Source organism: Cervus canadensis, chromosome 4 (genome assembly GCF_019320065.1).
Source record: "Cervus canadensis isolate Bull #8, Minnesota chromosome 4, ASM1932006v1, whole genome shotgun sequence".
NCBI lineage: Eukaryota > Metazoa > Chordata > Mammalia > Artiodactyla > Cervidae > Cervus > Cervus canadensis.
Window position 1 is genome coordinate 86,371,496 of NC_057389.1, and position 111,474 is coordinate 86,482,969.

At 51.0% G+C, this 111,474-nt stretch overlaps 4 protein-coding genes and 1 long non-coding RNA gene across 13 annotated transcripts; 2 read left to right on the forward strand and 3 right to left on the reverse strand.

The window, feature by feature from the left end:
• Positions 1 to 3,563: 3,563 nt before the first annotated feature.
• On the forward strand, positions 3,564 to 22,329 carry LOC122440200 (zinc finger protein 77-like). Of its 2 annotated transcripts, none has more exons than XM_043466143.1 (4): positions 3,564 to 3,689; positions 18,405 to 18,531; positions 20,086 to 20,266; positions 20,895 to 22,329. In XM_043466143.1, the coding sequence occupies exons 1-4, from the start codon at positions 3,657 to 3,659 to the stop codon at positions 21,988 to 21,990; spliced, it is 1,437 nt and encodes a 478-aa protein (XP_043322078.1). In that variant the 5' UTR covers positions 3,564 to 3,656; the 3' UTR covers positions 21,991 to 22,329. The 2 variants fall into 2 exon arrangements, with proteins under 2 accessions (XP_043322078.1, XP_043322079.1); XM_043466144.1 differs by lacking the exon at positions 3,564 to 3,689 and adding an exon at positions 6,701 to 6,861.
• A 1,159-nt stretch (positions 22,330 to 23,488) lies between these two features.
• LOC122440216 lies at positions 23,489 to 27,301 on the reverse strand. The gene is made up of 3 exons (XR_006269066.1): positions 26,939 to 27,301; positions 24,986 to 25,095; positions 23,489 to 23,994 (listed from the first exon to the last, which is right to left on the reverse strand). It is a non-coding gene; the product is annotated as an uncharacterized LOC122440216 (long non-coding RNA).
• A 13,189-nt stretch (positions 27,302 to 40,490) lies between these two features.
• On the forward strand, positions 40,491 to 52,500 carry TLE6 (TLE family member 6, subcortical maternal complex member). Of its 5 annotated transcripts, none has more exons than XM_043466110.1 (18): positions 40,491 to 40,571; positions 40,837 to 40,958; positions 41,137 to 41,222; positions 41,728 to 41,801; positions 42,201 to 42,246; positions 44,014 to 44,055; positions 48,293 to 48,355; positions 48,446 to 48,740; positions 48,853 to 48,875; positions 49,157 to 49,217; positions 49,298 to 49,401; positions 49,492 to 49,529; positions 49,897 to 50,149; positions 50,238 to 50,488; positions 50,912 to 51,053; positions 51,463 to 51,613; positions 52,076 to 52,152; positions 52,324 to 52,500. In XM_043466110.1, exons 3-18 carry the CDS (start codon positions 41,220 to 41,222, stop codon positions 52,426 to 52,428), a joined length of 1,728 nt encoding a protein of 575 aa, XP_043322045.1. In that variant the 5' UTR covers positions 40,491 to 40,571; positions 40,837 to 40,958; positions 41,137 to 41,219; the 3' UTR covers positions 52,429 to 52,500. The 5 variants fall into 5 exon arrangements, with proteins under 5 accessions (XP_043322045.1, XP_043322050.1, XP_043322049.1 ...); XM_043466112.1 differs by lacking the exon at positions 40,491 to 40,571 and adding an exon at positions 40,579 to 40,652; XM_043466115.1 differs by lacking the exon at positions 42,201 to 42,246 and having other exon boundaries at positions 40,506 to 40,571.
• Positions 52,501 to 53,340: 840 nt separating this feature from the next.
• On the reverse strand, positions 53,341 to 82,466 carry TLE2 (TLE family member 2, transcriptional corepressor). 4 transcript variants are annotated; one of them, XM_043466094.1, is made up of 22 exons: positions 82,322 to 82,462; positions 73,712 to 73,797; positions 73,012 to 73,135; positions 72,837 to 72,934; positions 72,434 to 72,497; positions 71,925 to 71,969; positions 69,474 to 69,536; positions 67,128 to 67,202; positions 66,745 to 66,928; positions 66,070 to 66,089; positions 64,865 to 64,972; positions 64,466 to 64,510; positions 63,742 to 63,891; positions 62,125 to 62,263; positions 61,306 to 61,466; positions 60,160 to 60,236; positions 59,090 to 59,339; positions 58,479 to 58,726; positions 58,211 to 58,358; positions 56,453 to 56,603; positions 55,125 to 55,201; positions 53,341 to 53,632 (listed from the first exon to the last, which is right to left on the reverse strand). In XM_043466094.1, the coding sequence occupies exons 3-22, from the start codon at positions 73,033 to 73,035 to the stop codon at positions 53,525 to 53,527; spliced, it is 2,235 nt and encodes a 744-aa protein (XP_043322029.1). In that variant the 5' UTR covers positions 73,036 to 73,135; positions 73,712 to 73,797; positions 82,322 to 82,462; the 3' UTR covers positions 53,341 to 53,524. The 4 variants fall into 4 exon arrangements, with proteins under 4 accessions (XP_043322029.1, XP_043322030.1, XP_043322031.1 ...); XM_043466095.1 differs by lacking the exon at positions 73,712 to 73,797 and having other exon boundaries at positions 82,322 to 82,466; XM_043466096.1 differs by lacking the exons at positions 73,712 to 73,797; positions 82,322 to 82,462 and having other exon boundaries at positions 66,745 to 66,925; positions 73,012 to 73,370.
• Positions 82,467 to 87,078: 4,612 nt separating this feature from the next.
• On the reverse strand, positions 87,079 to 95,547 carry TLE5 (TLE family member 5, transcriptional modulator). Its single transcript, XM_043466169.1, has 7 exons — positions 95,218 to 95,547; positions 93,992 to 94,089; positions 91,624 to 91,687; positions 90,272 to 90,316; positions 89,583 to 89,645; positions 88,279 to 88,353; positions 87,079 to 88,189 (listed from the first exon to the last, which is right to left on the reverse strand). The coding sequence occupies exons 1-7, from the start codon at positions 95,242 to 95,244 to the stop codon at positions 87,968 to 87,970; spliced, it is 594 nt and encodes a 197-aa protein (XP_043322104.1). The 5' UTR covers positions 95,245 to 95,547; the 3' UTR covers positions 87,079 to 87,967.
• Positions 95,548 to 111,474: the final 15,927 nt, after the last annotated feature.

Genomic DNA, 111,474 nt, shown 5'->3' on the forward strand with positions numbered 1-111,474 from the left:
GCTCCTTCTAGTCCCTCCCAGGGGGGGTGATCAGGCCCCCTCTTCCACCCTGCTGGGTGGGTTCCTCCTCACCTGAGCGCTCAGTTTCCCTGCTGCCGTCCACCACCTGCTAACGTGAAAGGTCCGGGCGTTGAAAAGCAGAATCCTTCCAGAGGGGCGAGGCGCCTTCCCCCCTCTAGGAGATTCAAGCTACAAAGCCTCGGGGTGGCCTCAAATGAGACCTGTCTCCTCAAAGCGAGGAGGTTCCCGGCCAATGCACCAAATGTTATAGCCACGCTTTCCGGGAAACAGACTCACTCAGAAGGACAATGCAGATAGTGGAGTGCAGTTTATTACACCGGCGGGCCCAAGGCAGAGTCTCCTCTTAGCCAAGGACCCCGTCCAGCATTTGTGAAAATCCTTTATACCCCATGTGTACGTGTCCAAATCCACCACCTACCCCATGTATACGTGTCCAAACCCACCACCTACCCCATGTGTACGTGTCCAAACCCACCACCTACCCCATCATTCACGTGTTATGTGTTCAAACAGTCAATAATCAATAAGCCCGCAGTTACATTCCAAATAGTTAATAACCGATAAGCCTGTGCTTACATTCTGATAGATAGTGTCTGGAGGCAGGGGTGATTAGTGTCTGTTTTCTCTTAGGTGATGAGTAACCTGGATATGATCTTCAACATTCCCCTGTCTGGAGGGGGTCTTATCCTTCCATTGTGGTCCCCACAGGCACTAAGCAGAGAGTTCAGAGTCCACTGGAGAGGCAGCCGAGCACGATCAGCACAGACAGGCCTGAGATGGAGTCCGGGCCCTATGAATTCCTTCTTCACATGGACTGTAGCCCACCAAGTTGCTCTGACCATGGGATTCTCCAGGCAGGAATACTGGAGTGGGTTGCCAGGGATCAAACCTTCGTCTCTCATGTCTCCTGCATTGGCAGGTGGGTTCTTTACCACTAGTGCCACCTGGGAAGTCCCCTAATCATTGTACTACCAGGGAATTCGCAGACAGAATGTATTCTAGTGGTGACCAGGAGGTGGGGTTACCAAGGTTATACTGGTCTTATCATTTGTTTTTAAATGAATATACAATTCACATTCTGTAACGGTTACCCTCTTAAGAGCGAAAGTCAGTGGCTTTTTGTACATGGCATAGCAGTACATCCATTGCTATACAATTTTTAAAAGGAAGTGCAGCTGTTCACATTTCAAAATTCACAGACTGACTAAAAGCTGGTATGATATGAATTTCCCTGCAGTATAACACACATACCTGAGGCTTGTGATATCTCAGTGACACAAAGTTGATAACCTTACATTGGACATACAAGCCAAAATTATTGGCATGCAACATGCATCTTTAAGCTGTTACCCCATACTGAAACCTTACAAGGTATAGCTGATGGACTAAAAGCACTGAATCCTTTGGAATGGATAAAAGGTATAGATGGCAGGCTTATAGGCTGCTTATAGGCTTATATCTTTTTGTTGTTTTTTGATAATCTTGTGTTTAGTCTTCAGATGCACAAGAAAAGTCCTCAGAAAATTAATGAAGAAAGAAGTGGCCCAGTCAGCCTACCTACTGTTACAAAAACAAAAAGGGGGAAATGTGGGGAAACATACTCCAGATGTCTTTGCAAAACCATGAGAAAAAATAACAGGAAACAGCAACAAAAAATAACCAGAGTACATGGGTTGATTGGCTGGGGTCAGAGTGACCTGCTTGAGCAGATGGAGAGAGAGGAGTGCGGACTTAGCAATGCCCTGTCAGCGCAAGTCAGAAAGCTGCTTGCACACGCACTGGTTGTTTCTCTAATGTTCCTGCGGGGATCTTTGGTCCCAGCCATATGGTGCCCTTTGTACAGAAAATAAGATATAAGTTCAAAAGAAAAACATAAACTGGGGACGTGACCGGGAACATGGGAAACTTATGTTATCTTAAAAAACAGATGCTTTCTGCATACCAAGAAGCTCAATATAAGTGATGTGACATTGAATGTTGGGGCTCTTGATCCTTGAGGTCTTGAGTTCCCCGGTCCCATCTTTCTTTCTATTCTGTGTGTGTGTGTGTGTGTGTGTGTGTGTGTGTGTGTGTGTGGTTGTTTTTTTTTGGTCTGTGTTTTCTTATGCCCTGCCGGCACCTGTCTCTCGCTCTATGTTGCTGAGCTGGACTCAGCAATGGTGACCTTAGTCCACGCTGTGTCCTGACACTGAAGGTCGCCAAATTGATGAAACAGATATTCATCTATTGAGGTCTGGGGAAGTCATTCTGATGCATACCTGATTCAAGTCAAAAGTGAAAGTGTTAATGGCTCAGTCATGTCCAACTCCCTGTGACCCCGTGGACTATAGTCCACCAGGCTTCTGTCTCTGGAATTCTGGATTGGGTAGCCTTTCCCTTCTCCAGGGATCTTCCCAATCCAGGGATCGAACTCTGATCTCCAGCATTGCAGGTGGGTTCTTTACCATCTGAGCCACCAGGGAAGCCCGATTTAAGTCGAATTTTTTGTTAAAACAATGTTTGTGGCCTATTTAACATGCATTGTCCATCTGCTTTAAATTATTAAAGCACCCACTGACCAAAAGTAAAATATGTTTTAAAAATAAAGATTAGGGGCTTCCCTGGTGGTCCAGTGGTTAAGAATCTGCCTTGTAATGCAGAGGACACAGGTTCAATCCCCTGTCTGGGAAGATCCCGCATGCCCAGGGGCAACTAAGCCCAGGGGCCACAACTAATAAGCTGGAGTGCCCGAGAGATGCCACTACAATGAGAAGCCCTCGAACTGCAACTGAGAGTAGACTCCACTTGCAGCAACTAGAGAAAATCTGCAAACTCCAAGGAAGACCTGGCACAAAAATAAAAATACAACAATACTTTTTTTTTTTTTTTTTTTTAATGAAGATTAGCTGCCTCCCTTCCTGGGGCATCAATGCTGGTTCTCCTTCAATATAAGACTGTTTGCTTTTTGAAATCTTGGAAGAATGTTGCCCTGACTTGTTTGATGTACTATGTTCTGACAAGAGAGGAAACTGTGTTAAAAACCGTGCTTCTCCTGAGCAGTTCCTCTGAGTTATCCGAGAAGCTGTCTTAAGGGCTGTGGTCTTCAGTTTGGCTTAAATAAAAGTATTTATTCGCTTAATTTTATTTCCATCAGCAAAGCGCTATGACCCGTATTTTCTCGTCCACATTCCGTGAACGGAGCAATCTGCAGGGAAACTGAGTCTGGACTTCCGGGTGCAGGAGAAGGACACAGGGGAACCGCGGAGCGGACACCATGGGGTCCGCCGCCCCCAGAACTGGCTGTGCGCGCAGCCCAAGTCCCAGGTGGGCAGATCAGCCAAACATGTCTCCGTGGCCTGTCACTGGGCAGGGGCGGGGTCTTGTTGTATTCTCCAATTAGCAGCGGCTGGGCGGAGTCCAGACAACCAGAATCAGGATAGGATGGGACCAGGAGAACTGTCCATCAAGGCAGGGGCGGGGAAGAATTACTGTCCAATCAGAGCGCGGGCCCTGGAAAGCCGTCCAATGAGGGCACGCGACGGGTGCGCTTCCAGCCCCGGGAAGTTTCTCTCAGCCTCCGCAACACTGGTGTGAACGAGTCCCGGCGTTATCTGGTGTCCTGTCCCAGTCGCTCTCACTAGCCGAGGTCGCAGGGCATGCTTTGGAGAACCCGGAACGAGGAGAAGATGGTGAGTGCATGGCTCAGGGCCCTAAGAGAGGAAAGTTCCGGTTTGCACGGACCGGAACTTTCCGAAAATGACGGCTGGCCGGGGTCTCTCCCACCCACGGGGTTCCAACCCAAGTTCCCTCCTCGACCGCGGGGTGGGGACCCAGAGTCCTGTCCCGGGGTCCCGACCCGAGTCTCCCTCTCGGCTTCAAGGTGGGGTCCTGACGTCCTGTTCCGCGTCCCGACACAAGTTCTCCCTCGGTTGCGGGGTGGAGACCCAGCGTCCTGTCCCGGGGTCCCGCAAGGAAGGGACCCGATGTCCTGTTCTGGGTCCCGACCCATTTCCCCCCTCGGGGGGGGGGGTGCGGCGGGGACCCGGCGTTTTATACCGGGGTCCCGACCAGAGTTCCCCATCTCGACCGTGGGGTGGGGGGACATAGCGCTTTGTCCTGTTATTGCGCGGGGTCCAGGGCGTCTGGACACAGCCTGTGGTCCCGTGGGCGTCGGAGGGAGGACAGGACGGCTCCCAACGGGCCGTTAGGCTCAAAGGGCGGGGAATCCTCCCTGAACCTCACAGATAAAGTCAAGCCCGGACTAGTAGAGGAGACTGTATGATAAAGAAACACTGTTGCGATAGGGCAGACGCGCCAACCACACCGCAGAGGGCTTTCGTCTTCAATGAGAGGAGGGGGACCAGGAGGGAAGCTGGGCGAGTGAGGCGCACGGATTCCGAGACCAGCGTGGCTGTGCTGAGTCCAGCTCAGCAACACAGAACGAGAGACGGGTGCCAGCAAGGCATAAGAAAACACAGACAGAATAGAAAGAAAGATGGGACCGGGGAACTCAAGACCTCGAGGATCAAGAGCCCCGACATTCAATGCCGCATGACTTATATTGAACTTCTTGGTATCTGTTTTTTAAGCATCTGTTTTTTACGATAACATAAGTTTCCCATGTTCCCGGTCACGTCCCCAGTTTATGTTCTTCTTTTGAACTTCTATCTTATTTTCTGTACAAAGGGCACCATATGGCTGGGAGCAAAGATCTCCCCGCAGGAACATCAGAGAAACAACCAGTGCGTGTGCAAGCAGCTTTCTGACTTGCGCTGACGGGGCATTGCTAAGTCCGCACTCCTCTTTCTCCATCTGCTCAAGCAGGTCACTCTGACCCCAGCCAATCAACCCATGTACTCTGGTTATTTTTTGTTGCTGTTTCCTGTTATTTTTTTCTCATGGTTTTGCAAAGACATCTGGAGAATGTTTTCCCACATGGTTGGACTGGATAGGGCTCCTGTTCTCTGATAGGTTGCTGTTCTCTGAAGAAGCTGACCAGGGGCTTGTTCTGAACCTCAGTGTTGCTCAGACATGGGGGCGACCCAAAGTTCAGGAACCTGTGGGGAGGACTGTCCTAATGTGGGGTTAGAAATGGGACACAACAGAACTTGGTCAAGCCCAAATGTGTGGGACCACGGACCTCCTGGTGTCAAAGGTAAAATGTCAAAGTGGGGCTGGCCTCCGCATTCCTGCAAGGAGCACCACAGAGTATCTTGTACTTCGGGAACTGATCCACAGTGACTTTCCCCACAAGTTGATTTCTGCCTCAGGAGGTCCCAATGCTCTCCTGTCTCCTGTAGAACAGCAATCAGTATTGAGTCTGCAAAGAAAAGAGTTTTATTTGGGGTCTTAAGAATTGCAATTTGGGGGAACATGGGTTTGATTTGATGGAATACTATTTATGTTTTTGAGGCATGACAAGAAGATGTAAGCATATTGGGCTCTTCCTAATGTTGATTTGTGTGGCTTCATTAACCAGCAGACCTTCTCAAAGGGAGGAGTGTCTGCTCCACAAGAAAGACTTTAAAAAAAGTATTCCTCCTCCTCCCACCAGCAGTGTAACTCCAAGATAATATTCCTTTCCTAATCCTGTCAGGGGTCATGCTGATCTCCTGCAGATTTAGACTGTATTTTTGGTGAACTTGATGAGAAATGTCATTGCATCATTTTGATGTATGTTCCTTTGTCTCAGAAATGTATATGACTTATGACTTCCCTGGAAGTCCAGTGGTTAATAATCCACCTTTTAATGCAGGGCACTCAGGTTCATCCCTGGTTTAGGGAACCTAAGATCCCACAAGCAGCAGAGAACGACCGAAAAATTTAAAAAAAAAAATTTATATGACTGCCTTAGACTTCTAGCAAGTGGAACCGTCCTCAAAGTTTAATAAGAAACTATCTCCTGGGTTATAATCCTCAGATTGGCTTAAATAAAATTCTCTTATCTTCTCTATTCGATTCACTTAATTTTTCATCAACAGCGTAAAACTGAAAGAGTGTTGTAGGGAGGAGAAAGAGTATCAGGCTTATTAAAGGAAAAGCCACAGGGTTGTTAAAGTTGCCTGGAATGAATTATGGTAGACACTGACACAGGGAACCAAATATTTGTCCTTGAGAGACAGGCTGTCATGAGTTATTTAGGGGAAGGGTCCGTTTAAGTATCTTGACTTTCTGAACCACTGGGCAAATGTTCTGGAGGCCTGCATTAAGGCAGTAAGTAGTGAAAAGTTCAGATTCCATCTGGGCTGATTCCTGCATAAACCCCAGTTCTTCAGTGGCCTCCTGGCTCCAGTTTATAGCGCTCCCTTAGTAATACTGACTCCATTTTATTTTTCCTTTCATACCTGTCTCGTCCTTTCCTGGCTCCCGGACTTTGGGGGTAGCCCTGAACAGGGAGCACTGAAAGGAACTGAGTGGCACTTTTATGTTCAGGAAAAGGGGAATGCAACCTGTGAAGTGATGCTGTGTCCGTCTGGCCAAGGGTAGATTCGGCTTGGAGTTCACCGGCGCTGCCAAGTGTCCCGGAACATAAGCCAGGCAGTAAAGGGCTGAAGCCGACTACCCGTACTTCCGCCCTGCTTGGCCACGTGGCCTCCAGCCGGCCTGTCCCTCACAATCTAGTCCTTCACTTGTTGTCAATCAAGGCCCGGAAGGGGGTGTTCCCAGAGGTATATCCAATCAGGGACGGGGGTGGGCACGTTCGCTGACATGGTGACGTCGCTCTTTGCCTGCCGGGGCGTCCCATCGCACCTACCTCGCTGGACACTTGGTGTCCCTTTGCTGTCGCTCTGACCTGCCTGAGCCATTGGGCTGCAGGGCCACGGAGAGAGCCACCTGAATGCGGGGGGAGGGACTGAAATGGTGAGTGTATGGGGCTGGCGCTGAGACTGGCTGGGGCTGGTTTGAACTGGTCGGACGGGACTCCCCGCCCCCGGCTGGACGGTAGTCTCCACCGTCCACTTCGTTTCGCGTGCCGGCCTCCTATCCGGTGCTCGCGGGGCTCCCGGGTCCCGACAGCGATGTGGGGTCTTGTGAGTTCCAACCGGGTCCTTGGCCTGTTGGATGTCTGGCTGAGGACGAGGCAACGTCCGGAGCGGGTCGTCGGGTTCTGGGGTCCTTCCCGGGACCTGACAGATGAAGTCAAGTCCACAGTTGGTCAGAGAGACTCTATTGCAAATGCTGTTGCCAGAGCGCCGAGGCTTGGGTCTCAGGGATGTGCCAGCGTCGCCAGCCACACGGAAAAGTGCTTTTCTGTGTGAGGAAGGCTCACTGACAGAATCAGAGATCCTGTGGTCAGGGCACCCTCGGCCCAGGTCAAGGGGGAACTTGATCTGCCGCTCAGTGAACCTCAGTTTGGGAGTTGTAGAGGGGAGTGACCCAGAGTCAGGGGCATTTGGGAAGAGAAGGTTGGAGTAAAGTTTGGGTAAAAAAAAATGGATTTATTGGGGAACAACAAAAAATTGCAATTAGGGACAGATGAGGTATAGCAAAAGCTATAAGCAAGTCCAACAAACTTATGTATTGGGGGAAAAGGAGGGAATTGAGAGGGGTTGTATTGGTGTAATAAAATCCGTGGAGAAAATGGAAAATTCAATTTTTCTCATTGGCTAGTTGCTGGGATAGCCAGTTTCTTGAGAAGATGCAGTGTATGTACATGTTTTTCTGTTGGGTGCTGTAATTGATGATTCTTTCTTGTTTTCCATTTTTCTCTTGGGGTCCACAGTCCGCATTTCTTCCTCTAATTGATGTCAAGTGGTACTGGGTGAGGCTCTCCCTTCTGGCTCCACCCTTGATTCTTTTTAGGTAGTTTTCAGTTTCTTAATTTTCACATAGGCCATTGAGAACACCTGGTCAAGACTGTGGCATTGAAACAACCCAAACCTTCTAACAAGAAACCTTTATTCAAATGAGTTATTCCAGAGGGAGAAGGGTCTGTTCCACCAGACACAGGAGGCCCTGCAGGAGGGAGGACATGTGACCCTAAGATCTTCAAGTGTCTCAAGAGCTGTGCAAGGAGAATTTTCCTTTTACAGAGAGGAGTGACCAGAACCAGGAAGGGCCAGGTGTGGTGCTTGGACGGTAGATCCCTGAGGCCAGCCTGTCCTTAGGAATCTGTGTGCTGGCTGGGGTGAAGTAGGCCAAAGTTCAGGGGGAAGTCGAGGGGCTGAACCAAAGTTTGGCCAACAAGCACTTGTTCTGCGTGGTCATTGGGGCAAGCAGGTCCCCTAATCACAGTGAGGTGGAAATGGGGCTTTGGGGTTGGGGGGCAGTATTTGGCCTTGCCCTGAATAAACAAAGGGTCTCCTTGTGAGTCTTTCTGAATCAAGTGGGGCAGTTTCTTGCAGCTTCCCATTTTCCAGAACACTGAAGTGTGGGGAGTCCTTTCATCTTCCTTATGTGTTCCCAGGAGAACAGAACTCACAGAGGGTTCAGCGTTGTCCCCTGACATGGGGGAGCAGCCTCCTCTGGTCCAGCTCTGCACGAATAACTTCCCTTCCTCCAGCTTCAGGTTTCAGCAGGTGTAAAATATTGAATTCTTCTTGCCTGGCTTCTCCTCAGTGAGGGTGGTAACATCTCAGGTCTCTGCTCTTTCCTGAAGGCTCGGGTTCTCCCGGGTCTTTGGGCCCTAACCAGAGATGCCTCTGGGGAGAAGGGAATGTTCTGTCCTCCATTAGAATGCCAGAAATGCAGGCATTCCCACCCCTTCATGTGAAGTGGGTGGAGATGTGAATGAAGAAGATTCTTAGGAATCTTAGCAACTCTTCCATGAAGAGTGTCTGGTGCTGGTCCACTTCCTGTTATTAGTCAGTCAGCAGACATAGAAATTCTGGGAACAGTGACCTGTGCTATGGAGACTTGCTCACTTCTTTTTAGATGAGTCACAGCTTGTTGTTATGAGGAGTTAGTGAACTGATGCCTGTCTTCCCAAAGGGATGAGCAGTAACCAGTTTCTCGAACCAGAAACCTGCCCTAAAATTTCCCTCCCGTGCGTTATCCAGGAACACAGGCGGAAGCAGCAATTTTGCAGATCCTCATTCACACACGGAGATGGAGCATCATGTCTGCTGTAAATGACCTAAAGCTGGTGCATCCCCTGGGGTTGGGGACAAGCTGAGCCTGGGAAGGAGGGGAAGGAAGGTGCCCTGGGGTCTTGCTGGTACCTTTTCCCACATGGTTGGCCTCAGACCATAGAACCACCACAGAAGGAGCTGTTAATGGCAGGAGGGTGGGGGAGGGGATCTGCCTGCAGAAGTGCTGGGGGTGATGTGTCCCCTAAGGCTGGCTGTTTCCTGACCTTTGCTTTGGGCCTTATCCAGGGAGGACCAGTCAAGGGAGTTGGTGGATTGTGAGGTGTGCGCCCTGAGTGAGTGTGACTGTTGGACATGGTGAAGTCTCCTTGGGTTCAACTGCTGCTGAGAGGATGGATGAACTTGAGCGTTTCCTCCTGGTGAAAATTGAAGCTCAGAGGAGGGGCCTTTTTTTTTAACCACCACGGGGAAGCTCAGTCCTTCCCCCTGCCCTGGGGGCACCCCTTGGCCCCCAGTTCACACAGCTTTGACCTTCTGACTTGGGGTCTCCTGTGCACCATGGGCAGCAGGCTGCTGATCTGAGCGGCTCACACTTGGCTGCTCTCCCCTTTTGTTTACTCGATGAGAGTCTTCTGCCCTGTCACTCAGTGTACAAGTGTGTAAGATATTTTTCTTCCATTACATGAAGGTGTAGGATTTTGTTTTTTCAGATATACTTGCTTATGTGTGTGTACAGTTTTTAAAAGAATTCTTTACTCACTTTGGAGCTGTGCTGGGTCTTCATTGCTTCGTTTGGGCCTTCCCTAGTTGCAGTGAGCAGAGGCTTCTCTTGTGGTTCCCAGGCTCTAGAGTGCAGGCTCAGTTGTGGCTCACAGGTGTAGTTGCCCCTCGGCTTGTGGGATCTTCCCAGACCAGGGATCAAACCCATGTCCCCTTCACTGGCAAGTGGATTCTTAACCTCTGGGCCACCAGGGAAGTCCTTTAAATCTATTGTTAATTTCCTATTGTATCCTCTTTTCCTTTCTTTCTGGGACTCCAGTGATACTAATGTTTTGTGTTTGTCCCACAGGTCTCTAAGACACTTGTCATTTATTTTTTTGTCTATTTTCTCTCCGTTGTTCAGATTGTTGTTATTCAGTCGCTCAGTCACGTCCGACTGTTTGTGACCCCATAGACTGCAGCATGCCAGGGTTCCCTGTCCTTCACCATCTCCCGGAGTTTGCTCAAACTCATGCCCATTGAGTAGGTGATGCCATCCAACCATCTCATCCTCTGTTGTCCCCTTCTCCTCCTGCCTTCAATCTTTCCGAACATCAAGGTCTTTTCCAATGAGTCAGCTCTTTGTGGCCAAAGTATTGGAGCTTCAGCTTTAGCATCAGTCCTTCCAATGGATGTTCAGAGTTGATTTCCTTTAGGATTGACTGGTTTCATCTCCTTGCAGCCCAAGGGGACTCTCAAAAGCCTTCTCCAACACCACAGTTTGAAAGCATCTGTTCTTTGGCGCTCAGCCTTCTTTATGGTCCAACTCACATCTGTACATGACTACTGGGAAAACCACAGCTTTGACTAGAAGGACTTTTGTTGGCAAAGTAATGTCTCTGCTTTTTAATACACTGTATAGGTTTGTTATAGCTTTTCTTCCAAGGAGCAAGAGTCTTTTAATTTCATTGTGGCAGTCACCATCTGCAGTAATTTTGGAGCCCAAGAAAAGAAAGTCTGTCACTGTTTCCATTGTTTTCCCATCTAGTTGCCATGAAGTGATGGGACCAGATGCCATGATCTTAGTTTTTTGAATGTTAAGTTTTAAGTCAGCCTTTTCACTTTCCTCTTTCATCTTCATCAAGAGGCTCTTTAGTTCCTCTTCACTTCCTGCCATAAGGGTGGTGTCATCTGCATATCTGAAGTTATTTATATTTCTCCTGACAGTCTTGATTCCAGCTTGTGCTTCATGCAGCCTGGCACTTAGTGTGATGTACTCTGTATGTAAGTTAAATAAAAGGGTGACAATATACAGCTTTTGATGTACTCCTTTCCCAATTTTGAACTAGTCTGTTGTTCCATGTCTGGTTCTGTTGCTTCTTGACCTGCAGACAGGTTTCTCAGGAGGCAGGTAAGGTAGTCTGGTATTCCCATCTCTTTAAGAATTTTCCACAATTTGTTGTGGTCCACACAATCAAAGGCTTTGATGTAGTCAGTGAAACAGAAGTAGATGTGTTTTTGGAACTCTCTTGCTTTTTCTGTGATCCAGCGGATATTGGCAATTTGATCTCTGGTTCCTCTGCCTTTTCTAAATCCAGCTTGTATATCTGGAGGTTCTTGGTTCACATACTGTTGAAGCCAGTCTAACTGAAAGGATTTTGAGCATGACCTTGCTCACATTTGCTTGTGAAATGAGTACAACTGTGCAGTAGTTTGAACATTCTTTGGTATTGCCATTCTTTGGGATTAGAATGAAAACTGACCTCCAGTCCTGTGGCCCCTGTTGAGTTTTCCAAATTTGCTGGCATGTTGAGTTCAGCACTTTAACAGCATCATCTTTTAGGATTTGAAATAGCTCAGCTGGAATTCCATCACCTCCACTAGCTTTGTTTGTAGTGATGCTTCCTAAGGCCCACCTGACTTCACATTCCAGGATGTCTGGCTCTAGGTGAGTGATCACACCATTGTGATTATCCAGGTCATTAAGATCTTTGTTGTATAGTTCTTCTGTGTATTCTTGGCTCCTCTTCTTAATATCTTCTGCTTCTGTTAAGTCTGTACTGTTTCTGTCCTTAATGGTGCCCATCTTTGCATGAAGTGTTCTTTGGTATCTCTAATTTTCTTGAAGAGATCTCTAGTCTTTCCCATTCTGTTGTTTTCCTCTGTTTCTTTGCATTGTTCACTTAGGAAGATTTTCTCCTTGCTATTCTTTGGTACTCTGCATTCAGATGGGTATTTCTTTTCTTTTCTTCATTGCCTTTTGCTTCTCTTGTCTCAGCTATTTGTAAGGCCTCCTAAGACAACCATGCTGCCTCTTTGCCTTTCTTTTTCTTGGGGATGGTTTTGATCACTGCCTCCTCTACAGTGTTATCCATAGTTCTTTAGGCACTCTATCAAATTTAGTCCCTTAAATCAGATTGGTTAAATTCTGATGTCCTACTGTCAAGTTGATTGATTCTTTTCTCTGTCGTATTCATGCTGTATTTTAAACCATCCAGTTTTTTAGTTCAGTTCAGTTCAGTCACTCAGTTGTGTCTGACTCTTTGCAGCCCCATGAACTGTAGCATGCCAGGCCTCCCTGTCCATCACCAACTCCCAGAGTCCACCCAAACCCATGTCCATTGAGTCGGTGATGCCATCCAACCATCTCATCCTCTGTCGTCCCCTTCTCCTCCTGCTCTCAATCTTTCCCAGCATCAGGGTCTTTTCATATGAGTCAGCTCTTCGCATCAGGTGGCCAAAGTATTGGAGTTTCCGCTTCAGCATCAGTCCTTTCAATGAACACCCAGGACTGATCTCCTTTAGGATGGACTGGTTGGATCTCCTTGCAGTCCCAAGGACTCTCAAGAGTCTTCTCCAACACCACAGTTCAAAAGCATCAATTCTTCGGCACTCAGCTTTCTTTATAGTCCGACTCTCACATCCATACATGACCGCTGGAAAAACCATAGCCTTGACTAGATGGACCTTTGTTGGCAAAGTAATGTCTCTGCTTTTTAATATGCTGTCTAGGTTGGTCATAACTTTCCTTCCAAGGAGTAAGCATCTTTTAATTTCATGGCTGCAATCACCATCTGCAGTGATTTTGGAGCCCAGAAAAATAAAGTCAGCCATTGTTTCCACTGTTTCCCTGTCTATTTGCCATGAAGTGATGGGACCAGATGCCATGATCTTAATTTTCTTTTTTTTTAAAATTTTCTGAATGTTGAGCTTTAAGCCAACTTTTTCACTCTTCTCTTTCACTTTCATCAAGAGGCTCTTTAGTTCTTCTTCACTTTCTGCCATAAGGGTGGTGTCATCTACATATCTGAGGTTATTGATATTTCTCCCGGCAATCTTGATTCCAGCTTGTGCTTCCTCCAGCCCAGCGTTTCTCATGATGAACTCTGCATATAAGTTAAACAAGCAGGGTGACAATATACGGCCTTGACGTACTCCTTTTCCTATTTGGAACCAGCCTGTTGTTCCATGTCCAGTTCTAACTGTTGCTTCCTGACCTGCATACAGGTTTTTCAAGAGGCAGGTCAGGTGGTCTGGTATTCCCATCTCTTTCAGAATTTTCCACAGTTTATTGTGATCCACACAGTCAAAGGCTTTGGCTTAGTCAATAAAGCACAAATAGATGTTTTTCTGGAACTCTCTTGCTTTTTCAGTGATCCAGCGGATGTTGGAATTTGATCTCTGGTTCCTCTGCCTTTTCTAAATCCAACTTGAACATCTGGAAGTTCACGGTTCACATACTGTTGTAGCCTGGCTTGGAGAATTTTGAGCATTACTTTACTAGCGTGTGAGATGAGTGCAATTGTCAGTTACTTATTTCAGCTCTAAACTTTCCATTTGGTTCTTCTTTGTAGCTTTTATTTCTTTGCTGAAATTTTCAATCTTTTTATTCATTTCAAGTGTGTTTGTAATTACTCGTTGAAGTATTTTCTATAGCTTTAAAATCTTTGCCAGATAATTCCCTGTGTGATTTTGGTGTTGGTGTCTGTTGGTTGTCTTTGAGGTGTAGGTTTTTATTCATTGGTTGGTTGATAGCACCTTCCAGCAATCAGCCCCCTGGATGACGATTGTCCTGATCTTTTTTTATTCTTTGCCGCTTTGTAGGTGTCCCTCATCACCAGCAGTGTTTTATATGGTTTTGCTTCTGCTGCATTTGTAGTAAGTGAAGGTGACCAGTTCCACACCAGTAGCGGCACACAGAAGGCTTCTCTGTGGTTCTCAGTCCGTCTGTTTCAAACGTGCTCATGTCAGAGGAATGGCTCCCCCAGTTCACTCCTCCATCCAGTCCTTGTGGGGCTTGGGTTGTCTCACAATTTTAAAAAAGTTTATTTGGCAGCACATGGGGTCTTTAGTTGCACCATGTGAACTCCTAGTTGCAGTACGTGGGACCTAGTTCCCTTGCCAGGGATTGAACCCAGGTCCCCTGCATTGGGAGCATGGAGTCTTAGCCACTACACCACCAGGGAAGTCCCTCACATTTATTTTTGATTTGTCAGCAGTGCTGTTATTCTCCTTTTTGTCTCCCAACTCTAAGTGCAAAGTGTGAATATTTTATATCTAGGGGAAAAATTGTGGGATTGTAGATTATTGATAAGTTAGAAATACTAGGAAGTGTAGAGGGGTGACTGGAGTTGAGTGTTGATTCCATGCCATTTCTAGCACTTGGACAATCCAACTTAATTTTGTTTATCTTTTGTGTCCGTTTTGTGTGAAATGGGGTCTGCTTGTGATTCTAAGTTGGTTTTTACTGATAACCATTGGTGGTGAGCATTTCTTTCAATGGGTAATTCATCTTCTGTGAAATAGTTTCCTCACCTTGAACTCATTTGTATGTCTACTGATTTCTTATGTTTTATTTACATACTGTGGATATTCATCTTTTTTCATCTCTAGGTATGGCAAATATGTTCTCCCAGATTGTGAGTTATCATTTCTCATGATTCTTTACTTTTTAAAATTCATTGTTAATTGGAGAATAATTGCTTTACAATGTTGTGTTGCTTTCTGCCTTATAAGAAAGTGAATCAGCCATAAATTTACATATATCCTCTCCCTCTTGAACCTCCCTCCCACCCCCACCCCAATGCTGGGGAATTCTTAACTTTAATAGAGTTGGATGGAATTTATCCATCTCTTCCTTTGTGGCTTACTTTTTTCCATATATAAGAAAACTTATCCTACACTCAAGTCATAAATGCGTTTCCCTGTAGTGTCTCATAGAGTGTCCTACTTTCTTCTTTCACGGTTAAGTCCACAGTGAATCGGTTATTACACATGTAGTTACAAGAGAAAAGATTTCTTACTTCCCTGGAGATAGCCGGTGCTGCTGCCCCATGTGTCAGTCGCCCCCTCCCAGCAGCACGTGCCCTGGCATAGATCCAGCTGGGCCTGTTTCTGTGCACTGTGGTTTTTTCCATAGGTGTATCTGCCCATCCCTCTGTTAACACCATCCTGTCGTAATCACTGTAGTTTAAAACATTTCAGTGTGCATTAGGAAACATCCCACCACCTTACTCCATAGAAAATCTTGGTTGTTTTTATTTTTTTGGTTGTTTTTAGAAATTCGTCTTTTATTTCAGTTTTTAGAAGTGGTTTTTAAGTCAAACAAAGCGGAACAAACCAACCCTAAAAGAAACCTTGCTGTGCACTGGAATGGTACTTTCATAAAATTCTTAAATGGGAGAAGGTGACATCATGGTCTCTTCTGTGGATATGGCTCATCTCTCCATTTCTTTCTTTCTACTGTCATTAAATGTTTTGTAATTTATCCACTAAAATATTTTATAGACATAATTGAGGAAGAAAACTAGTATTAGTAACAATCAGTTTTTACTTTTAATTTAAAAAAAATTCTTTTTCCTGTGGCATGAGTCTAGCCCTGTTGTTTTAGGTTATTATCCCAGTGTCATTTTGACAGTCATTTTGACAGTCTCTAACCTTCCACCTATTACACTACCAGTGGTAGCCCTGGTGCGGTGCTGGGTGGGTTAAGGAAGGGGCCAAGTGAGACAGAGATGTGGGGAAGGCAAGGGCGTCTGGGCTGGGTGGCAGTGAGAGAATGGGCTGGATGGCTCATGCTGGGACTCTCACTCATTTGGGGAGCTCATGAGGCAGTGGGGAGGGCTGCCTGAGATGGAGGAGCCAAGGAGGGCACATGGATGTGGGGGGGACACTTGGGATGAGGGCCAGATGGTGGCCTTCTGCTCACGGGACATACACACACTCCGACACCACTCTCAGATGAACACTTGGACACACATACCAATACGCTTCTTAACCTCCACCCTGCCCCCAGCTCCCTGCCTCTCACCCTGCTCTCCTTTTCCATCCCACTTACCCAGCATAGCCTGATAACATTTATAGTGTTGTTTATGGTTTGTCTCCCTGCTGGAAGGCAAGCTCCAGAAAGACAGGGTGCTTGACCTGCCTTGTCCACTGCTATATGTCCATCTCCTTAGGCTTAAGTGATCAGTAGGTAAGAACCTGGTGGCTCAGGTGGTAAAGAATCTGTTTGCAATGCAGGAGAATTGGGGGAAGATTCCTTGGAGAAGGGAATGGCAACCCACTCCAATATTCTTGCCTGGAGAATTCCATGGGCAGGGCAGTCTGGCGGGCCACAGTCCATGAGTTGCAGAGTCAAACACCACTAAGCACGGATGCACGCAGATAAGAACTGAGCAACAAGTGAACCCTGCAACCAGTGAACCCTGCAACCAGTGTGTGCCACCTGGTGCCTACGCAAACATGCCCAGTGGCCCACAATACTGCCACAGATGTTCTCAGACGCTGATGTTCTCAGTCACATGCATACAAGCGCTTGCTTACCCCCAGACTCACACATCCATGCAACACACAGCTACACGGACCTTGCTGCCACTCACAGGTTCTTTCAGATTCACACCCAACCGTCTAGGTTCCAAGGTTTGTACTCCTGCAGACACACGCCAGCATGTCCCTGCTCCCCACCCTCTCAGCTTTTAAAAGTTGATTATATTTTTAAAAGATCTGTTTAAACATTTGCATTTCATCTGCTTGTTTTGCTTGATCAAAAAACACTGAGATTTGTTTTTGTGAGTTTCCAGTCTGCAATGATATGATACTGCCAGTGGGCATTTGTGAGTTCTGATAATGTTTTTAAAGTTCATTGATTTTTTTTTTTTTTTTTGCTATGGATCAGTACTTCCTTCCTCTTATTGCCAGTAATATTCCATTGTGAGATTAGACTGAATTTGTTTATCCAAGTCAGTTCATGGCCTTCTCAGTTGTTCCCATGTTTTGGCTGTCACAGCTCATGTGGCTGTGAATGTTTGTGTGTATTCGTTTTTGTGTTGGTGTTTTACTTTCGCCTCTCTTGGGTAGATAGATAGCTAGAGTGGAATTGCTGTTATATGGTGCTGTGTTAATAATCTTCAGGATTTGCTGGAGTGTTTTCCAAAGTGGCTTCACTATTCTACCTTCTCTCCAGTGGTGGTTGAGGGTTCCAGGTTCCTCACATCCTCCCCAACACTTGCTTGTCTGTCTTACAGCTCTTCTAGTGGGTATGAAGAAGTATCTGTGGTTTTCATGTGCATCTCCTTGATGACTAATGTCCCATTCCCCCCCCCCCGCCCCCCGCCCCCGCCTTTGGCCACACCGCACAGCTTGTGGTATCTTGTTTCCTGACTAGGGAGCCAACTGAGCAACCAGGCAGTGAAAGCGCTGAGTCTTAACCCCAGGACTGGTAACAAACTCCCTAATATTCCACATTTTTAGGAGTTTGATTAGCAAGCCCCAGTTGCAGCCCAAGGTTAGGTAGCCTTGTCTTTGTAGCTGATATAGTAGTAATTTTATCATCTAGATTTCCAGAATATATCTTTGATTAAAATTCTAATTTATAAAAATAATCATTTGCTTTGTATTTCAGGGGTGTGGTGTCAGCCTATATTGTCCTAAAGATAATTAGGTGTTTTTTCCTCTGTGTTCAAGTTACCTTCGACTCTGTTGCCATCAGGTCTTCTGCAGCTATTGTGGGGCATCCTCCTTGTACTCTGGGCACTTGGTTATTTATCCGAGAGACCCTGCTGGCTCCACCAGCCCCTCAGGAGCCAGGCCTCCTCTTAACCCCACGTTAACTCCACAGGTGTCCCAGGCCCGGGATCCTGACCTGTGCCTGTGCCCTTGGTGTCCACTTCATCCTGCAGAGGGCTGTGTGTTTCTGTCAGATATGAGGGGACCAGACCACGCTTTTACATGCTGTTTCAGTCAAAGTGAAAGTTGTTCAGATGCAGTGGTCCTGGAAAATCTGTGTCCACAACCTCCTGACAGTATGCTCCCATCCTTGGGGAATCAAGGAAGTAACTTACAAGTAGGCCACATACCCATTTCCAAGTCATCTGAATAATTATTTCATTTTCAGTATTTGTCCAGCCTCATGATCTGCTCTATTTCATTAAAAACAGTTCTTTTTCATTATGTGTGTGTTTATCAGTTATTGCTGTTACATGGTTTCATTGTCCAGCACTCACCATCACTGAGAAACCTGCATTAGATTTGCTGGCATGTGATCACTTCCTGCAAGAGCATAAGCTCAGAAGTCCTAGGAACTGAGTCCATTTTCCACCTGTCGGCCTCCCCAATCCTCCCACACTCGGGGGTGAAGGAGGAGCCTCGCTGACACAGAACATGTGGCTGTTTCAGGACTCAGTGGTCTTTGAAGACGTGGCTGTGAACTTCACCCTGGAGGAGTGGGAACTGTTGGACCCTGCTCAGAGAAAGCTCTACAGAGACGTGATGCTGGAGACCTGCAGGAACCTGGCCACTGTGGGTGAGGACGGCTTCCTCCCTGCACTGTCTTTAGTGAAGTTACTTCTTACAATGTCCTTTCTTATGAGTGATGAGGATGGGAATATTTTGAAAAAAATATGGTCCCCACCTTTTTAGAACCTACCTAGAGTAGATAGCTTTTCCGACAGTGTGACTGTACTGAATTGATTTTTATTACTCTTGATCAGAATCCTGAGGCTCCCTAATTTCAAAACTGTGAGCACGGTCTCCAGTGTCACCTTGGGGCAGTGAGAGAAGCATAATGGTTTTCACCCTGTGAAAGTTATCCTGTGATCAGTACACATTTGAGATGATCTTGCTGCAGTTAAACCTACACTTAACCTGTCCTCCACCCTCCCCAGGAGGAGCATTCTCTAGGAGCATTTTGGCAGCCGCACTCTGTCCCACCTCCCATGGGCAGCTGGGTCCATGGACTTCACCCAGGGCCTCTGTACCTGTGATCACCAGGGAGCACACCTGCTCGGGAGGACCAGGTTCTGGGTCAGGGAGGGATATTTGGACGTATGCGTTAGCAGCACAGCTCAGGTCTCTGAGAAGGTGATAGGTGTCATTAACTTGGCTTCCCTCTTGGAGTTTTCATCCATTCTTGTTCACTGAAGTCTTTTTGGAGCTTCTCTGACAAAGGGATCATTCGGGAAAGTGCATTTTGCCCAGTTCCTTTCTACTTTGCTTCTGTGAGGTACTTATTAGTGAACAGACTGCCATTTTGACTCATTTTCCCTATGATGGCCATCACTCTCTCCTTGGGTTGTTAATTATTAACATAGCTCACAGAACTCAGAGAAACTTATTAAAGGATATAATTCAGGAACAGCTAGATGTAAGAAATGCATCTAAATTTGAGGAGGAGTTTCTGTGCTTCTCCAGGTGCCAGTTTCACCACATCTGTTTGTGTTCACCAACCCAGAAGCGCTCCAAACCTTTTTTTCATGCCTTCATTACATAGGCATGGTTGATGAAGTCACCAGCCATTGCCAGTTGCTTTGATCTCTAGCTGCTCCCCCACCCCCAGAGGTTTGGGGGTGCTGGGGGATATGGGTGGGACTGAAAGTTTCAACCCTTTAATCAAGTGGTTGTCTTTATTGGCGATTAGTCCCGATACTCAGGATCTTTGCAACAGCTTCTTTCATTAATATAAACTCAATTGGGATGGAAAAGGCTTGTTATGAATCATAGGAAACCTATTTCACCTTTCTGATCCTGAAGCATTTTCTGGAAATGAGCACAAGAGACCACATATTGTTGCTTTTATTGCTCAGGAAATTCCAAGGGTTTTGGGATCCCTCAGCAGGAAACAGTGGATAAGGACCCAGTTTATTTGAGAAGTACATGTTGGTCATCTCAGTGACCAAATGTGTGTGTGTGTGTGTGTGTGTGTCTGATAGATCACAATATCACACATCTCCTTGCTTCCTTTATAAAATTATTTTACATTTTTGAATGAGTCTATGGAGAGAAATCTAGATATGGTCTCTCTTTCCTTTCCCCCACCATTTCTTTCCCAATGATTTAATTATGCTTCCAATCATTGCAGGTTCTTGCCCGCAAGTTAAGGTCAATATATCAAGTCCTCAGTGGGATATTTTGGAGACTGGACTGTGCATTGAACAGGAAGTTGTAAGATTCACAAGAAATGACTCTAGGTCTGTTTTGGGAGAAAACTGGGCATTTCATAACCTGCGAGATCAGCATCTAACTGAGGAGAGGCATGTGAGGTGAGTGGCACTCCCACAGGGAGAAGGGGGATGAGGGATCTCAGCAGAGTGTTAGACTCATGTGATGGTAAAGAAAGGTATGAAGTCGCTCAGTCGTGTCCGACTCTTTGCGACCCCATGGACTGTAGCCCACCAGGCTCCTCCATCCATGGGATTCTCCAGGCAAGAATACCGGAGTGAAAAAAAATAAAAGAGGAGTGGGTTGCCATTTCCTTCACCAGGGGATCTTCCCAACCCAGGGATTGAACCCAGGTCTCCTGCATTGCAGGCAGATGCTTTAACCTCTGAGCTACCAGGGAAGCAGCTAAACAATTGTAAAGTTAGCTAATAAACAATTGTGTACTCAGAATTTTTACAAAACAATACTTTTATAAATGTGCTATAGATACTGAGCATCAGAAACTTAATTCAGTAGGAAACAATGATTAGAAAACCTCGTGTAAAAAACACTGAAAGTTATGGCTCTTTGAGCCCTCAGCCAGAGCATTAACCTTTGTTGCACTTTGTCACGTTGCAGAGAGTGCTGAAAACATGCCCATTCATTGAAAATCACAAATATATAGTCAAAATCATGAATAACCATAAACAAATCATTAATCCCTAATAATTCACTTCCTGTTTTGACCAGAAATCATTTGGTGGAAAGTCTCTGTGAAGGTAAAGAAGATCATCAATCTCTAAAAACTCCAAACAGGATTATAGATCTTACTGTGCATGAGAGTTATCAGATTAAAATTCAGCCTCATCAATGCATTACATGTGGAAAAGCCTTCAGGGATCATTCCTTGAAGAAGAATCAGCAAAAGTCTCACACTGGACAAAAACCTTATACATGTGAGGAATGTGGACAAACCTGCAGCTGTGTCTTGTGCCTCAGCCCTGCTGGGGAAACAGACTTTATAGAGAAACCTGATAAATGTCAAGATGCTGGGAGAGCATCTAAGAGATGCATGAAGAGTCACAGTAGTAAACAGTCCTTAGACTGTAAAAAATCTGGAGAAGCTCTCACTTTTCAGGGACATAAGAGAGGTCAATATGGCCAGAAAATCTATGTGTGTGACGTGTGTGGGAAATCTTTCAGTTATTATTGCCAACTTAAACGGCACGTGAGAACTCACACTGGAGAGAAACCCTACAAATGCAAAGAATGCGGGAAAGCTTTTACTGGCATCTCACACTTCCGAGAACATGTGCGAATGCACACTGGAGAGAAGCCCTATGAGTGTAAGCAGTGTGGCAAGGCTTTCAGCTGGTGCACTTACCTTCGGGAACACATGCGAACACACAGTGGAGAAAAGCCCTATGAATGTAAGCAGTGTGGCAAAGCTTTCCCCTATCTCAAATCCCTGCAAGGACATGTGAGGATACACACAGGAGAGAAGCCTTATGTGTGTAATGATTGTGGGAAATCCTACAGTTGTCCTAAGTACTTCAAAAAACATGTGAAAACACACAGTGGAGTAAAACCCTATGAGTGTACAGAATGCAGAAAAGCATTCATCACTTCTTCATCCCTTCGAGAACACATGAAAACACACAGTGAAGAGAAGCCTTATCAGTGCCAGCAGTGTGGGAAAGCCTTCAGGTATCCGAGATCTTTGCAAGGACACATGATAACTCACAGTGAAGAGAAACCGTACGAGTGTCAGCAGTGTGAAAAAGCCTACAGGTGTCTCATATCCCTGCAGAGACACACAAAGACGCACACTGGAGAAAAATTCTGAATATGAAGACTGGTGGGAAAGCCTTCTCCCTTAAAAGCTTATAAATGAAGCAGTCAAGGGGGAGAAACATTATGAATGGAAAGAATGCAGGGAAAGCCTTCAGCACTTCATTTATTTTGTACTTGAAAACTCAGGGTAGGATGAATTTTTTTAATGGAAATAAATATGGTTTTTCCTTATAAGTGCCTCATCTTGAATAGGGATCCCAGTGTATTAATTTCTAGTTTGTGTTGCTGATCTGAACACTTAAGATAATAACCATCCCTCTATGTTCCCATCATCTTTACTACTTGTGTGTTGTTACCCTGGACATTAAATACACAGTTACATACTACATGTCTCAATGTCATTACAATGTCTTTTGAACCCAGAGTGAAAGTTTTTTTTTTTTTTTTCTGATTTGTGTTTTTTTTCTATGTGGTATCAGTTTAGATGAAAATATTTTTGATCTTTACTTTGCCAAATGTTCATAGTATGTGATCATAATATGATCATAATATTGTTGAAAAGTATTTTCTCATCCACTGTTATAGATACTGGAATTTCCTGACTCAGTATTTACCCTCCTCTGGAGTTTTTATACTGAAAGGTATATATCTTCTATGTTTCTTTTTTGCTAGTGGATACTATATCTGTGTTACTCACAGTTCAGTTCAGTCACTCAGTCGTGTCCGACTCTTTGAGACCCCATGAATCGTAGCATGCTAGGCCTCCCTGTCCATCACCAACTCCTGGAGTTTACTGAAACTCATGTCCATCGAGTCAGTGATGCCATCCAGCCATCTGGATGGCATGGATGGATCCAGCCTCTGTCATCCCCTTCACCTCCTGCCCCCAATCCCTCCCAGCATCAGGGTCTCTTCCAATGAGTCAGCTCTTCACATGAGGTGGCCAAAGTATTGGAGTTTCAGCTTCAGCATCAGTCCTTCCAATGAACACCCAGGACTGATCTCCTTTAGGATGGACTGGTTGGATCTCCTTGCAGTCCAAGGGACTCTCAAGAGTCTCCTCCAACACCACAGTTCAAAAGCATCAATTTTTTGGTGCTCAGCTTTCTTCACAGTCCAACTCTCACATCCATACATGACCACTGGAAAAACCATAGCCTTGACTAGATGGACCTTTGTTGGCAAAGTAATGTCTCTGCTTTTTAATATGCTATCTAGGTTGGTCACAACTTTCCTTCCAAAAAGTAAGCGTCTTTTAATTTCGTGACACTGTTTCCACTGTTTCCCTATCTATTTGCCATGAAGTGATGGGACCAGATGCCATGATCTTAGTTTTCGGAATGTTGAGCTTTAAGCCAACTTTTTCACTCTCCTCTTTCACTTTCATCAAGAGACTTTTTAGTTCATCTTCACTTTCTGCCATAAGGGTGGTGTCATCTGCATATCTGAGGTTATTGATATTTCTCCCGGCAATCTTGATTCCAGCTTGTGCTTCCTCCAGCCCGGCGTTTCTCATGATGTACTCTGCATATAAGTTAAACAAGCAGGGTGACAATATACAGCCTTGACGTACTCCTTTTCCTATTTGGAACCAGCCTGTTGTTCCATGTCCAGTTCTAACTGTTGCTTCCTGACCTGCATATAGGTTTTTCAAGAGACAGGAAAGGTGGGCAGTAATTGTGGAAGGTCTTGAAAGACCTTCTGTCTTGCCTGGTAATGTTTGTAATTTGGCCTCTGCTCATTGTCCTTGACCTCAGTTAGAAATTGGACACAAAACACTGAGTTAAGAAGAATGACTTGTTGGCATGGAGATGAAAGCTGCTGTCTAGATTCTACTGAACTGTGTTGTCATCTTGGGTAAGGTGGGAAACTGTATATCCAGAGTCCTTCTGTTAGTGATTCTGAGTTAGAATTCTTGAGAAGAGGAAGATGCATGAAGTCTGGAGCTGGAGTGAGGAAGCCATGATTCTCAACTCTTCTGTACCATCAGGAGACAGAGCTGCAGGGCAGCCTGGTGGCCTGAGCTCCAGCACTGCTTTCTCACCTCTGGCTCTGCCTGTGTGGAACAGCCCCGGTCAGACACATGTTTGATGTAGTTTACCTGCTGGGCAGCAGTGTGGACTCTGCTCAGCAGTGTGGATAAGGCCCCTCATCATGGGTCCTCTTTGGTTTTCAGGATCATACAGTTCCCTGCATGTTCCTGTGGCTCTTTGGGGTCTATCAGGCCACCTGAGGCTTCAGAAGATCCCTCGGTAATTTTCTCATATTATGTGGCCCTCTTCATGTCCAAGGATTCTCCTAATTACATGATTTCTGTGGGAAGCATCTTGTTCCTCTAATAGGGGATGTTTCCTTCCTCCACCATGGCAGATGTAATATGGCAGCCACAAATGTGGGAAACCTCTGCCTTTGGTTGCATTGTTGAGAGGCTGTAATGATGCTGCATTTGTTGTTTTGAATACTTCCATAATTGAGATAAGCACTTTTGCATATATTTGGCCCCTGTGAACATTTTCTCTTATAGCTGGCTGCTCTAAATGATAAACCTACTATGTTTAATAGCTTTACATTTTTATATGAACTCTCCTATTTTCTGTTGTCAGATGTTTTCTTCACGTGTATCCTGCTGAGAAACTGACTCACTAGTTTTAGCCATGTCTCAATTTGAAACAAAAGAAAAGGGGAATTTATTCCCAATTATAGATTGAGACAGGTTTGGACCTGGGCCCCTTTGCTGCAGTGCTTTCACCCTAACAGACATCTCCCTGGAACAACAGGATACAGAGAAACTACAGGGGAAACTAAAAATAACTGCACACATGAGCAGTTGGGGCAAATTACCAAGAACAAGATACAAAATGAACAAAAACCCAGCTGCCACTTACAAGGTGTTGGGGTCAAAAGCAAGGTCCTATGCATGATCCCTGCCCACACCCCCAGGGGGTGAGACCCACTAAGCCACTCAGGGCTGAACTCATGGACCTGCCCCCACCCTGACCCCTTTTAAGGGACCAGCCCACCACCCCTCCAGGATCCAGTGAGGGCACCTGTTACTTGTTTTCACTCCCTCCTTCTGCAGCTGGAGTCCCAGTAATTCAGTCCTTGCCTGAATTCCTCATCTGGCCTCTTAACAACTTCTGTTGAAGAGTCCAAGGACCTGAATCAGTAACAAAAATAAAAACATTGAGAAAATTGAAAATATGGTCAGAAAGAAAATGGCTAAATATGGCACATACAAAGCAGATGTCAGCAACTAATTACATCTTCATGTATAAACTGGTTCTCCACCAGGAGTAATTCTGCCCCTGGGGGGTAGGGGGGACTTTGGTAGTGTCTAGAGACAATTTTGGACATCATGATTGACTGGGGAGGGGCTGCTGCTGGAGCGTGCCTAGGGGCTGGGATTGCTGCTCCACACCCTACAGCGCACAGGACACTCCCACCAAAAAGCCATCTGGTACCAAATGTTGAATCTGAGAAACCCTGGTGTATAAAAACTGAATCTTTAAAATAACATTGCAAATACTTCCTTGGCATTCCAGTGGTTAAGACTCCCCACTTACAGCACTTCCAGTGCAGGGGCATGGGTTTGATACCTGGTCCCAGAGCTGAGATCCCACATGCCCCATGTTGCAAAAGAATTAAAAAAACATTGCAGGAAGAGGGGGGAAAAAGCTGGAGGTGACTATGCACAGGATTGTTAACAGCAGTTTTTGAACACATTTAAAAAGAAATCTTATGTACACACAGACTACAAGACAACATGTCAAATTAGAAATGGCCACCTCTAGGGGGAGAGGAGGAGGAATTTACTGGTTTACAAATGTGTGTGACAAATATGGCTGAAAGATAAAATGTGTAATACTTCTCTATACTTCTTTATTTCATTAAAAAGCAAATATGTAAATAGTGTTTCATTGAGATTAAAGAATTACTTTGGATCTGAAAGAAAATCATTTCTCTCTGAAAATTCACAATAATAAGGGGGCTCTCCTGGCGGTCCGACTCTGCACTTCCACTGCAGGTGGCACAAGTTCGGTCCTTTGGAAAATAAGATCCCACGTGCTGCCCAGTGTGACCACAGGAAAAAATAGTATGATACCTACTGAGTATCTGGGGTTTTTCTAGCGGGTAAAGAATCCACCTGCCAACGCAGGAGACCTGGATTCGATCCCTGGGTTGGGAAGATGCCCTGGAAGAAATGGCAACCCACTCCAGTAGTCTTGCCTGGAGAATCCCATGGACAGAGGAGTCTGGCGGGCTACAGTCCAAGGGGTCTCAAAGGAGAGGGACACGACTTAGTGACTAAACAATGAATGTCTGCTCCACATCGTGCATTACTTAAACAGGGTTTCTTGGTATCTGCTGTATTAAGCACTGGAGATAATTCTGAGTGATAAGTGCAGCCCCATTCAGTATAGGGTGTTGAGAAGCACCTCTGGCTTCCACCAGATGCCAGTAACACCCCACCTCCACCTGTCACGTGAGAGAAAATGTCTCCAGGTAGTGTCAAGCCTGTGGGTGGGATGGGATAAAATTGCCCCAGGGATGAGAAGTCACTGCTTTAGACCATTCATTTGATACTAGTCTTTTCTCCAAAATCCATGGTCAAAACTGCTGTCCTGCTGCCTGCACTTAAGAGGGTCTAAGACTTTAATATGAGGATGACCACCACGACGACGAACTGACACTAAATAACACTTTACATCACACTCAGTACTTCCTAAAATGCTGGTACTGTTATGTACTCTCGATACACAAACGACAGGCATCTTATCTTTGTGGTTCCCAAGGAAATAGGACCTGAGTCCACGATGCCGCCCTCCAGAGCCGACGTTACATTTGCACGTGGCTTGCTTTGCTCTGAGCCAACGGAAACGACGCTGTATTTACATCTCATCTACACGCACACCCCCGAAATCCTAAAGTGGGTCAGAAAATCTCGCGCCCCCAACCAAATCCACGGGGGTTCATTCCCGTGCTACCAGCCTCCAACCGACCAGAACTCGGCAATTCGAACTTCCAGCAACAATTCTGCCCTTTGAACTGTGCCCCGCCCTTTGACGCATTCCCGGCGCCGCCGGCCGTTCCTCCAGACTCGGCCGGAGCAGACACAGGACCAGGCCTTGAGGTGGTGACAGGAAAATCCTCCCTCAGAGGAAGCAGCCTGGCCGGTGAAATTAACAGCAGAAGCTACCGCCGCCGCCGCCGGGTCCCAGAACACCGCTCCTGCTTCCGGCTCCGGGGCTGCTGGTAGCGGAAAAAAAGGCAGGCCCAGGGCTTGGGATTAGCGGAGCCTCAAGGATGGGTGGGCCAACCGCGTCCTCCAATCGCCGAGCAGAGAAACTTGATTTGTGGGCAGTTCCTGACTGTGAGCTGTCATCTCAAATCACAGCTCACTGGGACGCAATAGGGCCCAGTGCCTGGCCGCGCCCCTCTCCGCCGCTGTGGGCGTGGTTATTACCGGAAGGGTGCCGGGCGTCCCGCTTTATCCCTGAGCGCACAGGTTACTCTGATAAGGAACGGCCACTAACAAAAGCAATAAATGTGTATTTCTCCGAACACTTTCTTCATGCTAACACACGCCTATAGAAAACATTCCCATTGTTGGAATGTTTCTTCCCCGAAAATCTGTTTCTTCCAGACATGGGGTCATATTTTATTCGTTTCTCTACGTTTTACCTTTGTTAATACCAACTATGTTGGTAATAGCCTATCGTGGTCACTGGATGGCGACCTAGCTCGTGTTTTCACATTTGTGACTACTTTGTTTTTTGCACTGGGTGTACGTACGCCGGAAAAAAATAAAGCATGTGGATTCCTCAAAAAAAAAAAAAAAATGCTTGGAGAAGGAAATGGCAACCCACTCCAGTATTCTTGCCTGGAAAAGTCCATGGACAGAGGAGCCTGGAGGGCTGCAGTCCATGGGGTTATATGACTGAGCACGTGGGCATGAGGGTGGAGGGAGATGGGCTGGTAGCAATAAACTGGTAGAACTAAAAAATTTTTTTAAAAATTGCTCATTAAGCATTTCTGTATTCCAATCTCTGTTCTCTGCATAGGGGAAGAAGAGTAAACAAAGAAAAAAATCCTTGCCCTCATCCTTCTTAGATTCCAGTGGGGAGGGGCAAAAAATTTAACCATATTGATAAAGAGCATATATATAATAGATATAATATATCTCAGTGTCAACAGGAGAGTGGCAGTGAGCACCTGTCTCTTCTGCCTCCCTAGACCCTGCACAGATCTTTGATTCTCATCACATACAAAGAAGCCTCTACTCTGCCCTAACCACCCCTTCTGAGGACCCAACCCTAGCCTTGTTCCAGGTTCTAGGCAGAATGCTTCTGGTACTGGAGGGCTGCCAGAATGACTGAGGTGAGGCTGGGACAGGCCTGGGGAATCTATGGGTAGTTCATAGCTGTAAGTCTGTCATCTCAGGCATTTAGAGAACCTCAGATGTGTGGTGAATGGTGGCCAGTATGTGCTGCAGTTGGTTCAGTTCAGTTGCTCAGCCGTGTCCAACTCTTTGCAACCCCATGAACCGCAGCACACCAGGCCTCCCTGTCCATCACCAACTCCCGGAGTCTACCCAAACCCACGTCCATCGAGTCGGTGATGCCACCCAACCATCTCATCCTCTGTCGTCCCCTTCTCCTCCTGCCCTCAATCTTTCCCAGCATCAGGGTATTTTCAAATGAGTCAGCTCTTCACATCAGGTGGCCAAAGTATTGGAGTTTCCGCTTCAGCATCAGTCCTTCCAATGAACACCCAGGACTGATCTCCTTTAGGATGGACTGGTTGGATCTCCTTGCAGTCCAAGGGACTCTCAAGAGTCTTCTCCAACACCACAGTTCAAAAGCATCTATTCTTCAGCGCTCAGCTTTCTTTATAGTCCGACTCTCACATCCATACATGACCTCTGGAAAAACCATAGCCTTGACTAGATGGACCTTTGTTGGCAAAGTAATGTCTCTGCTTTTTAATATGCTGTCTAGGTTGGTCATAACTTTCCTTCCAAGGAGTAAGCATCTTTTAATTTCATGGCTGCAATCACCATCTGCAGTGATTTTGGAGCCCAGAAAAATAAAGTCAGTCATTGTTTCCACTGTTTCCCCATCTATTTGCCATGAAGTGATGGGACCAGATGCCATGATCTTAGTTTTCGGAATGTTGAGCTTTAAGCCAACTTTTTCACTCTTCTCTTTAACTTTCATCAAGAGGCTCTTTAGTTCTTCTTCACTTTCTGCCATAAGGGTGGTGTCATCTGCATATCTGAGGTTATTGATATTTCTCCCGGCAATCTTGATTCCAGCTTGTGCTTCCTCCAGCCCAGCGTTTCTCATGATGAACTCTGCATATAAGTTAAACAAGCAGGGTGACAATATACAGCCTTGACGTACTCCTTTTCCTATTTGGAACCAGCCTGTTGTTCCATGTCCAGTTCTAACTGTTGCTTCCTGACCTGCATACAGGTTTCTCAAGAGGCAGGTGAGGTGGTCTGGTATTCCCATCTCTTTCAGAATTTTCCACAGTTTATTGTGATCCACACAGCCAAAGGCTTTGGCATAGTCAATAAATCACAAATAGATGTTTTTCTGGAACTCTCTTGCTTTTTCAATGATCCAGCGGATGTTGGTAATTTGATCTCTGGTTCCTCTGCCTTTTTTAAAACCAGCTTGAACATCTGGAAGTTCACAGTTCACGTATTGCTGAAGCCTGGCTTGGAGAATTTTAAGCATTACTTTACCAGCGTGTGAGATGAGTGCAATTGTGCAGCAGTTTGAGCATTCTTTGGCATTGCCTTTCTTTGGGATTGGAATGAAAACTGACCTTTTCCAGTCCTGTGGCCACTGCTGAGTTTTCCAAATTTGCTGGCATATTGAGTGCAGCACTTTCACAGCATCATCTTTCAGGATTTGAAATAGCTCAACTGGAATTCCATCACCTCCACTAGCTTTGTTCGTAGTGATACTTCCTAAGGCCAACTTGACTTCACACTCCAGGATGTCTGGCTCTAGGTGAGTGATCGTTTGCATTAAATTAACAGGCCCTCAAGTCTCCCTCCCACCACACAAAAAAAGTAAATTAACAAGCTCAATTTTGGAAGAATTGGAAATTCTTACATATCTTCCTTTTAAGAGCATGTCAGTCTATTCAGAAACAAAAACTTCATCATAATATAGCATATAAGTGTCAGTTCAGAGTGAATCATGGACCTGAATGTGATAGATAAAACACTGAAACATCTAGAAATATAGGAGACATCTTTATGACCTTGGGTTAGGCAAATATTTCTTAGGTAGGATACAAAATGTGCCAAATATACACAAAGATCGAGTTGGTCATTAAAATTTTAAAGATTTGCTCTTTGAAAACCACTGTGAAAAAAGCAAGCAGGCAAGCTACAGCACGGCGCTTTCGTGAAACAGTTTCTGTCCAAGTATTTGTATCCACAATATACGAAGAGTACAGGATTCCCTGGTGGCTCAGATGGGAGAGTCCACCTGCAGAACGGGAGACCTGGGTTCGATCCCTGGGTCGGGAAGATCCCCTGGAAAAGGGAATGGCAACCCGCTCCAGTATTCTTGCCTGGAGAATCCCGTGGATGGAGGAGCCTGGCAGGCTACAGTCCAGGGGTCGGAGAGTCAGACAGGCTGAGCAACTTCACATTATACGAAGAATATTTTCAATGGAGAAAAACTGTGACCACAAGAGGGCGCCCTTTCACTAGCCAAACCTAGTTGTGTGTTTGGGAACAGACGCCGAAGTACTTTAGGATGAAAGCCTTTTACCCAACCAAATTGGGTCTGCTCAGCTGCTGGCAGTAAAGCCAATTTACTGACCCAGGTTATAATGAAAGAAAGGGCATCGTTTATTGCAGGCACCAAGCAAGGCGTCCAGGCAACTAGTGCTGTAAAGACCTGAACTCACTCCCCAATGATTTTCAGGGAAAGAATTTCGGAGGCAGGGTGAGAGGGGATTTGTGGGGATGTGCAATCAACTGGTGGACATTCTTATGATTGGCTGGTGATGAGGTAATCAGGAGTCAATATCATCAGCCTTCTGATTCCAGCCAGTCTGGGGTCTACCAGCTTGTTAGTAGCAAGCAGTTAACTTCTTCCACCTGGTGGAGGTTTCAGTCTGAGCAAAACAACTCAAAGGACCTGGCTTAGAATATTAACTATAACCTTTGAGGAACTTGACTTTTTTTTTTAAGTCCTTGACTTTGTTTAATGACTAAATCGTTATTATTTTGTCTTGCTTGACTGTTTTCCTTTCTTTCTGCATTTTCTCTCTTCTCTGATTGAATTTATTATTGGAATTCAAGGAAACCCTAGGAGGTTAAATGTTTTTTGTTTTGTTGGAGTGCAGTTGTCCTGGAAGGGTCCCCTCGGGTTCTGCTCTGTTCCAGGAGCACAGAATGTACCTCCTGAGTTAGGGGGGGAAATATGCATAATTTTTATATATGTATGTATATATGCATAGGCTTCTGAGGTGGCGCTAGAGGTAAAGAACCTGCCTGCAATATAGGAGATCTGGGTTCGATCCTTGGGTTGGGAAGATCACCTGGAGAAGAGAATGGCAACCCATTCCAGTATTTGTGCCTGGAGAATCCCATGGACAGAGGAGCCTAGTGGGCAACAGTCCGTGGGGTCACAAGAGACAGACACGACTGAGAGACTAACACACACATACACACACACATATATACACAGAGAAAATGATAACGCAAAAGGGACAAGCTATTAACATTGGGGAAAGTGGGTGAAGGGAATATTCAGAGTTCTTCATCTGATCCTGTAACTTTTTCATAAGCTTGAAATTATATCAAAATAAAAATTACGAAGTTATGCCCTAGTTCATACTAGAAACATAGCCAATCATTGATCAAAGAACATGAGTGATGGATTTTAATTGCCTGAGATCATTAACTTTCATTCGTTTTCCTGTATCTCTGGTTTGACTGCTGTGTTTTCCAAGAATATAACTAGTGATATAATCTCTTTAAGGAATTTTATTTTATTTTCTAAAGATTTATTTATTTTATGTTTGGCTGTGCTGGGTCTTCGTTGCTGTATGAGGGCTTACTGTCGTTGCAGGGGGCAGGGGCTACCCTCTAGTTGTGTGCACAGGCTTCTCATTGCGGTGGTGTCTCCTGCCGTGAAGCACGGGCTCTAGGGGTTCAGGTTTCAGTAGTTGCAGCCCGTGGGCTCAGTAGTTGTGGCTAGGGGGTTCTAGAGTGCAGACTTGGTTGCTCTTAGTTGTGGTACACAGGCTTAGTTGCTCTGTAACATGTGGGATCCTCTTGGACCAGGGGTCGAACCACTGTTCCTGCATTACAAGACGGATTCTTAACCACAGGACCACCAGGGAAGCCCCCTTTAAGAAATTTTATAATAGCTTACTTGTGTTGAAAACAGTGGGTCCCAAATGAAGCTGCTACCCCAAGTCATGTGAAAGCTTTTTGTTTTTTTCATCCCAAATTTTCTTCTCACATTTATTTCCATAAAGGATAAATTGACACACAGATTGGGTCAGTGACCGGGAACATTCTCCGTCATCACGTGGAATTGTCATGTCCCTCACTGTGAATCCATGGAGAACACAGGTTCTTGCAATGGGATGACCAGACCAGCTGCATCAGCCCCACCCCCACCCCTGGTCTGGCTAGAAGTGCAGATTCTCCAGCCCTACACCAGAAACTTCAATGCTAGAGGCCAGCCATCTGTGTTTTAACAACTCTCCCTGGTCCCTACCAGTGATTCTGGTTCACCCGCAAGTTTAAGAACTATTGACTAGGGTTTCCCTGGTGCCTCAGTGGTAAAGAATCTGCCTGCCAATGCAGGAGACACAGGTTCCGTCCCTGATCTGGGAAGATCCCACATGCCGAGGAGCAACAAAGCCCATGAGCCACAACTACTGATCCTGTGCCCTAGAGCCAGGGAGCCACAACTACTGAAGCCCAGCCCTCTGTAGAGTCCTGCAACAAGGGAAGCTATGGCAATGAGAAGCCCGTGCACCACTGTAGAGTAGCCCCTACTCTTCACAATGAGAGAAAAGCCTGCTGTCAGCAACGAAGACCCAGCACAGCCAGAAATAAATAAAATTATATTAAGAGAGAGAACCATTGACTCAAAGATATGAAGGTAAATACTCTAAGAAAAGAAAAATAACACAGCAGATTCCAAGGAACCGCACCGAGGACCCAGTAGAAGATGCTCATTTGTCATTTGAGATCTTTGGGTTCTCTTTGTTTCATTTTATCTTGTGAGTATATTTAATTGAAATCTGGTTGATTTACAATATTATATCAATGTCAGGTTACAGCATCATGCATGATTGAGTGTTATTGCAGACAACACACCATTAAAGGTTATAGACTTCCCTGGTGGCTCAGACGGTAAAGCGTCTGCCTACAATGCGGGAGACCTGGGTTCGATCCCTGGGTTGGGAAGATCCTCTGGAGAAGGAAATAGAAACCCACTCCAGTATTCTTGCCTGGAAAATCACATGGATGGAGGATCGTGGTAGGCTACAGTCCATGGGGTCACAAATAGTCGGACAAGACTGAGCGACTTCGCTCACAGAAGAATGGATTTATTTCATGTTTAGAAGTAATGCATCATGGTACTTCTTTGTGGAACTTTTTTTTTAAGTATCCTAGATGCTAAATAATAGAAAGATGGATAAACAGATGAACTGAAGGGTCAGGGGTCCACCCACCACAAGGACCCAGACCCATTTGACTCTGTGATTCTGGTGTCCAGCGTCAGAAGATGGGCAGAAATGAGCTTCAACATTAAGGCTGGAGCTGGACAGCCTGGAGGCTGATGAGGACGAGCTGGCATCTGGCCACCAGGAGACTCTTTCTGAGAAGGACAAAATTCCTGCTACCAGGAATCCCCTAATGTAAGAGTTTTTCCCACTGGGAGGATGTGGAGCAACTGGGCCTTCAGGCGCTGCTGGTGGGGAAAGAAGATGGGGCACCCACCTCAGAAAGAGCCTGGCAGCTTCTGAAAAACTTAAACAGACACCTGATCCTACCATTCCTTGCTCATAGGCATCCCCCAGAGAGAGATGAAAGCAAATTCTAACACACATACCTGCACACAGATGCTCAGAACAGTTTTACTCATGATCACCCCAAACTGGAAACAATGTCCATTTGCAGGTGATTGGATAAACAAAGCAGTCCATTATGCAGTAGAATAAATAGCACTAGGCCATAAAGAGAAATCAAGTATGGACACACAAAAACATAGATGAACCTTAAAAAATTATGCTCAGTGAAAGAAGCCAGACACAAAAGATTACAACCTTATGACTACATTTAGATGATCTTTCCAGAAAAGGAGATAACTACAGGGTCAGAAACCTATGGATGGGAGCAAAGGAGAGAGCAATTCAAGAGGGAGGACTTCTCTGGTGGTGCAGTGGTTAAGACACTGCACTTCCAATGCAAGGGGCTAGGTTTCAATTCCTGGTCAGGAGACTAAGACAGACCCCCACATTGCTGTACGGTGCGGCCAAAAAAATTTTTTTTAATAAAAAAAAAAAGGACAAGAGGTAAATTTGCTGAAATTGGATCGTGGTGATGGTTATCCAATCGGACAAATTTACTAAAAACCATCGTGGAACCCTATGCTGAAAAACTGGTCAACGCACATTTTATAAATTACACTTCAATGAAGTTGTAATAAAAAGTTTTGCCAGCAGAGGGTATCAGAGACCACAAATTCAACTCAGAACTGGCCTGGGGAGGGGGTCTCCTTTACCGACTGCCTTCTTTTACCACCTCATAGAGGGAGTGAGTAGACTCCCAAGGAGGTGTTCTGCAGCCTCTCCACGCGGTTGGGGTCTCGCTAGAATAAAGTCATCACCTGCCTTTAGATGACGCCATGGCAATGAACAACTGGCCATCTGGGAGGTTGCCAGGAAGCCCTCAGCAGTCTACCAGTCTTGATCCGGATGAGCCCTAAATGTACACCAGGTGGCAGGATGCCTAAGTCTCTTAAGCACGTGATGGGGGAAGGAGGTGATGTTGAGACATCCCATGGATCACACCCCTTCACTAAGTCCCAGAGTTAGGGTCCTTACAGGACAAAATATGAATTGGGATGAACTGACACTCTCTGATTGGCTTCCCTGGTTGGTTCAGTGGTAAAAAACCTGCCTGCCCATGCAGGAGATGCTGGTTTGATCACTGGGTGGGGAAGATCCTCTGAAGGAAGAAATGGCAACCGACTCCAGTATTCTTGCCTGGAGAATCCCATGGACAGAGGAGCCTGGTGGGCTACAGTCCATGGGGTAGCAAAGAGTTGGACACAACTGAGCGACTGAGCATGCAAGCACAAAGATAGATTTTAGTCCTAACCTGCCGCCGTGCGCACACACACACACACACACACACATAGCTGGGAATGGGACTGTGTTTGGAAATAGCACCTTAGCAGATGTAGTTAGTTAAGATGAGGTCCTACTAGAGGGGGCCCCTAAATCCAGTGACTGGTGTCCTTATAAAAAGAGGGAAATTTGGGGACTTCCTTGGTGGTCCAGTGGCTAAGATTCCACGTTCCCAGTGCAGGGAGTCCAGGTTCTATCCCTGGTTAGGGAACTAGATCCCACATGCTACAATTAAGATCGAAGATCCTATGTGACACAACTAAGACCTGATGCAGTGAAATAAATAAATACCTAAAAAGAAGAGTGAAATTTGCACACAGATCTGTGTGAAGACAGAGGCAGAGCTCTACGGGTGATGCTTCTACAAACCAAGGACACTGAGGAGGCCGGTAAAGCCAGAGGCTGGAGGAGTCAGGAAGGACCCTCCTCTGCTGCCTGCAGAAGGAGCAGGGCCCCAGGCTGCCAAAGCCTTGATTTTGGACTTCCGGCCTCGAGAATGCAAGAGAATACATTTCTGTTGTTTTAAGCCACCCGGTTTGTGGTTATTGGTGACAGCAGCGCCAGGAAACAAATACAAACCTCCTTCCACCAGGTGGCACAAACCAAACCTCAGTCAATTCTTAGTAATTTGATCAATTCACTTTTCCTGGGGCCAGGCTAAGATTAAGGGGATTTTTGTTTACAGTGTCAGACTTTTTTTGGGCTCCAAAATCAGTGCAGATGGTGACTGCAGCCATGAAATTAAAAGACGCTTACTCCTTGGAAGGAAAGTTATGACCAACCTAGATAGCATATTAAAAAGCAGAGACATTACTTTCCCAACAAAGGTCCATCTAGTCAAGGCTATGATTTTTCCAGTGGTCATGTATGGATGTGAGAGTTGGACTGTGAAGAAAGCTGAGCGCCAAAAAATTGATGCTTTTGAACTGTGGTGTTGGAGAAGACTCTTGAGAGTCCCTTGGACTGCAAGGAGATTCAACCAGTCCATCCTAAAGAAGGTCAGTCCAGGATGTTCATTGGAAGGACTGATGCTGAAGCTGAAACTCCAATACTTTGGCCACCTCATGGGAAGAGTTGACTCATTGGAAAAGACCCTGATGCTTGGAGAGATTGGGGGCAGGAGGAGAAGGGGACGACAGAGGATGAGATGGCTGGATGGCATCACCGACTCGATGGGCATGAGTTTGAGTAAACTCCGGGAGTTGGTGATGGACAGGGAGGCCTGGTGTGCTGCGATTCATGGGGTCTCAAAGAGTCGGACACGACTGAGTGACTGAAATGAACTGAACTGAACTGAACTGTGGCGGCTGAGAATGGGGCCAGCTGGGCACATGGGGCTATGAGCAGATCCTAGCCCAGTCAGTGACTCAGGATGGTCCCTGTTCTGATGCTTCTTGGTCCTTCGTCTGTTGCCTGGATGAAAAGGCCCTTCTACCTGCTCCGGTCACTTGGCCATTGTCTCTGGCCCACATGGCCCTCTGGGAGGTTCTAGGAATAGCAGAGAGAACATGGGGGGAGTGGGGGTTGAAACCTGTCACCACCTTCCTCTGGTCACTCCACCCTGGTCTCTCTCTAGAGCCTTCTGTTGTGTCCGCACCCAACCCAGGTGACCCTGGGGCCTCTGGGCAGCCAGGATGGAGATCTCCCAGGCCCAGGGAATTCCAAAGCTTTGGAAATGCAAACCTGCTTTCTCGAAAATGTTCATCAGTCCTTGGTTTTCCAAAGTAAATCATAGCAACTCGAGAGCCAAGAAGGAAATCTTTGCTTCCTTCCCTCCTCACTGCTGTGTCATCTGTCCCTTTCCTGAGGGCTCAAGGAGGTTGCGTGCCTGTCAGACAGGCTGGAGCAAGTGGGAACAGTAAAAGGAAGATGCAGGGGTGAGCCCACACCAGCCAAAGGGCCCACCATGACCCCAGCTACGGGTGCAGGGGGCTTTCCACGGGTGAGGATAGAAGTGCTGCTATGAATGCCTCTCAGTTCTACATTGACCTAGGAACTTCTCTTTTTTAAAAAAAAATGTATTTATTTATTTATTTTTTTTTTTAGGAACTTCTCTTTTAAAAAATATTTCTTGGGCTGCACTGGGTCTTAGTTGTGGCACTTGGGATTTTTTTAGTTGTGGCATGCAATCTCTTAGTTGCAGCATGTGGGATCTAGTTCCCTGACCAGGGATCAGACCCAGGCCCTCTGCATCAGGAGTGCGAAGTCTTAACTCATGGACCACCAGAGAAGTCCCAGGAATTTCTCTTTTGTTTTTTTAAGAACTTCAGTTCTATGAAACTAACACAATATTTAGTAAATTAAATGTTTAGCAAGGAACTAAAGAGCCTCTTGATGAAAGTGAAAGAAGAGAGTGAAAAAGCTGGCTTAAAACTCAACATTCAGAAAACTAAGATCAAGGTATCCGGTCCCATCACTTCATAGCAAATAGATGGGGAAACAATGGAAACAGTGACAGACTTTATTTTCTTGGGCTCCAAAATCACTACAGATGGTGACTGCAGCCATGAAATTAAAAGACACTTGCTCCTTGGAAAAACTTGGGCCAACCTAGACAGCATATTAAAAAACAGAGACATTACTTTGCCGACAAATGTCCATGGTTTTCCCAGTCAAAGCTATGGTTTTCCCAGTAGTCATGTATGGATGTGAGAGCTGTATCATGAAGAGAGCTGAGTGCTGAAGAATTGACGCTTTTGAACTGTGGTGTTGGAGAAGACTCTTGAGAGTCCCCTGGACCTCAAGGAGATCAAACCAGTCAATCCTAAAGGAATTCAATCCTGACTATTCATTGGAAGGATTGATGCTGAAACTGAAGCTGCAATACTTTGGCCACCTGATGTGAAGAACTGACTCATTGGAAAAGACCTTGATGCTGGGAAATACTGAAGGCAGGAGGAAAAGAGGACAACAGAGGATGAGATGGTTGGATGACATCACCAACTCAGTGGACATGAATTTGAGTAAGCTCTGGGAGTTGGTGATGGACAGGGAAGCCTGGCGTGCTGCAGTCCATGGGGTCACAAAGAGTCGGACACAACTGAACGACTGAACACGACACTGTAAGTCAATTATGTGCCTAGTCACTTAGTCACATCCAACTCTTTGCAACCCCATGGACTATAGCCCACGAGGCTCCTCTGTCCGTGGGATTTGCCAAGAATACTGGAGTGCATTGCCATTTCCTTCTCCAGAGGATCTTCCCCACCCAGGGACTGAACTAATGTCTTCTGAATTGGCAGGCAGGATCTTAAGCACTAACGCCACCTGGCAACCCCAATACTGGAGATTTTCTATACTCCAATAGAAAATCAAAATTAAAGAGAATCTCAGACCTGCACTAACCAGCGGAACTTTCTAAGACGATGGGAATGTTATAGATCTGCAGGGCAGCCAGTCGTCCCCAGCCAGGTGCGGCTACTGAGCAGTTGACATTGATTCAACCTGTGGCCCCGGAGGAACCGAGTTTGAAATTTTATTTCGTTTTAATTCATTTTCATTTAAATAACCGCAGGTAACCAGTGGATATCATGGGAGACAAGACAGCCCAGGATAATAAACTGGTGTGTCCGGCTGACCCTCTACAACCACAGAGAGGAGTGGAGCACGCAGAGGGAGGCAATTAGCAGGCTGGACCATAAATAAAATACACTTCAATTATGGGCCAGTGGAGGGATGGTGGGCAAAAACCTGTATTTGAGGCTTATACATGGCAGCCCTCACTTTGTCCTTCACAAACAAGCCACAGAACCTGAATTGTGTGTTTACATCCTAACCTCTGGGGGCTACCGTCCTAGGATCTGAACCCTCAGTCACCCGCTTCCCTTCCACGTCCACCCCCTCTCCACGACAAAGCTCGGACTTTGGTGGGGAAGGAGATTTCTCCGGTTTGTGTGAATCACAAACCTGCCTACTCCCGCCCCCCTTCACCACAACTACCCCGGCCCCCCCTCCCCCGCCCCAGTGCCGGTGGCCAGGTGCAAACATGTAGGAGAATCAGCATTGTGTGAGTTTTGAACACAGCAGGGTTTAGGGCTACGGAGATTACAAGATTAGCTTCAATATAAACCAGATTTGGAGAAAAATAAGAACTGTGTCCAGGGGATGGATGCTTTCCTGAACTGGTGACCTCTGAGCTAGAGTTGAAGGTGAAGTATCCAGCCGGGGAACAGCCCAGGAGGGAACAGCCAGAGCGAAGGTTCTGGGGAGGGTACAAACTTGACCTCTCACTCCCACACTCTGCACTGGCCACTTCCCATCTCAAGCAGGCCATTTCACAACAAAAACAGGACTCCTGAACCTCTCCACACACACCCCACCCTTATCTTTGAGGTCACCCCAAGCCTAGAGTAGAACTAGGCTTCCCCCCTTGGCCTTGAACCTGGAAAAGTGTACCAGTTCCAAGGCCTTCGCAGTATCCTGCCTTTGGTTCTCAGATTTCTCAGAGCCTCAGTCCCAGGGCTCGGAGGGCTGCTGGGAAAATTCGTTGATAAAATGCACAGCCCCAGGCTTGCCTCCTAGGAGGCTGGATAAAAGGGAGCCTTTGAATTTTTCCCAAGAAAGGGGACCGAAGCTTCGTTTGCAATGCATGTTATTTAATACTGAGGAGAAGGTGCTTAGTCCGTATCTAAGGATCGGGAGTGAGAGCGCTTCCATTCCCCGCCCCACCCTCAGCCAGGAGCCGCTCCAGGGCAGGACGAAAAATTGACGAGGCTTCTCACAAAACAAGGAGGATACACACCTCCCAGTCTCTCCTCAAGCTGCACCTTGTGACCCCAAGCCCCTTGCTTTAACTAAATATCCTCATCCCTGCCGGGACCCCAAATTGCTTACAACTCTACACGCTGCCCTTCCCAGCCTCGGGACCGCAAGGGTTAAGCGTAGGCGCCGGGCGCGCTGATTGACAGCCCGTCCGGCGGCTGGGGAGAGCCGACCAATCAGATATGGGAGTCGCGGCCCACGTGGGTAAGCGCCCTTACGATTGGTCAGCGCCGCCGGCGGCCGCCTGCGGAGCCCGATCCCACGTGCAGCTGCTGCTAGTTCATTGACCGGCTTCGTGGTGCAGGTGGTGGCGGGGCGGGGCCGGGACGGGCAGGGGCGGGGGCGGGGCGGGGCGGGGTGGGGCCCGATGGGTCAATTGGCCTCCGGGGTGGGGGGGGTTGCTTCCTGTCCGCCTGAACTTGGCTGACCCTGGCGGCTTCCTTCTGGGCCACCATCCTAAAAGAGGTGGGAAGGCCTTTGGATCTCTTGGCAGACCCCAGGGTCCCTGGGCTGGGGAGGGGGCTGGAAGAGTGCTGAGGGGCAGAGGTAAAGAAGGAGTTTAGTGCCACAGGACTGATTAGGTCTCTTTCTTCTGGAGAAATTTCTAATTCACCTGGCCAACTCTTATTCATCCTTCAAAACCCCTTTCCAAATGATATTCTCCGGTGCTTTAGGAAATTGTCTCAAAACTAAGTTTGAGCTTTGATATCTTTCTCTGGGGTTCCTCCAGCCCTGACTGCTCCTAGAAGGAAGTGTATATGTTTGGCACCATACCCTGTGCCCCACCTCCTAGAGTGAAGCCCCAGGGGACTCCCCACCAGGAATCAGCACAGCTGGAAGCCCCAGAGAGAGGTGAATGAATGAACATCGGGTGTAGAGAATGCAGTGGGGTACTAGCACTCAGGGAGGGGTCGGAGGCCCAGGACTCAGCCCTAGAGGGAAGATCAAGGTGGGCCAAGGGTGGGGTGCGGCTGGTTGTGTCTCTGTTCCCGATCAGCCTTCTGATCTGTAATCTCCTTGTTAATTTTAGAGTCCCTGGCTAAAGTCCTTGTTACTGCAGCCTGAAGAGTGACCTCTTGGGGTCGTCTCAGCCCCCACGGACACCCTCAAAACATGGTGAGGCATTACTCCTGAGGGGAGGGGCGAGGAGGCAGCAGCTGGACTCAAATCTCTCCTGCTCCTAAGGGAGGGACATGGGCTGGCCTTTAAGCTGGGGATACAAAGCCATCATACTTTAAGGCACTTTCTTTTAAAATTAAACATTTTATCACCCAGGTGATAAACACCTGGCTACATCATTTATTCAGTTAATATTTTACAAGCAAAAGTCCCTTCCCCTTTCCTGCCCCTGACCTCATTACTTCCCAGAGAAAACCACTTCTAACAGTTTAGGCCAGGGGTCGGCAAGCTTCCATAACAGGCCAGAAAGTAAATATTTTCAACTTTAGGCCGAGAATCAAGATGGAAGATACCGTGTGGATACTTAAGTAATAACAGAGAGAGAGCAAATGACCTTCAGGTCTCAGGAGGTCCTGCCCCACCCTCTTTGGGGCTGATGACCTGACAGCAAGTATGCTGGCCATCTGTGGGTTTTGTTCATCCCCCACTTTGACTTCTCCAGGAGCATCCTCAGGCCAACCTTCCAGCCCGGAACTATCAGGACGCCCTGGATCAGCTCAAGCAGCACTTCCCCAGGTGAGGACAATCCCCGGGGTCTGGAGGCACCGCTGTGGCCGGAAGTCCCACAGAGGGAAAGAACCCCAACTTTGTCTCCATGGCCCAAAATGCAGGACCAGTGTGGGTGGCGACCATGTTGGAGGGTGACGCAGAAGGAAAGGAAAACCAGTAATGCCAATCCTGGCTTTCATTTCAATTTTTGACTGTGTGTGGTTCAGTATGGATTTGCTCTCATTCAATTATATTTTGTAAAATACTGCATTAAAATCATGTTCGTCTTGACACTGCTTTCAGTGTGGCACGTGGAAGGGACTAGCTCCCTTAATGGAACTGCCCTGCTGGGGGACTGAAGGCAGGGCACATTCTGGGGAAGGGTCTTGAGGCCTCCACTTCCAGCAGGTCTGTCTTCCCCGGCAGGTTCCCCACTCACTTGACGACGCAGGTGGACCTCGCTTACAGCTTGGTGAGCCCCACCCCCACCTGTCAACCCGTCTGGAGCCACCTGGAAAGGCTGTTGTGTTTAGTTTCATAATCTGGGTTAGGGGACACCTTCTCTACTTTGCTTGCCTTAGGCAATGCAAAGAACCCACTGAGCCCCAGCTTCGTGTGTTTTTCTTCTTTTAAATGGAATTCAGTCATAGACACTTTTATTTTTATTTTTTATTTTTGGCTATGCTGGGTATTTGTTGCTGTTCTCAGGCTTTCCTTAGTTGTGGCGAGTGGGGGCTACTCTCTAGTTGGGGTCAAGGGCTTCTCATTGCAGAGCATGGGACTCAGTAGTTGTGGCTTTCAGGCTCTAGAGCACAGGGTCAGAGCTGTGGCGCATGGGCTCAGATGCTCTGAGGCATGTGGGATCTTCCCTGGCCAGGAACTGAACCCATGTTACCGCTGAACCACCAGGGAAGCCCGTGTGAGTTTTTCTTAATTAATAAAAACCTTGCTGTGAAAACAAGCAATTCCATATTTAAATGAAGGAGCTGTTTCTTCAGGCCACAGTTGGTCAGTTAGGAGTATACAGCATATGACTAGAGTCCTGCCCCTCAGGAGTTTATGTTCCAGTGTGTGCTGTCTTCCGGAATTTTCCACGATGTTAGGAATGTTCTGTATCAACAGGGTCCAGTATGGCACCCACCAGCCCTACGTGGCTACTGTGCTCCTGTAAGGAGTTGAATTTTCATTGATTTAAAGTTAAAGAGCCTAAAAAAAAAAAAAAAAGTTAAAGAGCCTTATTTGACTGATGGCACCCTCATTGGACCGAGCAGCTCTAGGGGGAGGAGGGAGACAAATATATAACTAGAGAAGCAAGATTTCACAAAAATGTAAGTGCTTAAAAGAAAATAGAAGGTGAAGGGGTGAGAATGAGTCAGGGTTTTGAGCTCAGGTAGTCAGGAAGGGCTTCTTGGAGGAAGTGACGTGCTCAGCGAGACATCAAAGATAAGGAGTTTCTGTCACCCTAGAGAGAACAGGGAAGGTTGTTTCAGGCAGCAGGCGTAGCATGTGCAGAGGCCCTGGGGAAGGACTGTGCCTGTTGTCGGAGGAACAGTGAGGAGGCCTGTGTGGCTGGAGCAGTGAGTGAGGGGGAAAGGAGGAGGCAGAGAGGGCAGGGAGGGGCAGGGCAGGTCACAGCCCCCTTTGACCTTCTGTTCATATCTAGAATGACAGTCGGTTGTTGTTCAGTCGCTCAGTCACATCTGACACTTTGCGACACCATGGACTGCAGCATGCCAGGCTTCCCTGTCCTCCGCTATCTCTGGAGCTTGCTCAAACTCATGTCCACTAAGTGGTGATGCCATCCAACCATCTTATCCTCTATTGCCCACTTCTCCTGCCCTCAATCTTTCCTGGTATCAGAGTCTTTTCCAATGAGTTGGCTCTTCGCATCAGGTGGCCAAAGTATTGTAGCTTCAGTTTCAGCATCAGTCCTTCCAATGAGTATTCAGGGTTGATTTCCTTTGGTATTGACTGGTTTGATCTCCTTTGTGGTCCAAGGGACTCTGAAGAGTCGTCTTCAGCACCACAGTTTGAAAGCATGACTGCCAGGGGTCTCCCTAATTACCTCCCACTCTGAGTATGGTTGGCCATATCCCATTTGCTGAGAGCAGAGACCAGGGAGGTATCACAGCTTGTCCAGGGTCACACAGCTAGGGAGAGGGCCACACAACATTAAGTCTTGCGTTCTTGCTCGTGTCCGTCGACCGCCGCCTCATGTGATTGCTGGTGTTCTTTGCAGGTCCTGAAAATCCAGCAGGGGATCCAGGAGCATCTCAAGCAGGTGAATGAGTGACGGGAGCTTGGGTGGCGAGGGAGGGCTGCCCTCCTTGCACAGCAGGAGAAAGGGGGACAGAGGGAGGGCAGGCAGGGACAGGTCAGGTGGTACAGGCCCTAGCAGGCTGCAGGGAAAGACTTGGGCTTCCCCCTGCCCCGTGGGAGGTGGGAGGGCTGCAGATAGAGGGCGTAGGGCCTGACGTGGAACCCCAGGATATGAGGTAGCCCCACATCTCAGGAGTGCATCTCCGATCCTGTGCCTCTTCCTTCTGGGCCTGCTCCCAATCCCCATGGGGCTAGAGAAGGCCAAGGGCCTGTCAGCACTTCACAGGTCAGTTACTTCTGCTAGGAAGGGGCCATTATGTGCCAGGCACAGCCGAATGCAGTCTCCATGTATCTGAGGTTCTCAACGGCCTGGCTCACATTGGCTGGGGAGAGCAGGCCTGCACCAGGCCTCCCCTCCTCCCACTTGGGGCGCCTTGCCCAGGCTGAAGCGCAGCTTCCACCCTGCCTGTCCTCCCACCACCTGGCTCCTTTCTCCTGGGCACTGTCAGGACTTTTCCGCCTGTGCCACATGTGACTGGCGGAGGGCCAGGGCTGTGTCTGCGACTTAGCAGAGCCTGGGGTGAGAAGCTCATGGAACAGGGAAAGACAGATCCAGAGTAGAGCAGAGTGGAGGAGGAGGGGCCAGGAAGCAAGCAGAACACGGTTATTCATTCAACAGATATTTATCCATCACCTCCTTGCCAAGTACGGTTGTAGGCGCCAGGGAAATAGCAAAAGAGAACACAGACAAACTGCTGCCCTTGGGGTGAGAGGAGCTTGGTAAACAGAAGTGTCAGATGGTGAGGACTGGGCATGGTGGGAGGCGGAATTGAGCAGCCCCAAGGGGATGTGGAGGGAGGGGGGTACCAAGGTGGCAGTGGATTACAATTCAGGATGGTCAGGGAAGATTCTGTGACATTTGAGCAAACTCTTGAAGGAGATCAGAGAAGGAGGGAGGATAGGTGTCTGGAATGACTAGTAGACCTGGCAGAGGGCACAGCCTGTGCAAAGGCCCTGAGGCAGGACTGTTCCTGGCCCTGGCGTGTTGGAGGAACCAGGAGGGCCTTGTGGCTAGAGCAGAGTGAGCCAAGGGGAAAGAGGAAGGAGAGGAGGGAGGGAGGGAGGGAGGAGTTGGGGCAGGTCATGCAGGGCCTTGTGGGTTGCAGGAGGACTTGGGTTTTTGCTCTCCCGAAGGTGGGAACCCTGGAGGGCTGTGGGCAGAGGACAGGGCAGGCGCTGACTCAGATGCTCACCAGCACCCTCTGGTGCCTGCTGCGGGGAGGAGGGACAGGAGTTGGGGTCCAGTTAGGACTATCCAGGTGTGGGAGGCTGGTCACTGGGAAGGTTTATTAGTGAGAAACAGGCAGAGTGGGATGTGTTGGGAGGAGGAAATTCATAGCAGGTGCTGAGCATCGAAGGGTCTGATGAGGATCCCAGAGGGTCTCCACCAAGCAGCCCTCCCCCCACAGAGAGCCCCAGGTAATGCTTACTCGTGGTTCTGCACAGACCACCGCCCCCTCCCCTGTTTTCAGTCCCTCCTCTACCAGCTTCCCTCGATGCGCATTTAAAATCCCGAGCAGCAGCAGCAGCAGGGCCCCATGCTCCCCAGCCCGCCTGCACACAGCTCTCCCCAGGGAGGGCCAGCTCGCAGGCAGGAGGGAGCAGCACTTTTCATGCTGAGTGCATTAAAGTGCCAGTAAATTGCGCATTAACGAGCCAGGGCGAATTGGGGAAGGCTCCCCTGGGCCTTGTGCTGCTGGGAGGCCCAGCTGGGGAATCCATCTCTGGCTGCCCTAGGAAGCAGCCGCCTGGAGCTACGGGAGGGGGTCCTCACCCCAGCCTGTCCCTTCCCCATCCTGTCCGCCCCAGTGACAGGCAGGAGATGGGACTAGGCTGCAAGTGGGGACAGGTAAACACAGCCCAGCCACCGCATATCCTGACTTTGGGGCTCTGAGCCTCGTTTTCTCATCTGCAGGATGGGAACCTCAGTGGTACCCGTTCAACAGAACTGAGAGCCACAGTCAGCACTCACCCCACATTCCTTAGTAGTTATTTCTTTCTGTGAATCAGAACATTTCCCCAGGATTTCAGAATTCACCCTGGGCCAAACAGCATCTTGGTATCCACCATGGAGAAGAGGCATGTGCATTGGTAAGGCCCATGGGCACTGCCTCCAAAGCCACAGGCCAAAGACTGAATCCGTATCCTCCTCTGCAGTAGACATGGGACACGTGTGGCTATTTACATTTTAGTTGGCAATCAAGTGGCACCATCCACATGTCAAGGACTCAACCTTAGGCAGGTCTAGAACATTCTTAATATTACTATATTTAGTCTTCCTGGACTAAATATAGCCGCATATATGGACATTCTCACAGAGCCTCTTATCAGCCCGAGAAGGTGGGTCTCTACAGCGAATTCCTGGCAGTAGGGGGGCTTCCTGTCTTGGATGGTTTGTGTCCTCGGCTGGAGGCCAGGAACATTGTAGGAGCTGCTGCCCTTGGTTCTTTTTATTTATTTGACTGTACCAGGTCTTAGTTGAGGCATGTGGGATCTAGTTCCCTGACCAGGGATCAAACCCAGACCCCTTGCATTGAGAACTTGGAGTCAGGAGAATCCCTGTCCTTGGTTCTTGAGCCCTTGGATGTGGCCAGAGGGCCTCAGGGTTGCATTTTTTTTTTTTTTTTGACCATGTCCTACTTCATGTGCAATCTTAGTTCCCTGACTAGGAATAGAACCTGTAACCTCTGGACCACAAAGAAGTGCCTGCATTTTTAATTATACTTAACTTTATATTTAAATAGCCACCTGCAGCCAGTCTGTGCAGGGTAGCACAGTCTCAAGGAAGGAGAGGTTAAAATCGATTCTAGTACTTGGGCCAGAAAAGCTTTGTGGAGAAAAGCAGTAGGACATGCCATAGGAGGGAGCCTGTCCTAAAGGAACAGATGGGCAACCTGCTGGGAGGGAGAAAGAAAATTTAGGGAGCCTTCCGTGACCACAGAAACTGTTGACTTAAACCTGGAATCGGTAGCAGTCACATTGCTCGACTTTTATTTTTTAAAATATTTATTTGGCTGCACCGGGGTCTTACTTGCGGCATGTGGGATCTAGTTCCCTGACCAGGGATTGAACCCAGGATCCCTGCATTGGGAGCACAGAGTCTTAGCCACTGGACCATCAGAGAAGCCTTGGCTCCACTTTAAATGGTAAATAAGTGACCCTCCCACCAGGTTCCCTGGCTGCCCTGTTGCCAGCCCTGCTCCTGAAGAGGAAACCATTGATTTCTTAGGATCTTTGCAACATTTCAGCATATTCAAATGTCATCCCCACACGGGGGGACCTGGGTAACAGGGCTTTGCTTCTTGAAGCCATTTTAAGTGGGAATGGCATCCGGACCCAAGAAAATGTGAGTTTGATGACCTGACCATCCTAGAGTGGTGACTGGTCGTTAGGGCTCGGTTTTTGTCACCTGTGGCCACGGTTACCTTCTGGGTACCAAGAGCTTGGTTTTTGCTGGGTGACCACAAATCCACCCAAAAATGTTCAAGGGAGGTGGTATACCCCATATTGCCCATGAGGAAACTGGCTTGTTGGAACGGGTTTGTCCTCAAGGTTGGTTTGTTTTTTTTTTTTAATTATTTATTTGACTGCACTGGGTCCTAGTTGCAGCTCATGGGATTTTCAACCTTGGTTGCAGCATTTGTTGTTGGTGTTCAGTCGCTCAGTCATGCCTAACTCTTTGCAACCCCATGGACTGCAGCACACCAGGCTTCCCTGTCCTTCACTGTCTCCTGGAGTTTGTTCAAACTCACATCCATTGAGATGGTGATGCCATCCAACCATCTCATCCTCTGTCGTTCCTTCCTCCTCCTGCCTTCAGTCTTTCCCAGCATCAGGGTCTTTTCCAATGAGTCGGCTCTTCACACCAGATGGCCAAACTACTGGAGGTGCATCTTAAGCATCAGTCCTTCCAATGAATATTCAGGTTGATTTCCTTTAGGGTTGACTGGTTGCAGCATGCTGGATCTTGAACTGCAGCATTTGAACTCTTGCAGCATGTGGGATCTAGTTCCCTGACCAGGGATCGAACCTGGGCCCCTTGCATTGGGAGTGTGGAGTCTTAGCCACTGGATCACCAGGGAGGTCCCCCAGGGCTGTCCTTTAATGAAGCTTTAATAGGATGACCTTCTCCCCTCCAGGCAGAAAACTTCCTACAGATGGTGGAGACCTGCAGCCAATCCCTAGGCTTCCAGCTGGGGGAGGTAGGTTCCTGGGTGCTCCAGGAGGGTGGGGATGGGCTCAGGGCAAATGGTGCATCCTCGTGCCCCTCACCCACGACCCTGCACTTCCAGAACCAAGGGAGCCAGGCCTCCCTCAGTGAGCAACCCAGCCAGGACGCCCAGCACCCAGGGGCCACACCCCCACAGACCTCCGGTCTCCAGGATCTAGACTTTGAAGACGTACTGGTCATGAGGTCATCCGACTGGTTCCAGCGATCCCCCCGAGTGGACAATGACACAGTCCGCCAGCGAGACACGCAGCCGTGCTGGGACTCAGAGCCCCGGTTTTCACAGGATATTCTGACGGAGCAGCTCTGGGAGATTTTTGCTGGGACCCAGGACCAGGGGGAGCGCCCGAGACACAGGAGTGAGTCTCCCTGGGGGTGTGGAGACTGGGGGGCTCAGGCCACGTGGAGAGGCAGCATCCATTGAACTTGGTTGCCCTGCCTTCTCTCCCTTATCCGTTCTTGTCATCATAGCAACAGACCAGACACCAGACCATGTAAGTAACTGGAATCCTTAGTACCCAGAGGAGTGGGCTTTGTCCTGAGTGGGCCCCCTGGTAGGGACCTCTGGGTTCCTGTGTATTGGCCTGTCCCCCTCCCCTTACCCCTTGGAGACCCTCAGAGAATACCTGCAGCTCGGCCTTAACGGAAGGATGGGACTTCTGGCAGCTGGAGCATCTTGTCCACACTGCCTGGGCCCTCCCACCACGTTCTGCTTCTCAGACCAACCCTGGCACATCCTTTGGTCTGAACTGATTTCCCCAATTCCCATGGGCAGGAGAGCCAGGAGCCGGGACCACGATACTTGGGAGTGAAAATGCTTCCCAAAGACACTCTGGGTAATCCAGGGGAAGGAGGGCAGTCTGCCCTGGGGGGGAGGGGGTATACCTGCCACTGATTCACTCCTGTCTCTGCCCAGTTTTCCTCCCACCCACACCCTCCGCCAGTTCCTCTGAGGGCTCCCGAGAGGGAAGCCCAGGCCTGGGTGCTGTAGGACAGGGGATGGTCTCCCACATGGCCCAGGTAAGACCTTGCACTCCACACAAAAGCTGGGGGGGAGGCGGTCAAGACAGGAGGGGGATGTGGCTCAGGTGTGACCTCATTCACCCACAGGAGCTTGCCAGGAAGACCTATCAATTTCTGAAGCCCATGTAAGTATGTTTCAACCTGTGGTCTGAGGCTAGGGGAGCCCAGATGTAGGGGCGAGAAGACTTCCTGGAGGAAGGGGCAAAATGCCCCTTGGGAAAAAAAAAAAAGGGCCTTGAAGGATGAGTAGGAGTTTGGGATAGGACAAAGCATTCTGGGTAGAGGGGAGCAGTGTTCCATTACAGGAGACAGATAATACTTGGAGGAATGTGTGTAGGACCTTGGGGGATGTAGAGTGTGGTGGAGAAGTGAGGCTTGAGAGAATCCCTGAACCTAAAAAGGAAGGAAGCCCCTTTGGGGCTTGCCAGGTGCCCTACTCCAAGCAGAGAGGCTCTCAGGCAGGCTGCTGACTCTGAGGCCTTCTCTCTCAAGATGCTGGGACCCCGAGGACTTTGAAAACACATGGAATAGGCCTGATGCCTTGCCCTGGCAGTCCAGGAAGCTGGCCGTCCCACACAGAGTGGAGAAGATGCAGAGACTAGAACACGGGGAGCCTGTGCTGGCCACGGCCATCAGCAGCTTCACCCGGCACGCCTTCACCTGCGGCAGGGGTGGCATCAAGGTGTGGAGCCTGGTGGGCCAGGTGACGAAGGCCAGGTTTCCAGAGAGCTTCCTGAGAGTAAAGGTGAGGGCTCTGGGCGGGGCTGGTGGGAACTGGGAGTGCCCCGGCCCCTGCAGGGGCGGAAGCTCATCTCAGGCTCTGCCTACCCCAGACCCCGGGGGCCTACCTCCGCACCTGCCTGCTCTTCTCAGACAGCACGGCCCTGCTCGCGGGCGGCCACAGCCTGGCTGGCGTGAGCCTGTGGGACCTGACGGCGCCTTCCCTGCACGTGACAGCCGAACTGCCCTGCGCGGGCCTCACCTGCCAGGCCCTGGCTGCCAGCTCTGAGGACAGCCTGGCCTTTGCTGGCTTCACCAACGGCAGCGTCAGGATCTGGGACCTGCGGGACTGGAGTGTGGTCAGGTGTGGCCCGGGGGAGAGCCCCTTCCTGTCTTGGCCCCTGAGCAGGAACCCAGCAGTTTCAAGGCAAAAGCCCCTTTCCTTTGGGAACTCTTAACACTGGAGAGTTGAAGACCTGGGTTCATGTCATGGCTGGGCTGTTTGTGTGAAGCCCCATTGTGGGACTTCTTGTCTGCGTTGGTTTCCCCATCTGTCACCCCGATGTGATTGGGTGACATAATTCCCAGTTGGGGAGCTGTGCCAGGCCCTGTGGGGTGCTGAGCAGCATCCCAGCCCCCACCCACTCAATGCTAGGAGCACAGATGTCCCCAGACATGGTCCCCTGGGGCTTAGACTCACCCCTGGGGAATGTGATTGGGTGTCCCTGGGGGCGCAGAGCTTAAAGTCTCAGCTCTGACCTCCCTGCCTATGCCTCTCCTGGGCCAGGGACCTGCCGGGACATCCGAACGGTGCCAAGAGCATTGCTGTTAAAGACCAGCACGTCTGGACGGGGGGTCTGGATGCCTGCCTGCGGTGCTGGGATCTGAGGGCCACTGGGGAGCCCCAAGAATACCAGTTTGAATCTCAGGTGTGCAGCTGGGATGGGGCCTGCTTGGTCAGGTAGCAGCTGGGCCTGGGACTGAAGGAGGTTGATGCTGGGGGAAGGGGAGGGGAGTGGGACCTCAAGTCTCCATGATGCTGTGAAGAGAGGGTTCCTTAGCTACATCCCCCTCCATTGCCCAGATAACATTGGATGCTTTTGTACTCTGTATCAAGGGATTGTATTCTGAGTCTCTGTGATAATCTGGTAAGGTAGAGAGGACCACACTCATTTTGTAGATGAGCCAAACTAGGCTGGAAATGTGAAGTTGCTTGTTGGTGCCTCCCAGCCAGGAAGCAGGTAGGCAGTCAGGCCCCCAGCGTGGGATCCTGGGCTCCTGCCACCTCTTGACCTGGCTGGGACCTGACCAATGTTTTCCTTGCTGTCTTCTCCCCAGATAATGAGCCTGTCCCCTAGCCCCCACGAGGACTGGGTGCTGGTGGGCACGGCCAACGGCCAGCAGTGGCTGCAGCCCAGCCTCGGAGGCCAGAAACGCATGGTGGGGTATAAGGATGGCACCATCCTTGGACTCAAGTTCTCCCCTGTGGGTGAGTGGCCAGGAAGGGACTGGGGAGTCCCCCGTGGTCCCCAGCCATCCTCAGCCTCCCACAGGGCCCTGCCTCACTCAGACCCACTCCAGCCAGCCCTTTCTTCTCTTTTTTTAATTATTTATGTATTTGATTGCACTGGGTCTTAGTTGCGGCATGAAGGATCTTTAGCTGCAGCATGTGGGATCTAGTTCCCTGACCAGGGATTGAACCTGGGGCCCCTGCATTGGGAGCATGGAGTGTTAACCCCTGGACCACCAGGAAAGTCTGCTTAGCCCTTTCTGACCCTTCCTGACCAACCCCCCTGATCATGCCCTTCATCAGCAGGAACTCCCCTGAGAGATGATATCTGCAGGGGCTCACTCAGGGAGGTGTGAGGGGCTCCAGTTCCCAGATCCCCAGGGGTCCAGTCCTCAGCTGCCAGCTTTCTCTGTGACTGGGCCCCCCTCTGCCTCTTCCCAGGCCAGTGGTGGGTGAGTGTGGGAACAGACAACCTGGTTAGCATCTTCAGCATGCCCACAGGGACCATGGCCGTCCAGGTACAAGGGTAGGGCAGGAGGGTGGCGCATGTGTGTCCTGGGTGCTCAGGGGCCAAGCCTGGGGGTCCAAATGCAGAGGCCCCCCACCAAAAGGGACCACGTTTGAATGGATGGGCAGATGTTAAGAACAAGAATGGGTGAGTCCCTCGCTCTGCCCCCCAACCCTCCCAGGTACCCGAGAGATCCTCTGTCATGTGCTGTGACGTGTCCCCCAGCAGCCACCTGATCGTCACAGGGTCCAGGGACCACGCCTCGGTGTACCAGCTCACATACTGAGGGTTCGCCAGGGTGGGCGGGCTCGCACGATGAGTGATCTTTGTCATGTGTAATAAAGCAATTGGAAAAAGCATTGCTCCAGTGCTGTGTCCTGTCCCCTGGCACCTCGTGGAGGTTTGAAGGGACTTTGTCCAGCCCAGGTCTCTACATTTGAGTCCACCTCTCCTGAGAGTCGGGTCAGAGCCGCTGACCCCTGCCGTCAAAAGAACTGGACATGGAGCTCCCTGCCTTTTTTTTTTTTTTTCTGAGTGTGCGGCACAGCTGGAAGAGGAAATGCCAACCCCCTCCAGTATCTTTGCCTGGAGGATTCCATGGACAAGAGAGCCTGGCAGGCTACAGTCCATGGGATTGCAAAGACTGAAGCGGCTTAGCACATGCAACATGAAGGATCTTAGTTCCCCAACCAGGCATGGAACCCATGCCCCCTTTTGTGGAAACGGGGAGTCTTAACCTGTGGACTGCCAGGGAAGTCTCTGGAGCCCTTCTTCCTGCTCCACTGAGCTCTTCTGGTCTCATGGAGAGATGCTCCCAGCCCTGCCTGCACAGCCCCAGGAGTGGGTCCTCAGTCCTTCCCAAGATACCTGTGTCCCATTACACCAGGGCTTCTACTCCCCAGGGGTGAGTCTAAGCCCCAGGGGACCATGTCTGGGGACATCTGTGCTCCTGGCATTGAGTGTGGGGGGGCTGGGATGCTGCTCAGCACCCCACAGGGCCTGGCATGGCTCCCCAACCGGGAATTATGCAGCCCCAATGTCAGCTGTGCCGAGGAGGAGAGACTGGTTTACAGGGGGTGGCTCTTGCTGATCAGCACTTTTCCACCCGCTAAGTAAGGTTCTGAAATCACCATTTGCTCACCCTGTTCCTTCAGGACGAGCAATGTCCCCAGTTCTCCAACCCAAAACAAAAAGGCAGTTGTGATAAATACATTTATTTCCCCAAGGTCCCCCTGTGCATCTGGCCCCATATCCAGCAGGGGAGGACACGAGGGGTCAGCCAGAGCATGGATGAGATTTAGGGCTTGTGGTAGGACTTAGGGGGGAGGTTCAGAATGACCCTCCCCTGGGAGTCAGGCCAGGGGTGCAGGAAGGGGGGGGTCTCAGTAGACCACCTCATACACGGTGGCCTTCTTGTCCCCAGAGCCTGTCACGATGTACTTGTTGTTCCCGGAGATGTCACAACTGAGCACGGAGGAGGACTCCTTGGACTGTGGACAGGATGGGGCGGGGGAGGGGAGAGTGAGGCGCGGCCAAGGCCAGCACGGTCTGGCTCATGCTCCTGACCACCTGCACGTTCAGAGGGAAGACACAAGGCAACTGGGGCAGCGCCTGTCCCCAAGGGTGAGCCATGGTCAAGGCCGGAGCTGAGACAGGACTTGGGGGCCCAACACAGTGAGCCTGGCCATGAGGAGAGAAGGAGGGTAACAGTTCTTCCAGAGAACAGTGATGATGCTCCTGGGAAGAGCAGGAACTCAGTTCCCTAGAACAGGAGAACCGCCATCTCCTGGAAAGCTCAGAGAGGGTGTGTACCAGACATGAGGTCACACAGCACAGAAGAGAGCTAAGGCTTAAAGCAGGATGACCTACACCAGAACTCTGCAAACTTTTTGGGTTTTTTTTGGCCACTCAGCTTGAGGGATCTTAGTTCCCCAACCAGGGATTGAACCCAAGCTCTGGGCAGTGAGAGCACAGAGTCCTAACCACTGGACCACCAGGGAATGCCCTCAGCAAACTACTTCTGAAAAGGGCCCAATGGTAAATTTTCAGGCTTTGACCTGAAAGCTCATTTAAGTCCAATGAGCTCTGGCCAGTAAGTACAAGAACCAAATCAGTCAGTGTTACATCATCTACTATTTTTTTTCCCCACAACCCTTTAAAAAATGTAAAAACCGTTCCTCATTGAGCAGGATGGCTCCAAGAAAGACGCCAGAACAAGTGTTGTGGAGGATGGAGAGAAATCGGAACCATTCCATGTTGCCAGTGGGAATGAAAAATTTGGGAAAGAGTCTGGCAGTTCCTCCAAAAATTAAACAACTCTCAGCAATTCCACTCCAAGATAGCTGCCCAGGAGAAATGAAAACAGGCATGCACAGGAAAATGTACATGAATGTTCACAGTGGCGCAATTCACAGCCGCCCAGAAGTGGAAACAATCCTAGCATCCATGTGGTCCGTCCACACAGTAGGATATCAGCCTTTATATTCCTTAAAACAGAAGGAGGTTCTGACACCTGCTACATCATGGATGGACCCTGGGGATGTGATGCTCAGTGAGAGAAGTGAGACACAGAAGAATAGTTTGTGTGATCCCACTCATATGAGTCATCAAATCCACAGAGACAGGAAGTAGACGGTGGGGCCGGGGGATGGGAAGTCAGTGTCTCATGGGGACAGAGTTTCAGCATGGGAAGATGAGAAAGTTCTGGAGATGATGGTGGGGTGGCTGTAGGACAGTGTGAATGTACTTAATGCCACTGAGCTGTGCCTTTAAAGATGGTTAAGATGGTGAATTTTATATGGATTTATCACAACTAATAACACACGTTTGTGCACAGATGTGGCCTTCAGGCTGACCGCCTGCTTTAGTAGCTCTAGGCTGGTGAGGATGCTGTCCTGTTCAACCCCCACCCCTCTCTCGGTCCTGGGGCACCTGGTGTCCTGCAGTGGTGGTGTGGGGGCAGAGACCTCAGACATGCAGTACCTGGAAGATGCTGGCCCCGTACGGCGTCCTCCAGGCATTGAGCAGGTTGTCCTTCCCCGTGCTCACGAACCACCGCCCTGGGGGAGGAGGGTGAGTTCAGGAGGGCGGTGGACTGGAGGAAGCCAGGGCTGGGGGTGGCGGACAGAGACAGGGCAACCTGGTCTGTCCTCTCCCTCCCTTTCCTCATCTCTGCCCTCCCCTGGCAGACAGGAAGCCCCTTTGCTGAGGCTCCAGCCTTCCTCCCAAGTTCCAGATGGTGAACCTAAGGTCCCAAAGAGCTTCAGCTGACCTTCAAGAAGGGGGAGCCCCAAAGAGAGGGTGGCCAGATAAAAATAGGGTGCCCAGGGAGTTCCCTACTTGTCCAGTGGTTAGAACTCTGTGCTTTCACTGCTGAGGGACCAGGTTCAATCCCTGCTCAGGGAACTAATATCCCAAAAGCTATGTGGCGTGGCCAAAATGGGGGGAAAGAAGCCAAACAAAAAGAAAAACCAGGGTGCTCAGTTACATTTGAACCTAAGATCAACCATGCATCATTTTTAGTACAGGTGGGTCCCAAATAGTTCATTATCTATTTTTTAACAAATATTTATTTGGCTGTGCCAGGTCTTAGTTAGGGCATGTGGGATCTAGTTCCCTAACCAGGGATTAAACCCAGGCTCCCTGCATTGGAAGCCACTGGGCCACCAGGGAAGTCCCTCTGTTTTTTTTAAGTATATGTAAGTCTCATGAACTACTTGGGATATATCAATACTGAAAACAACAAAAAAATTAGTGTAAGTATATCCCATGCAATATTTGAGATCTATCTGCACTAAAATAGTATAAATCATATCTCATGCATTTTGGGGATATACTTATGCTAATAAATTATATGCTGTTTAGTGTACAAGTATATCCCACAAGGTGCTTGAGACATGCTAACAAATTCTTTGTCCTTTAGAGCAGTGGTCCCCAACCTTTTTGGCACCAGGGACCGGTTTCATGGAAGACAATTTTTCCATGGGGAACAAGATAAGAGGGGGTGGCTTCAAGGTGATTCCAGCGCATGATATTTATTGTGCACTTTATTCCTATTATTATTACATCAGCTCTACCTTAGATCATCAGGCAATAGATCCCAGAGGTTTGGGACCTCTGGTTAGAGTATTGTCCCAGGCAATACTTGGGACATACTTCTATTAAGGAGTGATGTGTTGTTTATCTAAGATTCAAATGTAATCAGGCATCCTCTTTTTCTGTTGTGGGTTTTTGTTGTTGTTGTTGTGTTTTGGCAACCCTGCCTCAGCTCCCCAGCTCCCTGAGGCCCCACCCAAGCCCCAGAGACGCACCGCAGGAGGCAAACTTGAGGGACAGCACGCAGCTCTCATGGAGATGCAGCTGATATTTCTCGGGCTTCCGGACATGTAGGAGCTCCACACTACTGCTCTCCATGCCAACGGCCAGCCAGTCCTGGTTAGGGCAGTGGCCCAGGGAAAAAATCTAGGGGTGAAGAGAGGAGACAAAAACCCCTTGGCATGTGGTGGGGGGACGCCCAGAGCTGGGGGGGCCAGGGGAGGAGGGGAGCGGTCCAGCGTTCTGCCGCTGGAGCTCCTGCATTTAGAGGCAGCTGGCCCTGGGCCTGGAGCGGAGCGCAGCAGGCAACTGCGTGTCGAATCATTAATATTAATCAGAATTACACGGAGCCCCGGGGCCTCACATCCATTATCTTCTCTGAACGCACAACAGCTCTGGGAGGGAAGGAGAGAGGGAGGGAGGGAGGGGATGAAGCCGGCGAGGACCGCAGCTCCCCTTGAGCAGATGGTGGAAGGGAAGCTGAGGCCACGTCCAGCTCAAGGTCACAGAGCAAGTCCGAGAAAGACCAGGCCTCCCAACTCCCAGCCTGGAACGTTCCCCACTTGCCAACACCTCTTTTTACTTTTATTTGAAAGGATGCAGTGGCCTCGTCGGTCTGTGCGCCACGTCAAGCACAGCACAGAGAGCAGTGAGGCCCTCTTCAATCCTAAGCCTTTCTAAGTCTTCCTGATAAATGAGACACATATGGAAAGAACCCTACATTCACAGCAGAGAGAAGAGTAGAAGGTTTTGCATGTTCCTGGCCATATAGAAGTGTCCCTGTATAAAGAAGAGGGTGGGCAGGTGGGATGGGAGATATTCACCATGGGATCACCAGATATGAAGCCACCCATCTAAGTGTTGGGGACAGGGAATGGACAACTGTATCCACCTGCACTCCTGATGTCCCTATCAAAGGAAGCTTCAAGCTAAAGAGAAGAGAAGGTAAAATGAGTTTGGAAGCTAGTTCCCAGCAGGCTTCAAGGAGGAGGCAAATTGGAGATGGGTTTTGAAGGATGGGTAGGAGTTTACCAGTTGGAGGAAGGAAGGGAAAGGCATGTCAGTCAGAAGGAACAATAAGTGGGAAGATCTAGAGGGGTCATAGGGCATGGTGTGTGTAAGACTAGAGCACAGAGGCCTTAAAAAAACATGCCAAGGAGCTCACAACCTGCCCCCAAAGCAGCAGGAGACAGGATCTGGGTCCAAGGTACCTCAAGACCTGTCCTTGACTATTTGCTCAGCCCCAGGGAGCCCCATGATTCTGTCCAGCCCCTTTACTGCATACTTTGGTCTCGATTTTCACAGCACTCCCAACAGAGACCTCTCTGTATCCAGCTCCTACATCAGCTTCTATCTATCCCCTGGGGTCAGCAGCTCCTCCGTGATGAGTCCTGGGGTGGGGGTAGGTCAGGAGCTCTCAGGAGGGTCAAGAGGGACCTGAAGGCTGGGAGGAGAAACCAGCTACACAGGAGAAGACAAAGGAACAGGGGAATGTCTTGGCAAGATCATCTGGGAAGATGATCTGAGGGTCTTAGTAGCCTCGGAGCTTGATATGAATCATCTCCTTTGTGTTTCCCTGTCTGTCTTTGAAGGGCTGATTAAAGAGGAATGACTGGATATGTCTCAAGGACAAGAAAGATGGACATAGAGACTAGGTGTTTGGTCCTATCTGGCATCTGGGTGCCTCGGGGGAGAGAAAGGGAGGCTGGATTCCTGGAGCTTGTGTCCCACTTCTGCCAGACCCCGTGTGGCACCTGGGAGCTGAAGTCATGCTGCTGCAGCTGGCGGCCCTCCCGCAGGTCCCAGCAGCGCACGGTGTTGTCCAGGCCCCCTGTCCAGAGCCGAGTGCCATAATCCGAAATGTCAATGCAGCTGGCCCCATCCGTGTGGCCCTGGAACTGCCTGGAGAAAGGAGGGCCCAGGTGTCAACCCCGGAGGCGGTGCCGCTTTAGCGTCTTCCCAGGCGGCACCAACAGAAGATGGCAGGAGCTTGCCCGGGGTCACAGGGCACCGGCCACCCACCTGACCATGGTCTGGTTCTGCAGGTCCCAGACCACGATGTTGCCATCGCTGCAGCAGGAGAAGCAGACCTTGGCGTCAGGACTGACGGCCAGGGCATAGCAAGCGGGCGCCGAGGAGGTCAGCTCCGCCTTGATGCGAGGAGTGGGTGCCGCCAGGTCCCAGATGGACAAGGTGCTGGCTTCACCGCCCACGATCAGACTCCGGCCGTCAGGCAGCAACTTGCAGGAACGAATGTAGTTGTCCCGGTTCTGGGAGGGGAGAGACGCAAGGACAGTAGGTGGGACCTCCAGCCAAGCCTGCAGGAACCCAGCTGAAGAAATCATCCCATTGGCCTATAAGCTCTGCCCCTGGTTGGCCCTTGAATTCCACCCATTGGCCCATAAACCCCATCCCTGTTGGGCTATAAATCGTGTCCTGTTGGCCTATAATCTCCACCTGTCAGTGCCCTAAGAGCTCTGCCCCTAATTGGCCAAAGGCCCAACCCTGGTTGGCCTATAAACTCCACCCATTGGCCTATAACCCATAGCCCCACCCCTAGGTGGCCTATAAGCCCTGCCCCTCTGGCCTGCAAGGTCCCCATCCCTTGTCTGCAGGCCCCGCCCCACCCTCACCAGGCAGTCCAGCTGGGCCACTGGCATCTTGGCGCCGGGCTGGCCCACGTCCCACACCTTCACGCAGCCCTTGCCACCCGTGTACACGTGCTGTGTGGAGCCGCTGATGGTGACTGCGCAGACCACCTCGCCGTGCGCCAGCGTGTGCAGCTGCCGCGCGTGCCGCGGGATGCCTGCGCCCACCAGTGCATCGGAAGGGAAGGGCACGGGCTGCATCTGCCCGTCCGCAGACACATGGAAGGAGTAGGCCCTGGACATGGAGGTAGGGCATGATGCACAAGGAGCCGGGACCCTCCTTACCCTCACCCCCCAGGGCAGGGAGGGGTCTTCCCCTGCCTGTGCCCCCATGTGTTTAGGGACAGGGCCCCAGGATCAAAGGTGATGTGGCACGGTCAGCGCGATACAAAAGAGGAAGTGGTCTGGCTGTGGCCTGGCGCGTGGGAAGCAAGCACTTAGTACATGTCGGTGAATAGAAGATCCAGGAAGATGCCTTGTGAGTTCCAGACAACGCAGTCCAATAGCAGCCACACAGGGCCAGTTAAATTTAAAGAAATGTAAAATTTCAGTTCCTCAGTTGCAGTGACCACATTTGAAGTGCTCAATAGCCACAGATGGCGGATGGCTCTCAGATCAGACAGCCCTAAGTATAGAATGTTCTCCTCATGGCAAAAAGTTCTACCGATCTTGGGGCCAGCTCATTCTCTGGGGTGGGATACATTATTGGGTATGGAGCAGCATCCTTGGGTCCCATGCTTCTAGAGGCTAGAAGCATTGGGGTGTGACAATCAAACATATCACCGGACTTCACCAAATGTCCTGGGGGAGGGGCAGCACAAATCTACGCCCTGCTGAGAACCCCTGGTCTAGATCCTACTTGTTACATATCTCTTTATCCAGACAGCAACCTAGTCTAGATCCTGCTTGTTACATATCTCTTTATCCAGACAGCAACTCTGGGAGCCCCAGTTATCTTACAGAAGAGACTTTTGCGACACGCAGAGGGAGAGCCCAACCCCCCCCCACAATATAAGCACCTCAGAGGAGGCAGGGAGCACCACCCTGGTACTCACGGCTTTCCCCCAGGGATGGTGGGCAGGGAGGAAGAGATGGACGACCCTCGGAGATGTGGGTGAGACTCAAATGCCATCTGCCAAAACACCAATGGGGGTGTCACGGGGAGGGTGATTAAAACCCGTGTCTGCCTCTCCTGTGCTCACTTGCCACATCCCTCTCCGTTTATCAGAGGACCCCTCCCCACCAATTTATCAGCCCCTCCCAAGAAAGGGGAGGTGCCCTCTTCTCTACCTATCCTACAGATGGGAAAGTGGAGGCTTTCATAGAGGGAACCCCAAGGACTCTAGCTGGAGAATCCTAGCACCCCAGAATTGGAGGGATCCTGATGAATCTCCTGTCCAATGCTCAGAACAGGGGTCAGCAAACCACGGCCCCCTGCTTGTATTTGTAAATAAAGTTTTACTGGCACACAGCCATACCCATTCCTGTATATATTGTCCAGGATGGTTTTGAGCTATGAAAGCAGAGTCAGGTAGTTGTGATAGGAACCAACTGGTCTGCCAAGCCAAAAATGCTCACTATGTAGCCCTTTACAGAAAACACTGCTGACCTCTGTTCTACAATGTCACTTGCCCATCCAGCCTCTGGCCTGGGGTAACTCCAGTGACAGACATTTTGTTCCCTCTGGAGGCATCTATAGCCACTTCAGGACGGCTCGCTCTAGCCAGCATTCATCCCAGTACTGGGGCCCACACAGACCTTGTCTCCTCCCCTTGCTGCAGCTTAGGGGTCTCATGCCTCTCCTTTAGCTCCTCCTCATGGATATCACTTCTGTCCTCTCCCTGGCCTAGTCCTTTCTCTGCAATCTACCAGAATCATCGAAGTCCCTCAAAAATCAGGGCAAACTACTGTACACCATCTGCCAGAAGGCTGAAGGGGACTCTCACATTCCATGTTTGGGGTTTTGTTTCTCTTAATGCAGCATGATCACAGTTGTCTTTTCCATAGTCACAGGTGCTTATCTGTACTAAGCCTGTGGGGCTACTGAGACCGTTAGATCATCTTCTCACATGCACTCACCAAGCCAGGACTCCCCTCACTTTCCCCATTCCCTGGTCTTTCCACGTGTACCTGGTTTCTCCTCCCAGCCCCCAGCCCCTGGGTCCTGCTGACACCGGGCATCTCTCACCCTGAGGACTCACCATGGGGGAGCGTCCATACACCACAGAGCCGCTGACCTGGGGGGACAGGTGGAGGCTGACGTAGGAGCCGGGCACAGAGAGGTCCCCGTTCAGGGCGCTGTGGGAGCCCAGGCTGAAGGATGTGGTGAAGGGACTGGACAGGGTCAGGGGACTCCTCAGGGCTGAGTAAGAAGGGACAAAGACAGGTTTTCAGGCATGTTGGGCTCAGGTCCAACTGCCCTAGGGGAGCTCCAAGGTTCTCATGTTCTAGCACAGCATCCACCATACCCTGTCCTATCTCTAGACACTTAACAGATGCTGTTCACTCTGGCCAACAAGCCTTTCCCTTTCCTTTTTCAGTTGTTGAACTCCTACGCATCCTTCAAAACCCAGACTCAATTGTCCAGCAACATCTCAGGAACATCCTCAAACCTCCCCCACTCTACCCCTAACCTCCAACCTTGCCCATCTTGGGTACCTCCCTCTACCCCAACCCCCATAATAATGATGGGGAAAGTGAGGCTCAGAGAAGTCAGGTCACTTGCCCAAGGTCACACAGCGAGTAAGTGTCCAAAGCTGACCTCAAACCCAAGCATGTGTAACTCCAAAACTTGTCTTTCTAGGGTAGTGGAGCCCCCAAGAAAGTTACTTCCCCTCTCTGGGACTCAGTTGACCCCTGCCGCCATCAAGCCAAGACAATGAAGAAACAAGAAGCCCAGAGTGAGGCAGTGTCTAGCTCAGAGTCATGGAAAGGGCAAGGTAATGCCAGGGCTGTAAACCAAACCTCCTGCCTCTCCACCCCCATTTTCAAGAACTCCCCAGAAGGGAGCAAGGACTCACCAATACTGTCTGTGGAAGGGGCAGGCTTGGCTGCTAGCTGGCGGAGGTGACTGGCCGAGCTGGGCCCAGGGGTGGATGCGTCCTGGGGCGGGGAGGAGTCGCAGGATTTGGAGGCGGGTGTGCTGACCGGAAGATCGTTCTGGGGGGAAAGGGAAGGACTGAACACCACCAGGCACCTGGTGCCTTGTAGTCCAAGCATCTGGGCGGAAAGTGAGAGCAGGTACCCCTGGGGCAGACCAGGGCTCATGGCAGGTATACACAGACACCTGGGAACAGGCCCCACAGGTGACCCCCTGAGCACGGGACCCATGTGAGCATCCATGCACATCCGAACTCCAGGTGGACACCTGAGCATCGGCCCTCGGGAGGCATACACAGGAACCCACGCAGTCTTGGGAGAATCGCGCATGTGTGTGATAAGGTATACGATGCAGCCGCAGGGTAAAAAAGGGTGGTGAACATTCACATACCATGGGGATCACGAGAGAAGGCAGTACACAGACTTAGAGGGTGTCACATCCTTTAGGGCAGAGGACCAAACTCTAGGATGGGCTCTGCAAGCAGGAGACCACAGGGTGCTCCCAAGGCAAGACCCTAGTACTGCTGGGCACCTATTTGCTCCCCATGAGGAGGGGATGTCCCCCACCGCTGTCCCTCCCCATGGTGACCCTGGAAGAGAGGGGAAGCTGAACCTCCATGTAGGAACAAGCTCCATCTCGGCTTTCTGTCATCGCTTTCTTTGCCTTTCAAGAAACTTCACTTCCTCATCTTGTGTGGGCTGCACCCTATCTTTCCTTCACAGGATCACACGTTTTGTGACAACCACATTCACACACCCATGGCAGGGAGTAGTTGGGGCCAACATGGGGAGAGGGGGGCCTTCTGGGGGCTTCTCCATTAAAATAGCACTGCCCCTCCCACTCTGCATCTCCTCGGCATGGGAGGAGGGCACAGGAGATGCCATGGGAGCCCCAACCTTGGCAGTTGCCATAGCAACCTGCTGGGAGGGGAGGCCTAGAAACCGACACAGTCTCCCTGGTAAGTGCAGGGCAGGGGTCTGGGGAAGAATTGGGGGCAGGGACAAACCGAGCAGAACTGAGAATGCCCGGGGGTGTTGGGAGGGGTGGGGGAGTGCTGTCAGGTGGTCCCCTACACCTGGCATCAAACATCAGGAGAAGCAAGGAGAAAGTTTTTCTGGTAAGAGTCATCTTTCCTTACAGTTGGGGCTGGTGTGTGTGTCCCCAAGACCTTAACATTCACAGGGCTGGAGTCAGCCTGGCTAGTTGCCAATTCTATAGTTTCACTCACTGTATTTATTTTCACTGACTTCCTATCTAGTGCTAGAGACACTTGTTTTCCACATAAGATGGTGAGTTACCTTTTAATATTATTTACAAAGTTGCCTTTTCAGATTTACTGAGATTCCACGGAATGAGTCCACTTAGGAAAAATTACCAGGCTAATGCAGAGGTGGACTTTTAGGAACAAAATAATCAGGAAGGGAATGCTGGACCACACCAGCCTGGCTCATTTCCCTCATCCCACATCTAACGCGGCAGTCTGTTTTCAGGTCCCTGGGATGAATAAAATGAGTTTCAAGGCCCCCCAACTCCTTACCAGGACGAGTTCCTTGGCTCTGGGGAGCGGTGAGCCAAGGCTGGAGGCCAAGGAGGCTGGACTGTCCACGAGGTCCCGACGAGCAGGGATGCATGTAGGAGCCTTTCCACATGGGGTGGTTGCTGGGCTGGGGGGCTCGGAGGGTTGGTCCTGGGTTTGAGGAGGTGACGATGAATGGGGGCATGGCTGAAGTGGCAGAGGAAGGAGAGCTCCTCTCTATACCCAACCTGTGTTCCACCCCGGCCTCTAGGATGGACATCTAGGACCCACCTTGGGAGGATTATGAAACCTCCCTGTGCCTCAGTTGATTCATCTGTACAATGGGTTTAAGGACATAAGCTACACAGAGCAACAACTCTATATGGGCTTGGTTTTGTTTCCCCCCACTGAACATATGAGGAAAAGTGAGGCCAGGGAAGGGGTGTCACTGCCCCAAAGTCACGCAGAGAACCAGGGCATGAAGCCACTTCCATTGCCCACCTCTGGGGTTCTCTGGGCCTCAATTTCCCTACCTATGCTATGGACAGGAGGTCAGCCTGGGATGTCCTGGTTTCCCCTATTCCCCCTGGCCCCAGAGCATCCCCATCCCAGCCATCCCACAGAGAGGGGAACACCAGGCCCCCACTCCCCCTAGGCCCCCCAACTCCCCCAGATAACCCACTGCCTGCTCTGTGCCCAGACCAGAACTGAGGTCAGAGCAGGAAGAGCCTGGACCCTGACTCACCTCATCCACCACCAGGTTGTAATCGCTCTTGTCCTCGTCACTCTCCTGGGGGGACACGGGGGGGAAGAGAGCTCACCCTGGTCCTACCCCTGCCTCCACACCCCCTTACATCTCCCTGGGAGGGTCTGATTGGGATTCTGGGGCTTGGTTCAAGTACAAGGGAGGCCAGTGGGGGAAATCTCTCAATGGAGAAGAATGGAGAAGATGAATCTGACCCAAGAGGTGCTGTGTGGCCTCAGTTTACCCCTCTGTGCGGTGGGGGGAGAGCCGGAGGCCAGAAGCATCCTTACCTCCTTCCCAGCTCTCGACCCACAGAGGCAATCAACCTCTCAGGCTGGTCGGCCTCACCCCACCCCCATCTGCCCACCCAAGTCCATGCGAGCCTCCCCCTCTACTCACATACGGTCCTGACAGATCCTTCTCCTCGGCTCTCTGCTTTCCATTTCCACCCAGGCTGCTGGGCCGCTCCTCTTCCACCACACTCTCCGGGGGTGAGGGAGACACACTCTGCAGAGCCACAGGGGCCAGGCAGGAGAAAGAGTGAGAGCCCTGAGCCCAAGACTGGGTCCTGGCCCAGCCAGAACCGAGGATCCCCATCACTGTTACTAGGATCTGTGCCCCAAGCTTCTCATCTGGAAAAAAGGACCTTCCAAGGGCAGATTCAGTGGTGTTGTGACAATCACAAATGTCCCCAGACATCACCCAAGGGCCCCTGGGGGGCACCCGTGCAAACTGAAATAAGCTCTGAGTGCAAAATGCATTCGGAGCTTGGAGACAGAAAAGATCCCATTAAGACTGTTTTATGTTGTGAGTTTGGGTTCTAAGGGAGGCATGAGCCAACCTTGCAGGTCTCTTTGCATGGCCCTGCAATAAACCTTTCTCTGCTCAAAAAACAAAAAACGTTTTATGTTGATTACAGGTTGAAATATTGTAGATGCATTGTGTTAAATAAAATTTACTGTTGAAATTCATTTCACCTGCTTAACTTTTCTAATGTGGCTACTGGAAAATTCATAGTGATGTTTACAGAAAGTTAAATATGTGATTGAAAATGCATGGAAACACACACACACACTTGAGTGCATATAAAACCATGCAGTGGGAATAAGCCCTGTGGGGTGCACCCATGTCTATTTTCTGACTGTGACACTCAAAGATGTTATCACTGGGTGAGGGGTACAGGGGACCTCCTTGTACATTTCTTTGCAGCTTCCTGCACATCTGTAATGAGTGCAAAACTAAACAATTTTTAAAAACTACCTACAGGGCTCACATGATATTTCTGTTGTGCAGCACTCTTGTAGATGATAAAAATGGAGAGGATGAGGGATAAATTAATGATGGAGGAATGGATGGAATGCTACCCAGGCATGCATTCATTTATTCTATTGCAAAAATCGCTAGAGATGGAAAATTTGAAATAAATAAAACTCTAGTCTTATGGGCAGTCCCCTACCCCCCCCAAAAAAAGGCTACACAGTGTGAAAGCGGGATGTGGTCTCCTTCTGAGGCCTCTAACAGCTCAGAACAAGCAGCTTCAGCCACATGTGAATACAAAGCAAATGTTAGATAAGAGGGCAAGTCCCCCGAGCCTGTCAACTTACCCTGCTAGGGACTCTCTCCACTGGTGGGCGGGGGTGAGGTAAAGAGAGAGAAAGGAAAAGAAGGGGGGTTATATCCCACGGTGCTAGAGTGCTCAGGCGTCCACAGCACATAAAGCCCTCTTCCCAACTCAGAAACTCCCTCCTCCTTCTAACACCCTGGCAAGGAGTGGACTAGCCCTTCCCTGCACCATTCAGATAGGTGCCCAGAGAGGTTTATAACTTGCCCAGAGACACATAGCCCATGGGGAACAGAATTGAACCTGCAACTCTGCAGCCCCCTCCATTCCCTCACATTTTTAAATTTTATTAATTATTTCTTTTAAGGCTGTGCTGGGTTTTTGCTACTGTGTGGGCTACTCGCTAGTTGAGTTAGGCGAGCTTCTCATCACAGTGGCTTGTTGTGGAGCACGGGCTCTAAGGAGCGCAGGATTCAGTAGTTGTGGCTCCTCAGCTCTAGAGCACAGGTTCAATTATTGTGGCACATAGGCTTAGTTGCTCCACAGCATGTGGGATCATCCTGGACCAGAGATTGAATCCATGTCTCCTGCATTGGCAGGCAGCTTCTTTACCACTGAGCCACCTGGGAAGTCCCATTCCCTCTCATTTAGATGAGTTTAGTGATCCTGCTATCCTCTCCCCATGCCCCCAGCCCCTGCCATGGGAATGTCCACTCACCTCTGGACCCCTCCGCCTCCACACCTGCCCGGTCCTCCTTGGTGACCGCAGCCAGCTGAGCCTGGGCAGCCAGGGCTCCCGACAGGGCCAGCAGCCCCGTGGCACTGCCGCCCACCAGCCCCGCTGGGCGAGGGGTGAGGGGCACAGGGGGGACATGGTGGGCCAGTGGCTGGAGCTGCTGCTGCTGGAGAGGAGGGGGGTGGGCCAGGGGCGGGCGGGGGCAGACCCTGGGAGCCCCCGCTTCCCCTAGCCAGAGAGGCTGTGTCTGGGCAGAGAGGGCACGCCTTGGGGTCTCCAAGGCTACTGGAGCCCAGGCCAGCTAGCTGCCCACCCAGCACCCCCAGCTTCACCACCGAGGGCAGGGCGGGCACAAGATGACTCACCCCAATGAGACTGTTCAGCTCCCCGACTGTCACCTGCTTGGCCCGCTCCACGGCCTGCAGGACCTGCTGTTGGTGCTGGAGGTAGGGGTGGGGTCAGGGGCGCTCAGGAGAGCTCCCTTATCTGATCAGAGACCCCACTTCTCAGACAACACCCTCTGGGACCCCCCCCCTTTTTTTAATCAGTCACACCCTGCCGGCATGTGGGATCTTAGTTCCCTGACCAGGAATCCAAGCCGCACCCCCTACATTGGGAGCACTGGACCATCAGGAAAGGACCCGCCCCTCTTCTTCTCTCACTTGCTCTTTCTATTATATTTTCTTTCTCTCCTTTCAAAATCAGGAAACAAACAAAGCACTGCAGTGCAGTTCAAACCAATACTTAGAAAGCGGAGTTTATACATCAGAGTCCCCGCCTTTGGCACTGCTGACATCGTGGCTGGGTCACCCTGTATGGGGACTGTCCCGGCCACTGTGGTGTGTGGAGCCCCATCCCTGCCCCCAACACTCACTGGATGCCAGAAACACCCCCAGCAGTGACAACCACAAATGTCCCCACCATCACCCAGTGTCCCCTGGGGACAGAATTACCCCCCAGTAAAGAACCACTGTACAAATAAGCAGCCATGGACCAATCACCCAGGTCACAAAATACAAACTGGCAATCTCTAAAGGGCCCCCCATGCACCCCACCCTCATCCCACCCTCCTTCCTTCCTTCCTCTCCCCCCTTCACACGGTGATAAAACATCCTCGACTGCACTGTTGGATACAGAAGCCATTTGCAGCCACTGAGCACTTGAAATGTGGCTGGTGCAACCGAGTAACGAGATGCCTCCTTTAATTAATTTGACAAATTTACATATTAATTTAATGTAATATATTATAGAAGAAATAAAAATTAACACAGATGTAAATGGCCACATATAGCTGGTGGCTCCTGTGTTCTCTCTAAGGCCACTTTTGCACCCAAACTACCCAGGATGGAGATTGGGGCTGTTCCCACTAAGGAGGTGTCAGGATACTGATGGGGTGTCCTGTATGGGGCACACCTGTGAGGGTGTGTCCAGGCCAGGGGTTGGTATGTTTTGACTGCAAAGGGCCAGAGAATCAATGATTTTGGTTTTGTAGGCCAGAGGGTCTCTATGGAAACTCCTCAGCTCTGCCATTTTATGGGGAAAGCTGCCATAGACAATAAGAATATGAATGGGCATGAATGTGTGCTAATAAAACTTTATTTACAAAACAAGTGAAGGGCCAGTGATATAGCCCTCAGGTTGTTGTTTGCTGACTCCTGGTCTAGAAGCATGGAATTCGCTGGGGCACATATGGGTGTCTTAATTCACTCCTTCCCAAAGTCCTTTTACCCTATTTCCTACTGTAGTTTGGCCTCTGTCATGCTGGGCCACCTTGTTCAGACACCATCTCTAAACCCGAGACCAGACAGAACGAATCTCACTCCATCTCAAGAGCCCAGAAACCTTAATGGGGTTTTGATGGGGTCCAAACCAAAAGGAGCATCTTTCCCCTTTTGTGGTCTCCAACACAGTGAGGGCCCCCTGTGTCGGCACCTTGTGTCAGAATCTGTCCTCTCATCTCTCTGGAGATAGAATGTTCCAGATGGAAGAAGGAATGGGGGTTGCAAAGATCCTGAAGAGCTTGGGACATGTGCACAAGGGCTAACTTTATTTTTTAAGTTTCAATGAAGTGCTCACACTCTCTTGCCTTATCTGCCCCTTTCCACATGTTTGTATTATTATGATTACAAGTACATAAGAATTACCCTTTAATCATGTTTAAGTGGTATTAAGCACATTCACATTGTCCTGCAACCATTCCCACAATCATCTCCAGAACTTTCTCATCTTCCCAAATGGAAACTCTGTCCCCATGAAATACTGACACCCCGTTCCCTCCCCCAGCCCTTGGCCCCACCACCTACTTCCTGTCTCTATGGATCTGACTCCTCCAGGGACCTCCTGTGAGTGGAATCACATAGTATATGTCCTTTTGTGACTGGCTGATTTCCATCAGCATAATGTAGGGACTAAGTACCAGGGACAGACTTTTATTAGGTGTTTACTAAACACCAGCATCATCTTCACCACCTTGTATGTAGCCACTGTTCTAAATTTTATGACAGAGGCACAGACAGGGCAAGCCACTAGCCCGAGGCCACATGACCAGGATTTGGACGGAGGCAGCCTGGCTGCAGGTTTGAGCACCAACCCCCTTCCCTCTCAGCCAATACCTGCCTCCATCCTGAAAGTCCCAGCCCAGCCAGTGCCTAGACCCCCAGGCCAAATCCTTCTTCCAGTTCCCCTCCCCCACCCCCACGAAGCCCACTCACCTCCTGAGTCAGGAAGGGGATAATCTGAGCACAGATCCCACTGAGGCGCTTCACAATCTCGGCCTGGCAGGAAGCAACGGGGAGGAGGCTTGGAGGGCAGGCTGTCAATCCACAACCTCAACTCCAGGGCACAACAAGCCTTTGCAAAGCTTGGGGTGAGGGGCCTGTCACCCACAGGTGCAAATATGGGACACAGGCTGAGAGTCTGGCAGAGAGGCTGTCCACCTGATATCCAGTGCAGCCTTGAGCTGGGAGATAGGACGGATATACCACCTGCCAGACCCCCTCAACAGAGATTCCCAGAAAGCAGGTGCAGCCACCCAGTGCAGACTGGGGCCTACCCCTGCCCCACCAGGAGCTTTCAGCATAAACAGAGGGAGTGGAGCCCCCCAAGCCTGGAATCCCAAGTTCAAGCCCTGGCTGGACCCAGGTCTTTCCCAGGCATGGCCCCTCTCTCAGTTGCCCCTGTGCCCTGGGGCTGCAGTCAACAGGCCATCCCAGTATACCACACTCAGGAGTGTGATGCTATAAGAAATACACATTGTGGGGGAAAGAATTTGAAAAAGAATAGCTACATGTATGTGTATAGCTGAGTCCCTTTGCTGCATACCTGAAACTAACACAACATTGTTAATCAACTCTTAACATAATATAAAATAAAAAAGTTTTAAAAAATATATATATATATATATACATTTGCTCTTTGCCCTGTTCTTGGCACAGAGCTCCTACAACCCTAGGGATTTCAGAATAGTAGAGGCGAGAGGAGCATCTTTTGTCATTCACAATAAGTCCATGTCACCCACATTGAGTGACACTTAGGGATGGAACTTCTTTAAGTCCTACCCCCAACCCCTGACCTCTAAGGAGGGGAGAGGGGCTGGGGGTGGCAGAGAGCTTCCTGGTGGGTGGATGCATGTTTGTGCTGGGACACAGTGCCCGGAGAAGGCACAGAAGCTCCAGGCCCATCTCCATAACCTTGTCCTGTGTATCTCTTCCATCTGGCTGTTTCTAAGTCATATCTTTTATCATAAATGGGGTAATGCAAGTAAGAGCTTTCCTGAGTTCTGTGAGCCATTCTGGCAAAACATCAGACCAGGGAGTGGGTTATGGGAACTCTGATTTATAGCTGGTGGGTCAGAAGCCCAGGAGGCAGGAGCAGCCCTGTGGGGCCCTAATCCTATATGTATTAGGACCCTGAACCGCTGAGGGTTTGCACTGACTCTGGGTAGGTGTGTTAGGGTTGAACTGACGCATAGGGACACCCAGCTGGTGTCAGATTTCCAGAACTGTTCTGTGTAGCGAAAACACACACATTTGGTGTCAGAAAGTGGGTTAGAAATAGTGTGCTTTTACTTGTAGGTTTCATCTGGGACCGGGGCTGGGCAGGGAGTGCCCCATAGAGGTGGAACAGAGGGGAAACATGTGAGTGGGTGGGGAAGGGGGTTTTCTGTTAGTCTGTGCTTTGCCTCTGCCTGAGTTACAGAGCTGCTGGATGCATCTGGGTGAGGTTGTGTCTTCCATCTCATACCAGGAGGGTGGAACCAGGCTCCCAGAGCTGGGACCCTACACCTTGCCCTCCACCCCATAAAGAGGTCTATTTCATGCACCCATAGGACCACACCTGCTGCAGGCAAACAAGCCCCCTCCTACCCACACCAGACCCAGCAGAACCCACAGAGACCCAGAAAAGCATGCCAAGGCAGGCTCCCTCCAAGCACTCCCAGCTCACCCTCACTTCCTCCCACCCACCAGAAAGACCCTAGGCTCTGCCGATTTATTCTAATATTCTGATGGACAGAACCAAAGATTCCCTCAACCTCAGAATCTCTGGGTCCCTCTCGTCCTCTTAGAAAACATCTGGGTGCATGGGTGGTTCTGTGATAAAATTCTCGCCTCCCCTTTAGAAACCATCAGAAAATCTTGAGGTCAGCCTCAGGGTCTGGGGGTTAATGTTGGGCAAATGGAGCCAATTTCAGAACCTTCAGGTATGACTCAGAACCCTGAGATCACTCTCAGACACAGAAGACAGTCTCAGAACCTTGGATCATTAGCATTAATCTCAGAACCTTCAAAATGGCATCAGAACCTAGGGGTTCCATCTCAGACCCTAAGGACCCATCTCTGTGTGTCAGACACATTGGGCTGAAAGGGACCTCTAAGACTGTCCGTTTGTCCCCTTCTTAGGACAGAAGTCGCTCCCTGGGCTCCGTGACCTGGCTGCTAGCCTCTGCTACAAAGACGCCTGGCCCCTGTCTACTGCCCACATCTCTCCTGGACAAGATCTCCAGAAATTCATTTTCGAGGCTGAAATCTGGCCCCTGGTCCCAGAGGCTTCAGGATAAGACGTCTCCTCCCTGGGCCTGTGACTACTGGAGATCTGGGTCCCTCTCACAGCTTGCAGACCCCCCTCCTCCCTACTGGACACCCTTACCCCCAACACACTGTTACCTGCTTATGCATTTCGATGTTGAGCCCGTAGGACATTTCATAGTACTGCAAAGGAAAGGCCGTCTAGTAGTGTCCACCGTAGCCATGGATGTCCAACTGCACTGGGTGACTCTGGGTCTTCCAACAGCCCCCAGACATAGGGGGATCACAGCAGGACCCAGAGCCTCCCAGCTGCTTGCAGGCCCAGAGAGGGAGCACAGAGAAGAAAGCAGGACTCCCCTCCCTCCATTCTCTCCAGGGGGTGGGGTAGATGAGCAGTGCCCAGAGACCCCGACCCCTCAGAGATGCCCAGGAGCAGAGGAGGTATCCTCGTTTTATTGTTCCAAGAGCTGAGAGACAGCCTGAAACCCCAAGCAGCCCATTTTACAGATGAGGGAAACTGAGGCCCACAGCCAACTGGGGACATGTCCCAGAGTGGTACTGGAGTTGGGGTTCATGCCCGTCGTGTTTCAACTCACAGACCAGCCATCTTCCCCACTGCCTCCCACCCAGTATGATGACCCCCTCACCATGACATAATGTCGCTGCATTTCTGTCTTCTCACTGGCCAACTTCTCACACTCCAGCTTGAGGCTGGGAAGGAGATGGGACATTGGGATTCCATTCTCCTTGCCCCCCAGCAGAGACACCCACGGACCCCTTCTGGGCCAGTTTCCACAGTGATGAGATTGGCTCTCCCCTGCCCCACTTCCTCACACCCACCCCCCAACTCCCGCTCCCAGGCCGGCCCTACCCCTTCCCAGGCTCCAAGTGTCCCAGCACTGGACGGGCTGTCCTCCTCACCTACGCTTCTACCTGGAAGCCCTCCTCTCGGCCCTGGGGTCCCTCCGTCCTCCCAGCACTCTGGTGATCCCGCCCCTCTCCCCTAGGCGAGCCCCCTGGGGAGGGGCGCCCCGGTCCCCCACCCCTTACCTGTGGTACTGAGCCTGAAGAAACTGGAATTCTTCTTTGATGCGGTCGCAGATCTCCAAGATCGAGAACTTGAAGGGCTGGCCGGACTGAAGCGGGGTCTTGGGGGGGACGCCCAGGTATGAGTTCCTGGACGCCCGGCGCCCCCCACCTCCCCGCAGCCCGGGCCCCCACTCACCGGGTGCCTTCCCTGGGGGTACATCCTGCCGATCCGGGAGGCCCCCCCGCCACGACTTCGGAGCTTGATGATCTGGGGGGGCCAGGCGACGGCGGGGTGGGGGACAGGCTGGGGTTGGGGGGGTCTGCCCGAGAAAGAAGGGGCAGCGGTGTGGGGCAGGGGACCCTGGAGTTTCCCCACCCCCCGAGCGAGCGCGCGGGGTCGCGGGGACCAAGGGGCGCCGAGGCCCCCGCCGGGCGTGGGGCGCGCGACCGGCGCAGAAGGTCGGGCGAGCAGCGGCCGGTTTCGGAGGCGCGGGCGGCGGGCCCCGCGCGGAGCCGCCTCCCTCCGGCGGGGCTCGGCCGGGAGCCGCGGGCAGAGCCGCCTTAAGGTGGCGCCGCCGCCCCCGGCCCGCCCACCCGGCCCGCCCGCCCCGCGCGCCGCGGCCCCGGTACCACCCCCTCCCTTCCACCCGCGACCAGCAGGGAAACTGAGGCTAGCGTCCAGCCCCGCAAACGTCGCCACTCCCCACTCTCCCGAGGACCCAAGAGAGAAAAACCAGTTAAATACCTAGTGACCCACTGTGAAGGTAGCTTGGTGCGGGGAGGACAGGAAGGGGCCAGAAATGGTCTTTCTGAGGAAGTGGGCTTAGACTTAAGGATGGGGAAAACAGCCTGCCAAGCGCTGGCTGGAGAACCTGCCTGCAGGGACAGGGTCTAACCTGTAAAAACAGCAGAGAAGGGTCGAGCTGGAGGGCAGAGCCAGGCCCCTCCACCCTCACTGGGCCTGGCTATTCGGTATTCGCACCTGTAAAAAGGTCAAAGCAGGGTCTATTTTTCGACTACACGCACAGGAACAGCCCTCAGCCTGCCCTGGAACGGAGTAAACTTCCAGAGATGGGAGTTGGGTTCCCATGGCCACACCAGTGGACCTGGCTGTCTCCCCTCTCAGACCATGAGCTCCTAGAAAACAAAGGTCCCACTGAGGACAAACATGAATCTCTGCCATCAGACTGAGATCTCTCTGAGGGTGGGGCTCCATCTCCCATTGCAGACTGCAGATATCCAGTGAGGTGGTAGGTGGGACATTCTTATTCCCATCTTGCTCATGAGAAACTTCAGGGTCATTTGTTAAGTCAATCAAAAAACAAGCCTGGAGAGCCTAGTGTGGACCAGACACAGCTTCAGCCCCAGGAGTTCAACAGGGAACCAAACAGAGAAAACCCCTGGTCTTGTGTTAATATCTGCTCCTGTGTCTGTAGGTGAGTGAGCAGAAGCATACAAAAGCCCTGTTGAATTTATTGAGCACCTATGACATGCCAGGCCTCCTTCTAGGCACAAGGAATACAGGATGGATGAAGAACATTTCTTGCCTTCTCTGAGATCAGTGGATAAAACAAGATTGTAGCTTGAAAATCATGAAACTGTGTATGTGTACAAAGAGGCTTTAGGGGGGCAATTATGGAGATTAGAGGGAATCTACTTATTTGGGGTGTCTGAGAGAAACCTTTTGGAGGAGGTTGACACATGAAGGATAAAGATGGGGAGTCATGGGAAGAGGAAGGGAGGTTCTAAGGATAAAGGATAAAGATACGTGTGTGTGTGTTATGAAAATGTTAGTTGCTCAGTCGTGTCTGACTCTTTGCAACCCCATGGACTGTGGCTCACTGACTCCTCTGTCCATGGAATTCTCCAGGCCAGAATATTGGAGTGGGTTGCCATTCCCTTCTCCAGGGGAATCCTCCTGACCCAGGATGGAACCCAGGTCTCTCACACTGCAGGCAGATTCTTTACCGTCTGAGCCACCAGGGAAGCTGAGGTATGAGTATTCGATGGTTCCCTATTGCCATCAAGAAAAAACCCAAACTCCTTCCTCTTCCCACAAGGCCCTGCACAAACCCCCTCGCTTCCCTGATCCCAGCTCACATCACTTTCATCCTCTTTCATATCCCTCCAGCTACATGGGCTTCTCCTGCTGTTCTTCCAAGACACTAGGTACAATCCTGCCCCAGGCCCTTTGCACTTCCTGCTGCCTTTCCCTGGAATGCTGTTCCCTTGCTTCTCATTATTCAGGTCTCAGCACCAACATCTACTCCTTGGAAAGGCCCTTCCTAGCCACCCATTTAAGCAATATCCACCCACCCACTCCACCCTGTTATTCTCAAACACTGCATCCTGTATTCTCACTTGCTCTCTTGGCCCTATCAGAGTTTTGTTTTGATATGATTGTGTTTCTTTGTGGGTTGTTCCACTCATTCTTCTCCCTCACTCAGCCATGTTGGGACAGAACCTGTCTTAGTGCCTGCAGAACCTGGCACACAGTAAGTACTCAATAAATGAACAAGCAGGGGCGTGAGAAGAAGAAACAGTGGATCCAGCTAAAGGCAGACATCACTGACCACAATCCTGCTGGGGAATTCTAAGAAACAGAGGGTGCCAGCATCCCATGACGCCAAAAGTTCATCATTCCCAGTTTTGGTGCATCTGTGCAGTCCTAATTCCAAAACCTTTCCAGGAGGTAGCTTACCTCCCTGGGAAGACAAAAGCTCCCCGCTCTGGGCCACTTCCTCATCCTCTACTGCTTCCACTTCCTGAAGTCCAACGGCTCCTTCTTAACCCTCACCTCAGACCTGTGCACAGAATGGACTTTTCCCTCCCTGCCCCCATGCCCTCCCGACGTGCTGGCCCTCGTTCTTCTCTGAGGCTAGTCTCTTTCCTCCTAGCCTAGTCATCTGAATGTCACCTTCGCCCACACCTCTGGCTGCCCAGGCTCTGAGGCACCATGTTCTCTTAGAGGCTTCAGGCATCACCTTCATGAAGATGGCTTTAAGCTCTGGCTCCACCCATGGTCCCTACCCTGAGACCCAGCCCCATGGGTAGAGTCCCCACTAATGGATGTCTCCCAGGCCACTAGATGCAGCAGCTTTCCCCAGACCTGTCCGTCGCCCTGTCAGACCCCAATCACCTTGATCCTCCAAGATCCTAGAGCATCATCCTAGTCTCTTCTCACCTCTTCACCTACCATGCAACCTTGCTTCCCATCCCCACACCCCTTGCCTGCATCAGCCCTTCTTCTTCTCCCATCTGGACCTCAAGCCACCTTCTCACTCTGAGTACGTTTCACTCTTGTCACTTTCTGAGTCTGGCCTGCCCTCACTTAAAGCTACCCCATGGCTCCCTACTGCCCTTGGGACAAAGTCCCAGATCTTCAGGCTAGCATCAGATGTGCTGCACTACCTGGTCTAAGCCAGCTTTACCTCCCTGCATCAGTTGAAACACTCTGCCCAGGCCACACCAGCCAGATTACCTCATCTGTGTTCTTTCCTACCTCTGGGCCTTTGTTTTTGTTATTATCTCTTTCTGGAATCCCCTCCCACTCCTTTTCTGCCGGGAGAAAATCCATTCCTTCAAAGTTCAACCCAAAAGGCACCTCCTCCAGGCAGCTTCTCTAAAAGGCATCTCCCACTACACACATACTGAGCATAGACTGTTTAAAATTGGCAGGTTCATATTTATTCTCTAACCACCTCTTCATGGGGAAGATGCTGGGGCCTTGGCGAGGGCCAGCCCCAGGCCTTGCTTGGGAGGCTCCAAGGGGCAGGGGGCATGAGACAGAGCTGAGGACACCCTGCAAGTCCACATGAGCAGTGCCAGGACAAAGGGAGTGCCCAGAGACTAAGGGACCCAGAGGAGGAACAGGAGCTTTGCCTGGTGAGTTCAGAGAAGGCTTCCTGGAGTAGGGGACCTTTATCCATCAGTCTTCAGATCCCTCAGCCAGGCACACTCCACGTGGGAGGGTAAATACAGATTTGTGGATTGCCTGAGAAGCCACAAAACCACACACACACACACACACACACACACACAACTACAGTGTATAATTTGCCAGGAAGGAGGAGATGGTTTGTTCTGAGCAGAAGCAACCCCAGCTTTGGAAGCAGTAGCTTTGAGAGTTTGGGGAGGCTCAGCAGAGAGCAGTCTGTGAGATGGGGGGGAGAAGATGGGGGGGGGTACCCCTAAGCGGCCGATTACTTGATAACTCGCTGAAATGCCACATCCGGCCAGACAGGGAGGCAGGGAAAGGACTGCCAGGCATGAGTTACAGCCTGGGCAGTCTAGCACAACCTTCTCATTTCACTAGAAAGGCTTTCCCGAGCTAACTCATTTCCATCCAGGGCTTCATGCCCCCCACCCCTCTGGGTCTCAGTTTCCCCATCTACAAAACCCTGGGAGAAGGGCAATGTTGGGGAAAGGGACTTAGCTTTTGACCTCTTCCCTCCCACTGCACAGAAAGACTCAGCCCCGGTTCCTGGCTGGGTTTTTATGATGTGGAGGTGGTGGTGGTTTTTTTTTTTTTAAAGGAAAAAGCTGAGAAGCAGCACTGGGACCCGGTATTGCTCAGACCACCTTAAATCAGCCTCGCCGCCCCAGCTACTGTGGAAATTCCTTTCTCTGCGGTGGTTGGCTGGACAAGCCAGCCAATCCACCTGCGGCGCTCCCACATGGGTCCGTGACGTCACAATGGGCAATGACCAATGGTGATCAGGGATCTGGCAACCAATGGCAGAAAGCGCTAGGATTGGCTGGGCCAATCGGAAGGCGGCAAGGCGCTCCCAGCAAGGTATGGAGAGTGTTGTTCCCCTCCTTGAGAAAAGCCTGAGATCCTCGTGGACGACTGATTCTGCCCGGGTTGGCTTTTCGGGGGGTACTCCAGCTCGGTTAGTAACCAAAAAGCGGGGAGAAGCGGACCACCTCCTAAGCCTGACTGGTCTTTTAAAAAGAGTTCCGTCGTCCAACATACTACCTTGCAAAAGCCTGGCCAGCTGGCTGGGCCGACTAGCGCCTTTCGCCCTATTTCACAGATGGGTAAACTGAGGTAGAGACGTCAAGTCACTCCAGAAGCCCAGGAAGAACTGAGACTCTCACCCGAGCCCGGAGTCTCCCAGCACGGCTCCGTTTCTCCCATCAGGTCGGATGGGAAGGGATGGACCCAGGTATAGGCGAAGGGAGAGGGTTGCTGGTCCCCATGACTCAGTTTCCCCGGGCGCGAACGGGAGAGGAGATGGGAGCAGGGATTCTCACAAAGACTACGAGCCCCAGAAGCTCCCGCGCGGCGCCCGCCCGGGCTGTCAATCAAAGTAACGTGGGTCCCTCTCCGGCCCGCGCTCCCCCGCCCGCCGCCTCTCTCCTGCCAGCTCCTGCTCCCTCCCCGCCGGCTCCGGGCCCGGCGCGGTATAATTACAGCCCATTGATCCGACCCGGGCCGGGAAAGCGGCTCCCTCGGGGAGGCCAAGCCTTTGGCTTCCGACTTCGCCAACCTCTGCCTACCGCCCCCCTAGCCGAGCTGCTGGGCCACCAGCCAGGCCTGTCCCCTCCCGCTGGCCAGGGCTTTCGGGTGACCTCTGAGCCTCCGTTCCCGCCACGGTTGGCTGTGAGCCCCCCTCAGAAATGTCACACACGTTTCCTTCCACCCATGAACGCGGGGAGCCCTCCTGCCCTCTTCTAGCGCCCTCTACCTCCTCATGTGACCTAGGGACACTTGAGCGCATCTCTCTGGGCCAGTTTTCTCACCTGTATAGTGAGATGGTTGCACAAGATTTATTCATGAAACCAATGCTTTCTGCTGCTCCCAAGCTTGCAGCCAGGGCTAGGCCATGCAGGAGGGGTTCCCAAGTTTGGGGAAGTGGGAGGAGACCAAGCACAAGACTCAGCCCCCTGAGAGTGGTCAGGGCTGAGGAGAAGGGAGGACCTGGGGTGGAGATGGGGGTGAAGGCAGAGCCAGGAGTGAGGTGCCTACATGGAAAGTTGGAAAGGCATGCTAGGTGTTTGGTGGGGTGTTTAAGCTGAGGTTCTGCAGAGTACATAGGAGTTGCCTCATTTGAACTGTGCCTTTATATAACCCTAATCCAACATGGAAGAGGAAAGATGGGGCAACTTTAAACCCTGCCCTGGAATTGAGGAGCCTTGAGGTCTGACCTCTTGCCTTACTGAGTGGACCTCTGAACATTCTCTGGCTGTGAAGCTGAAGCGGGGAGTGAGCACAGCATGAGTATAATATCACTCTGCCTACTTTCACAAGGGTCTGTAAAATCCCATTAGGCTGTGGTTAATGGGGGACAGGGGAGACAGCAGACAGTGACAGGAGGCACTGGGATTGGCTGAGGGCTCCAAACTCCAGCCTCCCCCTGGGCAAGAACTGGACTGCAAAGGGGAAAAAAAAGAAAGGACTTTTGGGAGTCCAGGATGGACCTGGACTCAGTGGGTATTCTCATCTGGAAAAGGAGATTGATAATAGAATCTTCAAATAAGTTCAGGCCTGTAAAGTACTTAAAATGCTTCATAGTAGGGACTTCCCTGGTGGTCCAGTGGCTAAGACTCCAGGCTCCCAATGCAGGGGGCCTGGGTTTGATCCCTGTTCAGGGAAGTAGATCCCATGTGCTGCAACTAAAGATCCCACATGCCGCAACTAACACCTGGCACAGCCAAAGAAATAAATATCTTTTAAAAATTCATAGTAAATGCTCTAAACAAGGTAGCCATTTATACTTCCCCTATGCTCCAAAGGGCCCTTCTCTACCTAGTCTCACTTCACACCCAACAGGGCTATGCACTCACTTTCACTTTTCCCACATCTTTGATCACCTACTAAAATGTGAATCCAATCTCACCCTTCCCTCTGCTCAAGAATCTTCCATAGCTCCCCATCACCCTCAGAATAAAATCCAAACTCCCCACCGCTGTCTACAACATCTGACCCCCCCATCACTTTCCTCCTTCTCTCCTCATCACTAACTCCCCACAGGCCTTCTCCCTGTTCCTCCAACACCACAGGCATTGGAGGTCCTGCCTCAGGGCCTTTGCACAAGCTGTTTCTTTTGCCTGGACCATGACTGGCTCATCTCCTCTCAAGCTTAGATCAAACATCACCACTGAGGGAGGCCTGGCTTGGCCAGCCTGACTCTAGCTGGCCCCAACTTCCCTACCTGGTCAGCTTCTCTCATTTTATTTCCTTTGGAAACCTAGTAACTCTCTGAACATTTACAACTTCTTCTTTAAAAAAATTTTTTTTTTACTATCTCACCTGGGATCTCAGTTCCCCAGCCAGGGATCAAACCCATTCCCCCTGCAGTGGAAGCGCGGAGTCTTAACCTCTGCACCGCCAGAGAAGTCCTGAATGCTCACAATTTATTTGTTTAATGTTTATGGTCTGTCCAGGCCCAACCGCACCTGTTCCACATGTGTTGGGAAGCTTAGGGGTAGAGCTTCTCCCAGGTCATTTGACATGTGGGGCAGAGTCCCAGAGTCCCTGCCAACCTATCCAGTGCTAACCCTGCCAGTAAGGCACCTCTGCAACCTGAAGGTCTGGGATCAAATCCTACCTTGGCTACTGTGCTCCTGTGACTCTGTAAAATGGGGATAATGCCAGATATTTTCTCATCAGTGTCACAGAATCAAAGTTTGACAGATGAAACAGCTTCAGCTGTAATGATGATGTCAGGGTGTGCAACTGGGGCAAACAGGGTTGGAGCTCACACTCAAAAGGTGTCCCCCCTTTTGGGGGCCAAACCTCAGGGCATGTGAAACTTCCCTGGCTAGGGACCAAACCCGTGGCCCCTACAGTGGAAGTGGAGTCTTAACTATTGGACCACCAGGGAAACCCAAGGCATCCCCTATTTTTAAAACCCTGGGGTTTCCTGGTCAATGTATCTATCCCAGACCCCACATCACCAAACTCACCCCACCACCCCACCCCATGCCAAGCCTTGACCTCACCCTCTGTACTTTGCCACGTGGCATCTCTGTGAATTCTACCTCCATCTCTCCCCTGGGGAGGGCGCTCCTTGCTGGACCTGAGACTCCCCCAGCCCCCTTACACTGCACAGATGTGAGTGGAACACTGCGTCCAATATAAATCTCCCTCTCCAACTTCTGATGTGCAGCCAGTGGTTTTATCGTCTCTGGGCCTCAGTTTGCTCATCTGGAAAAGGGGGCTGTCCTTGGTAATGGTTCTCAAGACTTTGATTACTCTGGGCTAGCTGCTTTATTCACTTGACCTTGTGTCTCATGTTCACAGCTGCCCTGCAAAGTAGGGGATGAGACCCTGCAGTTGACCAGGCTGAACTGCCTCCAGGCTTCTGCCCTGGACTCTCTTTGCCTGGAACACCTGCCCCCACCCCATCCCCTGTATGCAGGCTCCTGTTGTCATCCGGTCTCAGCTCAAATGTCACCTCCTCGGAGAGACCTCCCCCCATCTCCCGGCTTAAGCAGCCTCCTGTCATTCTCTGTCTCCTGCCCCTACTGGATTTTTCTCCCCAGCACCTGACTGTTCTCGGAAATTATCTTATTCACGGTTTATTTGTTGCCTGTCTTCTCTACCTGCTGTGGGTTCCACTAGGGGCAAAGAGGGGTGCTGTCCTGAGTCCAGGGCAGCCACCACAGAGTCTGGCACAGAGCAGGCGCCCAATAAATTGCGGTTGCCGGTGGGTGGTGGGTCTCGCTTGGGAGTCGGGGTGGGGGATGGAAGCGGCCAGGCCCAGAGACGCCGAGGGACCTGTCCAAGGTCACACAGTAGGCGGCGCTCGGGGTGAGCGCTCGGTGGCTGTGGTCCTGGGTCCCCGGGGCCACCCCTCCCGCGTGCTGGGTGGCCGACCCCTCGTCCCCCCGCGCCGCCGCGGCCGAGGAACCACGGGTAACCCCACAGGCCGGACCGACGCGTCACCCAACTGGCCAGGTCAGGCCCAGCAGGGGACGCGGAGCGAGGGCACCGCCCCTCCCCCGCCTGGGAGGAGGGAGGCCCAGAGGGGAGGGGGAGGAGGAAACGGAGGGGACAAAGCGGGAGGAGGGGCGGGGGAAGAGGAGAGGGTGAAGGGGGCGGAGGAGGAAAGGGCGAAGGGGCGGAGGGGCGGGGCGGGGAGGGGGCGGAGGGGAGGAAGACGCGAAGAGGCGGAGGGTCAAGGGCGGGGAGAGGCGGGCTTCCTGGCCTGGCAGGCGCCCAGCAACCGGGCCCTGGGGCCCTGGGTGGGTGGGAGAGGTTTGTAGGGGGAGCTGGAGGCGGGGAGGACCAGCGAGGTCGACTGAGAGGCGGGGATGGCGGGGAGGGAGCACAGTAGGAAGGAGTGTTCGAGGGGGAGGAGAGAGAGATCGAGAAAGACCTTGAAGGACCGAGGAAGAGAGAAACTGAGACCCGGAGGTAGCCGGAGGCAGAGGAGGTGCAGAGATAGTCGGAGAAGGGCAGACCCCGCGAGAGCTCTGCAGAGCAGAGTGCTTGGGCGTTTGGCAGGGCCTTGGGGTACAGGCAGCTCCCTCCTGCAGCCCCTAAAGTCAGAAAATACCTAAATTCCACGCGGGCCTCGTCCTGGGGTCCTGCTTCTGTCTCCCCTCCAGACCGACCCCTCTGCGACCCCAGAAGATCCTACTCATTATGGATGTGGCTGCTCCCCTCCTCTGTTCCAACACCTTCCATGGCTCCCGGAAGCCCTGGCTGTCCCATCCGACAGGAAGTGTCCTGCAAGGCTGGCCTAGGCCCACCCATCTCACTGGCTCTTTTGCCATCTTCTCACTTTCTTCCTACATCTTCCCTGAACACCTACTGTGCGCCAGGCAGGAGTCCAGGCCCTAGGGATTCAGGAGTAACCCAAACAGACCCAGTCCCTGTTGTTGAACTTATCTCCCGTGTGTGGAAAAGCAGAGGACAGGGAATATTTGTTGACCTAAGCTGTTCACAGCGATCAATGCTGTAAAGATAAAGTGAGCAGGAGAGAGGGGGTGGTGTGATGGCCGGAGTGCAGTGGCTGCGGGGAGAGTGTGTGGCACCACGCTCAGTCACCCTCAGACTGGAAAAGGATGTCAAGTAGAATGAAGGCCCCAAGCAAGGGGAAGGGCCAGAGCTCTACCCACCTGCGGTGGGTCCAGGCTAAGATGTGTGTCTTCCAGTATCCTGGTTCTCTGCTGTTGTGCCCCTACTTGACGCCTCAGTAGGGGCATCCCTTGACGCCTCAGGCCTCAGTTTCTTTATCTGTAAAATGGTCCTTCCTTCAACAGGCATGTTCAAGAATTGTTTGAGAACTGCAGCTGAAGCCCCAAGCCAAGGTCAGAGCATAATAGATGTTCAGTGGCTGGCAGCCATCCATGATTTCTGTTATCCTTATGATCTGCGTTGCTTTCCCGATTATTTCTGGTCCTGCCTAGTGGGGCCGAGAGCTCCACCAGCCAGCCAGCCATGCAGCCAAGGGCAGGAGACCGGCTATGGCCCTGTCTTGTCTTGTGATTTTTGACAACTTCCTGCCCTTCCTCAGGCCTCAGTTTTCCTGTCTGTACAATGGGGTGGGCGTGTGGGGTGGTTACACCCAGGTCCCTGATTCCACATCACTGCAGGTGCTTTTTGTTTCTCCAAGTCTAAGTTCAAGGTGCAAACTCCCAGACTCTGGAAGGAGGAAGGCCACATAAATATTTCAGGCAGCAGATGTACCTGGCCAGCCTGGAATGTGAATGTTTAATATCACATCCTCATTTAGAGGATGTTTTTTTTCCCTCCAGCTGGCTGGAAAATCTGTTAGTCCTTGACCCCTCCTCAGCCCAGGAGGCCAAACCAGGAGGAGGAGGTGAGCCTGGTTCTGGGGGACTGGGGTGCAGGAGGGTGCTGGGTCAGCCTCTTCTCACTGGGGCCTGTGGGAGGACATGATTGTATGCATAGGAATATCATGGCTTAGAGAGAGTCAGGGACTGCATACCCTGAAGCACAGGGATCCTCGCTGCTGGAAAGACCCTTAAAAAGGGGGGGAAAGGGGAGAAGAGGGGACTCCCAGAAGGGCCTAGGGTCTGGGAGGGGGGTGGGATAGTCAGAACAGTTGGGTTCACCAAGACCTGTGCCCCCACAGCCCCCTCTGGGGTCTCTCTGCCCCTCCCCCTTGCCTCCTTCCCCCTCTTCAATTGCTCCTTCACTCCCTGCCTTCCTCCCCTCCCCCACATCCCCCCTTCTTTCCTTCTCCCTCCTTTCCCTAACCCCCCTCCTTCCTCCCGCCTCTCACTTCTCTCCCCTCCCTTCTCGTCATCCTCCCTCTCCCCCTCCTCCTCCCCGCCTTCCTTCCTCCCTCCTCTCCCCCTCCTCTCCTCCACCCTCCCCACCGCCCCCTCCTCCCCTTCCTCCCGCCTCATTAGGCGCGGCCGCGGCGCGGGGCCCATTAGCGGATCAATTAGCCGAGGTCGCCGGCGGCGCGGTCGTTAAGCGCGGGAGGCCACGGCGGGGAGGGGGCCCTGGAGACCGCACCTCCGCCCGCCCCTGCTTCCCGGCTGCGATCACCTCCCTCCCCCCACCCGCCCCAGGACCCTCTGGTCACGCGCCCCACAGCAGACTCCAGGGCCCTTGCTTTACCCTTCCCAGCCCTCGGGCGGGATGGGGGAGCTTCGAGGCCCAGAGGGACACCCCAGGTCACAGCCGTGGTGTCCGTGACTGGGCAAGGCCCCTTTTTCTTTGGAGAAGCCCCCTCACCCCCACCCACCCAACGCCCTTCATCTGCCGGCAACATCAGTAATAATACTAATAACATCAGCTGACTTCTCTTGAGCCCTTGCAGGCTTTCTGCTAATCCTCGGAATAATTTCTCAGAAACAGATCAGACAAGTGACTTCACTTTCCTCTCTGCCTCGGTTTCTATCCACACACCCGCTGACCCATTTTGTATTTTCCCAACGCATGTGTCTATCTGGCCACAAGGGTGGGGACTTAAGTCTTTCTTTTTCCTTCCCTGCTGTCCACAGGGCTCAGAGTAGGAGCTCAATAAGTTTAAAAAAAAAAAAAGGAAGAATGAATGAATGGGTGAGGCTGTGCTAAAGCACTTTCTCCAGAGTCCATGATAGGATCTTCATGACAACAGTGTGATTATACCCATTTCACAGATAGGGAAAACCAAGATCTAGAGCAGTGAAGCTGCTTGCTTGCTCGAATCACCTTGCTGCGAGAGGAAGAGCCAGGATTTAAGCCCACGCTGGAGACTCTGTGTCCAGAAACATTATGGGATGTATTAGTAACAGCTGCTGTTCCCATCCCAATTGAAATTTTATAGTACCAGGGAAACTTGCTTTGTGAGGGAAGGTCAGAAAAATGACTTCTCAGGGTTTTGGGGGATTAGAACCCAGGGGAGGGGGGGAAAAAATCACTGTTCCAGAACAGCATGTGCAAAGGTCTCTATTCAAGGAAAGGCAAAATGTTTCAACCTGGCTCCAGCCTGCTGAGGAGGAATAATTAGAATGGTGGGTAGCAGATCCTCAGGGTGTCCTGGGCCTAGAATTTATTCCTAGGGCCACAGAGGCCACAGATAATCTATTCTTGAAAACATTTTTTTAAATTGTGAGCAAAAAAAAGATACCCCCCCTGCTGGGATTTCCCTGGCAGTCCAGTGGTTAAGACTCCATACTCCTAATGCAGGGGTTCGATCCCCCGTCTGGGAACTAGATCCTGCCTGCCACATGGCAAAAAGATAAAAATTGTGAAGTAGAACACACAGAAGAGTGCCCAGGTTATCATTTGATCAATTATCACAAAATGAATACACTCGTGTGATCAGCCCCCAAGCTTCCATCGTGGGTAGAAGTCCACTTGGGTAACCCCATAACATACGAAACTATATAGGTCACTTGCGCCTGTTGTTCTTTATATAAATGGAATCACACAGCATCTTTTCTTTTGTACGAGGCTCCTTCAGTGTTTGTGTGTGCTGCAGGTGTTGAGTGAGGTGGTTTCTGGTCCTTTTTCTGACTGCATAGTATTCCAGGGGCAACTGGTGTCACAAATTACCCTTCTACCCTTTGATGGACAGCTGGTAGTTTCCAGTTTGGGGCAATAATGACTTATTACAGCTGCTCTAAACACTCTGGTGGCATGTCTGTTGGATGGATCTAACACTGAAATCCAGGGGGATTGCTGGGTGCCAAGCAGTCTTTTGGAGGCAGATGTTAACAGTTTATACTCCCCAAGTCACAGAGATGAGTTTTGGGGTTTTTTGCTGTTGTGGTTGCAGCATGTGGGATCTAGTTTCCCGACCAAGGATTAAACCCTGGCCCCCTGCATTGGGAACACAGAGTCTTAACCACTGGATCACTGGGGAAGTGGCTGCATTCACATACGAGGATACATGTTAACCAGGGAGTGAGTGGTTTCATTACATTGATTTTTGCCTGTGATCTGACTGTAGTGGGGGAGGGGGTAGGGTACAGAAGGAGGGTCCTCCTATCCCCTCTCCACCTTCTTTCCCTGAGGGACAGAAGACATTTTCTCTGAAGTTGGGTGTCCATCACCACCCCTTCCCTCTTTCACTGTACCCTTGGCTGCCTGGAAAGCCACTGGATCAGGCAGATAGTTGAGAATTCCTTGGTCTCCTCATGCTCCCAGTCCCTTGAGAGTGAGTTCTATGCCACGAAGCCCTGGCAAAGATCTTGCAAGATGGAAGATATTGCAAAGTCAAAATGACAGCTCCCACTCTCCGACCCATTCCCTGCCCTCAGCCCCATATCCTGGGTGGAGAGACTGATGTTCTCTTGACTGAAGTGCCAGGTGCCCTAGGAACTACCTTTCCTCCTGGCTCCCCCTCCCTAGGTGGTCCAGCTTGGATGCAGGGGCATAAAGGCAGGCTCCACGTGGTCCTTGGAGAGTTGAGGCCCAGCCAGGAATCAGTTCTCTGATCTGGAAGAAGCATGTGTGTGTGCGCACAGTGACTGTTCATGGTCTTAACATCTGTCTCTTAAGGGTGAAGAATTTCACTTAGGAACCATCTGGCCTGAGGCTCAGAAACCAGTCCCACCACTTATGCCCAGTGACCCCTTAGCTTTTGAGTCCTTTTGCCTGTCAAAACAGCTGACCAGACCTCAAACACCTAGGCTTTGCTGTGTGACCTCCAGCCTCCATCTGACCCTCTCTGGGCGAGGCAGTGAGTTCAGGAACTAAATTATATTTACAAGCTGGACTCGGGTAGGACTTTTCATATGCAGTCCCATAAGAGAGGATGGGGGCTCAGGCTTGAAGGAGGCCCCCTCCTGCCCTGGGAAGGGGGTCACCGCGGGGCAGCCCACAACACAGAGGCAGAAACACAGCAACCAACCTTCTCACGTCTTTATTTGAAAGGCACAGCTAAGCCCACCCTCGATACAGCATTTTCACTTCTCTCCGTAGAGATCAAACGACTGAACACAACAAAAGCTGACAGTCTAAAAGGCTATATACAGACACAGGTGTGGGTGTTGCTTTTTTTTTTTTTTCCATTTTTCTGTCTTTTTCCTTTTTTTAATATCCCTTTTCTTAAAAGACAAGCTAGTATACTGGAAAAGGGAGGGGGGGAAATAAAAACCAAGACAACTTGAGTACCCTCATCTTTATTCGGGAAGGGGAGAAAGGGAATTCTGAGTTGCTGGCCCCACTCTGTTCCCCTGGGGCTAAGATTGCTGTCAGTGGCCCCTCTCTTTTGTGGGTGCAGGCATCAGGAACTCATGGAGGGTGAGTGGGTGGGAGGGAGAGACGCAGGGTGCCCAGGGTGGGGAGGGGCAGCTAGCATTGTGTTTGCATGCAGTGCCAGGATGGGAGGCTGGGTGTCCCCTGAGGTGGGGGTCCCCCCTGGCGGGCAGACTGTCAGTTACATGTGTGTGAATCAGGGAAATACAGGGGGTGTTGGACCTCTCGAGGTTTTGCTCCCTTAGGACCTGGCCTCCCACCTGCATCTCCAGGCCTTAGCTTGCCTCATCTGTGGTATGAGTGGGTACTGACCCATTCAAGCTACAGGGGAGGAGGAGGGAGGCCAGGAATTGGGGGTAGGAGCCGAGCCAGGGTAGGGCACAGAAGCAGGGCGACAGCCCCAGCAGGCAGCTACCATAAATACTACCGGAGTTTGGCCAATCCCAAGCTATTACTGTGTCTCGCGTGCTGAACCTTCCTCTCTCAGTGTCTGTCTCCCCTCTGTCCCACCCCCCACCCTCCCCATCCCAGCCGCCCACTAATCCGACTTCTCGCCGTCATCCTCCTGGTGGGTGTCACCGTCATGCCCGTTTTTGTCTTCCTTGGAGAGGTGGGCCTGGGAGCCCAGCGCCGACAGAGAGAGGAGGCCGGTGCCCGCGCTGACCGCCGGCAGAGAAGGGGGCTGCAGCCCCACAGGCAGGGGGGTCAGGGGCAGGGCCAGAGCCTGCAGCTGAGACAGCTGGTGGGCTTGGAGCTGCTGCTGCAGTACACAAACAGGGGAGCGTTAGCCCCCTTGAGCCCACCTGTCCCTCCCCTATCCCCCCCCACAAGACCTCAGACAAGACATACTCGGATGATGGAGTTCAGCTCAGGAGCAGTGACCTGCTTAGCCCTCTCGATGGCTCCCAAGACCTGCTGCTGGTGCTGGAAAGTAGGGGGTGGGGGGTGGAGAGGTGTCAGATGATTCACCCCATCTTGCTAGGATTTGTGGCACGGAGCCCAGAAGAAGCCCCACTCCCATCTTCACTGTTAGAGCCCTCCCTCTCCATGATTTCCCATCTCTCCCCTCGGGAAACTCCCCTCTCCCCAGTGGATTCACCAAGCCTCAGTCTCTTCATCTGGAAAATGGGATACATAGAGACGCACAAAGGGCTTGGTACCAGAATCTTAGGAAACTGTGGACTATGACCAATGCCGCATGCAAAGAAGTCAAAGCTTCTAAGAGCTCAGACCAGGACTGCTAATGGAAGAGATCTGAGGTCTGCTAACCCAAGTTCCTCTTCCTCCACAGCCTGGGAAGGCCCAGTGAATTCTGGCAGGACTGGGTCTAAGTCGAGGTTCGGGGCAATTCCCCAGCTTTCCCTGAAAATTTGTCTCTCTGGCTATCAGATGCTAAAATCTGCCAAGTTCCTTTTGTGCCTTGGCTACCAGGGAGCCCCTGCTATGAAAGGAAACCATAAAGCTAGATCTTCAAGGTCCTAAGAACCCCCTTCTCTGGGGCTTCCATGGTGTCCTCCTGGAATTGTCCCTGGGCATCCCCTGTGGGACCCCAAGGTACCAGCAGAGTTTAAAAAGAAAATGATGAATTATCAGCAGTAAATCTGGCAGAGAGCAGAGGGGCCTTACGTGACCCAGACGTGTGTGTGTGCGCATACAGTGGGTTTCACACTGAGAATCCCAGGAAACAGAAGAGGAAGAGTTGGGTACGTAGTCCATTTGTGTGTCCATGTGCGGTATGTCTATGTGTTGCATCTGTGTGTATGTCTGTTGCATCTGTGTCTGTTTGTATGTCTGCCTCTGTGTGCGGAGTGCCTTCCTGTACCCCCGACGGCCGGCAGGACCAGGCAGATGAATCTCAGGAAGGTGAAAGGCAGAAACAAAATTCTTGGTGCAGTGTTTGGCATTGTAGCTGACATTTTTACAGTGCAATGACTCACACGGCTGGGAATTCCACAGCTGGGTGAGGTCCCTCCCTTCACCCCTGGGGTTTCTCCTGCACAGACTGGCTGAGGGCTGGGAGGTCCAGAGAAGGCAGGCATATGCCCTGGGGCACGCAGATGGCTACAGAGGGGCGGGGCTGAGGGAAGTTCAGGGTCTATCTCCTCCCAGCAGACACCCCCCCCCGCCCCCCCCACCCCCGGGGCTCCGCTCACCTCTTGGGACAGGTAGGGCAGGACCTGGGCACATATCCCATTTAGCCTCTTGACGATTTCAGCCTGGAACACACAGACACTTCAGCCCTGGGCAGCAGCCTGCCAGGGCAGGTACGGACCAGCCCTGGGAGGCCCAGTGGTTCTGTCTAATCCAAGAGGAGGCCGGCTCGGCCCAGGGTCATATCAACTCATCAGGCCCATGGGCACCTGCTCAGCAGCAAAAGTGGCCCCTGGGGCTGAGCCTCTGAGGGTAGCTAAGAGCCCAGGACAGAGGGAAATCCAGGCTCAGTGGCTTGGAGTCTGGGTGGCCCTGGAAAGATGCCCGATGCCTTGTAGGTAGTGAGCATTCTGTGGGAGGGAGGGAGGAAGAGATGGGGGCAGCTGGCATCAGAATTCTATAACACACCTGAGATAGGGTTTGGAGGGTGGGTTGGCACGTCACATTACCCCCCTCTCCCAGGGCTGTCACAAAAGAGACACAATGGGGTGGGGGTGGCAGGTCCTGGGAAAGCCTCTGCCCTCCCCCTCAGGGAGAAAAACCTCCCAGGGAGGCCTGAGAAAGAACAGAAGTGGGGGGGCTCTGGAGGTAACAGGATACCAAGGCAGACTTGGTGCTCAGCCAAGGGGTGGCGGGTTCCTACCTGCCTGGGCAGGGGGTGTGGGGCGGAGGAGGGGGGAAGGGGGCATACCTGCTTGTGCATCTCGATGTTCAAGCCATAGGACATCTCGTAGTACTGTATGGGGGGGAGACAGAAATGGGGGCGGGTGAAGGATGTGGGGCTCCAGAGACAAAAGACACAGGGGAAAGTGACAGAGAGAGACAAAGAGGGGGAGAAAGGGAGAGGTAGGGGGAGGGGAGGGCAGGCGAGAGAGATGGAGGCGGAAGCGGGGAGACACCCACACCTGGAGCTGGGGCCCAGGTGCCTGGTGAGGATGCTAGGGACACCAGTGGGGACCTGAGTGCCCCATTTCTGGAATAATGACCTCACCCCCTACACACACACACACACACACACACACACACACACACATTCCAAGGCTCCTAATCTTTTATCTTTATGTGTCTTGTCTGCGGGTGGCCCCGGACTCCAGGGAAGTTTGTCTTCCTGGGTATAAATAATCAAGGATAAACAAATCCTGTTGGGTCTGCCTCTGGGGCCAGCGGCTCCCTCTCCTCACGCCCCACATGTGACCCTGCCCCTCCCCTGCTCTAAACCCTCCTATGACTCCCCATCACCCCCCAAGGAAGATGGGGGGAGAAAGCCAGGTTTGTGCGGCCTCCCCTCTCTGCCCCGCTGGCTCCTATCCAGTCACCAGGACCCCAGCTGCAATGCTTCCTTCTCCGTGCAGCCTTTCTCCAACGGGAGCACACCCTTCTGGAGTCCCCCAGCCCCATCCCTCTGAGTCCAGAGGTTCCTTGTCCAGCTCTGCCTCCCCCATGGCCCGGGGGAAGTGGGCTCTGGGCTGGACTGAGGCAGGGGTTTTAATGCAGAAATCACCACTTGGTGCATAGGAAGCAAAGCAAGTGATTCCAGCAGTGTGCAGGGGCAGGGTCTCCAACGTCAGGCCCAAGAAGGCAGTGCCGCCCCCTCCCTCCCTCCCACCCACCCACCTCAAAAGAGTGTCAGCCTCCTGCCTGGGGAGGGGGCCCTTCAGGAGTCCTCCTCCCAAGCTTGGACTAGGAGGGGTTAAGCCTGGGATGCTCAGACAGTGGGGGTGGGGAGGGGAGGGATCAACAACATCCCCCCCCCACCCCAGTTCCTGGCTTTCACAGCCACCGGCTCCTCCGCTGCCAAGGACAGCCAGGGACCTGGCAGGCCCAGGCTGCAACCCGGTGGTTTGGCACCTCGGCCACTGCCCGGGCCGGCAGCCAGGCCAACAAGATGAACTCAGCCCGGCCAGGGGCTGGCTGAACGGAGAGCAGACCCTGACTCCTCGCACATCCCAGAGGAGATGGCTAGGGTTGAGACAGCAGCTGCTAGTGCTGGAGGGGGACCTGGGGTCCTCTGGCCCTGCCCACCGGACCCCTGGGCTGGCTTACCATCACGTAATGACGCTGCATTTCTGACTTCTCGCTGGCCAGCTTGTCACATTCGAGTTTCAGACTGAAGAAGAAGAGGGGGAGGGCCGGGGCTGGGATGAGGTCCCCCCCATTGTGCAAGGGAACCCCAAACTTTGGTGAGGGTCAGAAAGAAGGGGGGGAAGGGGAGCCTCAGGTGCATTAGCTGGAAACTGGGGATGATGAAACCCATCTTGAAGAAGTGGGGCGAAAACAATGAAAATAATAAAAACAGAAGTCAGAGTAAATACCCTGACTGTAGGTCAGACAGGGATTCAAAGAAAACTTTTTCCTATCGTGAAATCCAACGGGGTCAGGGCTGTTAACGTCAGTCTCCTTTATAAAGACGATGCAATGGATGCTCAGAGAGGTTGAGTGAACAGGCTCAAGGTCACACAGCCAGGAAGCTGGCTTCAAAGGTCATACTCCCACCCACTGGGCAAAACTCTCCAGCAAAGAAGGAATAGACAGACTTTGTTGAGAGGTTGCAAGGGCCCGGAGCCCACTGGTAGGGCTCTGGACTGAATGCACTTAGGAATCTTCAAAGGCACCCAGCCCCTCTTGTGACCTCTGATTTCCCTGGCTGGGGGGAGGGGTATAAACTTCCATCACTGGGTAATAGAGTTGGTGACCCCCCTCCTCTCTTGGGTTGCCCCAGCAAGGATGAGCTTTGGACATTTCTCAAAAGCCCCCAAGGGGGTGTCAGGGTGACAGGTAGAAAGGTGAGGGCACAAACGCAAGCTAGATAGACTGGGTCCAAAGTTCAGCCCCGCCACTCTGATGCTGTGTGACTCTGGGCAAACGCCTCTACCTCTCTGGGTCTTGGTCGCTGAGTCTGCTGAGCTCCAGCCTCCCAGGGTAGGGTGGTGAGGACAAGATGAATTAAGACCAGAAACGTTCTTCATGCTGGCATACAGTAAGTACCCAATAAATACTTCATTGATCTTGTGGTCACCCCAGGAGACTTAAAATTTCGTTCCGCCAGACTGACCACGACTTGTATACCTGGCTTTACAGGTGAGCCACACTTAGCCTGATTCTCTTTAAAAATGTCCATGTGTGACCACCATTAAAAATAAACTCAGGCAATTTCATTCCAAATTCGGCATTTCTGGCCTTTGCTGAGGGACTGGTAGATACTGTGACAGCCCCAACACGGTAGAAGCCCTCAGTGTGCAGCAGGAAGCCCAAGCCCAGCGAACGGAGACTGAAGCTCAGAGAGGGGGTGTGACCTATCTGAGGTCACACAGAGCTCTGGCACCATCTCTAGAATTGGATCGGCTCCAGTGGTCACTGTGATGTGGGCTTGGGCCAGGCAGGGAGAGGGGACCCCCTGGAGAGACTCAGAAAGGCCAGATCTGTTGCGCAAAGCCCCTAAACCCTCCATATCACAGGATCAGAACAAAGTCCCTAGGCCTGCCCTTCAATCATCTATGCCTCTGATTCCTCATCTTTGAAATGGGCACAATGATAGGACAGCAGGGAAGACGAAACAAAAGGATGGATGTTCACTCTTCAGCAAATGGGGAGAATGGGCAGTACCCCCTAAAGAACAAATATATCACTCTTTCCAATTTCTTCTTGGAGAAATCCCAGGATCCTTCAAAAAATACTTCTGTGTGGGTAAACAGGTCCAGGGAGGGCCCAAAACCCCAGTGATATATAAATTCCTCCTCTGATTCCCAGGCAAAGCCCTCCTCTGTAGCAGAGCCTTGAGGATCTGCTTTCTTCAACCCAGAGATAGGGTATAAATCTTGCTACTTTGTTGCTGTGCAACCTCAGAAAATCTCTGGGCTTAAGTTTTTTCAAGTGCAAAATGAAAATAAAAATAGTTCCTTTCTCTTTAGATCAGGCACATGGCAAAACCCTTTAGTCAGATTCAATTCTGGAGGGAGAATCACCTTCCTGCTGGGTGACAGGAACTCTCTCTCCAAAACCAGGCAGAGAGATAACAGGCTACAGATTTGGGGGTGCGTGGGTGGAGGGCTTTGGGGAGGTGGAGAATCAATCACCAATTCCAGATGCTGGGGGAGTCTTTTATCCATTGGTGTGGGGGTGGGGAGAGGAGCCCTAAAGCCAGATAACTGAGTCTGGGCAAATTATTGACATTTTTGATGCCTCAGATTTCTCATCTACAAAATGGGACTGTCTTAAAGACTAAATAAATGAATGTCATATCCCTGAAGTGGTAAAGACAGTGCCCGCCACCTAAGACCTTCAAGGTCTCTATTTTTTGAAGTCTGTATATAAAGCAGAGGCCACAATCTCCGCTCCACGCCTCAGTCTGGGGCAAGGGGCTCCATCAGAGCAAGGGGCTCCACCTTCTCCCAGCTCCCAGCCCCCAGCTCACCTGTGGTACTGAGCCTGCAGCAGTTGAAACTCATCTTTGATGCGATCGCAGGAGTCCGAAGTAGTGAATTTGAGTTGCTGGGGGAGGTGCGACGAGCCCTGTGCGGAGGGGGCGGCGGCCCGGGTCAGGACCCCACAGGGCAGACATCCACCTCTCCCCCGCCAAGGAGGCCCCAAGGCGGCGGCAGGCGCAGCTGCAGCGCCCCCCCCGCACCCCTGCCCCACTTCCCGGGCCCGTGTTTACAGCTCCTGGCGCGGCCCCCGCCCTCGCTTCCTGCCCCCGCCTCTCCAAGGGGGGGTGGGTGCGCCCGGAGTCGCTCGTCCCCCGCCACCCCGGCTGCGGGGGTGCGTCTGAAGGCCCGCCCTTGGTGGGGGCAGGGTGCGCCCTCTACCGCGCCTCCAAAGCGCCGGGAGGGGGTGCACTCTGAGCGCCCAGTTGCCTCTGGGGGGAGGAGAACGCGTCCTAGAGAGACCCCCCCAAGTTGGGGGGGAATGAGGTTTCCTAGCCTAGTCCCCTTGGGGGAGGGGCCTCTCTCACCGCCTGAAATTTCCGGGGGGGGCACCCCTGATTCTGAGCACCCTTCCTCTGGGCCGCGCTCTTCCGGGAGGGGTGCGCCTCGGGTCTCCCCCGACTCCCGGACCCCGAAAGCACCCCCAGCCTTAGAGGTGCCTGGTGGGGCTTCCGGGGCGCCCTAGGCCTGAGGCCAAGGCCGCCGAGGCCCAGCCTGGCTTGGGGGGGTGCCCAGGGCCCGGGCTGGCGCGGGGTGGGGGGATCTAAGCTGGGAGCTGGAGGGGACCTGGCTTGGAACCAAGGGGGGGTGCTCTGGTCCCGGAAGCCGGGAGGGGGGCCGGGAGCTACGGGGGATGGGAAGGAGTCCGGGAGCTGGCGGCGGGGGTGGGGAGTAGCGCTGGGCCCAGAGCTAGAGGGGACTGGGCCCAGGAGTTGGGGGGGAGATGCCGAGCTGGGAGCTGGGGGTGGGGGTAGCCCGGCTGGGATCTGGAGTTGGGGGCGCAGGGCTTGGACCTAGAGAGGGGGGCTGAGTTTGGCCCTGTGGGGGGGGGGGCAGGGCCCGAACCTGGGGGAGGGAATGGTTCGGCTGGGAACTGGGGGGACTGGACCGGAACCTGGGAGGACGCAGGGCCCAGAGCTGGGGGGATGGCCCGGCCAGGAACTGGGGGGTGCCGGGCCCGGATGGGGTGGGCGCCGGGCCGGCGGGCCCCGCTTACCGAATGCCTGCTTTGTGGAAACATCATGTCAGTCGCGGCGGGGGGCGCGGGCTGCGCCCCGGCTGTGCGCCCCGGCTCGGGCTGCTCGGGGCGCCGGCGGCCGCGCCTTTGTCCCGGCGCCGATCGGGAGCTCCCGGGGCCGCCGCCGCCGCCGCCTCCCGCGCCCGGCCTCGCCCGCTTCCTGCGCCCCCTCCCCGCGCGCCCGGCCCCGGCGCGCCCCGGGCCCCGCTTCCTGCGCGCCCGGCGCCCCTCCCCGCCCCTCCCCGCCGCCCGCCTCCCCGCACGCCCGGCCGCCGCTCCTATTGTCTAATGGCGGCGACGCCGGCAGTGGCCGCGGCCTCGGCTGCGCGGAGGCTCCGGCTCCACCTGCTGCTGCCGCCGCCGCCGCCGCTTCTGCTTCCCGGGCCCCGTGCGCGCCGCCGAGGGGGGGGGGCGCGCGCCCGGGGAGGCCCGCGGATCCCCACCCATCCGCCTCCCCCGGGCAGGCCGGCGCGGTGACCTTGGGCCCGGCGCGCCCCCGCCGCGCCGCGGCCCCTGCTGGCCGAGTGGCCGGGACGGCCGCTCCTGGGCCTCGGTTTCCCCGTGTGTCAGAGCCGGGGGGCCCGGCTGCCCCAGCTGCCCCCAGCGAAACCGCCGGCGCAGTCATGGCGCGACCCGGACGCGTGCCATGGACATGCTCTGTAACCTTGGCTCACGGGATGTTTTCTGAGCCTCGATTTCCTCTTCTGTAGAAAGGAGGTGGTGATAACCACCGAGCTTCTGGGAGCCATGGCTTCCACACACATTTATGGAGCGCCTACTGTGTGCCAGGCCTCGCTCCAGGATGTGGGGGTGGGAGGGGATACAAAGTCCCGGCCCTGGTGGAGATGACACGAGACACAGAGATAAACCCATGAACCGCATCCCTAGCAGGTCAGACAGTGGTAACAGCTATGGAGAAAACAAACCAGGAGGGAGGTCAGAGGGCCTCCTTGGCCTCTAAGAGGACCCAAAGGTGAGAGAAGGAGCTGGCAGGCTATGCGGGTAGTGGTTTAGTCAAGGAGGCAGGGACAGCCAGCACAAAGGCACTGAGGCAGCACGGCCTGGCACGGGGTGGGGGTGGAGTGCTTGGGAGGAAACGAGGGCAGGGAGGCAGGGCCAGCAGCAACTTCACAAGCATTCATACAGGGCCCCAGCTCCCAGAAGGGCTGTGCTCTGGTTAATGATCTGCCCTTGTGGTCTCTGGAAATTCCTAAATAATTTTTGAACAGGGGTCCTCACAGTTTAGTTTTGCATTGAGCCCCACAGCTTCTGTAGCTGGTGATAGCGGGGGACAGATGTTACAGGGCCTGGTGGGTGGTGGGGAGGACCTGGGCTTTTACTCTGAGAGTAGTGGGAGCCCTGGAGGGCTGTGGGCAGAGGAGGGGCCGGGCCTGACTCAGGCCTGGAAGAAGCTATTGAAGTAATGCACGGTGAACCCAGTGCAAGTGTTAAAATACACAGGCTTTTAATAATCACCATCACCAGCATCATCAGCTGTGCAGTTTGCCTCGTTGATGAGTTTGACTTCTTTGGGCCTTGAATTTTCCCATCTGTAAAATGGAGTTAGGACCCTTGTCACCTTTCCTGGGCAGATGAGGGGTTAGGACTAGGTGGAGATGAATAAGCAAAACTGAAGCCCCTTCTGCCCCCAAAGCACCTGAAGATAAAACAGCATTTTTAACACCATATATTTTCTGTTCAGTTGCTCAGTCCTGTCCGATTCTCTGCGACCCCATGGACTGCAGCACATCAGCCTTTCCTGTCCATCACCAGTACCCAGAACTTGCTCAAACTCATGTCCATCGAGTCGTTGATGCCATCCAACCATCTCATCCTCTGTCGTCCCCTTCTCCTGCCTTCAATCTTTCCCAGGATCATATTTTTTATTTCTTTTCCTTAGTTTTCAGTTCAGTTCAGTCGCTCAGTCATGTCCAACTCTTTGCGACCCCATGGACTGCAGCACGCCAGGCTTCCCTGTGCATCACCACCCGTTTTTAGTTTAGTTCTTTTTGTTTTTCCCTGGCTATTCCATGGAGCTTGTGGGATTTCAGTTCTCTGATCAGGGACTGAACCTGGGCCATGGCAGTGAAAGCCCTTAACACCGTATTTTTTAAAATAAAAATTAATGCCAAAAAATTCACCATGAAAAAATATCAACATATGAAATAGTAAGGTAGGATCCAGTGGGACCAGAGATGAATTAAGAAGGTGTGGGGTTTCCCTTAATTCCAATGCTGGAAGAGAAAAGTTGCAAATTTTTAGTAAGTTTACTGTTCCTGGGCTAGTAACCCTGGCAGTCCAGTGGTTAGGACTCGTTGCTTCCACTGCTTTGATTGGGGAACCAAGTGGCATGGTTGGGGAAGCGAATGGCAAGGCCAAAAAAAAAAGTTATAGAAAGTTTATTGTTCCTAACCATCCTGGAATATGTGTACCCCACAAATTTTATTGGAATCCTGGATGGGAATGGGCTACAGAGTTTTCGTGGCCCTGGGCAAAATGAACATGCAGGGCCTCTGGTTCAGAAAAGATCAGGAATTTTAGGATCGTGACAACAGAGCATCAAACTAAGTGCAAGTCCTTTCCTTTTTTTTTTTAAAGTGTTTATTTGGCTGCATTCATTGGGCTGGTCATGTGGGTGCCCCAAGGCATGTAGAGGCTTAGTTCCCCAACCAGGGACTGAACCCTAGTCCCCTGCATTGCAAGGCAGATTCTTAACCACTGAACCACCAGGGAAGTCCCAGGCCTTCCTTTGAAGGCAGAGTCCTGTAGGGCTGCCCAAGTCACAGGCCCAAGAAACCAGCCTTGCTGCCAGTCCTCTCCACCTGCCTTGGGGACCAGACAGCCTTTCTCCGGGAGACCACCTGCATCCAGGCAGGCAGTTCCCTGTATTCAGGTGCTTGGTGACCATTTTAGCAGACCAGACTTGGAGCTGGTCAGACACCTCAGTACAGTGGGGGTAAGGGCTGGGCCTTTCAGCATGTAGAGAAGCCCAGAATTGAGACCCAGGCTATGAATAAACCAACCCACCTGTTTTAATTTTTTACCAGTCTCTGTTTTAGCATTTTAACCCTGCCATTATACCCATTTTAAGAATGAAGAAATGAAGGCACCAAGAGGTTAAGAGACTTGGCCAAAGTCACACAGATGGTGGGTGGCAGTGCCAGGAGGTCAGCCCAGGTCCCTGGGCCCTTGATGTCTATGCGATCCTGGCCCTCTGTTCATTGTTCGGTTGCCAAGTAATGTCAGACTCTTCGTGACCCCATGGACTACAGCACGCCAGGCTTCCCTGTCCTCCACTATCTCCTGCAGTCTGCTCAAACTCGTCCATTGAGTTGGTGATGCCATCCAACCATCTCAACTTCTGTCACCCTCTTCTCCTTTTGCCCTTAATCTTTCCCAGCATCAGGGTCTTTTCCAATGAGTCAGCTCTTCGCATCAGGTGGCCAAAATATTGGAGCTTCAGCTTCGGCATCAATCTTTCCAATGGGTATTCAGGATTGATTTCCTTTAGGATCGACTGGTTTGATCTTCTTGCTGTCCAAGGGACTCTCAAGAGTCTTCTCCAACAATACAATTCGAAAGCATCAATTCTTTGGCGCTCATAAGAACCTCATGGACAGTATGAAAAGGCCTTTTTAGGTGCAGCATAAAGGCAAAGCATGGTAGGGAGACTAACTGGAGAGGAGACTAACCAGATGATGGAGGACCCTGCTTTCTGATCTGAGGAGTTGTGGTAGTCCCTGGAGGGAACTTGGGAGCCATGGAAGACTTTAGAGCAGGGTTTGTCAGTTACCACTCTTAACATTCTGGCCTGGATCATTCTCTGGGGTTGGCTGTCCTGGGCACTGTGGGGTGTGGAGCAGCATCCCTGGCCCCCACCTATTCAATGCCAGGAGCCCCCCAGCCCCAAATTCCCTGGGGCAAAGTTGCCCCCAGCTAAGGAGCACTGACATAAAACAGCAGAGAGAGACCACCACGGCAGGTGGCAGAAGATGCTTGCCGGTAGTGGGAATGGATATAGGCAAGTCAGAAAGCCAGGAGACCAGACGGGATACCTAAACTAAGGTTCAGGAGAGGCCCAGGCTGGCTCAGGCCCGCTGTCTGGAGGAGCTTTGGGGGCAGAAAGAACAGAATGCTAGGGACTTCCCTGGTGGTCCAAAGGCTAAGATTCCACACTTCCAATCCAGAGGGCCCAGGTTCGATCAAGTAGTGAGTCTTGACCTAGAGAAAGCATCTATGGGGGTTCATTGTCATCGTCTTACAACTTCTGTAGGCCTGAAATATTTTCAAAGTCAAAAGATGAGTGAAGAAAATATGGATTTCCTGACTTTATGGTCAGGTGCTGGTCTCTAAATGTCAAGAAGAAGCAGGGGGACTTCCCTGGTGGCCCAGTGAATAAGAGTCTACGTTTCCAATGCAGGGGGCCCAGGTTCCATCCCTGATCAGGGACTAGATCCCTTGTGCCGCAGCTAAGACCCGGTGCAGCCAAATAAATAAATAGTTTAAAAAAAAAAAAATATGCCGGTGGGTGGGGGAAAGGCAGGGCAGAAGGCTGCAGCCCAGGAGGGAATAGTCTTCATCATATAATCAATTTGTGGGGGTAGGGGGGAACTGGGGCTTTTGAAGACCTTACTGTCAGAGTAGCTGTCATCCACACCCCTCAGCTCCTACCCATCCCCAGCTCTTTTCCTTTCCCTAGGGTTCTCTGGCCACATCTGGGGCCAAGTTGGGGCGGGGACCTGTCTTGTGTATCCAACAGCCTGAGACCAGCCTTTCGGCCTGCTTACAAATGAGCGCTGGGCCCCGAGGCCTCAGGGCAGAGCCAGGCGCTGGCTGGCCTTTGATGGATGGGGCTGCGGGGCCATTAATCAGAGGCGGGGGAGGAAACAGGTGGCCGCCGGCAGGCGCGGGGACCTCCCTGTGATAGGCCTGGTGGAGCGGGGGCCTCAGCTGTCCGGCCTAAGCTTGAGACCCTGGCTGTGGTAACCTGGCTAGGTGACCCCGGGACAGTATAACTTTACTGCTCTGTGCCCTAGTCGCCCCCCTCCCCAAATGGAGCTGTTATTCATTCATTCTCTCAGTCAACATTGATCGCACCTCCTGTGTGCCTAGCGTGGTTGTGAGTGGTTTACAGCAGTGATTAAGGAGGAGGAAAATCCTTTCCCTCGCAGAGCAGACGGGCTTTAAAAACTTGACTCAGGTCCCGCCCCTCCTCTGCCCACAGCCCTCCAGGACTCCCACCTCCCTCGGGATAAAAGCCAAGACCTCTCTCCAGCCCACAAGGCCCCACTTGACCTGCCAAGTCCCCTCCCTGCCCTCCCCTCCTCCCTCTCTCGTTCTTGCTCACTCTGCTTCAGACACACGGGCCTCCTCCTCCGCAGTGTCCTCCAACATGCCAGGCAGGGTCCTGCCCAGGGCCTTTACACTGACTGTTTGCCCCATCTGAAAAGCTCATCCCCGCATCCCACTTTGGCTAATTCCTTTGTCTCCTTCCAATCTTGACTTAAATGTCACCTTCTCAGTGGGGCTGTGTTGTGACTTTCCTGTTTAATTCTGGTAGGGCTGGCAGAGGATATATAGGGAGACACTTTCTTCAGGCATAAAATTTAAGAGGGCACCAGAGCTCAGTCAACAAGAGACGTACTATTTTAACACGTTTAGTACAATTTTAAAATTGTGGTAAAATACACATAAGATTAGGGCTTCCCAGGTGGCTCAGTGGTAAAGAATCTGCCTGCAATGCAAGAGACCTGAGTTCAATCCCTGGGTTGGGAAGATCCCCTGGAGAAGGGAATGGCAACCCACTCCAGTATTTTTGCCTTGTAAATCCCCTGGACAGAGGAGCCTGGAGGGCTACAGTCCATGGGGTGGCAAAGAGTCGGACCCGAGTGTGCATGAGCCACCATATGAAGGTATTATTTTATTTCCCTTGGGTGTATACCCAGAAACGGAATTGCTGAGTCAGAGGGTAAGCTTATGTTTAATTTTTGAGGAATCGCCAAACTATTTTCTACAGCGTCTGTAACATTTTACATTCCCAGTTGCAATGTACAAGGATTCCAGTTTCTCCACATCTTTGCTAATAATTGTTATTGTCCTTTAAAATATGTATAAATACATTTTTATACATATATATGTGTGTTATCCACCCTTTATAGGAGATGTGAGGTTATATCTCAATGTGGTTGTGATTTGCATAAGGCAATATTTGAACAAATCAAAAGTAAATGACAACATTTCCGTGATGAACAAAATTTCAAAATTTTAAATAAAAACAGGATGCAGGGACTTCCCTGGTGGTCCAGTGCCTAAGAGTCTGCACTCCCAATGCAGGGGTCCTAGGTTCGATCCCTGGTCAGGGAAGATCCCACAAGCCACCACTAAAGATCCTGTGTGCCTCAACCAAGACCTGGAGCAGACAAAAAAAAAAAAAAAACATTAAAAAAAAAAACAAACACACAACTGGATCCAGCTCGGTACTTGCCTATCACCCACTTTACTTGATTCCCTCTTCCCAGCCCTGGGAGCAGCTGCTGCTTGTCCTTCATCCTCCCTAATCCAGTAATGAGGTTAATGTTCCCCCACCCCTCCCCATGCAGCATGTGGGATCTTAGTTCCCCAACCAGGCATCAAACCCTTGCCCCCTGCAGTGGAAGCTCAGAGTCCTAGCCACTGGCCTGCCAGGGAAGTCCCGAGGTCAATGCTTTCTTTCCCGAGGTCAATGCTTTCTTTACTGCATATGACTCACCACCATCTGATATATGATGTCTTTATGTATGTATTTGTTGGTTTTCTGCACCACTAGAATGTTATTTTCAGAGGGAGGGATTTAAAAAAAGTAACTATTATATTTGATTTTCAACGTTGTGATAATTTCTGTTGTGTCTGTCTGTTAAGTCACTTGAGTCCAGTCCGACTCTTTGCAACCCTATGGACTGTAGCCCACCAGGCTCCTCTGTCCATGGGATTCTCCAGGCAAGGATACTGCAGTGGGTTGTCATTTCCTTTTCCAGGGGATCTTCCCAACCCAGAGACGGAACCCGTGTCTCTTACATCTCCTGCATTGACAGGTGGGTTCTTTACCACTTGGGAAGCCCCAATTTCTATTGTACAGAAAGGTAAATGTTATACATATATATATTTTTTCATATTCTTTTTCATTATGATTTATCACAGGATATGAATATAGTTTCCTGTGCTATGCAGTAGGACTTGTTGCTTATCCATCTTATATATAATAATTTGCATCTGCTTATCCAAAGTTCCAATCTTTCCCAAAAAAAGAAATTTTTGTCTGCCTCAGATATAGTTGTACTTCCAGCACATAGAACAGTGACTGGCTCACTGTAAATACAGAATAAATGATGAAGGTGCATGTTGTTAGGATCCACTGGGTTGTTGGGAAAATTAAATAAGATAGGTCCCAGAAAGCATTTAGCACTCGTGGCTGATACATGACATCTGGTATTCAAGGTTTATGGCCTGATAGAATCCTCTGATTGGCCAGGGTGGGTCACCTGATTACCATAATTCAATGTTTATTGTGTGAATAGATGCTCTGATTGGCCAGATTTACTTCATATGATTTTTCCAAATCTGTTAAAAGAGGAAATGAGTGATTATTATTACGAACTACTGTTTTCCTTCTCCCACCTTCCTTTGTTTAACAAATACCTCCTATTTGCTGTGAGAAAAGGGTAGGGAATAAACTGACATTAATCAGGCAAAAAAAAACAGATGACCTTATTCTTTATTATATAGTTCCCATGGAACTTGACAGGGAAGGCCTCTCTGAAGAATGGCTGTTTAAGCTGACAAAAAGGATTAAGTCCATGGGAAGATCTTGGGAAGGGCGTTCTAGGCAGAGGGGACAGCAAGTACAAAGGCTCTGAGGTCAGACCAACCTTCCTTCCATGTTTACGTGCTTTGCAGTGTAATGTTCATGCGTGCGTGCATGCTCGTGTCCGACTCTTTGTTACCACATGGACTGTAACCCCGCCAGGCTCCTCTGTCCGTGAAATTCTCCAGGCAAGAGTACTGAAGTCAGTTGCCATTTCCTCCTTCAGATTCTTCAGCTGTCAACATCATTTCCCTCAGTTCTGTAGCCTCTCACCCCATTTAGGATTTTTAGAGTGCAAGTGACCAAAAAAGAACAAAAAATGAAATGGCTTATACATTTATTTATTTTTGGCTGCACTGGGTCTTCATTGTTGCACATGGGCTTTCTCTAGTTGCAACAAGTTGTGGCTACTCTCTAGTTGCGGTGTTGCGGCTTCTCATTGAGATGGTTTCTCTTGTAGTGGAGCACCGGCTGTAGAGTGCTCGGGCTCAGAAGCTGCGGCACACAGACTTAGTCACCACGTGGCATGTGGGATCTTCCCAGACCAGGGATCGAACCCGCGTCCCCTGCACTGGCAGGCAGATTCTTAACCACTGGACCAGCAGGGAAGTCCTGAATGCAACTTTTGAAGGAGATAAACCTCTCACTCCTCTCTCCTGAGTCCAGCCCTGCAGAGAGCATGTTCGGGCTACAACTCATAAAACCCGGGAAAGAAAAACAGACAACAGTATTGATGCGGTGGATGGCCCAGGCCTCCTGCAGGCTGGGAACCTATCTAAGTCTTCACACGTTTGTTTACTAGTAACTCATTTTGCAAATGGGGACAAGAAAGGCTCAGTGAGAGCGTGGCCCATCTGGAGGTCACTCAGCCTGGCAGGGGCTGGGAACACAGGCCTCTAGGCCTTGACACCGCACCCCCAGGGCCCAGCTTGACAATGAGTGTGTTTTGTTTTTGTGCTTTTCCTTCTCCCTGGAGCTTCTGGTTGCACCCTTGGGAGCCTGGCGTTGGCAGGTCCGGGAGCAGCTGTTGGGGTGTTTAAAGACTTTTAAAAGGTCTTTCTCAGCCTTTCCCTGGGGCTGGGTATAATTAGGTGCTGAGATTAGGTGCTACCCCCAATGGGTGTGTCTCTGGGGACACCTGGGGACATTTGGGGATTATGGGGAGCAGGGAGGCGTGGCTGCCCACCTGGCCTGCCCTTCAGAGGGCCCCACAGCCTCTCCTGAGACACCTAAGGGCCAAGTGCCAGCAGCTGCTTTGCAGCTGGTGGGCTGTGTGACTCTGGGCAACTCTCCCTCCCTCTCTGGGCCTCTGCTTTCCCATCGATGTCACAGTTGAGGGTGTAGTGCAGACCCCACAGGGCCTGTATGGCTGTCCTCGCTCCCTGGTGCCTAGAGCCCTCCATCCTCCCTTAACAAAATCAATGGCCCCTTCACTGGAAGAGGCGGGGGTCTACCAAGCTCTCGCATAACCCCAATGCTGTTCTGAGCCCTTGAGGTGGGCAGGACAATCACTCCCACTTGACTGCTAAGGAAAGTGAGGCCCAGAGAATTTGAGAAACAGACCCAGGAGCACACAGCCTGTGAATGGAAGAGCCACGATTTCAACCTCAGTCACCATCCTAGGCTTCCTTGGTGGCTCTGATGGTAAAGAATTTGCCTGCAATGCAAGAGACCTGCCTTTGATCCCTGGGTTGGAAAGATCCCCTGGAGAAGGGAATGGCAACCCACTTCACATTCTTGCCTGGGAAATCCCATGGACAGAGGAGCCTGGTAGGCTATAGTCCATGGAGTCGCAAAGAGTCAGACATGACTGAGTGACTAACACTTTCTTCACCATTCTAAGACCACTAGCAAATATTTCCCGACATGCTACTGAATGTGGGCAACACTTTTAGTGTTTTGCATGAATGCTGTGGAATAAATGGTGTCCGCCCACTCCCTGCCACATAACAAGCCGGTGATGAAGCGCTGACCCTCAGTGGGAGAGTATTTGGAGGTGGGGTCTCTGGAAGGGGTTAGAGTTAGATGAGGCCTTGAAGGTGGGGCCCTCATGGTGGGATTAGTACCCTTCTAAGAAGAGGAGAAGGGGTGAATTCCCTGACAGTCCAGTGGTTAGGAGTCTGTGCTTTTATTCCTGAGAGCCCAGGTTCAATCTTTGGTTGGGGAACTAAGCCTCCCACAAACTGCTCCAGCCTCATCCCCCAAAAAAGAGGAGGCCAGAGCCCTCTCTCCCTGCTGCGAAAATACAGCGAGAGGTGTCTATCTGCTATCCAAGAAGGGAGCTATCACCAGACTCTGACTGTACTGTCGCCTTGATCTTAGACTTCCAGTCTCCAGAATGGTGAGAAAATAAATTTCAAGTGTTTAAATCACTCAATCTATGGTATTATGCTATAGTACCCCAAGCAGACTAAGGCAATGAGTTACATAATTTAATCCCCAGAATAATCCCAGGAGGAAATGGTTATAACCAAGGAGACCCAGAGGCTCAGAGAGACCAAGACACACCTCTAAGGTCACACAGCCAGGAATCCACTGACAGAGATGAGATTACAACTCTAGTCTGGCTAGTTTTCAGTCCCACATGTGTCTCCATAAACTTTCCTGTTGTTGTTCAGTCGATAAGTCGTGTCTGACTCTTTGCAGCTCCATGGACTACAGTATATGCTAGGCCTATGGTTCCACTGAGCGCTTGATAGACAGTAATTTTTTTCTTTTGTATGCAGTGGGTTTTCCTTGTGGCACGTGGGCTCCCTGTGTGGGTTTAGTTGCCTGGCGGCATGTGGGATCTTAGTTCCCCAACCAGGGATCAAATCCCTTGTCCCTTGCCTTGGAAGGTGGATTCTTAATCACCGGACCACTAGGGAAGTCCCAATAATTTCTTTTAAAAGTTCATAAATTCAAAGACGTTCACCAGTTCACAAATGTGGAGACATGCAACACGCACGGACACACACACTCACACACGCCGGGACCCCATCTGCTCAGGGATGAGTGGATAAGTAGCTCCTTTCTCTACCAACTGGACTGCCCACCTTGGTCAGCACAGAGCTTCCAAGCCTTTTTGCATTAAATGCAAATTAATTGAAAGGAAATTTTAAAATTGAGTCCCTCAGTTGCACAGGCCACACCTCAGGTCCTCATCAGTCACTGGGGACTGGTGGCCACCACACTGGAAAGTGCAGGTGGCTGTCATCAATCACCATGGTCGGACATTCTATGGAGAGCCTGGTCTGGAATGTTCTAAAGCAGTGGTTTTCATCTGGGGGTGATTCTGTCCCCAGGGGACACTGGGTGATGTCTGGGGACATTTGTGGTTGTCAAGAACTGAGGGGATCCTGGCATCGAGTGTGAGGAGGCCAGGGAGGCTGCTCCACACCCCACATGGCCCAGGACAGTCCCCACAGGGAATGACCCAGACCCCATGTCAGCAGTTCTGGGGGGATCCTGGGATAGGGCAATGAATCTCAAACAGGTCCCCAGACCAGCATCCCCTGGGAACTTGGAGGAAAGGCAAAAATCTCCATCCCCATCCCCCAGCCAGGACTACTGTTCACACCTGACAATGCACAGGACCGCCCCCATGGACTAGACCTAGTGTTGAGTGTGTGCTCAGTCGTGCCCTACTCTGCGTCCCCGTGTACTATAGCCCACTAGGCTTCTCTGCCCATGGAATTTTCCAGGCAAGAATACTGGAACGGGTTGCCATTTCCTACTCCAGAGGATCTGCCCCACTCAGGGATGGAAACAGCGTCTCCTGCTATAAAGTGAAGTGAAGTCACTCACTTGTGTCTGATTTTTTGCAACCCCGTGGACTGTAGCCTGCCAGGCTCCTCCATCCATGGGATTTCCCAGGCACGAATACTGGAGTGGGTTGCCATTTCCTTCTCCAAGGGATTTTCCTGACCCAGGGATCAGACCTAGGTCTCCCGCATTGCAGGCGGATTCTTTACCATATGAGCCACCAGGAGCCCCTAATCCTACATGGTTATATACTTTTACACTGAAATTGATGGAAATGGGGTGAAAGACGCCATGTCCCCAGTTGCCCTGGCCACATCGCAGGAGCTCAGTGGCCACAGCGACGAGCATGCCGGGCAACACCAAGTTTGAATATTTCCATCCCGGACGGAAAGTACTGGTGGGCAGCGCCGCGTGAGACCCTCCTCAAAGTCAGTCCAGGCTGCCAGCGCGCGCTCCATCCCCGTGACTAGGGCGCCGAGGCTGCGATTCCAAGACTGTCCACAGGGGGGCAGCGTGTCCCAGATCCCGCGCCCGGGGCGGAGGCAGAGCTGGGAGCTGGCAGCCATCAGCTTGCACATACTTGGGGAGCGTCCACCGTGAGCCAGGCTCTGTGCTGAACACGGCGCTGCACACTATACGACCTAGTCCAGGTTACCCCTCTGAGCTTGGAAACTGGTGCTGGGGTTGTCCTGGGCACTATGGTGTGTGGAGCAGCACCCCTGACCCCACCCAGGCAATGCCAGGAGCCCCCCAGTCGTGATGACCACAGATGTCCAGTTACTCCCCAGTGTACCCCAGGGGGCAGAACTGCCCCAAGAGGATCCCCTGAACTAGGGGATTCCATGAGCCCCCCAGGAGACTGGGTCCCATGGCCATCTGACCTCTGAGGTCCTGGGATGATGCACACATTTATTTTATTTTTATTATTATTTTATATTTATTTTATTTTATTGGCTATGCTGGGTTTTCATTGCCGTGCTCCCTCTTCTCTCATTGCAGTGGCTTCTCTTGTTGCGGAGCACAGGCTCTAGGATATATGGGCTTCAGTAGCTGCAGCACACAGGCTCAGTGGTTGTGGCCCGTGGGCTTAATTGATCTGGTGTGTGGAATCTTCCTGGACTAGGGATCAAACCCAAGTCCTCTGCATTGGCAGGCAGATTCTTATCCACTGTGCCATCAGGGATGTCCAAGACACTGCTCACATTTAAATACACACCTTAGTGGGAGGGAGGGGAGGTGACTCATACATGCTGGGGGTCACCCTGGTTTACACCATCTGAGCATTGGAAATTTATTCTGGTGTATAAAGTGAGGGAGGGATCAAATTTATTTTTCCATCAAATAATTAATGCAGAATCTCTTCCCCCCTCTAGGACACTTAGATCTAGATAATTCTCTGTGGGGGGCCATCCTGGGAACTGTGGAGTGTGGAGCAGCATTGAGGCCCCACCTACTCAATGCCAAAAGCCCCCCACAGTGTGATGACCACAGATATCCCCTGACATCACCGGTGTCCCCTGTGTGCAGAATCACCCCCAGTTGTGACCATCAGAAATGTCCCTGACATTGCTGGCCATCTCTCAGTGGGGCAAAACTAGCCCCCGCTGGGAATCACCATTCCAGTGAATGGACTCATCACACACATCAATATATTTTTAAAATACTTATTTATTTATTTATTTGACTGTGCCAGGTCTTAGCTGTGGCTCTCAGGATCTTGCTTTAATCTTTTTTTTTTTTTAGTTGCAATGTAGGAACTCTTAGTTGTAGCATGTGGGATCTAATTCCCTGACCAGGGATCAAACTGGGGCCCCCTGCACTGGGAGTGCAGAGTTCTAGCCAGTGGACCACCAAGGATGTCCCACACACATCAATATTTAAATTATGAACTAAGATAGAGTGTAGGGAGTTCTCTGGTAGCCTAGTGGTTGGGATTTTAGACTTTCACTGTTGCAGCCCAGGTTCAATACCTGCTTGGGGAGCATCCCACAAGCTCCATGGTACAGACAAAAAAAAAAAAAAAATCAGTAAAAGAAGGACATGAACAAAAAAGATGCAGTCTGTAAGGATTGGGGAAGGACTTCAAACTTCTTTAACCATGACATCTTCACTCAGTAAAACTAAATTAGTTAATTAGAAAATATTTATATACATGCTCAGGACAGATATTTTTTGGTTTTTTTTTTTATTTTTTTATTTTTTTTTATTTTATTTTTTTTTTAAAGCATTTTAAAAAAATTATTTATTATTTATTCGGCTGCACTGGGTCTTAGCTGTGGCATATGGGATCTAGCTCTCCGACCAGGAATTGAACCCTGGCCGCCTGCATTGGGAGTCGGAGTCTTAGCCACTGGACCACCAGGGAAGTCCCAGGACACATATTTAAATACATACAGCACCCCAATAAAAGTTGTCCAAGATAATACTTCTCCTTGCCCAGCACGATGCATTATACTTCTTATTCTATATCACTGAAAATAAAAATGTGGGTTATGACACACTAAATTGATTTCTTGACCTGCAGATGGCCAAAAACAATGATTAGAGTCCAAGCTGGGAAGGACCCAAGTCAGGAACCCAGATCATGAAGCCTGTGGACCTCAAACAAGATATTCTTATGCTGGGGTCACTGCACTGAAAATGGTCAGTGGTTACTTTCAGGACCTCGACACATCTGGCAGACACAATGTGGTTGGAGGGCAGGCATGAGGAGCTAGTAGCCTGGCTGCACACATATGAAGTTCAAGAGCAGGTCACACTAACTCAATAAAGACACGGACAAAGGACTTGAGTAGGCTTTTCTACAAAGAAGATACACAAATGGCCAAGAAGCGCATGAAAAAGATGTTTAACATCATTAGTCATCAGGGAAATGCAAATCAAAACCACAAGGAGATACCACTTCACACCCATTAGGATGTCAATGAAAAAAACAAAGCAAAACTTTTTAAAAAAAATCATAAAACCTAGAAACTAACCCATGTTGGCGAGGATGTGGAGAAATCAGAACCATAGTATTTGGCTGGTGGGAATGGAAAGTGGTGCAGCTGCTGTGGAAAAGTCTGGTAGTTCTTCAAGCTGCATCTCCTGAGTTGGCAGGCAGATTCTTTACCACTGAGCCATCTGGGAAGCCCTGGATATGACATTGGGTATGTGCCCACTGGTTGTGCCCACTCTCCTGGGATTCTAGGCTTTAAGAGGACGCATCAAAGAATTGTACCCCCTTCCTGTGTAAATGTGTTTAGACACGAAACTGCTGAGCACAGAGCCTGGCAGGAAGAGAGCGTTCAGAAATGGTCAGCTGTTCCTCCCTCCTGGGCACAGGGCAGTCGGCCGGCTCACACTGCCCGCGTGTCTGCTGTTATCTGCTCTCGGCCCTGCCTGCTGGGGAGCCTTGACGATTTTTATTACTGGGCACAGATAAGGGGCAATAAGGGAATCGAGATGGGAGGAGTTCCAAATAAAACTCAGAACCGAAAGCCTCTGCAGTCACTTGGGTCAGAAGCTCCTTGTGCCATCAGGTTGGCTGGTGCAGGACTCTGGACCAACCTCACTCCACTAAGCCTCAGTTTCCATCTCTGAAGTTAAGGGTGGGGCATTTCCTAAAGGCATGCCTCATGGCACTGATTGTTCCACGCTGATGGTTTTGTTTGTGTTTTTGTGTTTGAAGTTTTTTGTTTGTTTTGTTCTATTTTGGCTGTGCTGGGTCCTCTAGTTCCTAACCAGGGATCAAACCCGCATCCTCTGCACTGGCAGGCAGATTCTTGACCACTGGACCACCAAGGGAGTCCCTAAAAAGGCAGTTTTGATTTTATTTATTTTGCAGCACCACAGAGCATGTGGGATCCCAGTGCCTTGAGCAGGGATTGAACCCGTGCCCCCTGCTGTGGAAGTGTGCAGTCTTAACCACTGAACTGCCAAGGAAATCCCAAGTTTTGATTTTAATGTATATGGTGGTGGACGTTTATTGAACAATTGTTTGGGGTTGTGATCTAGACTTTAGATTCTAGATTCTAGAGCGAGGCAGGGTGAATGTAGGGTCCCTTCTTATTCACAGAAGTTCTGTGCTATATGTGCTGCAAACACTGAATTAGTGAACACTGCATTGCTGCTCCCGGGGATATGCAGGGTTAGGCTTCTGCGAGCCGCTGGTCACGGCACTTTTGTCAACTGATCAACACATAGCCTTCTGCCATGTGTGTTTCTGCTTAAAGACACCGTATTTAATAAAAGCTGTTGATTCATTAACACTGAGCTCACAGCACTCAGGGCTGTAACTCACACCTGAACGAAGCTCATCTGACACACACGTACTTTATCCGTGAGGCCCGTCGCCGCCCTCCTGCGCTTTGGAGACTAGACAACACTTCAGCTCTACCTCCATCCGGGTCCATCCCTCCTCACCGCTCACCCGGACCAGCGCGGTCACCTGTATCTTGTACCCGACTCCCACCCTTGCCTCCAGTCGGTCCTCCTGGAAGCAGTCAGCAGAGGGCGCCCGTGAGCACCTGAGTCAGACCTCGCCCCACCTCTGCCCGTAGCCCTCCAGGCTCCCACCTTCCTGTTGGTAAAAGCCCAGAGTCCTCCCTGAGTCCCACTGTGGTTCTGATTTTCATTTCCCTGATGACCAATGATATTGAACTTTTTTTTTA

What these genes read in the sequence shown, in the direction of transcription:
- TLE2 (XM_043466095.1), bottom strand. Translation starts at nt 73,035, where the DNA reads ATGTACCCCCAGGGAAGGCACCCG. An exon ending in ACCCCCAGGGAAGGCACCCG is followed by an intron (nt 72,935 to 73,011) that starts GTGAGTGGGGGC and finishes GTCCCCCCCAAG; the next exon opens with ACCCCGCTTCAGTCCGGCCA. An exon ending in TGGAGAGAGTCCCTAGCAGG is followed by an intron (nt 64,973 to 66,069) that starts GTAAGTTGACAG and finishes GTGGCTCTGCAG; the next exon opens with AGTGTGTCTCCCTCACCCCC.
- TLE5 (XM_043466169.1), bottom strand. Translation starts at nt 95,244, where the DNA reads ATGATGTTTCCACAAAGCAGGCATTCG. An exon ending in TTCCACAAAGCAGGCATTCG is followed by an intron (nt 94,090 to 95,217) that starts GTAAGCGGGGCC and finishes CCCTCCGCACAG; the next exon opens with GGCTCGTCGCACCTCCCCCA. An exon ending in AGCTGAACTCCATCATCCGA is followed by an intron (nt 88,190 to 88,278) that starts GTATGTCTTGTC and finishes TGTGTACTGCAG; the next exon opens with CAGCAGCTCCAAGCCCACCA.
- TLE6 (XM_043466110.1), top strand. An exon ending in AGAGCTTCCTGAGAGTAAAG is followed by an intron (nt 50,150 to 50,237) that starts GTGAGGGCTCTG and finishes TGCCTACCCCAG; the next exon opens with ACCCCGGGGGCCTACCTCCG. An exon ending in CAGGGACCATGGCCGTCCAG is followed by an intron (nt 52,153 to 52,323) that starts GTACAAGGGTAG and finishes CAACCCTCCCAG; the next exon opens with GTACCCGAGAGATCCTCTGT.
- LOC122440200 (XM_043466143.1), top strand. Translation starts at nt 3,657, where the DNA reads ATGCTTTGGAGAACCCGGAACGAGGAGAAGATG. An exon ending in CAGGAACCTGGCCACTGTGG is followed by an intron (nt 18,532 to 20,085) that starts GTGAGGACGGCT and finishes CAATCATTGCAG; the next exon opens with GTTCTTGCCCGCAAGTTAAG. An exon ending in ACTGAGGAGAGGCATGTGAG is followed by an intron (nt 20,267 to 20,894) that starts GTGAGTGGCACT and finishes TGTTTTGACCAG; the next exon opens with AAATCATTTGGTGGAAAGTC.